This window comes from Salmo salar, chromosome ssa19 (genome assembly GCF_905237065.1).
Source record: "Salmo salar chromosome ssa19, Ssal_v3.1, whole genome shotgun sequence".
NCBI lineage: Eukaryota > Metazoa > Chordata > Actinopteri > Salmoniformes > Salmonidae > Salmo > Salmo salar.
In genome coordinates this window covers 4857328-5001506 of record NC_059460.1, presented here as the reverse complement: position 1 = coordinate 5001506, position 144179 = coordinate 4857328, and the positions used below count along the sequence as shown (strand labels likewise).

The 144179-nt window shown below is 42.3% G+C and overlaps 1 protein-coding gene and 1 long non-coding RNA gene across 2 annotated transcripts; both read left to right on the top strand.

Annotated features, from left to right (window-relative positions):
• The first annotated feature begins 54983 nt into the window (after positions 1 to 54983).
• Positions 54984 to 74541, top strand: cd37 (CD37 molecule). Its single transcript, NM_001140775.1, is given in 9 exon segments — positions 54984 to 55039; positions 55914 to 55986; positions 56197 to 56260; positions 56759 to 56889; positions 64082 to 64156; positions 64899 to 65006; positions 65930 to 66094; positions 66334 to 66417; positions 73844 to 74541. Coding segments are annotated over 8 exon segments (771 nt in total). The 5' UTR covers positions 54984 to 55039; positions 55914 to 55920; the 3' UTR covers positions 73922 to 74541.
• Positions 74542 to 97620: 23079 nt separating this feature from the next.
• Positions 97621 to 126602, top strand: LOC106578346 (uncharacterized). Its single transcript, XR_001322426.2, has 5 exons — positions 97621 to 97702; positions 98233 to 98244; positions 122111 to 122168; positions 122623 to 122760; positions 126320 to 126602. It is a non-coding gene; the product is annotated as an uncharacterized lncRNA (long non-coding RNA).
• Positions 126603 to 144179: the final 17577 nt, after the last annotated feature.

Genomic DNA, 144179 nt, shown 5'->3' with positions numbered 1-144179 from the left:
GACCGGTGTCAGTAAATGTATGTAAAAAAAAAAGTTATAGTTAGTCACGAACATTCTAGGTAACATGTAAACAGCCTAGCTAACCAGCACTTCTAGGGCAAGTAAAATGGTCAGAGTGAGGTGTTCTCTCATTTGTGTCTGGAAGTAGCTAGCTAGCAAGCTAGACAATTTTATCCAGTTAGCTTGGGTGTTTGGTTGCAGGCAAGCTCAGATGGACGAGTAGGCTAATATTCCCCGTCATTTATCAGTGCAATTTTGATGGCCAACTAGCTGAAAATGTTTCAGAGGGTTTGTCTAATGTTCCTTCGTTAGATTTTATCTCATCTTGCTCTGCCTGGCATTAGTTGTTGATCTTGTTGATGTTGATGGGGGTCACCTTGGGGTCATGATATGGGCTGCACCAAATGATTGATTATCTTATAATAATTGATCATGCTTATATTGTATTAATAGAAGGGGGAGGGCTATAAGACCCTCCCCCACTACATGTATAGGGTCCTGGACCACAGATTAGCAATATATGCATTATAAGTTTTAATACTGTTCCACAGTTCTTTTCTAGTCTCTGCCTCTTATAGAAACGGTCTGAGCAGATATGTGAACCATTGCAGTCAAAACAGGGTGTCTGTGAGAAAGTACCTCAAGGATAAAAGAGATACATAGACACAGACCCCTGCAGGGGAGTAAATAGAAAAGAGACAAGTCAGACATACCACTGTAAGCCACACATGAATGGAAAATGAATGCTGAGCCTTTAGAAAACACTGGACTACTGTTTTCTCCTGCAAGTTTGTATAACTGTATATGCATGGGCTTGGTCTCATGAGTAGAAGGTGTTGACGTAGGCAGTTACACAACTAGGGGTCGACTGCAAGTATATTAAAGCAACTTTTACCTTTTTTATTTTGCAGAACTTACTCTGAAACATACGTGCTATGTTTCTGTTGTCAACTTCTGCTTGCAATTGCATTAATAAAGGTTTGATTTATTTACTTAAAGAAGATATTGTCTGATTGCTGATTTCACCAATAAGCCAATGAGTGACAAGGAACAAGGAACCTACCCCAACAATGTGCATAACTAAGGGACAGAGAGACTACCCTGTTATGGTTGTTTGATCAATAGGACTGTAAAGCTCCTAAATGTAAGAGGACTCCCATGGTATTGACATATTGCAGAAATCCATTCAGGTGTATTTTGTGGCTTTTGGCAAAAGTGTTCTAATGACATAAAGTCACGCTGTTGCAACTGCCTGTAAACACACAGTCCAGTTCAAAGTGAATGATTGTAGGCCTGTGTGGCAAATGGCTTGATTTCATTAAGGCCTCTGGTTGGCTATGGTGCAACGGGTTGCATCGACTCCGGTCCTGAACAAGACATCATTTTTTATTAGGTTGTATGTACTGCAGTGTCTATTAATTGTCCAAACAAACAGCTGCTTTCCCACTCTATATTGCTATAGAATTTTCACAAATGCCTTAGTATACATAATTCACAAACATTCTAAGAATTTATGAAAATGTGAAAATCACCGTATTGAAGTGTAATATTCTTCCTGGGGGTGTATATGAACACATTTTGTTAAGATTTCATGTTGCAAAAATGCTGTCAGCTGTCAGGATATTTTTTTGCCTACCAAGGCCTAGTCTACCAAGAGTCCTTAAAAAGACAGAACATAGAGAAAAATTATATAAATAAAAATGTATAATAGAAAGTATGTTTATTTACATTGTTTTGTCATACCATTGAAAAAGCAGTTGAGTACCATAGAAACAGGTGGAGGTGGAAAATAATGTTTTGACAATAGGAGAGGAGTACTGATTTCTTATTATAACTTCGTTTCTGCAAGATAATGGGTGCTCAAATCCTCCATATCTCCAATCTCTACAAGATAAAAGGTGACATTGACATTACTGATTATTTATGAAAAAATTCAACAGAGAAGTTACCCAATTTAAAACACACATTCAAGCCATAGACACTCGTTGAATGTACAACACCCAATTATTCAACAATGAGAGAGTTCACCTTTCAGACGTAAGTAAGTAATGAAGTCCAGAAAAGCTTGAACGTAGGCGTCATCGATGACAGACTCTAGAACATGCAATTTCAATGTAAAAAATCACAACAGTAACATCAAATAGTAGCCCATGTTTGTCGATGTGGTAATATTATTAAATTAATCTAATAGGAAATATTGTAAGTATGAGCTGTTGGCTTACAAACACTTGGAAACATGGGAGACTCACTGTATTCACTGTTTTGGAATGGTTTCACATCATCTTCCCAAACACTCCTTTTGCCCAGTAGGGGTCTATGTCTCACAGTCAGCGTTCGTTGTGCATCTGAGTAAGGAGAAGGACAGACATGGTCTGACTGGTTCAAACAGGTTTTCCTCTGCCCCGTTTCCATGGACCTGTTTGAACGTTCTCCTAGAAATATCCTGCACAACCATTAGCTCCACAGGAGAAGGGTTAGCCATCCCTTTATGAATATATTGTTTCTTTATTCAGTCACAAGGTAACAAGACAAAGGATATACACACATCCTCTTCAACATACACGAACATACATCACTCACATATAACACCCACAAAGCCTATCAACATATTATTTGATCTACCATTATCCCACCCCACTATTGTTGGCCATCACTGATCTACAGCATAGTTTTCGTATTAAGCATTAGCATAGGTGCGTAAAAGGTTTCACCTGTGCTATTGCTTAATATGAAAACGATGCTGTAGATTAGTGTATTATGTTCTAAAATGTACTTGGAGTACAGATGAGGGTAACTCACATGGCCCAAGGAGGTATCCTGCACTATTCAGTGTCCAACCTCTCTTTTCTGAACCCTAATAAAAAATGAATTAACACAATGATGGAATATCAACAACATTCTGAATATTGATGGGAGTTAAAATCTTTAAATTAATGAAATATCTTTAAGCAAACAAGCAACATTCGTAATCTACTTTTAATTTCACAATTTAAAAGAATTTAAGTTTTCACTCATGATCATGATGTATATATATTTTTATTTGAAACAAATGTAGGTGGCAAAATAGAATTTAACTTTAGCAATAACTCCATAGATTTGCTCTTACCATTAATGCCATTCCACTGGATTCAGACAGTTGTCCAAAGAGGACAAGAAATGCACACAGAATAGTATTACGTCTTTGCATCTGTTGATAGAAAACACATCACATATTCTGTGGTTGATAAGCAGACGCGTATCTAATGTGACCATATCTTAATTAGTTTAAATATGGGCAGACTACATAACATCTGACCAAATTATGCAAGATTTTAGCTCTGAGTTTCCGAGATTAGTTTTAATACAATAATCCTGCACACAGGTATATGCTCCCTGGTAAAAAATTCCATTGTCGGACAAAACATTGTTCTAATAAATAAAGTCACTTGGGAACATACATCAGGATATGCAGGTTCATTCTGTTTGTGAATTGTTAGCTCAACCCAGTACCTGCCAAAGATACTTTGAATGCTTCGAATGTGACCTTAGGTGTTTAACAAAACAACAATTTTCAATGACAAAATGTGTATTATTCATATGGTATTGGATATCAGCAACCTAAACATCTTAGCACATAAAAATTGTGTAAAATGATGAGACATCCGTCAATAATTCACAGACACGGGCATAATCAACAAACTGAATCCAACAGACAGAGGATAAAGACAGCTAACATCACATTTATATTAACCCTGGAATCATTTCAGCATGATAAATGATATATGTAATTGTGTCAACTTCATCCAGATTTGTGTTTGAGAGTAGCAACCAAGAATTGGAGTTGGATATTGCTCATACTTACAAAATACCAAACAAAATGTTACATCTGTCCTAAATGGACAGAGATGAAACATTCATATTGCCTTACATTAAAATCCATCCAATTATATCAGAGAGTAAACAAATGTGCTTAGTCAAATGTTGTAACACTGCTCATAATGACAAAGACATTGGACCACAAATGAATGAGTGACAATTGAAGACAAAGTACAAAACTGCAGAATAAACCTGGAAATTGCTAAAGCAATCCTCAGATAAACAGCACATGTATAAACAAATGTGCATCCAAAATAACATACCTTTTTGTTGAAATGAATTTAGTCAGTTCTCAGAAAAAACTACAAATACACCCGACAGCGCTCCCTACTAGACTTATATGGTGATGATCAATAAGGAATATCAACACTTCCCATGAGAGCGTCGAACTCACTTTATTTTTGAGTGTGTGACCGATGTGTGTTCGTCTAATGTCCCCCTGAGTAATGCCTTTTTTGCATAATGAAACATTATTAATTGTAATTGGTGCTGCTGTTACTGAAACCGATAATGAGAGGACATGCGCAAAGTGATGAGGCAAAATGTACTCAAATGATATTTCACAGAGATCTCACTTTTAGGTCACATGCAAATTCACTCAATAAAATGATCATGGCTACATCAATTTGGTAAACTATATTCAAATTAAAGCTAGTCAGTAAGATGAGGCCATCATCAATAATAGTTCATTTCTGACATTGTCACGTCCTGACCAGTAAAAGGGGTTATTTGTTATTGTAGTTTGGTCAGGGCGTGGCAGGGGGTGTTTGGTTTGTGTGTTTCTGGGTTTTTGGTTTATGTTCTATATTTTCTATTTCTATGTGTTTATTCTAGTTTTTCTATTTATATGCTGGGGTTTTGGAACGACCTCCAATTAGAGGCAGCTGGTTGTCGTTGCCTCTAATTGGAGGCCATATTTAAGTGGGTTAGTTTTCTCGTGTTTGTGGGTGTTTGTTCCTAGTATAGTCTGTGCACCTTACTGGGCTGTTTTCGTCGTTTGTTTTGTTCAAGTGTTTTTTTTTTCTTCAAATAAATAAGAAGATGATTAATATACCCGCTGCATTTTGGTCTACCTACAACGACGCTTGTGAAAGACATCAACATACATATAACACATTTTATTTAGCCTTTATTTGCCTTTCCTTGTGCCAAACGATGGCAAAGTTTGTCAAAAAGCAGAATTGACGGCTAAATTTGAGGTAAGATACAGTTTTGCCTACATCAAAAAGAAAGCTTTTGTTTGTGATTGTGTAATATGTAATCATTAAAATTAAGCAATAAGGCCCGAGGGGGTGTGGTTTATGGCCAATATACCACGGCTAAGGGCTGTTCTTAGGTAAACGCAACGCGGCTATATACCACAAACCCCTGAGGTGCCTTATTGATATTATAAACTGGTTATCAATGTAATTAGAACAATAAAAATAAATGTTTTGTCATACACGTGGTATACGGTCTGATATACCACGGCTTTCAGCCAATCAGCATTCAGGGCTCAAACCACCCGGTTTATAATAATATATATACTGCCACACCCGAAATTACTGACTCTTACTTTCCAAACATTTTGGAATATTCTTTGAAATTTCTGGAAGCTGCTGTCAGATCATCCGGAACCCATGTTGAGAAGTAAAATTCTCAGAACGTAGGAATAGACGACTGGGTAACAGAAGCGGATTTTCTGCCAGAATGTTTTGATGTCACAGCAACCTGACTATACAACATTCTAAGGACATCTGCAAGATGTTCCTAGAAAAAGTATGGATTGCAAGATAAGATAAGAATAACAAATAATTAAAGAGCAGCAGTAAATAACAATAGCGGGGCTATATACAGGGGGTACCATTCCAGAGTCAATGTGCGGGGGCACCGGTGTCGAGGTAATTCAGGTAATATGTACATGTAGGTAGAGTTAATAAAGTAACTATGCATAGATAATAACAGAGTAGCAGCAGCATAGAAGACGGGGGAGGGGCAATGCAAATAGTCTGGGTAGCCATTTGATTAGATGTCCAAGAGTCTTATGGCTTGGGGGTAGAAGCTGTTTAGAAGCCTCTTGGACCTAGACGTGGCGCTCCGGTACCGCTTGCCATGCAGTAGCAGAAAGAACAGCGCCTGGTACACCACCTGGTATAGAAGTATAGAAGTCCAGGATGGCAGGAAGCTTGGCCCTGGTGATGTACTGGGCCAAACGCACTACCCTCTGTAGTGCCTTGCAGTTAGAGGCCGAGCAGTTGCCATACCAGGCAGTGGTGCAACCCGTCAGGGTGCTCTTGATGGTGCAGCTGTAAAACCTTTTGAGGATCTGAGGACCCATGCCAAATGTTTCAATCTCCTGAGGGGCAATAGATTTTGTCGTGCCCTCTTCTGTCGTGCCCTCTCTGTCTTGGTTTTGTCGTGCCCTCTCTGTCTTGGTGTGCTTGAACCACGTTAGTTTGTTGGTGATGTGGACGCCAAGGAACTTGAAGCTCTCAACCTGCTCCACTACAGCCCCATCAATGAGAATGGGGACGTGCTCGGTCCTCCCTTTTCTGTCGTCCACAATCATCTCCTTTGTCTTGGTCACATTGGGGGAGAGGTTGCTGTCCTTGCACCACACGGTCAGGTCTCTGACCTCCTCCCAATAGACTGTCTTGTCGTTGATCAGGCCTACCACAGTTGTATCATCGGCAAACTTAATGATGGTGTTGGAGTCATGCCTGGCCGTGCAGTCGTGAGTGAACAGGGAGTGCAGGAGGGGACTGAGCATGCACCCCTGAGGGGCCCTCGTGTTGAGTATCAATGTGGCGGATGTGTTGGTACTGTCATGACGCGCCCTTTTTGGGCATAGCCCCTCCCTCCCACCCACAACAGGTTTATGACGGTCATAAATACCTAAAACTCTTTACCCCACTCAGCCAAAATGAAGGTTGAGGATCCCTTTGTTACCACAGAGAAAGACTTTGCAGTACGGTAACCTTAAAAGGTTGAATAATGTAACAATATTTCCGTATTCCAACCAGTTGAAATGGTCCGTGGACACTTAAAACCTCTTGGCGTTCCCCTAGGATAGGGGGCGCTAAAGAGATTTTTGAAAAAAATTCGTGCCCATTTTAAACGGCCTCCTACTCAAACTCAGAAGCTAGGATATGCATATAATTAATACTTGTGGATAGAAAACACCCTAACGTTTCTAAAACTGTTTGAATGGTGTCTGTGAGTATAACAGAACTCATATGGCAGTCAAAACCCCGAGACAGATCGAAACAGGAAGTGGAATTCTGAATTGCGAACTCAACTTCATCACGTTGCCTATTAATCACACCGTGAGCTATGGTTCATTGAGCACTTCCTATTGCTTCCACTAGATGTCACCAGTCTTTACAAAGTGGTTTGAGTCTCCTACTGTTAAAACTGAATGAATGAGACGCTGTGGAACGTGGTCACACGGAGAGGGCCATCACCATTATGACGCCGGAGCCCCTGGTTACCCTCCCCTTTCGAAACGTTTTGAAACACAATGCAATCATCCCCCTCGAATCTTATTGGCTCTCTTGTTGAAAAACACCCTGAAGATTTATGTTATACAACGTTTGACATGTTTGAACGAACCTAAATGGGAAAAAAATGCATTTTCTCGAAATGGCTGTCCCGTGGCCGATGGAAGTTTTGGAGCAGCCTTCAGACGCGCTAACAAGAACAAGCTCTTGGAACATAAAGGAGTATTTTTTTCTAACGAAAATACATTTGTTGTGGACCTGGGATTCCTGGAAGTGCTTTCTGATGAAGACAACCAAAGGTAAGGGATTATTGACAATAGTATACAAGACTAGATGTGATATGCGATTGTTCCAAGATGGCGCTGACCTGTAACGTTAGCCTATTTTTCAGAGTATCGCATCCCTTTCATCGCAAAGTATGATTACCCAGTAAAGTTAATTTTAAATCAGGCATTACAGGTGCTTTCAAGAGATATTCATCTATAAATCTTAGAATGACAATATTACATTTTAAAAATGTTTTCGAATAGTCATTTAGTAAATTGTAGCTCTGTTTCATCGGATGCATTTGAGGAAAAATAGTTAGTCAACGTTACGCACCGATGTAAAATGCTGTTTTTATATATAAATATGAACTTTATCGAACAAAAGAATGCATGTATTGTGTAACATGATGTCCTAGGTGTGGCATCTGATGAAGATTGTCAAAGGTTAGTGCTGCATTTAGCTGTTTTTTGGTTATTTGTGATGCATGTGGTTGGTCGGAAAATGGCTATGTGGCTACTTTTACGATATACTCCTCTAACATAATCTAATGTTTTGCTTTTGCTGTAAAGCCTTTTTGAAATCGGACAATGTGGTTCGATTCAGGAGAGGTGTATCTATAAAACGATATAATTTGAATTATTTTTTAAAACTCTATGGGCTAGGTGGAACGCTTGCGTCCCACCTACGTAACAGCCACTTGCAGCCTGTGGCGCGATTTTCAAAACCTTAAAAATCCTATTACTTCAATTTCTCAAACATATGACTATTTTACAGCTATTTAAAGACAAGACTCTCGTTAATCTAACCACACTGTCCGATTTCAAAAAGGCTTTACAACGAAAGCAAAACATTAGATTATGTCAGCAGAGTACCAAGCCAGAAATAATCAGACACCCATTTTTCAAGCCAGCATATAATGTCACCAAAACCCAGAAGACAGCTAAATGCAGCACTCACCTTTGATGATCTTCATCAGATGACAACCCTAGGACATTATGTTATACAATACATGCATGTTTTGTTCAATCAAGTTCATATTTATATCAAAAAACAGCTTTTTACATTAGCATGTGACGTTCAGAACTAGCATACCCCCGCAAACTTCCGGGGAATTCGCTAACATTTTACTAAATTACTCATGATAAACGTTCACAAAAAGCATAACAATTATTTTAAGAATTATAGATACAGACCTCCTCTATGCACTCGATATGTCCGATTTTAAAATAGCTTTTTGGTGAAAGCACATTTTGCAATATTCTAAGTACATAGCCCAGGCATCACGGGCTCGCTATTTAGACACCCGGCAAGTTTAGCACTCACCATAATCATATTTACTATTATAAAAGTTTGATTACCTTTTGTTGTCTTCGTCAGAATGCACACCCAGGACTGCTACTTCAATAACAAATGTTGGTTTGGTCCAAAATAATCCATCGTTATATCCGAATAGCGGCGTTTTGTTCGTATGCTCCAGACACTATCCGAAATGGTAAAGAAGTGTCGCGCGCATGGCGCAATTCGTGACAATAAAATTCTAAATATTCCATTACCGTACTTCGAAGCATGTCAACCGCTGTTTAAAATCAATTTTTACGCCATTTTTCTCGTAGAAAAGCGATAATATTCCGACAGGGAATCTCCTTTTCGGCAAACAGAGGAAAAAATCACAAAGGCGGGGGCGGTCGGGTCACGCGCATAAGCCCAGAGTCCCTTGATCGGCCACTTGAGAAAGGCGATAATGTGTTTCAGCCTGGGGCTGGAATGACGACATTCTGTTTTTTCCCGGGCTCTGAGCGCCTATGGAAGACGTGGGAAGTGTCACGTTAGAGCAGAGATCCTTAGTAAAAGATAGAGATGGAAAAGAAGTTCAAGAAATGGTCAGACAGGCCACTTCCTGTAAAGGAATCTCTCAGGTTTTGACCTGCCATTTGAGTCCTGTTATACTCACAGACACCATTCAAACAGTTTTAGAAACTTTAGGGTGTTTTCTATCCATATGTAATAAGTATATGCATATTCTAGTTACTGGGTAGGAGTGGTAACCAGATTAAATCGGGTATGTTTTTTATCCAGCCGTGTCAATACTGCCCCCTAGCCCTAACAGGTTAACCTCTTACATCTAGACGTTCCGCTAGCGGAACACCTGCTCCAATATCCAATGATAGGCGTGGCGTGAATTACAAATTCCTCAAAAATACAAAAACTTCCATTTTTCAAACATGACTATTTCACAGCATTTTAAAGACAAGACTCTACTTTATCTAACCGCACTGTCCGATTTCAAAAAGGCTTTACAGCGAAAGCAAAACATTAGATTATGTCAGCAGAGTACCAAGCCAGAAATAATCAGACACCCATTTTTCAAGCTAGCATATAATGTCACAAAAACCCAGAAGACAGCTAAATGCAGCACTAACCTTTGATGATCTTCATCAGATGACACACCTAGGACATTATGTTATACAATACATGCATGTTTTGTTCAATCAAGTTCATATTTATATCAAAAAACAGCTTTTTACATTAGCATGTGACGTTCAGAACTAGCATACCCCCCGCAAACTTCCGGAGGAATTTGCTAACATTTTACTAAATTACTCACGATAAACATTCACAAAAAGCATAACAATTATTTTAAGAATTATAGATACAGAACTCCTCTATGCACTCGATATGTCCGATTTTAAAATAGCTTTTTGGTGAAAGCACATTTTGCAATATTCTAAGTACATAGCCCAGGCATCACGGGCTAGCTATTTAGACACCCGGCAGGTTTAGCCTTCACCAAAGTCAGATTTACTATTATAAAAGTTTGATTAGCTTTTGTTGTCTTCGTCAGAATGCACTCCCAGGGCTGCTACTTCAATAACAAATGTTGGTTTGGTCCAAAATAATCCATCGTTATATCCAAATTGCAGCGTTTTGTTCGTGCGTTCCAGACACTATCTGAAAGGGTAAATAAGGGTCGCGCACATGGCACAATTCGTGGCAAAAAAAATCTAAATATTCCATTACCGTACTTCGAAGCATGTCAACCGCTGTTTAAAATCCATTTTTATGCCATTTTTCTCGTAAAAAAGCGATAAAATTCCGACCGGGAATGTCCATTTAGCTAAACAGAGGAAAGTAAACAAAGCTTTCGGTCGACGCGGGCACGAGCCTGAGTCTCACAGTACTGTAACCAGCCACTACCCAAACGCGCTACTTTTTTTCAGCCAGAGCCTGCAAAGCCACGATTCAGCTTTTTACCGCGTTCTGAGACCCTATGGCAGCCGTAGGAAGTGTCACGGGACAGCTAAGATCCTCACTCTTCAATAAACAGAGACAAGAAGAACGACACCTTGTCAGACAGGCCACTTCCTGAATGAAACCTTCTCAGATTTTGGCCTGCCATATGAGTTCTGTTATACTCACAGACACCATTCAAACAGTTTTAGAAACTTTAGGGTGTTTTCTATCCATATGTAATAAGGATATGCATATTCTAGTTACTGGGTAGGAGTGGTAACCAGATTAAATCGGGTACGTTTTTTATGCAGCCGTGAAAATACTGCCCCCTAGCCATAACAGGTTAACCCAGGCCCTGGGTGTCCCCAGGCGCTCTCATTTGTTGACTTCTGAAACCGTAAAAGCCTTGGGTTCATGCATGTTAACATCAGAAGCCTCCTCCCTTAGTTTGCTTTATTCACTTCTTTAGCACACACCGCCAACCCTGATATCCTAGCCGTGTCTGAATCCTGCTTTAGGAAGGCCACCAAAAATTCTGAAATTTACATCCCCAATTACAACATTTTTCATCAAGACAGAACTGCTAAAGGGGGTGGATTGCAATCTACTGTAGAGATAGCCTGCAGAGTTCTGTCACACTATTCAGGTCTATGCCCAAACAGTTTGAGCTTCTACTTTTAAAGATCCATCTCTCCAGAAATAAGTCCCTCACTGTTGCCGCTTGTTAAAGACCCCTTCAGCTCCCAGCTGTGCCCTGGACACCATATGTGAATTGATTGCTCCCCATCTATCGTCAGAGTTGGTACTGCTAGGTGACCTAAATTCAGATTAACACCCTGGCCGTCCTACAATCTAAGCTAGATGCCCTCAATCTCACACAAATTATCAATGAGCCTACCAGGTACATCCCCAAATCCATAAACATGGGCTCCCTCATAGATATCATCCTGACCAACTTGCCCTCTAAATACACCTCTGCTGTTTTCAACCAGGAGCTCATCGATCACTGCCTGCGTCCATTATGCGTCCGCGATCAAACAGCCACCCCTCATCACTGTCAAATGCTCCCTAAAACACTTCTGCTAGCCTTTCTAATCGACCTGGCCCGGGTGTCCTGGAAGGATATTGACCTCATCCCGTCAGTAGAGGATGCCTGCTTGTTCTTTAAAAGTGCTTTCCTCACCATCTTAAGTAAGCATGCCCCTTTCAAAAAATGTAGAACTGAGAACAGATATAGCCTTTGGTTCACTCCAGACTTGACTGCCCTTGACCAGCACAAAAACACCCTGTGGCGTACTGCACTAGCATCGAAATGTCCCTGCGATATGCAACTTTTCAGGGAAGTCAGGAACCACTACACACAGTCAGTTAGGAAAGAAAAGGCTAGCTTTTTCAAACAGAAATTTGCATCCTACAGCACTAATTCCAAAAAGTTTTGGGACACTGTAAAGTCCATGGAGAATAAGAGCTCCTCCTCCCAGCTACCCACTGCACTGAGACTAGGAAACAGTGTCACCACTGAAATAACCACGAAAATCAAGAATTTCAATACACATTTCTCTACGGCTTGCCACGCTTTCCACCTGGATACCCCAACCCCGGCCAACAGCTCCGCATCCCCCGCAGCAACTGGCCCAAGCCCCCCCCCCCGCTTCTCCTTCACCCAAATCCAGACAGCTGATGTTCTGAAAGAGCTGCAAAATCAGGATCCCTACAAATCAACTGGGCTAGACAATCTGGACCCTCTCTTCCTAAAATAATACGCTGCCGTTGTTCAAACCCCTGTTACTAGTCTGTTCAACCTCTCTTTTGTATCGTCTGAGATTCCTAAAGATTGGAAAGCGGCCACGGTCATCCCCTATTCAAAGGGGGAGAGAATCTAGACCCAAACTGTTATAGACCTATATCCATCCTGCCCTGCCCTTCTAAAGTCTTTGAAAGCCAAGGAAACAAATCAAATCAAATCAAATGTATTTATATAGCCTTTCTTACATCAGCTGATATCTCAAAGTGCAGTACAAAAACCCAGCCTAAAACCCCAAACAGCAAGCAATGCAGGTGTAGAAGCACGGTGGCTAGGAAAAACTCCCTAGAACAGCCAAAACCTAGGAAGAAACCTAGAGAGGAACCAGGCTCTGAGGGGTGGCCAGTCCTCTTCTGGCTGTGCCGGGTGGAGATTATAACAGAACATGGCCAAGATGTTCAAATGTTCATAAATGACCAGCATGGTCAAATAATAATAATCACAGTTGTCGAGGGTGCAACAAGTCAGCACCTCAAGAGTAAATGTCAGTTGGCTTTTCATAGCCGATCATTGAGAGTATCTCTACCGCTCCTGCTGTCTCTAGAGAGTTGAAAACAGCAGGTCTGGGACAGGTAGCACGTCCGGTGAACAGGTCAGGGTTCCATACCCGCAGGCAGAACAGTTGAAACTGGAGCAGCAGCACGGCCAGGTGGACTGGGGACAGCAAGGAGTCATCATGTCAGGTAGTCCTGAGGCATGGTCCTAGGGCTTAGGTCCTCCGAGAGAGAGAAAGAAAGAAAGAAAGAAAGAAAGAAAGAGAGAAAGAGAGAAAGAGAGAAAGAGAGAATTAGAGAGAGCATACTTAAATTCACACAGGACACCGGATAAGACAGGAGAAATACTCCAGATATAACAGACTGACCCTAGCCCCCCGAAACATAAACTACTGCAGCATAAATACTGGAGGCTGAGACAGGAGGGGTCAGGAGACACTGTGGCCCCATCCGACGATACCCCTGGACAGGGCCAAACAGGAAGGATATAACCCCACCCACTTTGCCAAAGCACAGCCCCCACACTACAAACAGATCACAGACCATTTCGAATCCCACCGTAACTTCTCCACTATGCAATCTGGTTTCCGAGCTGGTCACGGGAGCACCTCAGCCACGCTCAAGGTCCTAAACGATATCATAACCACCATCGATAAAAGACAGTACTGTGCAGCCGTCTTCATCAACCTGGCCAAGGCTTTTGACTCTGTCAATCACCGTATTCTTATCAGCAGACTCAACAGCCTTGGTTTCTCTAATGACTGCCTCGCCTGGTTCACTAACTACTTCTCAGATAGAGTTCAGTGTGTCAAATCGGAGGGCCTGTTGTCCGGACCTCTGGCAGACTCTATGGGGGTGCCACAGGGTTCAATTTTCGGGTCGACTATTTTCTCTGTATATATCAATGATGTCGCTCTTGCTACGGGTGAATCTTTGATCCACCTCTACGCAGACTACACCATTCTGTATACATCTGGCCCTTCTTTGGACACTGTGCTAACAAACCTCCAAACGAGCTAGTAAAATGAAATGCATGCTCTTCAACCGATTGCTGCCCGCACCCGCCCTCCCGACTAGCATCACTACTCTGGACGGTTCTGACTTAGAATATGTGGACAACTATGAATACATTGGTGTCTGGCTAGACTGTAAACTCTCCTTCCAGACTCACCTTAAGCATCTCCAATCCAAAGTTAAATCTAGAATCGGCTTCCTATTTCACAACAAAGCCTCCTTCACTCATGCTGCCAAACTTACCCTCGTAAAACTGACTATCCTACCGATCCTTGACTTCGGCAATGTCATTTACAAATTAGCCTCCAGCACACTACTCAGCAAATTGGATGCAGTCTATCACAGTGCCAATTTTTTGTCACGAAATGCGTCGTGCTCGTCACCCTTCTTTACCATTCGGATAGTGTCTTGAACGCACGAACAAAACGCCGCTATTTGGATATAACTATGGATTATTTTGAACCAAACCAACATTTGTTATTGAAGTAGAAGTCCTGGGAGTGCGATCTGACGAAGAACACCAAAGGTAATAACATTTTTCTTATAGTAAATCTGACTTTGGTGAGTGCTAAACTTGGTGGGTGTCAAAATAGCTAGCCCGTGATGCCGGGCTATCTACTCAGAATATTGCAAAATGTGCTTTCACCGAAAAGCTATTTTAAAATCGGACACCGCGATTGCATAAAGGAGTTCTGTATCTATAATTCTTAAAATAATTGTTATGTTTTTTGTGAACGTTTATCGTGAGTAATTTAGTAAATTCACCGGAAGTGTTCGGTGGGAATGCTAGTTCTGAACGTCACATGCTAATGTAAAAAGCTGGTTTTTGATATAAATATGAACTTGATTGAACAAAACATGCATGTATTGTATAACATAATGTCCTAGGAGTGTCATCTGATGAAGATCATCAAAGGTTAGTGCTGCATTTAGCTGTGGTTTTGTTTTTTGTGACATTATATGCTAGCTTGAAAAATGGGTGTCTGATTATATCTGGCTGGGTACTCTGCTGACATAATCTAATGTTTTGCTTTCGATGTAAAGCCTTTTTGAAAACGGACAGTGTGGTTAGATAAAGGAGAGTCTTGTCTTTAAAATGGTGTAAAATTGTCATATGTTTGTAAAATGGAAGTTTTCGGATTTTCGAGGACTTTGTATTTTGCGCCACGCCCATCATTGGATATTGGAGCAGGTGTTCTGCTAGCGGAACGTCTAGATGTAAGAGGTTGCATCCTTATCATTTATCGCCCTCCAGACTCCCTTGAAGAGTTCATCAATGAGCTTGACGCCTTGATAAGTTCCTTTCCTGAGGATGGCTCACCCCTCACAATTCTGGGTGACTTTAGCCTCCCTACGTCTACCTTTGACTCATTTCTCTCTGCCTCCTTCTTTCCACTCCTCTCCTCTTTTGGCCTCACCCTCTCACCGTCCCCCCCTACTCACAAGGCAGGCAATAAGCTTGACCTCATCTTTACTAGATGCTGTTCTTCTATCTCACTGCAACTCCCCTCCAAGTCTCCGACCACTACCTTGTATCCTTTTCCCTCTCGCTCTCCTCCAACACTACTCACTCTACCCCTACTCAGATGGTATTGCGCCATCGCAACCTTCGCTCTCTCTCTCCTGCTACTCTCTCGTCTTCCATCCTATCATCTCTTCCCTCTGCTCAATCCTTCTCCAACCAATCTCCTGATTCTGCCTCCTCAACCCTCCTCTCCTCCCTTTCTGCATCCTTTGACTCTCTATGTCCCCTATCCTCCCGGCCGGCTCAGTCCTCACCTCCTGCTCCGTGGCTTGACGACTCATTGCGAGCTCACAGAACAGGGCTCCGGGCAGCCGAGTGGAAATGGAGGAAAACTAGCCTCCCTGCGGACATGAGATCTTTTCACTCCCTCCTCTTCACATTTTCTTCCTCTGTTTCTGCTGCTAAAGCCACTTTCTACCACTCTAAATTCCAAGCATCTGCCTCTAACCCTAGGAAGCTCTTTGCCACCTTCTCCTCCCTCCTGAATCCTCCTCCCCCCCCTCCTCCCTCTCTGTGGACGACTTTGTCAACCATTTTGAAAAGAAGGTTGACGACATCCGATCCTCGTGTGTTAAGTCAAACGACACCGCTGGTCCTGCTCACATTGCCCTACCCTATGCTTTGACCTCTTTCTCCCCTCTCTCTCCAGATGAAATCTTGCGACTTGTGATGGCCGGCCACCCAACAACCTGCCCGCTTGACCCTATCCCCTCCTCTCTTCTCCAGACCATTTCCGGAGACCTTCTCCCTTACCTCACCACGCTCATCAACTCATCCTTGACCGCTGGCTACGTCCCTTCCATCTTCAAGAGAGCGAGAGTTGCACCCCTTCTCAAAAAACCTACACTCAATCCCTCCGATGTCAACAACTACAGACCAGTATCCCTTCTTTCTTTCCTCTCCAAAACTCTTGAGCGTGCCGTTCTTGGCCAGCTGTAATTGCTATCTCTCTCATAATTACCTTCTTGATCCAAATCAGTCAGGTTTCAAGACTGGTCATTCAACTGAGACTGCTCTTATATGTGTCACGGATGCTCTCCCCACTGCTAAAGCTAACTCTCTCTCCTCTGCTCTCATCCTTTTAGACCTATCTGCTGCCTTTGATACTGTGAACCATCAGATCCTCCTCTCCACCCTCTCCGAGTTGGGCATCTCCGGCACGGCTCACTCTTGGATTGCGTCCTACCTGACAGGTCGCTCCTACCAGGTGGCATGGCGAGAATTCATCTCCGCACCACGTGCTCTCACCACTGGTGTCCCCCAGGGCTCAGTTCTAGGCCCTCTCCTATTCTCGCTATACACCAAGTCACTTGGCTCTGTCATATCCTCACATGGTCTCTCCTATCATTGCTACGCAGACGACACACAATTAATCTTCTCCTTTCCCCCTTCTGATAACCAGGTGGCGAATCGCATCTCTGCATGTCTGGCAGACATATCAGTGTGGATGCCGGATCACCACCTCAAGCTGAACCTCGGCAAGACGGAGCTGCTCTTCCTCCCAGGGAAGGACTGCCCATTCCATGATCTCGCCATCACGGTTGACAACTCCATTGTGTCCTCCTCCCAGAGTGCTAAGAGCCTTGGCGTGACCCTGGACAACACCCTGTCGTTCTTCGCTAACATCAAGGCGGTGACCCGATCCTGTAGGTTCATGCTCTACAACATTCACAGAGTACGACCCTGCCTCACACAGGAAGCGGCGCAGATCCTAATCCAGGCACTTGTCATCACCCGTCTGGATTACTGCAACTCGCTGTTGGCGGGGCTCCCTGCCTGTGCCATCAAACCCTTACAACTCATCCAGAATGCTGCAGCCCGTCTGGTGTTCAACCTTCCCAAGTTCTCTCACGTCACCCCGCTCCTCCGCACACTCCACTGGCTTCCAGTTGAAGCTCGCGTCTGCTACAAGACCATGGTGCTTGCCTACGGAGCTATGAGGGGAACGGCACCTCCGTAGCTTCAGGCTCTGATCAGTCCCTACACCCAAAGAAGGGCACTGCGTTCATCCACCTTTGGCCTGCTCACCTCCCTACCTCTGCAGAAGCACAGTTCCCGCTCAGCCCAGTCAAAACTGTTCGCTGCTCTGGCACCCCAATGGTGGAACAAGCTCCCTCACGACGCCAGGACAGCGGAGTCAATCACCACCTTCCGGAGACACCTGAAACCCCACCTCTTTAAGGAATACCTGGGATAGGATTAAGTAAAAAAAGGAAAGAGGTAAAACAGATGAGTAGGGAAGACAGCATATGATTAATGAATTACAGTGCTACCCTAATATTTTCTCAGTTCATCACAATTACATCGTGTCTCTAGCGGTGTCTCCTAACCAGCCTTGAGCTCCCAGTCGGCCCGAAGGTTATTTTAAGAGTGGGTGAGGTGGCGATGACGGGACTGGCTTCCTCTCTCACATCAAAACATATCTGCAGACGAGAGATGGATGGATAGAGAGAAAACATGATTAAGCCTTGTTTTTTATTCTAACGCGGTCAGTCATCATAATCATCAGGAGGTGAAATGCAAAACTGACCTTGGATCATTAACTCTGGGACTACTACATCTCTATCTGTATTTCAATGTAAAGCATCTCTTTAATAATACTTCCTGTTGACCCGACCAAGTGACCTCTCACCTATGATCATGCTGTGCCCTCTGTGTCAGCCAGTTCAGATGCGGGAGGGGTTCACCAACACAGCTGATATAACCTAGAGAATTTAGGGAGAAGTGGGAGAGGGATGAAGTGAAGGAGAGATACTGTTATTGAGAAAATAAGGTAGTTAAAGAGACAGTGTTCAACAGGAATCTGTGTGTGTGTAGTCTCACCTGGTGTCCACACTCCAGAGTACTTTATGCTGAAAAACAGACGTTTGAGGACAAACAGAAGATAATGTCATTTAGAGACTTTTACACTACCAGATCATTGTGAATTACTAAAGTATAATATCCCTTATAACAAATCATGATAACATTGTGTCGTGTCTTTGGCATCATTAAAACTAAAGACTTATTCATCAAATAACTCTCTGTAATTATTATTACGCGATTAACCTGATTAATCATGTAACTGTAATTAACTCGGAAGTCGGGGCACCAAGGAAAATAATATAACTTTCAGATATTTTAATATCTGATCAGTTAGTCTTCGAATTAATGAATTATTATTTACCTCACGTTAGTCTCATTCCAAACGTTGTAAATTGTTGGTTATCTGCACGAACCCAGTCTTCACTATGAGTCATCCATACATCAATTGTCTTAACCTGTTGGCTCTAGGGGGCAGCATTTGCACGTCTGGATAAAAAAAATGTACCCGATTTAATCTGGTTACTAATCCTACCCAGTAACTAGAATATGCATATACTTATTATATATGGATAGAAAACACTCTAAAGTTTCCAAAACTGTTTGAATGGTGTCTGTGAGTATAACAGAACTCATTTGGCAGGCAAAACCCTGAGACATTTTCTGACAGGAAGTGGATACCTGATGTGTTGTATTGACTTTAAACCTATCCCATTGAAAAACACAGGGGTTTAGCAATATTTTGGCACTTCCTATTGCTTCCACTAGATGTCACCAGCCTTTACAAAGTGTTTTGAGTCTTCTGGAGGGAGATCTGACCGAACAAGAGCCATGGAACGGTGATGTCCCATTAGACACCTGGCGCGCTAGTTCATGTTGGGTACCCTCGTTCCAATACGTTATAAAAGAGTATGCATTCGTCCACCTTGAATATTATTCATGTTCTGGTTAAAAAGGCCCTAATGATTTATGCTATACAACGTTTGACATGTTTGAACGAACGGAAATATATTTTTTCCCCTCGTTCATGACGAGAAGTCCGGGTGGCTTACATCATGTGCTAACGAGACGGAGATTTTTGGACATAAATGATGAGCTTTTTTGAACAAAACTACATTCGTTATGGACCTGTGATACCTGGAAGTGACATCTGATGAAGAGAATCAAAGGTAATGGATTATTTACATAGTATTTTCGATTTTAGATCTCCCCAACATGACGTCTAGTCTGTATCGCAACGCGTATTTTTCTGGGCGCAGTGCTCAGATTATTGCAAAGTGTGATTTCCCAGTAAGGTTATTTTTAAATCTGGCAAGTTGATTGCGTTCAAGAGATGTAAATCTATAATTCTTTAAATGACAATATAATATTTTACCAATGTTTTCTAATTTTAATTATTTAATTTCTGACGCTGACTTGACTGCCGGTTATTGGAGGGAAACGATTTCCTCAACATCAATGCCATAGTAAAACGCTGTTTTTGTATATAAATATGAACTTGATAGAACTAAAAATGCATGCATTGTCTAACATAATGTCCTAGGAGTGTCATCTGATGGAGATTGTAAAAGGTTAGTGCATCATTTTAGCTGGTTTTATGGTTTTGGTGACCCTGTCTTTGACTTGACAAAACATTACACACAACTCTTGTAAATGTACTGTCCTAACATACTCTAAATTTATGCTTTCGCCGTAAAACCTTTTTGAAATCGTAAAACGTGGTTAGATTAAGGAGATGTTTATCTTTCAAATGGTGTAACATAGTTGTATTTTTGAAAAATTTGAATTTTGACATTTATTTGGATTCAAATTTGCCGCTCTTGAAATGCACCTGCTGTTGATGGAGTGCACCACGGGTGGCACGCTAGCGTCCCACCTAGCCCCAAGAGGTTAAAATCATTTATTTACTGACTAGGTAATTCACAGAAATGCATAACAAACAGTAGATATGGTTACAAGGAAATGATAGGAGAATGTGTCCTAGTGGGCTAAACCGATATGGCGGCTTGTTAGACAAAAGGGGAGTGGGGGGTCAGCTGAGAAGGCACTACAGAGTTGATAATTATAACAATTGAAATGCTAATCCTTTGCACATGAACGCTCACTCATTTGGGAATAATTGCAAACACTATATATATTTTTACGCTCAGTGTGTCATCGGGATCTCTGTTGAAAAGTTTGTTTCTGTTGGAGAGTTTGTCCACTCTCTCTCTCTCTCTCTCTCGCTCTCTCTCTCTCTCTCTCTCTCTCTCTCTCTCTCTCTCGTGGTTAGAATGGATAGTTCAGAGTGACATTCATTCATGTCATTATAGAATAGATGTTTCGGCGATTGTCGGTCTTTGCGTTCAATGATACCGAATTCCTAGCTGCAGACTAGTAATTAATATCAAAGACTTGTTCTTATTCTGTCGGTATCGATAGTCTAAGAGTTTAACCACGTGGCATGGTTAAAAGTTCAGCAAGAGAAATGCATGGTCTGCAACCTTTAGCCATCTCGTAATTGAGGTAAGCTTGGTCTCCTCTCAAACCTTGGCCCTCTCGTTATCGTGGTAAGCTGGTCTGAAGTGGGAAAACCCAGGTGGGGGTTTTATTCAGAACATCGAAAAGGCTGTCTCATGACGCCAGGTCCTGTCTGTGCCCCTGGGGGCGTGCCAATGACTTAGTGAAACTTTAAACAGAAATACAATTCTCTCACATTAACGTCATTACATAGCATCCCATCATCTCACAAATAGCTTCATCCTTATTCATTCATTTTATACAACCATTAGATGTAAGCCTCATACCTGAGACTCTTCTATAAACATGGTTATGGTAATGTGGCGGTATTGTCTCTCATGAGTTTCACAAAATTGTACCAAACGGACCAGTTCATTGCTGGATTCTTCACCGATCTTTTATACCTCTCCAGAACATAAATGTCGTTCGGTTCTCCAGTTCTGTGAGGTGGAAGAAATTGCTTTGTTCTCTCTATGAAACTCACTCTCTCTATATATTGTGGCCATGAGGAGAGGATCTCCTCCAGGAATTTACGACCTCTCTTACAGAGCCTGGTGTCAGGAGTATAGAGAGGGAGAGGGGAATGGTGCTCGCTGTACCCAAAGAGGGCAACATCATGACAATTGGATAGATACGTGTGCATGTGTAGCATATGAAAATAGCAAGATAATATCAAGGATAGTGTCACAAATGAATACATCAATACCACTTGAAGCTTGATGATGACTTGATCATTTGAATCAGCTGTGTAGTGCTAAGGCAAAAACAAAAATGTGAACCCCTTTAAGTCCCCAGGACCAGGACTGAGAACCGCTGCTCTTCATTGGGACCTCTTAATCTGCAGACAGGCTTTCACAGCTCTCTGTATCTGAGGACAGAAAACCTCACAAGAAATAGACTTAATTATACTCAAATTAGAGAGCACTGAATATGATGTTCTCTGTCCTCACTTTAACCTGTTAGGGCTAGGGGGCAGCATTTGCACATCTGGATAAAAAAAATGTACCCGATTTAATCTGGTTACTAATCCTACCCAGTAACTAGAATATGCATATACTTATTATATATGGATAGAAAACACTCTAAAGTTTCTAAAACTGTTTGAATGGTGTCTGTGAGTATAACAGAACTCATTTGGCAGGCAAAACCCTGAGACATTTTCTGACAGGAAGTGGATACCTGATGTGTTGTATTACCTTTAAACCTATCCCATTGAAAAGCACAGGGGCTGAGGAATATTTTGGCACTTCCTATTGCTTCCACTAGATGTCACCAGCCTTTACAAAGTGTTTTGAGTCTTCTGGAGGGAGATCTGACCGAACAAGAGCCATGGAACGATGATGTCCCATTAGACACCTGGCGCGCGAGTTCATGTTGGGTACCCTCGTTCCAATACGTTATAAAAGAGTATGCATTCGTCCACCTTGAATATTATTCATGTTCTGGTTAAAAAAGGCCCTAATGATTTATGCTATACAACGTTTGACATGTTTGAACGAACGTAAATATATTTTTTCCCCTCGTTCATGACGAGAAGTCCGGCTGGCTTAGATCATGTGCTAACAAGACGGAGATTTTTGGACATAAATGATGAGCTTTTTTGAACAAAACTACATTCGTTATGGACCTGTGATACCTGGAAGTGACATCTGATGAAGAGAATCAAAGGTAATGGATTATTTACATAGTATTTTCGATTTTAGATCTCCCCAACATGACGTCTAGTCTGTATCGCAACGCGTATTTTTCTGGGCGCAGTGCTCAGATTATTGCAAAGTGTGATTTCCCAGTAAGGTTATTTTTAAATCTGGCAAGTTGATTGCGTTCAAGAGATGTAAATCTATAATTCTTTAAATGACAATATAATATTTTACCAATGTTTTCTAATTTTAATTATTTAATTTGTGACGCTGACTTGACTGCCGGTTATTGGAGGGAAACGATTTCCTCAACATCAATGCCATGGTAAAACGCTGTTTTTGGATATAAATATGAACTTGATAGAACTAAAAATGCATGCATTGTCTAACATAATGTCCTAGGAGTGTCATCTGATGGAGATTGTAAAAGGTTAGTGCATCATTTTAGCTGGTTTTATGGTTTTGGTGACCCTGTCTTTGAATCGACAAAACATTACACACAACTCTTGTAAATGTACTGTCCTAACATACTCTAAATTTATGCTTTCGCCGTAAAACCTTTTTGAAATCGTAAAACGTGGTTAGATTAAGGAGATGTTTATCTTTCAAAGGGTGTAAAATAGTTGTATGTTTGAAAAATTTGAATTTTGACATTTATTTGGATTCAAATTTGCCGCTCTTGAAATGCACCTGCTGTTGATGGAGTGCACCACGGGTGGCACGCTAGCGTCCCACCTAGCCCATAGAGGTTAAGGACTGGAACTACACAAAAGTACCTGCTCTATCCAGAATAGCCTACTCTCTCACTTTGACAGTTGGGCCTGCTATCCTTTCACCCTCCTCCATGGCTGTTTGCTAGCTACCTACACATGTATTTTACAGTGTTAACCTGTTAGGGCTAGGGGGCAGTATTGACACGGCTGGATAAAAAACATACCCGATTTAATCTGGTTACCACTCCTACCCAGTAACTAGAATATGCATATACTTATTACATATGGATAGAAAACACCCTAAATTTTCTAAAACTGTTTGAATGGTGTCTGTGAGTATAACAGAACTCAAATGGCAGGTCAAAACCTGAGAGATTCCTTTACAGGAAGTGGCCTGTCTGACCATTTCTTGAACTTCTTTTCCATCTCTATCATTTACTAAGGATCTCTGCTCTAACGTGACACTTCCCACGTCGTCCATAGGCGCTCAGAGCCCGGGAAAAAACAGAATGTCGTCATTCCAGCCCCAGGCTGAAACACATTATCGCCTTTCTCAAGTGGCCGATCAAGGGACACTGGGCTTATGCGCATGACCCCGACCGCCCCCGCCTTTGGGATTTTTTCCTCTGTTTGCCGAAAAGGAGATTCCCTGTCGGAATATTATCGCTTTTATACGAGAAAAATGTCGTAAAAATTGATTTTAAACAGCGGTTGACATGCTTCGAAGTACGGTAATGGAATATTTAGAATTTTATTGTCACGAATTGCGCCATGCGCGTGACACTTCTTTACTATTTCGGATAGTGTCTGGAACGCATACGAACAAAACGCCGCTATTCGGATATAACGATGGATTATTTTGGACCAAACCAACATTTGTTATTGAAGTAGCAGTCCTGGGTGTGCATTCTGACGAAGACAACAAAAGGTAATCAAACTTTTATAATAGTAAATATGATTATGGTGAGTGCTAAACTTGCCGGGTGTCTAAATAGCGAGCCCGTGATGCCTGGGCTATGTACTTAGAATATTGCAAAATGTGCTTTCACCAAAAAGCTATTTTAAAATCGGACATATCGAGTGCATAGAGGAGGTCTGTATCTATAATTCTTAAAATAATTGTTATGCTTTTTGTGAACGTTTATCGTGAGTAATTTAGTAAAATGTTAGCGAATTCCCCGGAAGTTTGCTAGTTCTGAACGTCACATGCTAATGTAAAAAGCTGGTTTTTGATATAAATATGAACTTGATTGAACAAAACATGCATGTATTGTATAACATAATGTCCTAGGGTTGTCATCTGATGAAGATCATCAAAGGTAAGTGCTGCATTTAGCTGTCTTCTGGGTTTTGGTGACATTATATGCTGGCTTGAAAAATGGGTGTCTGATTATTTCTGCCTTGGTACTCTGCTGACATAATCTAATGTTTTGCTAATCTAATGCAAGCGTCCCACCTACGTAACAGCCACTTGCAGCCTGTGGCGCGATTTTCAAAACCTTAAAAATCCTATTACTTCAATTTCTCAAACATATGACTATTTTACAGCTATTTAAAGACAAGACTCTCGTTAATCTAACCACACTGTCCGATTTCAAAAAGGCTTTACAACGAAAGCAAAACATTAGATTATGTCAGCAGAGTACCAAGCCAGAAATAATCAGACACCCATTTTTCAAGCCAGCATATAATGTCACCAAAACCCAGAAGACAGCTAAATGCAGCACTCACCTTTGATGATCTTCATCAGATGACAACCCTAGGACATTATGTTATACAATACATGCATGTTTTGTTCAATCAAGTTCATATTTATATCAAAAACCAGCTTTTTACATTAGCATGTGACGTTCAGAACTAGCATACCCCCCGCAAACTTCCGGGAATTCGCTAACATTTTACTAAATTACTCACGATAAACGTTCACAAAAAGCATAACAATTATTTTAAGAATTATAGATACAGACCTCCTCTATGCACTCGATATGTCCGATTTTAAAATAGCTTTTTGGTGAAAGCACATTTTGCAATATTCTAAGTACATAGCCCAGGCATCACGGGCTCGCTTATTTAGACACCCGGCAAGTTTAGCACTCACCATAATCATATTTACTATTATAAAAGTTTGATTACCTTTTGTTGTCTTCGTCAGAATGCACACCCAGGACTGCTACTTCAATAACAAATGTTGGTTTGGTCCAAAATAATCCATCGTTATATCCGAATAGCGGCGTTTTGTTCGTATGCGTTCCAGACACTATCCGAAATGGTAAAGAAGTGTCGCGCGCATGGCGCAATTCGTGACAATAAAATTCTAAATATTCCATTACCGTACTTCAAGCATGTCAACCGCTGTTTAAAATCAATTTTTACGCCATTTTTCTCGTAGAAAAGCGATAATATTCCGACAGGGAATCTCCTTTTCGGCAAACAGAGGAAAAAATCACAAAGGCGGGGGCGGTCGGGTCACGCGCATAAGCCCAGAGTCCCTTGATCGGCCACTTGAGAAAGGCGATAATGTGTTTCAGCCTGGGGCTGGAATGACGACATTCTGTTTTTTCCCGGGCTCTGAGCGCCTATGGACGACGTGGGAAGTGTCACGTTAGAGCAGAGATCCTTAGTAAATGATAGAGATGGAAAAGAAGTTCAAGAAATGGTCAGACAGGCCACTTCCTGTAAAGGAATCTCTCAGGTTTTGACCTGCCATTTGAGTTCTGTTATACTCACAGACACCATTCAAACAGTTTTAGAAACTTTAGGGTGTTTTCTATCCATATGTAATAAGTATATGCATATTCTAGTTACTGGGTAGGAGTGGTAACCAGATTAAATCGGGTATGTTTTTTCCCAGCCGTGTCAATACTGCCCCCTAGCACTAACAGGTTAAATATATCAAGATAGCTAGCTAATATGAAGTTAGGTAGCTGGTCAAATGTAATTAACTTAGCTAGCTATCTATACCATATGTAAACTAGCTAGCTATGTTAGCAGCTTATTTGAGTAAAAATGCACTGTAGCTAGTTACTGTAGCAAATAATACATCATTTTCTTCACATTTTCTAAATGTATTTACTTACTTGAATAGGTTCTCCCAGCCATGTGGACAGTTGAAAACTGGGCAGCAAAGTTTGGTTGTCACCAGAGCGGTTTAGAGCATATTACTATTTGTCTGTGAATAAACATACAAACTTGCTTTACTGAATTCTTGACACACAACCGAAGGTGCTGCCATATCTTGTCAGCACGCCCACAAGCGAGCCACTCAGACGGAGAATGATGCGTGGAAGAGGGCGAGGAATGAGATGGGAGTAACAATCCAGGCTGTTTAACAAGTGGAAAGGGGAAAAAGTATTATTATTATTAACCCCACACATTAATTATATAAAAGCCCCTTAGAATTTTTTTTGGACAGCTGGAGGCATTTTGTTTTTCACAAGCGTACTGTAGCAGGCTGTGAATTCTGCAAACAACGTTTCTAGGATGGGCTATTAGCTGAACAATAGACTATTCAACCTTTACTAAAGAATTGTCTAATAGCCGAGCTAGGTGTGAAAAACCCCCCTCCCCAACTTGCAATACATTTCTTTTGACCGTTCAAAGGCACTGCATCTCAGTGCAAGAGGCATTACTACAGTCCCTGGATCGAATACAGGTTGTATCACATCCGACCGTGATTTGGAGTGCCATAGGGTGGGGCACAATTGGCCCAGCATCATCCGGGGTAGGCCGTCATTGTAAATAAGGATTTGTTCTTACCTGACTTGTCCCACTGTAGCTCAGTTGGTAGAGCATGGCGCTTGCAACGCCAGGGTTGTGGGTTCGATTCCCACGGGGGGCTAGTATGTAAAAATGTAATAAAAATGTATGCACTCTACTGTAAGTCGCTCTGGATAAGAGCGTCTGCTAAATGACTAAAATGTAAAAAATGTTGCCTAAAGGTTCAATTTAAAAAACAACTGGCGACAACCGCAGCGCAATCAATAGGAGGTGAACAGTGTCTGGTGCTGAAAATATAGCTAACTTGTTATGCAAGTGTTGCACACCAACAGATGGAGAAAACCTACACCAGTCAAGCAATTCATTTCAACAATAATCTTTAATTTGACTTTACAAACAACAAGAGGACCAGAGGAAGAGGAGTCTATTTCTTCAGAGCCTAGACCTATATAAAATAACTTAACTGGCTGATGCAGGTTCGATACCCGTGCCGGCCGCCACCAGGAGACCCATGAGGTGGCTTTTGGTTTTAATTTAGAATCCTCCAATCCTCTATATGTAATTATTGACGGAGCGTCACATCATATTTTTAGATACACTGTAGGCCTACCGTAGGCGACATGAGTCTCACTAGTGTTGAGTAATGTGCTGTTAAAAGTGGTGTAGGTCTTATTTATTTAAAGAGCATGTTGAAGTTAGAAGCAATAGTGTTATATTGTTATAATCTCCACCCGGCACAGCCAGAAGAGGACTGGTCACCCCTCAGAGCCTGGCTCCTCTCTAGGTTTCTTCCTAGGTTCCAACCTTTCTAGGGAGTTTTTCCGAGCCACCGTGCTTCTACATCTGCATTGCTTGCTGTTTGGGGTTTTAGGCTGGATTTTTGTACAGCACTTTGTGACATCAGCTGATGTAAAAAGGGCTTTATAAATACATTTGATTAATTGATTGATTGAATAGGATTTTAAGCAAACGCCTGCAACTATTTTAGTGCCATTTCGCGTTGCTCTGAGACAAGCATGGGGACTGGTCTTGATAAATCAATGAGATTTTTATTTTCACTTAATCTCCGTTTGGGTATTGGTTAGACTAGAATTAAAAAATTAGGGTGCAGAAATGTTATGCTCTTAGTGTAACCTTTATTTAACTGGGCAAGCCAGTTAAGAGCAAATTCTTATTTAAAAGGAGAGCCTCCTCCTTCCTCCCCATCGGGGAATTGAACCCCGGTCTCATGCATGCCCTGCCTCTTTAGCTAAATATTTTCCATTCCAACCTAACAGAAACCCAGAGTTTTTTTTTTCTTGGAATAGAAACACCATAATATTAAGCAAATTAATTAAGCAAGTACCATTCAAAAGTTTGGACACATCTACTCATTCCAGGATTTTTCTTTATTTTTACTATTTTCTACATTGTAGAATAATAGTGAAGACATCACAACTATGAAATAACACATATGGAACCAGTTAAAAACAAATTCTTATTTACAAAGACAGCCTAATCCTTCCTCCCCATTGGGGAATTGAACCCCGGTCTTCCGCATGCCCGCATTCTCTGGTACAGCCATTATTGAAGGTACTTGAGGTCACCGAGAAAGTCTGGACATGGCCTGCTCTGCCTTATGTAAGGAATTAGGCACTTTCCCATTTTTACTACAGTATGTATTGTAGGCTATGTTTACTTGTCAGACTGCACAGTAGCCTAATAAACAAATGCAGGTGGCTATATCTTCAAAATGCTTTAAATATTTTATTATCCAAATGTAAAAGCATATACTTTAGAGTACTGTAATTCTTCATCAGCATTTTTATGCTTTCTATAATAAAATAATGATAAAAATAGTCTTTCAAAATGCAGATGTTGATTTAGTTATGGATCCATAACAAATTACTATGGTAATAAATAACACTGAATTACAGAAATATTGGAACCAAGTTGTCTAATAAAGGCAAACAAATGGTTGCTTACTGGAAAACACTCTTTCAAACACACATGGTCACGTTGTACAGCGTCATAATGGCTATTAGCAGGGCTATATTTTGGCCTTTATTCAGATTACTGTCGTTTTTTTAGAAACGTCTATTTCAGCACCGGTTCGCGCTGCTCTGAGACAAGCATGCAGAAAATACTCTTTCAAACACACATGGTCACGTTGTACAGCGTCATAATGGCTATTAGCAGGGCTATATTTTGGCCTTTATAAATATTATTTTGGCCTTTATTCCGATTACAATCGCTTACTGTCGTTTTTTAGAAACGTCTATTTCAGCACTGGTTCGCGCTGCTCTGAGACAAGTATGCGGAAACGAAAATGTTCAATTTTATTCCATGATATTCTTAAGATATATGTGTTGACTGAATATAAGCAAGTGATGTCTGCTAAATTATCAAGTTAGCTTTCTGCAGAAATAAATTATTATAAGTAACAAACTGGCTTTATTTACAAATTAGTATGAATGTCTCTCCCCATGTTCAAGAATTGCCTTTTTCTCACTCACTCTAGGTTAAATGAAAACGAAATCTCCAAAATATATGTTACATTTTAAACAAAACGATCATTATTATTATTATTATTATTATTATTATTAATTAATTTAGAATTAAATAAAAGCCCCTCAGATATTCTCAGATATTCTCAGAGATCCTAACAGAAAATCCCCCTTTGATATTAATTTAAAATCCTCCAATCCTCTAAATGTAATTATTGACGGAGTCACGTCATTGAAAAAATATTTTTAGATATACTGTAGGCCTACCATTGGCGAAATGAGTATTGGTTACACTACATTTAGGGTGTGGAAATGTTATGCCCCTTAGATATTAATTTAGAATCCTCCAATCCTCTTATGCTTTAGCCTACTCCGACAGTCACGTTATACAGCGCAAAAATCCTGAGGGTTTCGTTTTTAGTTTTTCTCGGAATAGAAACACAATAATATTAATCAAATTAATTGAGCCAAATTTCTTAAAATCAATCCCATGTACTATGTTATTGCAAAAAAGGTTTTAAATGATCTTGTAATGCTAATATGGGAGACTATCAAATGCTTCTCAAAGATGCCCTATAGTGGTCAAACTAGCACTAACTTGTATTAACGTAAAAAATGGCTGACAATTAAATAACGTGCCATAGAATGCTGCAGCAGCCTGGAAGGTGTGCTGCAGTATGACACAACTTTAAAAGGAGGAACCACTGTAGGCTCGTGTCACTGGGCAGCTCTCAGCTGTGCTTCCCTTTTGTAGTCTGTAATAGTTTGCAAGCCCTGCCACACGGAGCCGGTGTAGTACGATTCATTCTTAGTCCTGTATTGACGCTTTGCCTGTTTGATGGTTCGTCGTAGGGCATAGCAGGATTTCTTATAAGCGTCCAGGTTAGAGTCCTGCTCCTTGAAAGCGGCAGCTCTACCCTTTAGCTCAGTACGGATTTTGGCTATAATTCATGGCTTCTGGTTGGGGTATGTACGTACGGTCACTGTGGGGACGACGTCATCGATGAACTTATTGATGAAGCCAGTGACAGATGTGGTGTACTCCTCAATGCCATCAGAAGAATCCCGGAACAAATTCCAGTCTGTGCTAGCAAAACAGTCCTGTGGCTTAGCATCTGCTTCATCTGACCACTTCCATATTGAGCAAGTCACTAGTACTTCCTGCTTTTGGTTTTGCTTGTAAGCAGGAATCAGGAGGATAGAGTTATGGTCAGATTTGCCAAATGGAGGGCGAGGGAGAGCTTTGTACGTGTCTCTGTGTGTGCAGTAAAGGTGGTCTAGAGTTTTTTTCCCTCTGGTTGCACATTTAACATGCTGATAGAAATGAGGTAAAACGGATTTCAGTTTCCCTGCATTAAAGTCCCAGCCCACTAGAAGTGCCGCCTCTGGATGAGCATTTTTTTGTTTGATTATGGCCTTTTACAGCTCGTTGAGTGCAGTCTTAGTGCCAGCATTGGGTTGTGCTGGTAAATAGACAGCTACGGAAAATATAGATAAACTCTTTTGGTAAATAGTGTGGTCTACAGCTTATCATGAGATACTCTGCCTCAGGCGAGCAAAACCTTGAGACTTCCTTAATATTAGATTTCGTGCACCAGCTGTTATTTACAAATAGACACAGACCGCCACTCCTTGTCTTACCGGAGGCAGCTGTTCTATCTTGCCGATGAACAAAAAACCCAGCCAACTGTATGTTGTCCATGTCGTTGTTCAGCAACGTCTCTGTCAAACATTAGGTATTACAGTTTTTAATGTCCCGTTGGTTGGTTAGTCTTGATTGGAGCTCATCCATTTCATTATCCAATGATTGCACGTTGGCTAATAGGACTGATGGTAGAGACGGATTACCCACTTGCCGTCGGATCCTTACAAGGCACCCCGACCTATTTCCCCGATATCTCCGTCTCTTCTTCAAGCGAATGACGGGGATTTGGGCCTTGTCCGGTGTCTGAAGTAAATCCTTCACGTAGACTCATGCCCTGATGAATTGAGGCTGTTCTGAGGGCAAAAGGGTGGGTTCAACTCAATACTAGGAAGGTGTTCTTAATGTTTTGTACACAAAATGTGTGTTGGAATTTCCACGTGGAATGGATAAACATAGGGCACTGACAGCTGTCAGTGTAGATAGCTAGCATGCTAACCTTATCTAGCTAACTATCTTGCTAACCTTATCTAGCTAGCTAATGTGTTCTGTTTTTGACCGTTTTTTTTTTTTAATTAGACCAAATTCAAAAGATTAGCCAGCTGGCTCTATGGCTGGTTCTGGAGTTGGATTTGTCATAAGCATTGATTTTCGGGAAAACTTTGCCACATATGGAAACCACTGGTCTTCAACGTTTTGGCATCTTTAATAACTTGCAGCTGCACATCCACCATGAAAATAGTTAGAAAGAATAAATTGAAGCTCAGGTAATATGGATAACTACTGAAAGATAGCTGATATGCATTTTTCTACATTGTAATGAACACAGTGTGACCTTTGGTAGGTAGGCTGATAGCAGACTTCGGCTGCAGTACAGCAAAGCCAAGTCAGCCCATGCTCATGGTTCTCACAGGCGAAGTGAAATGAGAGGCTACATTGACTTTGCTCATGGCTCAAATTATAAGTTGCTTGAATTTTATTTTGTGGGTGCCTTTTCATTATCTGGATAGACACTTGTGGTTTCACTTTACACCAATCAAACCAATGACGCGTGTAGTGAAGCAAAACTTTAGTGGCCAAAAATATTAATCTTGGTGGCGACGGGGGGGACCGGGTTTGCAAAATGCTATCATATCATGCAATTATACCATTTATAAAATGGTCATATATATGTTTTAATACAGACTATATAAAAAATAAGTGAAAATGTACAAATTATCCCCTAATTTAATTTGCTCCATGTCTCAGGCGGCCAAGTGGACACAACAAGTGTGTTTGGCTCATCTCAGCCGCGAAGAGGAATAACGTTGCAGCTGTTTCTGATTAATAAACAATGTCATGCTGGTGGGTGATACAATTCTAATAAAACCCAGCCCTGAAATGAAACGCAGGCTGAAAATACTTATATATCATATCATAGGAAAAGCACTGCATTCACACGGATTAGCACGAAGTGGACAATTCAGATTTGTCACTTCAAGCCCAAATATATCATACTTTGACTAAAACAATTACTTATTGAGAAATCATTGTGCAACATCATGGGTAAGCTCTGGCCATTGTCTTTCAGCTCAGAAAAGTAGATTTTTACTGGTGTAAAGATTTCTTGATCAAAATGTCAGCAGAAGGCATAGTACTTTAGGATTTCTATACTATACTATACTATACAGGTAGCCTACATAGTATACAAGGCCAGGCATCACACCCTAACAGGCTATTTTTGTGTCTTTATGAATGTATATTTCGAGATATCAACAATTGCTTCAGTAAGTCTGAAGAATACATCTCAGAACAAGCACACAAAATGTGATGAATGCACAAGCTTCTGAAGCCAAGATATGATACATCAATATCCGTTATGGATGTTATGGAGATCATAACGCTGATAAAGGAATAATGATATATCATATCTATCTTTGATGAAGTTTTACGGAGAACATTTCAAGATGATCTGATGTAAGATGCATGTTCTACAATAACTTTTACTAAAAAACATTAGGGATTTTACATTGCCTGTCCCAGTCACCCAACTATCTTTACAATACTGTACAACACGCAAACAAAGCTCAAGGCACACTCAGAAAAAAAGGGTTCCCAAAGGGTTCTTCGGCTGTCCCTTTTTTTGGTGTCAAGCAGCTCTTTTGGGTTTCATGCAGAACCCTCTTTGTAAAGGGTTCTGCATGGAACTCAAAAGAGTTCTACCTGGAACCAAAAAGGGTTCTTAAAAGGGTTTTCCTATGGGGACAGCCGAAGAACACTTTTAGGTTCTGGATAGCACCGTTTTTCTAAGAGTGCACTTCAATTTGGTCTATATTGCTTCATTAATACCTCATCTTCATAACTAACACATAACTAACACCACTGACAGTGGTGTAAAGTACTTAAAACCTCTTCAGCGTCTCATCCCGTCAGCGGGATCAAAATCCAGCGAAAAATCATATCGCCAATTAGCATAAAAAAAAATCATAATTTAAAAAAAAAACAATTTTATTTTTTTATTTTTTTTATAGATACACCTCTCCTGAATCGACCCATGTCGTCCGATTTCAAAAAGGTTTTACAGGAAAAGCAAATCATTAGATTATGTTAGATGAGTCCATCGTAAAAAGCAGCAACAGAGCCATTTTCCGACCAACCACTTGCATCACAAATAATCAAAAAACAGCTAAATGCAGCACTAACCTTTTACAAACTTCATCAGATGACACACCTAGGACATCATGTTATACACTGCATGCATTCTTTTGTTCAATAAAGGTCATATTTATATATAAAATCAGCATTTTACATCGGCGTCTGACGTTGACTAAATAATTTCCCCTCAAATGCGTCCCAGTAAACAATGCTACAATTCCCTAAATTACTATCCGATAACGATTTTTTTAATTTATATTGTCAATCTAACATTTATAGATGAATATCTCTTGAGAACACCTGTCATACCAGATTTTAAATTAACTTTACTGGGTAATCACACTTTGCGATAAAAGGAGATGCGATGCTCAGAAAATGAGCCTGGAATACTAGCGCCGCGCCATCTTGGAACAATCGCATGTCACATCTGATCTTGTATAATATTGTCAGTAATCGCCTACCTTTAGTTGTCTTCATCAGAAAGCATCCCAGGTCCACAACAGATGTATTTTCGGTCGAAAAAGTCCATACTTCACGTTCCATTAGCCTGCTGTTGGTAGCGCGTCCTAGGGCTCTCTCCAAGCGCAGGGCTGAAGTTCCGGATAAAATGAGATTCTCCCGCCTGTAGGTTCGTTCAAACATGTCAAACGTTGTAAAACATTAATCTTCAGGGCCTGTAACACCAAGAGAGCCAATAAGATTCGAGGGGGATGATTTCATTGCCTTTAAAACCGTTTCCAAAGGTGGGGGTAGACATGGCGTCATAATGGTGATGGCCCATCCCCTGTGACCAATTTCCAATGACTCTCATTTACTGAGTTTCGACTGTATAATGCTCAAACCACTGTGAAAAGACTGGCGACATCTAGTGGAAGCAATAGGAAGTGCTCACTGAACCATGGTTAATGGTGTGATTTATAGGGAAAGATGAGAAGTCGAGTCCACAATTCTGAATTCCACTTCCTGTTTCAATCGGTCTCGGGGTTTTGACTGCCATTTGAGTTCTGTTATACTCACAGACACCATTCAAACAGTTTTAGAAACTTTAGGGTGTTTTCTATCCATATATAATAAGTATATGCATGCCCTAGCTTCTGAGTTTGATTAGTAGGCCGTTGAAAATGGGAACGATTTTTTTTCAAAATGCGCTGTGGCGCCCCCTATCCTAGGGTATCCTCAAGAGAAAAAATACTTAAAAGTACTACAAGTAGTTTTTTGGGATATCTGTACTTTACTTTACTATTTATATTTTTCACAACTTTTACTTTTACTTCACTACATTCCTAAAGAAAATAATTTACTTTTTACTCTTTACATTTTGAATGCTTAGCAGAACAGGAAAAGGGTCCAATTCACACAATTATCAAGAGAATATCCCTGGTCATCCCTACTGCCTCTGATCTTGGGGACCACGCAGCCATCATACCACTCAGGAATGAGACACGTTCTGTCTCCTAGAGAAGAACGTACTTTGGTGCAAAAAGTGCAAATCAATCCCAGAACAACAGCAAAGGACCTTGTGAAGATGCTGGAGGAAACAGGTACAAAAGTATCTATATCCACAGTAAAACGAGTCCTATAACAAAATAACCTGAAAGGACGCTCAGCAAGTAAGAAGCCACTGCTCCAAAACTGCCATAAAAAAGCCAGACTACGGTTTGCAACTGCACATGGGGACAAAGGTCGTACTTTTTGGAGAAATGTCCTCTGGTCTGATGAGACAAAAATCGAACTGTTTGGCCATAATGACCATTGTTATGTTTGGAGGAAAAAGGGGGAAGCTTGCAAGCTGAAGAACATCATCCCAACCGTGAAGCACGGGGGTGGCAGCATCATGTTGTTATGTGGATATATTGAAGCAACATCTCAAGACATCAGTCAGGAAGTTCAAGCTTGGTCGCAAATGGGTCTTCCAAACGGACAATGACCCCAAGCATACTTCCAAAGTTGTGGCAAATTGGCTTAAGGACAACAAAGTCAAGGTATTGGCGTGGCCATCACAAATCCCTGACCTCAATCCTATAGAAAATTTGTGGGCAGAACTGAAAGTGTGCGCGAGCAAGGAGGCCTACAAACCTGACTCAGTTACACCAGCTCTGTCAGGAGGAATGGGCCAAAATTTATTGTGGGAAGCTTGTGGAAGGCTACCCAAAACGTTTGACCCAAGTTAAACAATTTAAAGGCAATGCTACCAAATACTAATTGAGTGTATGTAAACTTCTGACCCACTGGGGATGTGATGAAAGAAATAGAAGCTGAAATAAATGATTCTCTCTACTTTTATTCTGACATTTCACACTCTTATAATAAAGTGTTGATCCTAATTTACCAAAGACAGGGAATTTTTACTAGGATTAAACGTCAGGAATTGTGAAAAACTGAGTTTAAATGTATTTGGCTAAGGTGTATGTAAACTTCCAACTTCAACTGAATATACTGTATTTTATACCATCTATTGCATCTTGCCTATGCCGCTCTGTCATTGTTCAACCATATAATTATATGTATATATTCTTATTCCATTCCTTTACTTAGATTTGTGTGTATTAGGTAGTTGTTGTGGAATTGTTAGATTACCTGTTAGATATTGCTGCACTGTCGGAACTAGAACAACAAGAATTTCGCTACACTCGCAATAACATCTGCTAACCATGTGACCAATAACATTTGATTTGATTTGAGTAGAAAATTGGTCGGAAGTGCTGAGAATAGAAACATTTTACTCCTACTCTTATGGGTAACAATTAAAGTTATGCATGACACCTTTTTAGTCATGAGTCCCACTTAGTTGACAGATATTTAGGCCTCACGAGCTGTCCTAACCAGTTAAGTGTTACCAGCAGGTGTCTTGACAATAACAAAAGGCAGAGAGTCAGTGGTTCTTGCGCAATAGACAGGCAATTGCTTTGGAGTTGTTAAATTCAAGTTTTGATATTTCTATATGACCACTGGGCATGGATGGGTCATGATCCCCCACCCCCACCCCCCCACATTCTGAAATTGCATTTTTGCCCCCCCCCCCAGTTATATCTTTGCACTGTGATACCAAAAGCGTGCCGCTAGCGCCCCACCTCGACAACATTGAAATTGCCGAGGGCGAAATTCAAAATACAAAATTCGTAATATTAAACATTAATGAAAATAAAAGTGTCTTACATCATTTAAAATCTTAACTTCTTGTTAATCCAGCCGCTTTGTCAAATTTCAAAAAGGCTTTACGGCGAAAGCACACCATGAGATTATCTGAGGAATGCGCCCTGCATACAAAAGCATTACAAACATTTTCCAAACAAGCAGAGGCGTCATTAAAGTCAGAAATAGCGATAAAATAAATAACTTACCTTTGAAGATCTTCCTCTGTTTGCAATCCCAAGGGTCCCAGCTGCATAACAAATGGTCCTTTTGTTCGATAAAGTCCTTCTTTATATCCCAAAAAAGTCAGTTAAGTTGGCACGCTTGACTCAGCAATCCACCGGTTTCCCTCGTTCAATATGCATACAAATGAATCCCAAAAGTTATCAATAAACTTCGTCCAAACAAGTCAAACAACGTTTCTAATCAATCCTAAGGTACCCTAATACGTAAATAAACGATACAATTTAAGACAGAGAATAGTATGTTCATTACCGGAGATAAATAACGAAGTGCGCGCTCTCATCCACGCGCGCCACAATACTACAGCCAAATGGGAGCCACCTAGAAAAACGACAAATTCTAGCTCGTTTTTTCAAAAAACAAGCCTGAAACTCTTTCTAAAGACTGTTGACATCTACTGGAAGACCTAGGAACTGCAATCTGGTTGGTATTCCATTGATTTTCCCAAATACAGGCATTTTAAATTGTGTCACCTCCAGGTTTTTGCCTGGTATATCAGTTCTGTTATACTCACAGACATTACTTTAACAGTTTTGGAAACTTTAGAGTGTTTTCTATCCAATACCACCAATTATATGCATATCCTAGCTTCTGGGCCTGAGTAACTGGCAGTTTACTTTGGGCACCTCAGTCATCCAAACTTCCGAATACTGCCCCCTATCCCTAAGAAGACCATGCAGACACCTCAGAGTGGTTGGGTAGGCTATTTGGATGTTTCACCTGACTGGATTTGGGACCGCTCACACACCACAGAGCAGACGGACTGGCTGTGTGAAAGGCAAAGCTTCTGAAAGGCTGGCTGGACCATTGTGGGAGAGTTGGACAGAGGCAGCTGCGGTCAGTGTGTATGTCTTGCGCTCTTTAGTTGACTGATGTAGTTGGCAAGATAATGGCTGTTTAACTTAACAAAAAAAAACTAAACTAGTGTGAGGAAGACCTGGTGGAAGCTGCTGATGATGATGATGAATGGATACAGACGTGTTTGATATAGAGGATGTCTTAATAAAGACAATCAAAAGTCTTTGTACTTTATTTTTTAAGAGTTGTTCATTTGTTAGGCTATTGGTAAAGGTGCAAAATAATATTGATTATTGAATTACTTTTCATCTAGTTCAGTTTTATCAATCAGTTAAACATATTTAACAGCGATCTCTTACCTAGGTTGATGACTGGGAGCATTTTCGCTTACTTTTTTTATGTTCTAAATAGAGAAGGCTAGAAGGGCCATGAGTCATATTGGATTGTGTAGAAATGCAGGAAGTGCGCTTTAGATGCTCCCAAAAAATGTAATTAACATACATCATGTTATTTCACGTTATCCCTTAGGAATTCAATATCAAATAAAATAAAATACAATTGTATTGGTCACATACACATGTTTTGTAGATTTTCTCGCAGGTGCAGTGAAATATTAACGCAACATATCAAGTGTTGATCTCATGTTTCATGAGCTGAAAGAAAAGATCCCGGAAATGTTCCATATGCACAAAAAGCTTATTTCTCTCACATTTTCTGCACAAATTTGCCAAGACATCTGACAAGAAGCTGATTAAATAGCATGATAATTACACAAGTGCACCTCGAAAAAAGGCCACTCTAAAATGTGCCTTTTTGTCACACAACACAATGCCACAGATGTCTCAAGTTTTGAGGGAGCATGCAATTGGCATGCTGACTGCAGGAATGTCCACCAGAGCTGTTGCCAGACAATTGAATGTTCCTTCCTTTACCTTAAGCCGCATACAACGTCGTTTTAGAGAATGTGGCATTATATCCAACCGGCCTCACAACCGCAGAACACGTGTAACCACGTCAGCCCAGGACCTCCACATCCGGCTTATTCACCTGTGGGATGGTCTAAGACACGTCAACTGTGGGTTCGTACAACCAACGAATTTCTGCACAAACTGTCAGAAACAGTCTCAGGGAAGCTCATCTGCATGCTCATCATCCTCACTCACTGCCTTGACCTGACTGCAGTTGGGTGTCGTAAACAACTTCAGTGGGCAAATGCTCACATTCGATGACCACTGGCACGCTGCAGAAGTGTGCTCTTAATAGATTAATCTTGGTTTCAACTGTACCGGGCAGATGGCAGACTGCATGTCTGCCGTCGTGTGAGCGAGTGGTTTGCTGATGTCAACGTTGTGAACAAAGTGCCCCTTTATGGCGGTGGGATAATGCTTTGGGCAGGCATAATTTACGGACAATGAACACAATTGCATTTTATCGATGGCATTTTGAATGTACAGACATACTGTGACGAGATGTGTGATGGGTGTGTACTGTGAAGAGATTCTGAAGCCCATTGTTCTGCCATTCATCTGCCGCCTTCACCTCATATTTCAGTATGATAATGCACGGACCCATGTCGCAAGGATCTGTACACAATTCCAGGAAGCTGAAAAAATCCCAGTTCTTCCCTGGCCTGCATACTCACAAGACATGTCACCAATTGAGCATGTTTGGGATGCTCTGGATTGACGTGTTCGACAGCGTGTTCCAGTTCCTGCCAATATCTAGCAACTTCGCACAGCTATTGAAGAGGAGTGGGATAGCATTTCACAGGCCAAAATCAGCAGTCTGACCAACTCTATGTGAAGGAGATGTGTCATGCTGCATGTGGCTGTTAGGGGTGTGTACGGAGGCAAAGTCAGGTGCAGGAGATCAGAGTGTAGTAAACAGGCGCACTTTAATTCCGGTCCAAAAACGACAGCACATAAAAACATAAACGTGCCAATAACACGGAACATGACAAAAGTATGGCGTCTGACAATATCCACATAACAATAAACAATTACACACAAAGACATGGAGGGGAACAGAGTACTAAATACATGCAGTGTGATTATGGAATGAAAACCAGATGTGTATGGAACAAGACAAAACAAATGGACATATGAGAAATGGAGCAGCGATGGCTAGAAAGCCGGTGACGTCGATCGCCGAGCTCCGCCCGAACAAGGAGAGGAGCCGACTTCGTCGGAAGTCGTGACAGTGCCCCCCCTTGACGCGCGGCTCCAGCGGCACGCCGACACCGGCCTCGGGGACGACCCAGAGGGCGAGGTGTAGGGGATCCGGCCGGCGACGGTGAAACTCCCGCAGCAGTTCGGGGTCCAAAACATACGCAACCGGGACCCAGCACCGTACCCCTCCCACTCCACGAGGTACTGAAGGCCCCCTGCCCGACGCCTCGAATCCAGGATGGACCGAACGGAGTACGCCGGGGCCCCCTCGATGTCCAGAGCAGGCGGAGGGACCTCCCGCACCTCAGATTCCTGGAGCGGACCAGCCACCACCAGCCTGAGGAGAGACACATGGAACGAGGGGTAAATACGGTAATCAGAGGGAAGCTGTAATCTGTAACACACCTTGTTCACCCTCCTCAGGACTTTGAATGGCCCCACAAACCGCGGACCCAGCTTCCGACAGGGCAGGCGGAGGGGTAGGTTTTGGGTCGAGAGCCAGACCCTGTCCCCCGGTGCGAACACCGGGGTCTCACTGCGGTGACGGTCCGCGCTGGTCTTTTGGCAAAGCGCGGCTCGCTGGAGGTGAACATGGGCTGCCGCCCAGGTCTCCTCCGCACGCCTGAACCAGTCGTCCACCGCAGGAGCCTCGTTCTGACCCTGATGCCACGGCGCCAGAACCGGCTGGTACCCCAATACTCACTGAAAGGGGGAGAGGTTAGTGGAGGAGTGGCGAAGCGAGTTCTGCGCCATCTCGGCCCAGGGCACGAACGCCGCCCACTCCTCCGGCCGATCCTGGCAGTAGGACCGCAGAAACCTGCCCACATCCTGGTTGACTCTCTCTACCTGCCCGTTACTCTCGATGTGAAAACCCGAGAGGCTGATCGAGACCCCCAGACGTTCCATGAACGCCTTCCAGACTCCCGACGTGAACTGGGGACCCCGATCAGACACTATATCCTCAGCCACCCCATAGTGCCGGAAGACGTGAGTAAACAGGGCTTCCACAGTCTGTAGGGCCGTAGGAAGACCAGGCAGAGGAAGGAGACGACAGGACTTAGAGAAACGATCCACAACGACCAGGATCGTAGTGTTTCCCTGTGAAAGAGGTAGATCGGTTAAAAAATCCACAGACAGGTGTGACCAAGGTCGTTGTGGAACGGGTAAGGGGTGTAGCTTACCTCTGGGTAGGTGTCTCGGAGCCTTACACAAGGCACACACCGAGCAGGAGGAAACATAAACCCTCACGTCTTTAGCCAAGGTGGGCCACCAGTACTTCCCAGTCAGACAGCGCACCATCTGACCGATCCCCGGATGACCAGAAGAGTGTGACGTGTGGGCCCAATAGAACAACTGGTCACAGACAGCAGACGGAACGTGCATACGCCCGACAGGACACTGGAGGGGAGCGGGCTCTGTACGCAATGCCTGCTCAATGTCCGCGTCCAGCTCCCATATGACCGGCGCTACCAGGCAAGAGGCCGGGAGTATGGGAGTCTGATCCATGGACCGCTCCTCTGTGTCATACAGCCGGGACAGTGCGTCTGCCTTTCGTATTCTGGGAACCTGGTCTGTAGGACAGGGTAAACACAAAATGGGTAAAGAACATGGCCCACCTTGCCTGACGAGGATTCAGTCTCCTCGCTGCCCAGATGTACTCCAGGTTGCGGTGGTCAGTCCAGATAAGGAAAGGGTGTTTAGCCCCCTCAAGCCAATGTCTCCATGCCTTCAACGCTTTAACCACAGCCAACAGCTCCCGGTCCCCCACATCATAGTTACACTACGCTGGGCAGAGCTTCTTCGAGAAGAAAGCACAGGGGCGGAGTTTTGGTGGCGTACCCGAGCGCTGTGAGAGCACGGCTCCTATCCCAGCCTCGGATGCGTCCACCTCTACTATGAACGCCAAAGAGGGATCCGGATGGGCCAGCACGGGAGCCGAAGTAAACAGAGCTCTTAGCTGCCTAAAAGCCCTGTCCACCTCAGCCGACCACTGCAACCGTACAGGACCCCCATTCAGCAGTGAGGTAAAAACCTGGCCAAAACCCCAGATAAATCTCCGGTAGTAATTGGCTAAACCCTAAAAATCGCTGCACCTCCTTTACCGTGGTGGGAGTCGGCCAATTATACACAGCTGCAATGCGGTCACTCTCCATCTCCACCCCTGATGTGGAAATGCGATACCCTAGGCAGGAGACGACCTGCTGAAAGAACAGGCATTTCTCAGCCTTGACGTACAGGTCATGCTCCAACAGTCGTCCAAGTACCTTGCGTACCAAGGACACATTACATTTTCGTAATTTAGCAGACGCTCTTATCCAAAGCGACTTACAGTAGTGAATGCATACATTTTTTTCCCCGTACTGGTCCCCCATGGGAATCGAACCCACAACCCTGGCGTTGCAAACACCATGCTCTACCAACTGAGCCACACGGGACCACATGCTTGGCGCGTGTAGCGGAGTATATCAGAATGTCATCGATATACACCACTACACCCTGCCCGTGCAGGTCCCTGAAAATCTTGTCTACAAAGGATTGGAAAACTGATGGAGCATTCATCAACCCGTACGGCATGACTAAGTACTCATAATGCCCTGAGGTGGTACTAAACGCTGTCTTCCACTCGTCTCCCTACCGGATACGCACCAGGTTATAAGCACTCCTGAGATCCAGTTTCGTGAAGAAGCGCGCCCCATGCATTGACTCAATCGCCGTGGTGATAAGAGGTAGCGGGTAACTGTACCTCACCGTGATTTGATTTAGACCTCTATAGTCAATGCACGGGCGCAGACCTCCAACCCTTCTTCTTCACAAAAAAGAAACTCGACGAGGCGTGTGAAGTGGAGGACTGTATATACCCCTGACGCAGGGATTCAGAGACATATGTCTCCATAGCCACCGTCTCCGCTTGCGATAGGGGATACACGTTTACTCCTGGGAAGCGCAGCGTCTGCCAGGAGATTTACCGCACAATCCCCCCGCCAATGAGGTGGTAATTGAGTCACCTTCTTTTTACAGAAGGCGAGAGCCAAATCGGCATATTCTGGGGGGATGTGCACGGTGGAGACCTGGTCTGGACTTTCCACCGTGGTAGCACCAACGGAATGAGGAAGAGACTGATTCTCTCCTCGTGACCCCCCTGCGTCACCATGCCCAGGGAGATGGTGGCTTCCCTGATTAGCCCGGACCCTAATGGTCGACTATTCAGAGCGTGAACCGGAAAAGGTCTAACTACAGGAATAATGGGGATCCCTACACTAAGGGTTAATGCTCTGACGATAAAATTCCCAGCTGCACCTTTAGTCGACGAGCGCCTTATGCTGGGACTGCGGGGAAAAATCAGGGAAACAAACAGGTACAAACAGGTGGACAACAGAGGACACTGGTCGAGTGTGGTGCAGACTCACCTGGGGTGACGTCAGAGTGCCCTGAATGTTGCCTCGAGTCCCAGAGGAACCGACCAGGCACCGACCGGCAGTGTGCCCTCTGCGGCCACAGATGGTGCACGTGATGGCTCCTCCTCCAGTCTCCCTACGCGCAGCCCCTCCCAACTCCATGGGCACCGGAGCGGGGGTGCTGGAGGATGGCACCAACAGAGCACCCTCTGGACGTCTGCGGGTGACCAGCAGGTTATCCTGTTAGGGCTAGGGGGCAGTATTGACACGGCTGGATAAAAAACGTACCCGATTTAATCTGGTTACTACTCCTGCCCAGTAACTAGAATATGCATATAATTATTGGCTTTGGATAGGAAACACTCCAAAGTTTCTAAAACTGTTTGAATGGTGTCTGTGAGTATAACAGACCTCAAATGGCAGGTCAAAACCTGAGAAGATTCTGTACAGGAAGTACCCTGTCTGACCATTTCTTGGCCTTCTTTGCCATCTCTATCCATTACAAATGATCTCTGCTGTTACGTGACACTTCCTACGGCTCCAATGGGCTCTCAGAAGGCGGCAAAAAGCTGAATCGTGGCTTTGCAGGCTCTGGCTGAAAAAAAGTAGCGCGTTTGGGTAGTGGCTGGTTACAGTACTGTGAGACTCAGGCGCGTGCCCGCGTCGACCGAATGCCTTGTTTTCTTTCCTCTGTTTACCTAAACGGAGATTCCCGGTCGGAATATTATCGCTTTTTTTACGAGAAAAATGGCATAAAAATGGATTTTAACCTGTTAGGGCTAGGGGGCAGTATTTGCACAGCTGGATAAAAAAATTTACCCGATTTAATCTGGTTACTAATCCTACCCAGTAACTAGAATATGCATATACTTATTATATATGGATAGAAAACACCCTAAAGTTTCTAAAACTGTTTGAATGGTGTCTGTGAGTATAACAGAACTCATTTGGCAGGCAAAACCCTGAGACATTTTCTGACAGGAAGTGGATACCTGATGTGTTGTATTACCTTTAAACCTATGCCATTGAAAAACACAGGGGCTGAGGAATATTTTGGCACTTGCTATTGCTTCCACTAGATGTCACCAGCCTTTACAAAGTGTTTTGAGTCTTCTGGAGGGAGATCTGACCGAACAAGAGCCATGGAACGATGATGGCCCATTAGACACCTGGCGCGCGAGTTCATGTTGTGTACCCTCGTTCCAATACGTTATAAAAGAGAATGCATTCGTCCACCTTGAATATTATTCATGTTCTGGTTAAAAAAGGCCCTAATGATTTATGCTATACAACGTTTGACATGTTTGAACGAACGTAAATATATTTTTTCCCCTCGTTCATGAAGTGAAGTCCGGCGGGCTTAAATCATGTGCTAACAAGACGGAGATTTTTGGACATAAATGATGAGCTTTTTTGAACAAAACTACATTCGTTATGGACCTGTGATACCTGGAAGTGACATCTGATGAAGAGAATCAAAGGTAATGGATTATTTACATAGTATTTTCGATTTTAGATCTCCCCAACATGGCGGATAGTCTGTATCGCAACGCATATTTTTCTGGGCGCAGTGCTCAGATTATTGCAAAGTGTGATTTCCCAGTAAGGTTATTTTTAAATCTGGCAAGTTGATTGCGTTCAAGAGATGTAAATCTATAATTCTTTAAATGACAATATAATATTTTACCAATGTTTTCTAATTTTAATTATTTAATTTGTGGTGCTGACTTGACTGCCGGTTATTGGAGGGAAACGATTTCCTCAACATCAATGCCATAGTAAAACGCTGTTTTTGGATATAAATATGAACTTGATAGAACTAAAAATGCATGCATTGTCTAACATAATGTCCTAGGAGTGTCATCTGATGGAGATTGTAAAAGGTTAGTGCATCATTTTAGCTGGTTTTATGGTTTTGGTGACCCTGTCTTTGAATTGACAAAACATTACACACAACTCTTGTAAATGTACTGTCCTAACATACTCTAAATTTATGCTTTCGCCGTAAAACCTTTTTGAAATCGTAAAACGTGGTTAGATTAAGGAGATGTTTATCTTTCAAAGGGTGTAAAATAGTTGTATGTTTGAAAAATGTGAATTTTGACATTTATTTGGATTCAAATTTGCCGCTCTTGAAATGCACCTGCTGTTGATGGAGTGCACCACGGGTGGGACGCTTGCGTCCCACCTAGCCCATAGAGGTTAAACAGCGGTTGACATGCTTCGAAGTACGGTAATGGAATATTTCGATTTTTTTGTCACGAATTGCGCCATGCTTGTGACCCTGATTTACCATTTCGGATAGTGTCTGGAACGCACAAACAAAACGCCGCTATTTGGATATAATGATGGATTATTTTGGACCAAACCAACATTTGTTATTGAATTAGCAGTCCTGGGAGTGCATTCTGACGAAGACAACAAAAGGTAATCAAACTTTTGTAATAGTAAATCTGACTTTGGTCAGGGCTAAACTTGGTGGGTGTCTAAATGGCTAGCCGTGATGGCTGGGCTATCTACTGAGAATATTGCAAAATGTGCTTTCACCGAAAAGCTATTTTAAAATCGGACACCTCGATTGCACAAAGGAGTTCTGTATCTATAATTCTTAAAATAATTGTTATGTTTTTTGTGAACGTTTATCGTGAGTAATTTAGTAAATTGTTAGTAAATTCCCCGGAAGTTTGCGGGGGGTGTGCTAGTTCTGAACGTCACACGCTAAAGTAAAAAGCTGGTATGATTTTGATATAAATATGAACTTGATTGAACAAAACATGCATGTATTGTATAACATAATGTCCTAGGTGTGTCATCTGATGAAGATCATCAAAGGTTAGTGCTGCATTTAGCTGTCTTCTGGGTTTTTGTGACATTATATGCTAGCTTGAAAAATGGGTGTCTGATTATTTCTGGCTGGGTACTCTGCTGACATAATCTAATGTTTTGCTTTCGTTGAAAATCCATTTTTGAAATCGGACAGTGTGGTTAGATTAACGAGAGTCTTGTCTTTAAAATGCTGTAAAATAGTCATATGTTTGAGAAATTGAAGTAATAGCATTTCTAAGGTATTTGAAAATCGCGCCACGGGATTCAACTGGCTGTTGCGTAGGTTCACGTCGGACGTCCTCGCGTAGACTGCACAGATAGTGGTCGATGAGGGCCCTGTCATTCCAGCCTGCTCCGGCGGCCAAGGTCCGGAATTCCAGTGCGAATTCCTGGGAGCTCCTCGTGTCCTGCATCAACTGGAAGAGCCGTTCCCCCGCCGCTCTACCTTCGGGCGGATGGTCGAAGACGGCCCGGAAGCGACGGGTGAACTCCTCGAAGTGGTCCAACGCCGGGTCTCCTTCTCCCCACACGGCGTTTGCCCACTCCAGAGCTCTCCCCGAGAGGCATGAGATGAGGGCAGACACTCTCTCCCTTCCCGAGGCAGCTGGGTGCACAGGGGCCAGGTAGAGGTCCTGTTGTAACAGGAATCCCTGGCACTGTGCTGCCGTCCCATCATACTCCCTGGGAAGGGAGATACGCATCCCACTGGGACTGGCTCCAGATGGGACGGGTAGAGGTAACCCCGGTTGCACTGGTTGAGGCACTGGAGAGACTTCCTGTCTCTCCCAGTCGTCCATAGTCTGGACAACGTGATCCATCATGGCACCAAGATGATGTAACATAGCAGAATGTTCCTGGACGCGCTCCTCGACTACTCTAACCGGGGTACCTGCTCCTGCTGACTTCATGGTTCGTGTGTAATTCTGTTAGGGGTGTGTACGGAGGCGAAGTCAGGTGCAGGAGATCAGAGTGTAGTAAACAGGCGCACTTTAATTCCGGTCCAAAAACTACAGCACATAAAAACATAAACGTGCCAAAAACACAGAACATGACAAAAGTATGACGCCTGACAATATCCACATAACAATAAACAATTACACACAAAGACATGGAGGGGAACAGAGGACTAAATACATGCAGTGTGGTTATGGAATGAAAACCAGGTGTGTATGGAACAAGACAAAACAAATGGACATATGAGAAATGGAGCGGCGATGGCTAGAAAGATGGTGACGTCGATCGTCGAACGCCGCCCGAACAAGGAGAGGAGCCGACTTCGGCGGAAGTCGTGACAGAGGAAAATGGTGGTCACAACTAACTGGTTTTCTGATCCACACCACTACTTTTTTTAAGGTATCTGTGATCAACAGATGCATATCTGTATTCCCAGTCAAGTGAAATCCATAGATTAGGGACTGATGAATTCATTTCAATTGACTGATTTCCTTATATGAACTGTAACTCAGTCAAATCTTAGAAATTGTTGTATGTTGCATTTATATATTTGTTCAGTGTATTTATACAGTGCTTTCGGAAAGTATTCAGAGCCTTAAAGTTTTCCACATTTTATTACGTTACAGCCTTATTCTAAAATTGATTAAATTGATGAAATTGTTTTTTTCTTCTCATCAATCTACACACAAATACATTTTGCAAATAAATAAAAAAAACTGAAATATCACATCTAAAATAAGTATTCATACCCTTTACTCAGTACTTTGTTGAGGCACCTTTGGCAGCAATTAGAGCCTTGAGTCTTCTTGGGTATGACGCTACAAGCGTAAAACTGTGAAGGACCTCGGCGTTACTCTGGACCCTGATCTCTCTTTTGAAGAACATATCAAGACTGTTTCAAGGACAGCTTTTTTCCATCTACGTAACATTGCAAAAATCAGAAATTTTCTGTCCAAAAATGACGCAGAAAAATTAATCCATGCTTTTGTTACTTCTAGGCTGGACTACTGCAATGCTCTACTTTCCGGCTACCCGGATAAAGCACTAAATAAACTTCAGTTAGTGCTAAATACGGCTGCTAGAATCCTGACTAGAACCAAAAAATTTGATCATATTACTCCAGTGTTAGCCTCCCTACACTGGCTTCCTGTTAAGGCAAGGGCTGATTTCAAGGTTTTACTGCTAACCTACAAAGCATTACATGGGCTTGCTCCTACCTATCTTTCCGATTTGGTCCTGCCGTACATACCTACACGTACGCTACGGTCACAAGACGCAGGCCTCCTAATTGTCCCTAGAATTTCTAAGCAAACGGCTGGAGGTAGGGCTTTCTCCTATAGAGCTCCATTTTTATGGAATGGTCTGCCTACCAATGTGAGAGACGCAGACTCAGTCTCAACCTTTAAGTCTTTACTGAAGACTTATCTCTTCAGTAGGTCCTATGATTAAGTATAGTCTGGCCCAGGAGTGTGAAGGTGAACGGAAAGGCTGGAGCAACGAACCGCCCCTGCTGTCTCTGCCTTGCCGGTTCCCCTCTTTCCACTGGGATTCTCTGCCTCTAACCCTTTTACAGAGGCTGAGTCACTGGCCTACTGGTGTTCTTCCATGCCGTCCATGGGAGGGGTGCGTCACTTGAGTGGGTTGAGTCACTGACGTGGTCTTCCTGTCTGGGTTGGCGCCCCCCCCTTGGGTTGTGCCATGGCGGAGATCGTTGTGGGCTATACTCGGCCTTGTCTTAGGACGGTAAGTTGGTGGTTGGAGACATCCCTCTAGTGGTGTGGGGGCTGTGCTTTGGCAAAGTGGGTGGGGTTATATCCTGCCTGTTTGGCCCTGTCCGGGGTATCATCGGATGGGGCCACAGTGTCTTCTGATCCCTCCTGTCTCAGCCTCCAGTATTTATGCTGCAGTAGTTTATGTGTCGGGGGCTAGGGTCAGTCTGTTACATCTGGAGTATTTCTCTTGTCTTATCCGGTGTCCTGTGTGTATTTAAATATGCTCTCTCTAATTCTCTCTTTCTCTCTTTCTGTCTTTCTCTCGGAGGACCTGAGCCCTAGGACCATGCCTCAGGACTACCTGGTATGATGACTCCTTGCTGTCCCCAGTCCACCTGGCCGTGCTGCTGCTCCAGTTTCAACTGTTCTGCCTGCGGCTATGGAACCCTGACCTGTTCACCGGACGTGCTTGTTGCACCCTCGACAACTACTATGATTATTATTATTTGACCATGCTGGTCATTTATGAACATTTTAACATTTTAACATTTTGACCATGTTCTGTTATAATATCCACCCTGCACAGCCAGAAGAGGACTGGCCACCCCTCATAGCCTGGTTCCTCTCTAGGTTTCTTCCTAGGTTTTTGGCCTTTCTAGGGAGTTTTTCCTAGGGAGTTTTTCCTAGCCACCGTGCTTCTTTCACATGCTTTGCTTGCTGTTTGGGGTTTTAGGCTGGGTTTCTGTACAGCACTTTGAGAATATCAGCTGATGTACGAAGGGCTATATAAAAATAAATTTGATTTGATTTTGATATTTGGGGAGTTTCTCCCATTCTTCTCTGTAGATCCTCTCAAGCTCTATCAGGTTGGATGGGGAGCGTCGCTGCACAGCTATTTCCAGGACTCTCCAGAGATGTTCATTCAGGTTGAAGTCTGGGCTCTGGCTGGGCCACTCAAGGACATTCAGAGACTTGTCCCGAAGCCACTCCTGCGTTGTCTTGGTTGTGTTCTTAGGGTTGCTGTCCTTTTCGAAGGTGAACCTTTACCACAGTCTGAGGTCCTGAGTGTTCTGGAGCAGATTTTCATCAAGGATCTCTCTGTACTTTGCTCAGTTTATCTTTCCCTAGATCCTGATAGTTTCCCTGCCACTGAAAAACATCCCCACAGCATGATGCTGCCAGGTTTCCTCCAGACGTGACACTTCGCATTCAGGTCAAAGAGTTCAATCTTGGTTTCATCAGACCAGAGAATCTTGTTTCCTATGGTCTGAGAGTCATGTACATTTACATTTTAGTCATTTAGCAGACACTCTTATCCAGAGGGACTTACAGTAGTGAATGCATACATTTCATTTCATGCATTTTATTTTTTTTGTACTGGCCCCCCCATGGGAATCAAACCCACGACCCTGGCATTGCACACACCATGCTGGCGTTGCAAACACCATGCTCTACCAACTGAGCCACAGGGAAGCTGTGCAGGTGCTTTTTGGATAAAACTCCAAGCAGGCTGTCATGTGTTTTTTACTGAGGAGTAGCTTCCGTCTGGCCACTCTACCATAAAGGCCTAATTGTCCTTCTGGAAGGTTCTCCATCTCCACAGGGGAACTCTGGAGCTCTGTCAGAGTGACCATCGGGTTCTTGGTCACCTCCCTAACCAAGGCCCTTCTCCCCAGATTGCTCAGTTTGGCTGGGCGGCCAGCTCTAGGAAGAGTCTTGGATGATAGGTGAACAGGTTGTGGCTCGGGTGGTTAATGTCCTTAATGATCTTTTTGACCTTCCTGTGACATCAGGTGCTGTAGGTGTCCTGGAGTGCAGGCAGTGTGCCCCCAGTGATGCATTGGGCAGACCGCACCACCCACTTGAGAGCCCTGTGGTTGTGGGAGGTGCAGTTGCCATATCATGTGGTGATACAGCCTGACAGGATGCTCTCAATTGTGTATCTGTAAAAGTTTGTGAGCGTCTTAGGGGCCATGCAAAATTTCTTCAGCCTCCTGAAGTGGAAGAGGCACTGTTGCGCCTTCTTCACCACACTATCTGTGTGGGTGGACCATTTCAGTTTGTCAGGAATGTGTACACTGAGGAACTTTCCACCTTCTCCACTGCAGTCCCGTCGATAGGGGCGTGTTCCCTCTGCTGTTTCCTGAAGTCCACGACTAGCTCCTTTGTTTTGTTGACATTGAGGGAGAGGTTATTTTCCTGTCACCACTCCGCCAGGGCCCTCAGCTCCTCCCTGTAGGCTGTCTTATCATTGTTGGTAATCAGACCTACTACTGTCATTTAGTTCAGTTACCTTTGCTTTCTTGGGTACAGGAATGATGGTGGACATCTTGAAGCAAGTGGGGACAGCAGACTGGGATAGGGAGAGATTGAATATGTACATTAACACTCCAGCCAGCTGGTCTGCGTATGCTCTGCGGACACGGCTAGGGATGCCATCTGGTCCGTCAGCCTTGCGAGAGTTAACATGCTTAAATGTCTTACTCACGTTGGCCACGGAAAACGAAAGCCAACAGTACTTGGGAGCCGTCCGCGTTGGTGGCACTGTGTTATCCTCAAAGTGGGCGAAGAAGGTGTTTAGCTTGTCCGGGAGCAAGACATCAGTGTCTGCGACGTGGCTGGTTTCCCTTTGTAATCCGTGATTGTCTGAAGGCCCTGCCACATACATTTTGTATCTGAGCCATTGAATTGAGACTCCACTTTGTCTCTGTACTGATGTTTTGCCTGTTTGATTGCCCTACGGAGAGAGTAACTACACTGTTTGTATTCATGTCTGGGTGTGGTATTCTGTCAGAGTGTGCGCAACTGGTCGAAGGAAGTCAGGTGCAGGAGAGCAGAGATGAGTGAACAGGCACACTTAATTCAGGCAGAGGAAAACAGCTGGACGCAACTGCATCACAACACTCCGGCCCAAGGGAAAAAGCGATAGCACACAAATCACACTAATGGGTACAAATAACAATACCACGGGTTACAACAATACCCGGCGCAAAACCAGCCTGTAGTGTCAAACATGTAACGAACGAACAATACCACACACAGACATGGGGGGAACAGAGGATAATATACACATAGAGTAATGAGGGGATGTAAACCAGGTGTGCGGGAAAACAAGACAAAACCAATGGTAAATGAAAGGTGGAGCGGCAATGGCTAGAAGACCGGTGACGTCGACCTCCGAACGCCGCCCGAACAAGGAGAGGGACCGACTTCGGCGGGAGTCGTGACACTAACGATCATCGAAACGAATGCTAGACAGTCAGGGAGCATCGGATATTCCAAAGCCATGGATATGGGACAATTGTTTTGTAATTTTGATGCTATGAAATATAATACAAATGTTGTGTGGCCTTCCGGACCTTGGGGAAGACTGAATGTGGCCTGCTTTAGGTCCTTTGATTGTGTTCGACGAAAATGATAGACCTTTCAAACGCTTTATGCCACATTATTGGCAAGTGACTTGATGCCTACCATGCCAAAGCGATTTAGAGTTGTTGAACGGGAGTGACATACTTTACCGGTCAAAAGTTTTAGAACACCTACTCATTGAAGGGTTTTTCTTTATTTGTACTATTTTCTACATTGTAGAATAATAGTGAAGACATCCTACTATGAAATAACACATATGGAATCATGTAGGAACCAGAAAAAAGTGTTAAACAAATCAAAATGTATGTGTTATTTCATAGTTTTGATGTCTTCACTATTATTCTACAATGTAGAAAATATAAAAAAAATTAAGAAAAACCCTTGAATGAGTAGGTTTTCTAAAACTTTTGAGCGGTAGTATGTGTTGAGAAAACAGTACTATTATCAAACCTCTGCTTTTAACAACCGCCATAGGCTACTGAATGATTAATTGCAATAGGCAATTATTACATTATTCTAAATTGGTAAAAAATGGTATGTTTTTAATGCCATTAGGCAAGAATTAAGAGTGGTCAAAGTGACCTTATCGGTGAAAAACTATATGAAATGTTTTACAATTGCAACATTTGATTTACAGTCACATTCACTGTGGAGGTCGGAAGCGTGCTATAGATTTCACAGCTGGCGATGTCGCATCACGATTGGTTATTCCTAGGGGTATGCCGAACTGTCAATACTCGTATTCATTATTGTATCCGTAAATTGACAGTTGATAGTCGGATCGGATAATACTCATGATCGGAAAACACTGAAGTGTTTTTATATAACTAAGTAGAGGTTGGCGAAATACCTATGTCCCTGCACTTTTATAGACCAAAAAAGCTGCAGATTATGAGCAGCGTGTGGAGGCATGTGTTTTTGTCTGTGTCTATGTGTCCTCAACTTGCAGCAGGGCAGACACGTTTGCTGTCACTTAGGGTGTTTTCACATTTAGTCCTCTTTAAAAGAACCGATCTGAGTACTCTTTAAATTGAACTGGTGTAAAAAGCATATTTCATATATTTAACCATTGAATTGATCATAGTAGGGTAACAGGTGGCAGCAGCAATCTAAATGATCAGACCCAAACATTGGAGGAGAAGTGATCTGGTAGAGCAAAGCCGAAGCGAAGAAAAAAAGAGCGAGGGGACAGAGAAATACGGCTTCGCTCTATCCAGTCAAAGTAACAGGATCAACGTACAGCCGGCCCTTCTCTTTACAGACAGGCATAATCGTATCAGGAAAATAGACCATATCCGTTACTTACTTGTTTTGTCCAACTTCTCGGCACATCCCTAGTTATTCTCCATGATTTTCAACAATGGTAATGAGCGTCATCACTATCTTTCCTTTGCGGTACCTCTTGATTACCAGCTGAGATAAAGATTTTAGTCCTGGCTCAGTTTGACTGAGCAGTGTCTTCACATCATCCTAAAACCTACTCTGAGCTGGGAGTTTTTTTTTCTCTGAAAACAAGTTTTAACAGGAGTCCTAGGACCTTTTCTGAGACTCTTTGTGGATTTGGCCCACGGGAAATATTAAACCCTAATTAACACGTTCTCAGAACACACAAAAATTGTCCAACTTGAGGTTTCTTATATGTTTATTTTTTTATGGACACCTATAACTTTCAGATGTATGTTATTCAGAAATCAAACATCTGCATGAACTTTCAAGAAACGTCATGTGTTATTTCATAGTTTTGATGTCTTCATTATTATTCTACAATTGAGAAAATGGTAAAAATAAAGAAAAACCCTTGAATGAGTAGGTGTTCTGAAACTTTGGACCGGTAGTGTAGGCTAAACCTGAAAATTGTTCCTTTGATAGCTCTTGACATTGAGAGTGGTTGATGCTGAGAGTGGTAAAGCAGATTGGATCTGAATATGAAGTGATTTTGAGTTATTAATGCTTTGACTGCCTGGTTAGCCACGCCATCTCATATCAGTTGTTAGGAAAAATTCATCACTGCTCATTCACTTCAGACATTTTTCACCATGAACACTATTGTTAACTAAATGTACCCAAATAAAATGTTAAATGTTCCTAATTGTTTGTTTCAGCACACTGTTCATACTCAGAAAAAATATTAACCACATTGTAAAGTCTTCTAAATAGTGATGGTTCAGGAATTTAAGGCAAATCAAGCCTACAATTACCACAAAGACTTTCACAACGGTTGCTACAACAGAACCAAACAGGTGCTCTGTGAAATATCATAACTAATTATATCTAATTAGTTAAGTCATATGAAGTAGTTTAGATTGTGCTTGACAAAACATAAAGCTACCTTTTTTCCTATTCCTGGTTTCATTCATTTTTAATTAAGCAGGCAGATTGGTTACAGCGAGTGTACTTACGCTGGTCAAACAAACAATTAAAGGCAAATTAAACTGATTGAATATGGGATATTAAAAACCAACTGAACAAACATCGTGGAGGAAAGTGAAAATATATGGTTTGTAGTATTTGCTCAGCTGTGACAGTTCATTTGCATGTTCTATTTGTATCTGTGTTACCACCCTGTTTTTTCCTGTACCGTCTCACTCTAAAACCATTTCTGCTTTTATCGGTTCATTGTTACTTCTCGTTACATTTCAGGTAAGAAAAGAATGTGTATTTCAAGTTTAGAAATGAGCAGTTCATTTATTATCAAAGAGATGTATATCTTGAGGGCAAACCAAGATATATGTGATACTGTAGGATTTGAAATGCTTTAGATGCAGACATTCTTTGATAAACTAATCATGGAAGCTTGATTTACAAATTACAAAACCAACAAAGGCTTCACACTGAAGATGGGACTTGTATTCAGCTTCAAACAGAAAGATGTGTTTCATTTTTGTGTAATTCAGTGTAATATTGCAACATGGAAAATATTTAGGAAAACAACAATTGCTAAAAACAGCTATTTATAAACTGATCATGAATGTAATAACGTCTTGTCTACATTGACATTAAGCTTAGTTACAGTGTTGGAGAGCTGTATAAAGGTGACTAAATAATTAATCACCTTGAAGGGTAATATAATATGTTGGGTTGTATCACCTAGGAGAAGGGTATATGACACCCCTGTTTTTTTTATCCCATTCCCTTTCGTATTTGATCTAGACAGAAGGAAGGAGAGGGGTAGAAAGATGGAGGCAGTATGGAAATGTTGGCTCGAGAAGCAAACCCGTCTCTCTGAAGCGATTACAACATGTGGTCCGGAGTTGTTGGTGTTAACCCTCAGGCACACACCCACGCTGGTCTATTACTAATAACAACAGAGCATTGATTTTCCACCCATTGACCACCAACCTTTGAAACCACATTGGCAAGGATTCAAACAAACGTAGATTACCAACATTACACTGCACTTGACTTGTAGAATGTTAATGCTGTGTCGGAAGCAGAAACGCAGTCCAAACGGCCATCAAATAACAAAGCAGTGAACAACTCCATAATGACTGTGATTGTGTTTCTTATTTTTCAGATACAGAATGGCATCCCAAGGCTGTATTGGTCTCATCAAATATTTCCTATTCCTTTTCAATCTACTTTTTTCTGTAAGTTTGATCATTCACTTATTTAAAAGTTTATGCTGCTAGACATAAGAATGGTGGTAACTGTTGCCCAAATTCACTGATCAAAGTACACTCAATGTATATTTGCAGGTTGATTGAAGTCTGTCGAAATATCTATTGATAGGTGAAATGAATTCTTAGTTGAGAGATGTATTTATTGTGCAATGCAATAAGATATCATCCTCCCACCAGTGTGTGGGCGCCCTCCTGCTGTCACTTGGGATATGGATAGTCCTTGCTGAGACAAGCTTCTTCAGTGAGTTTCTGTTTTCATCAACAACTCCTTACAATGAATGGCAGTATGTAATATTACATAATGTAATATTTCAACACACAAATATCCTTAAATACAATGATGTATCTGTAGTAATATAGGAATAACATTCCCTGAGATAGTCCTTTTTTATACACTAGGAATTGTCTTTCTGATTCACTTTTGGATCTCATGAACAAAATCACAGTATTTCAATTCTTATGTCCCTCCAAAACATGCTTTTTTGGTATTTATATTATGAAAGATTAGTTTATTCATTCAAAACAGACAGCCTGTAAGCTACACATTATATTCACAAACTAGTAAAATAATAGGCCTACTTTAACCCCAGATTTGTTTTAAATTGAGACATGATTGTGCTTTGGTTCGACACTGGTCCAATTCTTATTTCAAAGTTGAGTGCACGGTACAGCTATTACTGGCAACCCATACCAGTATGAGCAACAAGTATCTCAAAGTTTGTTATTTCCTCTTTTACAGTGCCTGCCCCTCCCTATATGTCTTTTTCTGTGTTCTCCTATTTCCTGGTCATTGGTGGAAGTGCTACGATGTCGTTGGGCTTCATTGGGTGTCTGGGTGCATTGAAGGAGGTGAAATGCATGTTAGGAATGGTAAGAAATAAATCAAAACAGCTGACAAGCTCCGAGTGCATTTGTAAAAAAATATTTTGTGTGTACATGACAAGATTATTATGGACGAAAGAGCGAGATTATTTGTATTTGTTAAATGGCAGCCAAGCATCGATCATCATGTCACCAAAATAAAATATCAATATTTTTTGTAAAGGAGCATCAAGATCATCACAGTGTACTTTCACCACCCTGTGAAATTATTTCATTTGTAGCCTAATAAACTGCACGCTTTCCTGAGTAGTTGTGCGAGGACAACACAACATACTTCGATATGATGGTTACTACAGTGCATTTGGAAAGTATTCAGACCCCTTGACTTATTCCACTTTTTGTTACGTTACCACATTCTAAAATTGATGTAATTGTTTTTCCCCTCATCAACTTACACATAATGACAAGCAAAAACTGTTTTTTAGAAATGTTTGCAAAACTATAAAAAAAAAAATGAAATATCACATTTACATAAGTATTTACACCCTTTACTCAGTACGTTGTTGAAGCAGTTCTGGCAGTGATTACAACCTCAAGTCTTCTTGGGTATGACGATACAAGCTTGGCACACCTGTATTTGGGGAGTTTCACCATTCTTCTCCACAGATCCTCTGAAGCTCGGTCAGGTTGGATGGGGAGCGTCGCTGCACAGCTATTTTCAGGTCTCTCCAGAAATGTTTGATCGGGTTCAAGTCCGGGCTCTGGCTGGGCCACTCAAGGACATTCAAAGACTCAAAGTCACTCCTGTTTTATCTTGGCTGTGTGCTTAGGGTCGTTGTCTTGTTGGAAGGTGAACCGTTGCCCCAATCTAAGGTCCTGAGCACTCTGGAGTTTTCATCAAGGATCTCTCTGTACTTTTCTCTGTTCATCTTTCACTTGATCCTGACTAGTCTCCCAGTCCCTGCTGTTGAAAAACATACCCACAGCATTATGCTGCCCCCACCATGCGTAGGGATGGTGCCAAGTTTCCTCCAGATGTGACACTTGGCATTCAGGCCAAAGAGTTCAATCTTGGTTTCATCAGATCAGAGAATCTTGTTTCTCATGGTCTGAGTCCTTTAGGTGACTTTTTGAAAACTCCAAGCAGGTTGTCATGTGCCTTTTACTGAGAAGTGGCTTCCATCTGGCTCTCTACCATATAGGCCTGATTGGTGGAGGGCTGCAGGGATGGTTGTCCTTCTGGAAGGTTCTCCCATTTCCACAGAGGAACTGTCAGAGTGACCGTCTGGTTCTTGGTCACCTCCCTGATCAAGGCCCTTCTCCCCCGATTCCTCTTGGTGGTTCCAGACTTCTTCCATTTAAGAATGATGGAGGGCACTGTGTTCTTGGGGACTTTCCATACATTTTTTGGTATCCTTCCCCAGATCTGAGCCTCAACCCAATCATATATTGGTGCTTTATGGATAATTCCTTTGACTTCATGGCTTGGTTGTTGCTCTGACATGCATTGTCAACTGTGGAAACTTACATAGACAGGTGTGTGCCTTTCCAAATCATGTCCAATCAATTGAATTTACCACAGCTGGACTCCAATCTAGTTGTAGAAACATCTCAAGGATGATCAATGGAAACAGGATGCACTTGAGCTCAATTTCATAGCAAAGAGTCTGAATATTTATGAAAATAAGGTATTTCTTTATATATATATATACATTTGCAAAAAATTCTAAAAACCTGTGTTCACTTTGTCATTACGGGTATTGTGTGTAGATTGATGAGGAAAAATTTATTTAATCCATTCTAGAATAAGGCTGTAATGTAACAAAATGTGGAAAAAGGGAAGGGGTCCGAATAATATCTGAAATCACTGTACAGCAATATTTTCTGTTATCATCAGGCCTGTCGGGACATTTGTAGAATTTACATTTTATAGCTGATGAAACACTTGCCCTACTGATTTTTATAAACCCTATCCATTCACTCCTACCTTCGGAAATTATTCACATCCCTTGACTTTTTCCAGTTTTTGTTGTGTTATGAGATGTTTCCATCAAGTAGACTTGTTGTGGATAAAAGGCTGTGCGTGATGACGTAGTGCACATGAAAATAACTTTTGTGGTTAAATTTAACTAAAAAATACAAGTTAATACATCTAGACGTTCCGCTAGCGGAACACCTGCTCCAATATCCAATGATAGGCGAATTACAAATTCCTCAAAAATACAAAAACTTCAATTTTTCAAACATATGACTATTTTACACCATTTTAAAGACAAGACTCTCGTTAATCTAACCACACTGTCCGATTTCAAAAAGGCTTTACAACGAAAGCAAAACATTAGATTATGTCAGCAGAGTACCAAGCCAGAAATAATCAGACACCCATTTTTCAAGCTAGCATATAATGTCACATAAACCCAAACCACAGCTAAATGCAGCACTAACCTTTGATGATCTTCATCAGATGACAACCCTAGGACATTATGTTATACAATACATGCATGTTTTGTTCAATCAAGTTCATATTTATATAAAAAACCAGCTTTTTACATTAGCATGTCACTAGCATGTGACTAGCATTCCCACCGAACACTGCCGGTGAATTTACTAAATTACTCACGATAAACGTTCACAAAAAGCATAACAATTATTTAAGAATTATAGATACAGAACTCCTCTATGCACTCGATATGTCTGATTTTAAAATAGCTTTTCAGTGAAAGCACATTTTGCAATATTCTCAGTAGATAGCCCGGCATCACAGGGCTAGCTATTTAGACACCCAGCAAGTTTAGCACTCACCAAAGTCAGATTTACTATAAGAAAAATGTTATTACCTTTGCTGTCTTCGTCAGAATGCACTCCCAGGACTTCTACTTCAATAACAAATGTTGGTTTGGTTCAAAATAATCCATAGTTATATCCAAACAGCGGCGTTTTGTTCGTGCGTTCAAGACACTATCCGAAAGGGTAAATAAGGGTGACGAGCATGGCGCAATTCGTGACAAAAAAATTCTAAATATTCCATTACCGTACTTCGAAGCATGTCAACCGCTGTTTAAAATCAATTTTTATGCCATTTTTCTCATAAAAAAGCGATAATATTCCGACCGGGAATCTGCGTTTAGGTAAAAAGATGAAAGAAAATAAAGCATGGGGTCGACTCGTGCATGCGCCTAAGCCCATTGTCCTCTGATCGGCCACTTGCCAAAGGCGATAATGTGTTTCAGCCAGGGGCTGCCTCGATATCATTCAGCTTTTTCCCGGGTTCTGAGAGCCTATGGGAGCCGTAGGAAGTGTCACGTTACAGCAAAGATCCTCAGTCTTCAATAAACAGAGACAAGAAGCTCAAGGAATAGTCAGAGAGGGCACTTCCTGTAAGGAATCTTCTCAGGTTTTTGCCTGCCATATGAGTTCTGTTATACTCACAGACACCATTCAAACAGTTTTAGAAACTTTAGGGTGTTTTCTATCCAAAGCCAATAATTATATGCATATTCTAGTTTCTGGGCAGTAGTAATAACCAGATTAAATCGGGTACGTTTTTTATCCGGCCGTGTAAATACTGCCCCCTACCCCCAACAGGATAAGAAATCCCGGTATGCCCTTCGATGAACCATCAAACAGGCAAAGCATCAATACAGGACTAAGATCAAGTCGCACTACACCGGCTCTGACGCTCGTCGGATGTAGCAGGGCTTGCAAACCATTACAGACTACAAAGGGAAGCACGGCCGAGAGCTACCCAATGACACAAGCCTAACAGACGAGCTAAACTATGCTCACTTCGAGGCAAATAACACTGAAACATGCATGAGAGCACCAGCTGTACCGGAAGACAGTGTGATCACGCACTCTGCAGCCGATGTGAGTAAGACCTTTAGACAGGTCAACATTCACAAGGCCGCTGGGCCAGACGGATTACCAGGACATGTACTATGAGCATGCGCTGACCAACTAGCAAAAGTCTTCCCTGACATTTTCAACCTCTCCCTGTCCGAGTCTGTAATACCAACATGTTTTCAGCAGACCACCATAGTGCCTGTGCCCAAGAACACTAAGGTAACCTGCCTAAATGACTACCGACCTGTAGCACTCACGTCTGTAGCCATGAAGTGCTTTGAAAGGCTGGTCATGGCTCACATCAACACCATCATCCCAGAAACCCTAGACCCACTCCAATTTGCATACCGCCCCAACAGATCCACTGAGGATGCAATCTCTATTGCACTAGATACACGGCCCTTTTCCACCTGGACAAAAGGAACACCTATGTGAGAATTCTGTTCATTGAATACCGCTCAGCGTTCAACACTATAGTGCCCTGAAAGCTCATCAATAAGCTAAGGACCCTGGGACGAAACACCTCCCTCTGCAACTGGATCCTGGACTTCCTGACCAGCCGCTCCCAGGAGGTAAGGGAAAGTAACCACATATCCGCCAAGCTGATCCTCAACACAGGGGCCCCTCAGGGGTGAGTGCTCAACCCCCTCCTGTACTCCCTGTTCACTGATGAGTGCACGACTAGGCACGACCCCAACACCATCGTTAAATTTGCTGATGACACAACAGTGGTAGGCCTGATCACCGACAACAACGAGACGGTCTATAGAGAGGAGGTCAGAGACCTGGCTGTGTGGTGCCAGGACAACAACCTCTCCCTCAATGTGATCAAGACAAAAGAGATGATTGTGGACTACAGGAAAAAGTGGGCCGAGCACGCCCCCATTCTCATCGACGGGGCTGCAGTGGAGCAGGTTGAGAGCTTCAAGTTCCTTGGTGTCCACATCACCAACAAACTAACATGGTCCAAGCACACCAAGACAGTCATGAAGCGGGCACGACAAAACCTATTCTCCTCAGGAGACTGAAAAGGTTTGGCATGGGTCCTTAGATCCACAAAAGATTCTACAGCTGCACCATCAAGCACATCCTGACTGGTTGCATCACTGCCTGGTATGGTAACTGCTCGGCCTCTGACCGCAAGACACTACAGAGGGTAGTGCGAACAGCCAAGCTTCCTGCTATCCAGGACCTCTATACAGGCGGTGTCAGAGGAAGGCCCTAAAAATTGTTGAAGACTCCAGCTATTCCAGTCATAGACTGTTCTCTCTGCTCCCGCACGGCAAGCGATACCAGAGTGCCAAGTCTAGGTCCAAGAGGTTTCGTTTAGAAGCTTTGCTCTCCCCCGCCCCTCTCCAAACCACTGCCACTCTCTGTTGTCATCTGTGCACAGTCACTTTAATAACTTTACCTGCATGTCCATACTACCTCAACTAACCAGTGCCCCGCACGTTGACCCTGTACCGGCACCCCCCTGTATATATTGTTATTTTTTACTGCTGCTCTTTAATCACTTGTTACTTTTATCTCTTATTCTTATCCATATTTTTGGGGTGGGGATATTGCACTGTTGGTTAGGGTCTTGTAAGTAAGCATTTCACTGTAAGGGCTACACCTGTTATATTCAGCACGTGTAACTAATCAAATTTGATTTGATTTGATTTTGATTTGAAATGTGCCCACTCAGGATCATAAAGGTTCGTTCTATAAAGAACCATTCTCAATCTGAAAGGTTCTTTGTAGATCATCTTTAAAAACCATACAGGGTTTTTTATTCTGGTCAACCATATTATATTGTTGAAATTTCATCTGTGTTAAATGTCAAGTTGAATCAAGTGAGCTACATCTGGAACAGCTGGGGGTCCCCAAGAACAGAATTGAGAACCGCTGACTAATTTAGTCAATGGATACAAGGCCTTATTGGAGTCTTTTACAAAACACCGTCACTGGCAATATTCATATATAGTATGTAATGGCATAACTCCACATTTGATAAACTGAAATGACAGAAAAGAGCTGTGCGCAAGCCAGGCTCCAAAATATTCTAATGAGCTGCCTCCCCTACATTTAAATTATTTCTAAAAGAACAAAGAACCTTTTTGTGAACTGTAAAGAACCATTGAAGAGCCCAAAGAGTTCTTTGAGTTGTTATGGTTCCACATAGAACCACCACCCTACCCAAAGAACCCTTGAGGAACCCACTTTTTTTTTTTGAATGTACATGATGAGATTATTATGGACGAAAAAGTATGATTATTTGTATTTGTCAAACAGCAGCCAAGCATTGATTATCATGTCACCAGAATAAGACTGTCAATATTTATTGTAAAGGAGCATCAAGCTCATCACAGTGTACTTTCACCACCCTGTGAAGTTCATCATAAATTATTTCATCAGTAGCCTAATAATGTTCATGGTTTCCCGAGTCGTAGTGGGAGGACCACACAACATATCATCGCGTGACTCCAAGTTTACTTTGATATGATGTGATATATCAATATTTGCCCATAAAAGCGTTTTGTAGACATTTGGAAAGTTTACTGACAAATTGGCTGTTTCCATCAGGCCTGTCGTGACATTTTTTATCCGACATGTACTTTACTCACGTAAAAAGGTTGGATGGAACCTGGTTTATTGTTCTGTTAATGTAAAACTTAAATTAAACGCTGAGTCTCAAATATCGCCTGTCTCATTTAATAGCCGGGTAATAGCACACATTTCAGCAAATAAATGCCTGTTTCAAAGAAACACCAGGTCTAAATGAATTATTTATGAGGTTACCATGAATTACCATGAATTGTTTATGAGGGTTAATGTTTGATTTGTTATATTAAATAATTCAGTAATGCCTAGAAAAAATGATTTTTATTGCCAGTAAGCAACTGCTAGCCATTGGCTGCAATCAGCAGAGAAATGCTAGCTAACTGGGAAGCACAAAAAAAGTTAACAACTCCGGGAGTACAGACACCCAGAAATTGGAAAAAACTGCAAAGTCAAAGAGGAGAATAATTATTCTGCGAAGTAAAAGTAATTTTTCATCCAAAATAGAGGCATACTAAGACAAAAGAAACAAAACACTGTGAGTAAAGGAGAACACATTAGTGCAGGAAATGAAGACATTTATTAAGATGCAGCAAGTGAATGCTGGAATTAAACAAACTATGCAAATGAGCAAAGCTGTGTGGATTAAGGAAATAAACACCTGGCTCAAATAGACGCCTGACACTAATAAGCGCCTGTTGTGGTCAGTGATTTAAGAAAATAAACACTGGGCATTTACAGTATATCCAAATTTGTGTAGATTACACACACCTAAAACACAAACAAATAAATTATGCAGCAGCACATAAAAATATGGCTGTGATTGATCTACTCTAACTATTGCTCATCTTTACAGTATTTCTTCCTGCTCTCCATCCTTCTTGCTGCTCAGATTGTGGGAGCGGTTCTGCTCTTCACTCAGAGGACTTCAGTAAGACATTTACCTATGATATTACCTGAGTAACTACGCTTACTTATTTACTTATCTTCACACGAGCCATGTACAATGCTTAAATTCACACAGTCATTGGTGTTATTTGACCATAGTTACACATCACAATCAACAATGACACTATTTAAACTATTAAAACATGACTGGCACTCAAGATTGTGCTGATTCACCCTTATTTATGAATTACAAAGATATTCAAAGATTGGTGACATTAAAGATTACTTCCTGAACTAGCTATATATCTATGGTAAATCATTTTTCCCCCTATGAACAGGTTTCCGTTTTTTCTCCCCTTGCCACATTTTACATTTGCAATTGAGTAATTTAGCAGAAGCTCATACATCCCCAGTGGGAATACGAAACCACAACCCTGGCAATGGAAGTGCCATGCTCTACCAACTGAGCCACACACCTAGGAGCAAGTCAAATACATAAGCGTTTCATAATGATGTGACAATCATCAATGCAGGGAGATTTTGAAAATAATATTGTTGCCTAAAGGGGACACTGCTATTACATCTAATTCCACAGCGTCACATTCTGTGTATGCAATAGCCTAGTTTTTCTCAGGGTGTGCCACGAATATAAAACCTCTTTTGTTACCTGGTGAATGGGTTGAAAGAGGATCTTGTAAGTCAATATCAGTGGGTATGTTATTTACACAATAGTTGGAGTGACTTTTGAAAGGCATCTCATTTTTTTCTCACACATTTTGTTCTAGTTTGAAAGCAAAGTCGAAGAGCATGTTCTTCATCTCATTGCATCATTTGGCAAGAATGAATCCAACTATCTGAATTTGGAAAAGACTCTGGACTACGTTCAGCAGGAGGTAATACATGCAGTAGTATACATTGCCAGTTGGTAATTTGTCCTTTGGATGAGATGTTGAACTGAGGTATTGAAGAGTAGGGGTGTTAACCCCGATGTCCTGGCTAAATTCCCAACCTGACCACGTATTGTCATGGCCACCAAATCACCCCCTGATTCCTAATTGGCATAAATCCCTTCTCACCTCTCCACTGTGAAAGCTAACGTATGGTGAGCTTTCTGTCTTAAAATGGCTGCTGAGGCATCACCCTAGTGTGTGCTAAACATTGGTGAAGGATGAGATGAGTTTCCACCATACATTAATGTAAAGTGCTTTGAGCATCTGGAATAACATTCAATACATCCAGTCAGTTAACTATGATTATCAACTGGAATGGATCAACCTAATTCTTTAAGAGACATAGTTTGTTTGGATAGTTCCCTATATACATGCTCCAAATATTATCAAAACTACAACAAACTAATCTTAAACTTTAAATTCAGTTGCTGCTGACACTTGATATGTGTGAATTAATTTTGAGAGGTCATCTATGATAGAATCTAGTTCAATTAAATTTAGGCCGGGATTCAAACACACACAGATTATTGCTATTGCACTTGACTTGTAGAATGTTTATGCTGTGTAGGAGGTGTAACCACAGTAACAGTAATTAAACCTCCACAAAGCCCACTTCAACATAGGTGTCTTCTAACTTGATGCATGATTTCATTTCCATGCGAATGAAGTTGGATAATCAATGTTTGAATTTGGTTTGGTGATGCACAACCCAATGGCAATTTCCACCATAGAAAGTTACGTCCGAATCAGGATCGCAGTGTGTCAAGTGCAGTACGATGGTCAGTTGTCTGCATGGTTTGAATCCCGCCTTAGACTTTGAAAAAGTGTTAGATTAAGCATTATCTCCTTCTCTTACAACCATGCAGATTCATTGTTGTGGATGGACAGGACCAAACATCTGGGTGAAGGCACCCTGCTCCTGTTACCACCCCATCAATAACACCCAGAATGACTCAAATTCTTATGAAATGTGTGACTGCAATGACATCCGGTCTTTTTCAAATTACACAATGTGTGACATCTATCAAAACGTAAGTGGTCCTGACTCGTGGCATTACTTCAAATGTGTTACATTTGATATAACAACATTTTTTAAAAGGCCAGCAAACTTGTATGTTGTTTTAATTTGTATGTGATCTATTTTTGGTCCCAAGCACCCTTTTTTACTTGTTTAAAGAAGAGGATTTAGAGTTAAGCATATTCTCTACCTTAACTGAGAAGTTTGATATTTCCTGGTATTTTACTGATTGCTTTAACTTCTCTGTTACAGGGGTGCAGAGAGAGTATTAGAGAGTGGTTGGACGAGAATATGCTCATTATTTTTGCCGTGCTACTTGCTGTGATGACGGTGGAGGTAAATTGGATAATCTCATCTCAACTTGACAAACCGGGTCAGAAATCACAACATGCTAAACCAAAAGTATTCTCACAGGAAAATGAGTTGTAATCATAATTGTTAGAATCATTAAGAAGCAACAAATGTTTAGAGGTCAGGGGCTTTCAGTTTCAGTGAATGGTCATATTGACCCTCCATAGGTGGTCTGAGAATGTGTATATCCTCACAACATAGTCATTCCCGTAGTATTTGTATTTATTATGGAGCAGCAGCTACTCTTCCTGGGGTCCAGCAAAATTAAGGCAGTTTATACAATTTTAAAACATTACAATAGATTCACAGATTTCACAACACACTGTGTGCCCTCAGGCCCCTACTACACCACTACCACATATCTACAGTACTAAGTCCATGTGTATGTATAGTGTGTATGTTATCGTATGTGTGTGTGTGTGTATATGCATGTGTGTGTGTGTGTGTGTGTGTATATGCATGTGTCTGTGCCAATGTTTGTGTTGCTTCACAGTCCCCGCTGTTCCATAGGGTTTTTTTATTATCTGTTTTTTAAATCTAATTTTACTGTTTGCGTCAGTTACTTGATGTGGAATAGAGTTCCATGTAGTCATGGCTCTATGTAGTACTGTGTGTCTCCCACAGTCCGTTCTGGACTTGGGGACTGTGAAGAGACCACTTGTGGCATGTCTTGTGTGGTATGCACAAAACAGTATGTACACACAAAACAATGAGAGTTCCTCAAGGGTTGTTTGGGAAGGGTGATGGCTCTATGTGGAACCATGCTGACCCGAAAAACCCTTTGAGCCCTTCAATGCTTCTTTGCAGTTCAAAAAAGGGTTCTTTCCTCTTTTAGTGATAATTTAAATGTAGGGGTGGTGGCTCATTAGAATAATTTGTGGCATGGTTTAGACACAACTTTTTTTGTTTAACCGTGAGTGAGTGTCATTCTGTTGTGTTATGCTAAATCATGTTATATATGACTATCGCTAGTGAAGGTGTATTGTGAAAGACCTAAGCATGGCTTTGGGTCAGTTGTGAATGGTTTACTAACTTAGTCAGTAGTTCTCAATTCTCTCCTCAGGGACCCCCTGCTATTTCATAGCTAACACACATGATTCAACTTGTTAGTAAACAATAATAAAACCTACAGAATTTTAACAATATAATATGGTTATTAAACCAGAATAAAACAGCCTGTATGGTTCTACAAAGAACCTTTGATATTGAGAAAAGTTCTTTATAAAACCATTCTCCATAAAGGATATGTAAAGAACCATAAAAAAGGGTTGTAACCATTGCAGAACCCAATTATTTTGGTGCTATATAGAACCTTTTTTTAATGGTTCTTTATAGAAGCTTAGTAAATGGTTCTTTATAGCACCATTCAGGTTCCATTTAGAACCTGATGAGCATGGTTCCTTACAGAACAAATAAAAATATAGTTACTAGCAAACTAACGTTTATTTGGCACTCTATCCAACCATTTGTTTTTAGTGTGTACTAGGGAAGCTTTAACAATCACACCACTTACTGTAACCACTCCTATGGTGGAACAATCATATTGTTAGAGTTTTGTTTAAATGCACCATGAGAAGACCAGTAGTGACCCTTATAAATAGAGTTGTCCACGCTTTGTGTCTTTGTCTCCATGTTCTTATCCCAGTGTCTCCAATGGGTGTGTCTCCTGGTTCTTTGTTGTTTGAGTTGTACTCCATGTCCATGTTGTCATCCCTCAAAGACTGAAGGCAGGCACTTTCAACTTTCCAGGTCTGTCATGTTTTTGTGTAGTGGTGATGCAGTAAAAATGACAAAATAAAAAAAACGACATATATACACTACCGTTCAAAAGTTTGGAGTCACTGTTTTTGAAAGAAAAGCACATTTTTTGACCATTAAAATAACATAAAATGGATCAGAAGTACAGTGCAGACATTGTTAATGTTGAAAAATGACTGTTGTAGCTGGAAACTGATGATTTTTAATGGAATATCGACATAGGCGTACAGAGGCCCACTATCAGCAACCATCACTCCTGTGTTCCAATGGCACGTTGTGTTAGCTAATCCAAGTTTATCTTTTTAAAAGGAGAATTGATCATTAGAAAACCCTTTTGCAATTATGTTAGCACAGCTGAAAACTGTTGTGCTGATTAAAGAACAATAAAACTGGCCTTCTTTAGACTACTTGAGTATCTGGAGCATCAGCATTTGTGGGTTTTATTACAGGCTCAAAATGGCCAGAAACAAAGAACTTTCTTCTGAAACTCATCAGTCTATTCTTGTTCTGAGAAATGAAGGCTGGAGTGATGGTTGCTGATAATGGGCCTCTGTACGCCTATGTAGATATTCCATTAAATATCAGCCATTTCCTGCTACAATAGTAATTTACAACAATAATTAACAATGTCTACACTGTATTTCTGATCAATTTTATGTTATTTTAATAGACAAAAAAATTGCTTTTCTTTCAAAAACAAGGACATTTCTAAGTGACCCCAAAATGTTGAACGGTAGTGTATATATTTATATATGCTGTATAATTCCTAATGAAAGTTTACACACACTTTGAACGGTAGTGTATATATTTATATATGCTGTATAATTCCTAATGAAAGTTTACACACACTTTGAACGGTAGTGTATATATTTATATATGCTGTATAATTCCTAATGAAAGTTTACACACACTTTGCACAGTTTTCCCATTTTTCTGCCTTAAATTAAAATCTAAAAAAGGATTAAGTAAAAAAAAATCTTTATTTTTTCAAACCCCCCAGTGCCTGTCGGTGACAAGCAGACCCATAACAAGATGCTGCCACCACAATACTTGAAAATACAGAGGGTTTCAGTTTGATGTGTTGTATTGGATTTGACCCATACCTGAAGTTGTCATTTAGGCCAAAAAGTTAATTTATTTGCCATGTTTATTTGCAGTATTATGGGCATTGTTGCAAACGGGCATTGTTGCAAACAGGATGGATGATTCACTTTGTCATATAGGCCAGTAATGTGGAGTGAATGCAATGTTGTTGATCCATGCACAGCTCTTTCACCTCAGCCATTACATTCTGTGGCTGTTTTAAAATGATCTTAAGCATGATAGTGATATCCCTGAGCAGTTTCCATTCTCTTCCGCAGCTCAGTTAGGAAAGATGGCCAGATCTTTTCAGTGTCTGGGTGATATGATACACCATCCACAGATTAATTACCATACTCAAAGGGATATTCAGTGGCTTGGGATATTTTATTTTACCTCCCCTGATCTATTCCAAACAAAATGTATCCCATACATACTTGCAAGGCTCATTGGTGGCTCTGAGGTTGTATGTACAGTATGACAACGATTACTTCTGCAAACAGATGGACCTAATTCAACAAATTGTGTGATTTTGTTTCTGAAAATATTATCACCTGAACATATTTAGATGTGCCACAGCAATGGGTGGGAAGACCTTTTCAATCAGCACTTATTTGTTTTATTCATTTCAGAACATTTCTATCATTTTTAGATCAGTGGAAGAAAACCCCAATTGAATCCCTTTTTAGATTGAAATTTAAGGCAGCCAAATGTGAAAATTGTGCCAGGGTGTGTAAACTTTCATTAGGCGCTGTATGTAATGGTTGAATTTCAGATTATGTTTAAAATTAATAATCTTTCTGAATCATTTAACTCCCTCCAGTGATATTTATATGGAATATTGGCAAGGTATATTTTGAATGCTTTCATTTTTCATGGTTTGATGTTACATTATAAAGACTGAGAGCCAAAGTGGCATTGCATTGTTCCTGCCCAAGGGCCTTTTCTGCCCTGTATTTTACAGAATCATTTATTTGATTTTCAAATAGTTAGATAGTATGTCTGAGTCCAAAATGGCAGGGTATGATGACAACACTTTGTCCCTCTATGTGGTGCAGTGTAATCTCAGTGTGTGCTTTGAATAACTGTTTTGTTAAAATAGTACCATTTAATTAAAAAGGTTTGATCAGGCATTAACCATATTCTTCTGACAGAGCAAAGATGTGTATGTTCAACAACAAAAAATAGTGTCTCGAAATTCATTGGACCAATGAATGATATATGACAAAATGTAAGACATATTCAGTGCGTATCATAAGTAAGTATTCACCCCTTGGATTTTATCACATTTTGTTGCGTTACAAAGTGGGATTGAAATACAGAATATTTAATTGTGATTTGTCATTGATCCACACATAATACTCCATAATGTCAAAGTGAAAAGAAAATGCAACACATTTTTACAAATTAAATTACTAAAATATTGTTATTCCATCAGTATTTATCACCTTTGTTTAGGCAAGCCAAAATTAGTTCAGAAGTAAAACTTGGTGTAACAGATCACATAATAAATTACATGGTCTCAATCTGTGTGAAATAATAGGGGTTGACATGAATTTTGAATGACTACACCTTCCTCTGTCCCCCATTGAACAACATCTGAAAGGTCCTTCAGTCAAGTATTGAATTTAAGCACAGATTCAATTACAAAGACCAGGGAGCTTTTCGAAAGCCTCAAAGAAAGGCAGTGATTGGTACATGGTTAAAATGAATAAATCAGACACAGAATATCTCTTTAAGCATGCCCAAGTTAACAATTATGCTGTGGATGGTAGGGATGGTGCAAGGTTTCCTCCAGACATGACGCTTGGCATTCAGGCCAAAGAGTTCAAGCTTGGTTTCATCAGATCAGAGAATCTTGTTTCTCATGGTCTGAGACCTATAGGGGCCTTCTGGCAAACTCCAAGCGGGCTGTCATGTGCTTTTTACTGAGGAGTGGCTTCCGTCTGACCACTCTAACATAAAGGCCTGATTAAGTGCTGCAGAGATGGTTGTCCTTCTGGAAGGTTCTCCCATCTCCACAGAGGAACTCTGGAGCTCTGTTGGTGTGACTATCTGGTTCTTGGTCACCTCCCTGACCAAGGCCCTTCTCCCCCGATTGTTCAGTTTGGACGGTTTGCCAGCTCTAGGAAGTCTTGGTGGTTCCAAACTTCTCCCATTTAGGAATAATGGAGGCCACTGTGTTCTTGGGGACCTTCAATGCTACAGACACTTTTTGGTACCCTTCCCCAGATCTGTGCCTCAACAAAATCTTGTTTCGGAGCTCTACGGACAATTCCTTCGACCTCGTGGCTTGGTGTTTGCTCTGAAACTGTCAATTGTGAGACCTTATATAGAGAGGTGTGTGCCTTTCCAAATCATGTCCAATCAATTGAATTTACCACAGGTGGCCTCCAATAACATTGTAGAAACATCAATGATGATCAATGGAAACAGGAATCACCAGAGCTCAATTTCGAGTCTCATAGCAGAGGGTCTGAATAATTATGTAAATAAGATATTTCAGTTTAAAATGTTTATAAATGTGCAAACATTTATATTTTTTTAACAGTTTTTTTCTTTGTCATTATGGGGTATTGTGTGTAGATTGATGATGGAAAAATATTATTTTATCCATTTTAGAATTAGGTTGTAACGTAACAAAATGTGGAAAAAGTCAATTGGTCTGAATACTTTCCGAATGCACTGTAAAGCCCTTTTTACATCAGCAGATGTCACAACGTGTTTATACAGAAACCCAGCCTCAAACCTCAAACAGCAAGCAATGCAGATGTACAAGCACAGTGGCTAGGGAAAACTCACTAGAAAGGCAGGAACATAGGAAGAAACCTAGAGAGGAACCAGGCTCTGATGGGTGGCCAGTCCTCTTCTGGCTGTGCCAGGTAGAGATTATAAGAGTACAAGGCCATTTAGGCCAGATTGTTCTTCAAGATGTTCAAACGGTCATAGCTGACCAGCAGGGTCAAATAATTTCCACAGTGGTTGTAGAGGGTGCAACAGGTCAGGACCTCGGGAGTAAATGTCAGTTGGCTTTACATAGCCAGGCATTCAGAGGTCGAGACAGCAGGTGCGGTGGAGAGAGAAAGACAGCGTCGAAAACAGTAGGTCGGTGACAAGGTAGCACGTCTGGTGAACAGGTCAGGGTTCCAAAGCAACAGGAAAAACAGCAGAAACTGGATCAGCAGCTCAACCAGGTGGACTGGGGATGAGACTAACAGGAGTCATCAGGTCAGGTCCTAGATACTGGATGCTGAGACAGGGGGTCAGGGGGACACTTTGGCCCTGTTTGACGATTCCCCCAGACAGGGCCAACCAGGCAGGATATATCTCCACCCACTTTGCTAAAACACAGCACCCACACCACTAGAGGGATATCAACAGACAGGAAGATTACATCAGTGACTCAACCCACTCAAGTCAAATATAGCGGAAAAAGCCTGACACGACGTGACGCAGCCCTCCTAGGAATGGCATGGACGAGCACTAGTATACTAGTGACTCAGCCCCTGTAATAGTGTCAGAGGCAGAGTGTCCCAGTGGAGAGAGGGGAGCTGGCCAGGCAGAGACAGCAAGGGCGGTTCATCACTACAGTGCCTTGCCGTTCACATTCGCACCCCTGGGTCAGACTACACTCACTAGAAAGGCAGACTACACTACACTTTCCACATTTTTGTTACGTATTTTACCACCTTCATGAGTGCAGTCACTATGATATGGTCTAAAACCAGACCGGACCGTTTCGTATACATTATTTGTCTGCAGGAAGGCAGTGAGTTGCAGCTTTTTCAATTTCTTTTGAGAGGAATGGAAGATTCGATATAGGCTGATAGTGTTTTACATTTTACGGGTCAAGGTTTGGCTTTTTCAGGAGAGGCTTTTTACTGCCACTTTTAGTGGGTCTGGTACAAATCCGGAGGAAAGGGAGCCGTTTATTATGTTCAACATAGGAGGGCCAAGCACAGGAAGTAGCTCTTTCAGTAGTTAAGTTGGAATAGGGTCCAGTAGGCAGCTGGAAGGTTCAGAGGCCATGACTATTTTTGTGAATGTGTAAGGAGATATAGAAATCAAAAACTTGAGTGTCTCCATTGATCTTAGGTCCTGGCATTCTGTGAATACTCAGGACAACTGAGTTTTGGACAAATACAGATTGAAAGAGGAGTCCGTAATTTGCTTTCTAATGAAAATTATATTTTAGAATATAATTTAGAAGTCTTTAATTATTATTATTTTATAAACTGTTATAAACTGTCCAATTAAATCCATTTTAATCCCACTTTGTAACGCAATAAAATGTGAAGAAATCCAAGGGGGATGAGTACTTACGATACCTACTGTAATACCAAAGAATATGATTCATTGATCTAATATGTTGGTCAGAATTTGTCCACATGTTTTTTATAAAGATGTATATAGATCAGGGGTGGGGAAAAACGTTTTGACTCACTGTTGAATTTCTGAATCCCAATGTGGCCCCCATATTATCTCCCATCTATGATGCTCATATACAAATGGGTGGGGGTCCATAGGTTACGCATCTATATGTTAATGATTCTCTCTCTCTCTTTCTCTTCAGCTATGTGGTATGACCCTTTCGATGTGTCTGTATAGATGGACCAGCCTGGATTACCGCATGCTGATGCAATACTCATAAAGTAGGACAGAGTGCTGCATAAACATCTATGAAGAATATAATTGTTTTTCCTATGTTTATAAAGCGAAAGAAAAAATACGTAGTTGTATTATTCATTGTTAAAATTTGAGTATACTTATTAATTGATTGCTTTGATATAACTCATTCATTCTTGCTCATTTCTTCATAACTTTCTTTTTTTTATTGATACATTAAATTGCTGTGTCTACTACTACTATTTCATAACCATAAGTGCTTCAAGACAAGCAAGTACACACATTTACTTCAGTAAATGTCCTTTTCTAGTTTATAGCTAAATTCATCACAGATTGTAGATACTTCAAATCATGCACCAGTGGTAGTAGTATTGACAGCAGTAGTGATGGTAGAAGTAGTAACTGTTTTAATAGGGTTTTCATAGGCTATGTGTTAGCTATAGTGACCTATTTTGGGGTGGTTTGTAAGTGTGGAGTTATAGAGGGCTAGTATAGTAGGCTTGAGTGAGTACTATATCATCATAAGCCATACAATGTTTTTTAATCTCTCAAAATGTTTTATTTGGAACATTCTGAATGTTTGTGGCAGTAATTTCAGTTTAGAATGTTGAAGATTGCATTCCGCCATTAAAATTTATGGGATACAACAAGCTTTATAGTTTATGAAATGTGAATGTAGCAAAAAGCTGTGTTGAATCAATATTAGTTTAATCAGTCTCCACATTTCAACGTTGGGTTGGTGTTTGTAGCTGAAACGGATCAAAAGCAATGGCGAATCCAAAATGTGCCTTTGAAACCTATACAGATTTAAACACATTTAATATGGTTATCGTTCAAAAAGTACATTCGTTTCAAAAATCATTTGAAAAACATAGTAAGTTGAGTTAGTCTGCATATGTTATCGTTGGGTTGGTGTTAGTATCTGAAATGGATCAAGAGCAGTGTTGAATCCACATTTTGCCTTAGAAGTATATGGAGCTTTTATGCTATTTTAAAATTGTTATATTTCAAAAGTACAAATAGCATCACAATCTTTGAGTCAATTTGAACATGCCAACATTGGTTTGGTGTTTGTAGGTTTAACTGTTCAAGAGAAGTAGCAAATCCAAATACTTCCCATTCAAGCCTATGGAGCTTTTATGAACATTTAAAATGGTTATAGTTAAAAAAAAGTATCAATGGTATCAAAAAGCTTTAAACAAACACACTATTATAAACCGGTCTGTTCGTTTGAAAGTTTGAATAGTGTTTCTAGTGAAGCCCTTTCATGCAGTCAAATGACCTAGTGGCCTCATGGGTGGAATGTTATTCATATTTTTCATAATTTCATAATTAATAAACATAATTTTTTTGAAGACGCAGAAAATCCGGTGTTTCTATGTCAAACAGTTTTGTTATATTTCAGTGTTCTGTGAGGTATATAAAATGTAATATTAGGATGCAAACTAAAAATATAAAACATTTCAACGCTATATCTGACATGTTACAGGTGTCTTCTTTCTTTTAAGCCCATAACCATGCGTGTGAGGTATATACTTTTGTTTCAAAGTAAAGTTGTTTAAGACTACCAAGAAAGATTTATGCCCATGTTGGGGTTTGTTTCCTTGTTCCTTGTCAATCATTGGCTCATTGGCGAAATTAGCATTATGACAATATCTTTAATTAAATCATTCAAAAACCTTTATTAATGCAATTGCAGACAGAAGTTGACAACAGGAACATAACGCATGTTTCCGAGTAAGTTCTGCATAAAAGAAAAGTCCCATGTTATTTTATTAAACCCGAAGTCCAGCCCTAGTGATGTCACTGCCTACGTCATTATCTTTTACTCATGAGACAAAAACCATGCCTACACAGCTATATAAACAAGGCTTTTAGTGTTATCTAAAAGCCTAGCAGTAAATGTCCACCTTGATTTATAGTGGAATGTCTGACTAGTCTCCTATCTCTTACACTCCCCTGCAGAGTTCTGTCTTCACAGTCACACATTTCTCAGACAGTTCCTTCATAAGAGGCAGAGAGACTAGAAAAGTACTGTGGAACAATATTAAACCTCATAATGTATATATATTGTTAATCTGTAGTCTAGGACCCTATAAACGTAAGGAGGGAGGGGTCTTATGACCCCTCCCCTTCTATTAATACAACATAAGCATAATCAATTATTCTAATACATCAATCATTTTGTACAGTCCCAATCATGTCCCCTAGGTGAACCTCTAACACCCACTGCAGTAAATGATTGAAGACTAGTTATGACCAGAATTTTTACCATTCATGTCTATGGCCATTGAAATGCATAGGGATTTATGTAAATATGGTTGTAGTGTGAAAAGTATAAGTAGTATCAAATAATTGTATTCAATCAACCTGATCAGTGGCAGTATTGGTGTTTTAAAGTTGTTTTGGTGTTGGTAGCTTTTACAGTTTTGGCGCTACAGGTAGCAGTGGAAGGAGAATATGAAGAAGACGAAGTATGAACAATTTCCAAAGTTCAGCAAGCACGCCTAATAAATGCACAATAAATAAAGTCCACCATTTTGTCCCTAATCATCTGTGGCTGAACTATTGTTCCAATTTTTTTGCTCTGATTGTAAAATGCAAACATTGTTTTATGGCTTACCTCATAGTTGAGTTTTACCGTAGACCGCTGCATGCTGCATGCTGCTGAGACTTCCGGCGCCGACAGAGATGGCCGCCTCGCTTCGCGTTCCTAGGAAACTATGCAGTATTTTGTTTTTTTTATGTGTTATTTCTTACAATGTTACCCCAGGAAATCTTAGGTTTTATTACATAAAGTCGGGAGGAACTATTGGATATGAGAGCAACGTCAACTCACCAACATTACGACCAGGAATACGAATTTCCCGAAGCGGATCCTCTGTTTTGCCCACCACCCAGGACAATGGATCGGATCCCAGCCGGCTACACAAAACAACGGCGCCGTAAAAGGGGGAGACGGAGCGGTCTTCTGGTCAGGCTCCGTAGACGGGCACATCGCGCACCGCTCCCGAGCATACTACTCGCCAATGTCCAGTCTCTTGACAACAAGGTAGACGAAATCCGAGCAAGGGTTGCCTTCCAGAGAGACATCAGAGACTGTAACGTTCTTTGTTTCACGGAAACATGGCTCACTCGAGACACGCTATCGGAGTCGGTACAGCCACCTGGTTGCTTCACGCATCGAGCCGACAGAAACAAGCATCTCTCTGGTAAGAAGAAGGGCGGGGGTGTATGCCTTATGATTAATGAGACGTGGTGTGATCATAACAACATACAGGAACTCAAGTCCTTTTGTTCCCCTGACTTAGAATTCCTCACAATCAAATGCTGACTGCATTATCTACCAAGAGAATTCTCTTCGATCATAATCACAGTCGTGTATATTCCCCCCCAAGCAGACACATCGACAGCCCTGAAAGAACTTCATTCGACTGTATGTAAACTGGAAACCACATATCCTGAGGCTGCATTTATTGTAGCTGGGGATTTTAACAAGGCTAATCTGAAAACAAGGCTCCCTAAATTCTATCAGCATATCGATTGCGCAACCCGGGCTGGCAAAACCCTGGATCATTGTTATTCTAACTTCCAAAACGCATATAAGGCCCTCCCCCGCCCTCCTTTCGGAAAAGCTGACCACGACTCCATTTTGTTGCTCCCAGCCTATAGACAGAGACTAAAACAGGAAGCACCTGCGCTCAGGTCTGTTCAACGCTGGTCCGACCAATCGGATTCCACGCTTCAAGATTGCTTCGATCACGTGGACTGGGATATGTTCCGCATAGCGTCGAACAACAACATTGATGAATACGCTGATTTGGTGAGCGAGTTTATTAGCAAGTGCATCGGTGATGTTGTACCCACAGCATCTATTAAAACATTCCCCAACCAGAAATCGTGGATTGATGGCAGCATTCGTGCAAAACTGAAAGCGTGAACCACTGCTTTTAATCAGGGCAAGGTGACCGGAAACATGACCGAATACAAACAGTGTAGCTATTCCCTCCGCAAGGCAATCAAACAAGCTAAGCGTCAGTATAGAGACAAAGTGGAGTCGCAATTCAACAGCTCAGACACGAGAGGTATGTGGCAGGGTCTACAGTCAATCGCGGACTACAAAAGAAAAACCAGCCCAGTCGCGGACCACGATGTCTTGCTCCCAGACAGACTAAACAACGTCTTTGCTCGCTTTGAGGACAGTACAGTGCCACTGACACGGCCCGCTACCAAAACCTGCGGGCTCTCCTTCACTGCAGCCAACGTGAGTAAAACATTTAAACATGTTAACCCTCGCAACGCTGCAGGCCCAGATGGCATCCCTGGCCGCGTCCTCAGAGCATGCGCAGACCAGCTGGCTGGTGTGTTTACGGACATATTTAATCACCCTTATCCCAGTCTGCTATTCCCACATGCTTCAAGAGGGCCACCATTGTTCCTGTTCCCAAGAAAGCTAAGGTAACTGAGCTAAATGACTACCGCCCTGTAGCACTCACTTCCGTCATCATGAAGTGCTTTGAGAGACGAGTCAAGGACCATATCACCTCCACCCTACCTGACACCCTAGACCCACTCCAATTTGCTTACCGCCCCAATAGGTCCACAGACGACGCAATCGCAATCACACTGCCCTAACCCATCTGGACAAGAGGAATACCTATGTAAGAATGCTGTTCATCAATTACAGCTCAGCATTTAACACCATAGTACCCTCCAAACTCGTCATTAAGCTCGAGACCCTGGGTCTCGACCCCGCCCTGTGCAACTGGGTCCTGGACTTCCTGACGGGCCACCCCCAGGTGGTGAGGGTAGGTAACACATCTCCACCCCACTGATCCTCAACACTGGGGCCCCACAAGGGTGCGTTCTCAGCCCTCTCCTGTACTCCCTGTTTACCCACGACTGTGTGGCCATGCACGCCTCCAACTCAATCATCAAGTTTGCAGACAACACTACAGTGGTAGGCTTGATTATCAACAATGACGAGACGGCCTACAGTGAGGGCCCTCGGAGTGTGGTGTCAGGAAAATAACCTCACACTCAATGTCAACAAAACAATGATCGTGGACTTCAGGAAACAGCAGAGGGAGCAGCCCCCTATCCATATTGACGGGACTGTAGTGGAGAGGGTGGAAAGTTTTAAGTTCCTCGGCGTACACATCACGGACAAACTGAAATGGTCCACCTACACAGACAGTGTGGTGAAGAAGGCGCAGCAGCGCCTCTTCAACCTCAGGAGGCTGAAGAAATTCGGCTTGTCACTAAAAACACTCACAAACTTTTACAGATGCACTATCGAGAGCATCCTGTCGGACTGTATCACCGCCTGATACGGCAACTGCTCTGCCCATAACTGTACAGCTCTCCAGAGGGTAGTGAGGTCTGCACAACGCATCACCGGGGGCAAACTACCTGCCCTCCAGGACACCTACACCACCCGATGTCACAGGAAGGCCAAAAAGATCATCAAGGACAACAACCACCCGAGTCACTGCCTGTTCACCCCGCTATCATCTAGAAGGCGAGGTCAGTACAGGTGCATCAAAGCGGGGACCAAGAGACTGAAAAACAGCTTCTAACATTGAGTGGCTGCTGCCAACATACTGACTCAACTCTAGCCACTTTAATAATGGTAAAATTGATGTAATAAATGTATCACTAGCCATTTTAAACAATGCCACTTTATATTATATTTACATCATCTCATATGTATACTGTACTCTATACCATCTACTCCATCTTGCCATCTTGATGTAATTAAATGTATCACTAGCCACTGTAAACAATGCCACTTTATAATGTTTTCATACCCTACATTACTCATCTCATATGTATATACTGTACTCTATACCACCTACTGCATCTTGCCTATGCCGTTCGGCCATCACTCATTCATATATTTTTATGTACATATTCTTATTCATTCCTTTACACTTGTGTGTATAAGGTAGTTGTGAAATTCTTAGGTTAGATTACTTGTTAGATATTACTGCATGGTCGGAATTAGAAGCACAAGCATTTCGCTACACTCGCGTTAACATCTGCTAACCATGTGTATGTGACAAATAACATTTGATTTGATTTGTCTGTATGCTGCTGGTTTCATGCTGCTGGCTGCATGCTCCATGCTAAATCACTATCGGTTGACTAGTATTTACCTCCTTTATAGTGGCATTCAGCGTTAGGTTACAAGATGATGTAATAGTGAAATAGGGTTATTCAACCTCGTAGGTCCATTCTTGTGTCAAGACTGTCAAGAGGCTCTCCAGGGGCGGACTATTGTTAGACAGACAATACATGACCTGGAATCTGTTCCAAAGATGTGTCGATACTGACTTGTTATTTCAGTTTTCTTACTGTTCTACTGTATATTTCTCAAGCTGTTCTATTTACTAGCTCAGACATTTTAGTTGCAACAAGTTCTTCCTGAAGGATTTTTAGAATGTATATGTTATCAGAAGTGGGACAGCTTTTGTCAGGAGATGTGGAACACATTTTTAAGCTTAAATAGTGCTGTATAACTATAATGCTAAAATAAATATAATATAAGCAACTATTATTCACTCAAATGTTTTATAAACCTGGCCTACTATTTTTAACAGTTATAATATGAAGGTTTGACTTGAAAAGGCTTTTTCACCTGGTCACAGACAGCTGAAGTCCGCAAGTGAAGGGAAAAAGTGAAAGGGGTAGAATGCGTAGATACTAGAAAAATTCTACAACGAGCAAAGTGATAATGCTGTTTGTATGTGCTTGCTATGAAAGTGAACTGTGTTTGCGTGTGATCAGGGGTGTATTCACTCCACCGATTATGTTTTTAAAAAAAATCTTAAACGGAAGTAAACGGAATGAAACAGGGATAAAGATACCTGAATTTGTCCAATAGAAACTCTCGTTTACAACTGTTTGACTAATGATTACAACCTAGATCAGCTGGATGCAGGTAAGACTGTGCAAAGCGGTATTGAATGTGTCACTCTCACCTTGATTACTACATTTTGTTCTCTCTACCTGTGCAGCTATTTTGTAAACTTTCATTCATAGGCTAGGTTGTATCAACTTCATGATCGGGTATTGGGAAAATGTGAGTATTATGTAGTAGCCTAAACCTATCTATGTTACATTGAGCTGGGTGAATGGAATATGAATGACAATCATCCAATATGCTGTCATAGAAATAAGACTATGCTCATAAAAAATTAACCATTTCTTCCCTCACCGACCGCCACTGGCCTGCAGCATGATGGTGAACTGAGCACGTCTCCAGGGCCGCTGAGCTGGAGGAGCGAGTATTAATCCTGCTGTAGAATTCATTGCAGTCACTCAGAAAAACCAATCATGAATCTAGAGTCAATAAAAAGAGTAGTTAAAAAATAATGAATCGTTTGCAAACTGCACATCACTTCTTCACTCACGTAGTAGCCTATTCCTGAACAAAAGCCTGTGACTTGTCTGATAATGTGATTTTGTTTCACTGAATCTCCATCTGTATAGTTGGTTAATTTATCTCTGGCTGGGTAAATAAGCGGAGGTGGTAGCTCATCTAGTCGGCCACTCATCTATCACTGATCAGAAACATTTAGCATGCTATAATGTAGCCTAAATCACTGATCAGAAACATTTGGCATGCCATAATGTAGCCTAAATCACTGATCAGAAACATTTAGCATGCCATAATGTAGCCTAAATCACTGATCAGAAACATTTAGCATGCCATAATGTAGCCTAAATCACTGATCAGAAACATTTAGCATGCCATAATGTAGCCTAAATCACTGATCAGAAACATTTAGCATGCCATAATGTAGCCTAAATCACTGATCAGAAACATTTAGCATGCTATAATGTAGCCTAAATCATTGATCAGAAACATTTAGCATGCCATAATGTAGCCTAAATCACTGATCAGAAACATTTAGCATGCCATAATGTAGCCTAAATCACTGATCAGAAACATTTAGCATGCTATAATGTAGCCTAAATCATTGATCAGAAACATTTAGCATGCCATAATGTAGCCTAAATCACTGATCAGAAACATTTAGCATGCCATAATGTAGCCTAAATCACTGATCAGAAACATTTAGCATGCTATAATGTAGCCTAAATCATTGATCAGAAACATTTAGCATGCCATAATGTAGCCTAAATCACTGATCAGAAACATTTAGCATGCCATAATGTAGCCTAAATCACTGATCAGAAACATTTAGCATGCCATAATGTAGCCTAAATCACTGATCAGAAACATTTAGCATGCCATAATGTAGCCTAAATCACTGATCAGAAACATTTAGCATGCCATAATGTAGCCTAAATCACTGATCAGAAACATTTAGCATGCTATAATGTAGCCTAAATCATTGATCAGAAACATTTAGCATGCCATAATGTAGCCTAAATCACTGATCAGAAACATTTAGCATGCCATAATGTAGCCTAAATCACTGATCAGAAACATTTAGCATGCCATAATGTAGCCTAAATCACTGATCAGAAACATTTAGCATGCTATAATGTAGCCTAAATCACTGATCAGAAACATTTAGCATGCCATAATGTAGCCTAAATCACTGATCAGAAACATTGAGCATGCCATAATGTAGCCTAAATCAAGATTATTATTTTGCTATGGACTCGCGGATATGTCAAGGAGTTAAGAACGTACCAAAAGTTCACTCCACAGCTAGCTAAGAATGTACCATAAGTTCACTCCACAGCTAGCTTGAAATGTTGCCGATGGAGCTATCGAGTTTTATATTTTTTAAAAGCTCAAACTCAGGTTTGAGGCTCGTGTGAGCTAAGCAAGCAGCGTGATATCCGTAACACATCGTAGGCAACTCCAAACGCCCGCTGAGTTTGTAAATTATGAACACGAGACTCACATGCTTTTGAAAATATAGATTGCTATTACTTACTACAGGTACTCAGCCTCCAGTATTTATGCTGCAGTAGTTTATGTGTCGGGGGGCTAGGGTCAGTCTGTTACATCTGGAGTATTTCTCTTGTCTTATCCGGTGTCCTGTGTGAATTTAAATATGCTCTCTCTAATTCTCTCTTTCTGTCTTTCTCTCGGAGGACCTGAGCCCTAGGACCATGCCTCAGGACTACCTGGTATGATGACTCCTTGCTGTCCCCAGTCCACCTGGCCGTGCTGCTGCTTCAGTTTCAACTGTTCTGCCTGCGGCTATGGAACCCTGACCTGTTCACCGGACGTGCTTGTTGCACCCTCGACAACTACTATGATTATTATTATTTGACCATGCTGGTCATTTATGAACATTTTAACATTTTAACATCTTGACCATGTTCTGTTATAATATCCACCCTGCACAGCCAGAAGAGGACTGGCCACCCCTCATAGCCTGGTTCCTCTCTAGGTTTCTTCCTAGGTTTTTGGCCTTTCTAGGGAGTTTTTCCTAGCCACCGTGCTTCTTTCACATGCTTTGCTTGCTGTTTGGGGTTTTAGGCTGGGTTTCTGTACAGCACTTTGAGATATCAGCTGATGTACGAAGGGCTATATAAAAATAAATTTGATTTTGATTTGATTTGATCAGGATGAAAATAGTCCAAATTAAACACCCTACGCCTGCTCCCTACTAGGCGTAGAATTTACACCAAGGTGTGCTCATAAAAGGCTTTCGCCGAGGTGGTGCAACGGGTATAATTGTTAGGTCCAGCATCGAGCGCATTTTAGTATGGCAACTGGCCAGTAATGCTTAATGTACTATATAATATTAACCCCCCTAAATTCTATGTCCGCGCCTACGTGGAAATCTATTTAGCATAATACAAAAATCCCCATAAAAATCTGTGAGATGAAGCTAGAGATATGCATCTCAATCCACAGCATCCGCCTACATCGCACTTCCTCATCTGTGGTGAATGGTGACAAGCTAGAGAGGTGTTTGTCAGACCATGAGACATCATAAAATTGTCTGTAGCGTCCAGAACGGTTTGGCCTACAAACTGTTATGACCCCTCTATGGAAAGATGAGACTCTCGTGAACATGATGGAGTTCTCCGTTTTGCTCTCCGACCCGTCTGAAGTCAGGACAGCCGATCTGCCAATTTCTGTCTGTAGCGTCCGAATAGTTTGGGCTACACACTAATAACCTTCGTGCACAGGCGAGACTCTCACGAACACGTACACGTCGGTTGTTCTGCTCTAGGATGCCCACAGGCCTCACACGACCAGTTGAAAATATGTATGGTAGTATACAGTGCATTTGGAAAGTATTCAGACCCCTTGACTTTTTCCACATTTTGTTTGTCACGGTTTTCGTTGTGTTGAGGAAAGGAGGACCAAAATGCAGCGGGATTGTGGACACTCATGTTTATTCCTGATAAAAACAGGTAAGGTATCCACTTGAAGAAAAACAAAACAATAAACAATACTCACAACGGCAACAGTGTGGCAGGCTCAAACAAACGCAGTGCACACAACAATCTCCCACAAAAGACAAACACAAACACACCCTCATATATGGGACTCTCAATCAAAGGCAAATAGACAACACCTGCCTTCAATTGAGAGTCCCAACCCCATTGAACCCAAACATAGAAACAGACACACTAGACTCAACATAGAATACATGAAAATCAAACAGTGCCCAAAAACCCCGGAATACCTAAATCAACTGCCCTACAACAAACACACCACCCCTAACCACATAAAACAAATACCCTCTGCGACGTCCTGACCAAACTACAATACCAATTAACCCTTAGACTGGCCAGGACGTGACATTGTTACGTTACAGGCTTATTCCTAAATTGATTAAATCGTTTTTTCCCCCTCATCAATATACACACGATACCCTATAATGACAAAGCAAAAACAGGTTTTTAGAATTGTTGCAAATGTAGTAAAAATAAAACACTGAAATATCACATTTACATCAGTATTCAGACCCTTTACTCAGTACTTTGTTGAAGCACCTTTGGCAGCGGTTATACCCTCGAGTCTTCTTGGGTATGATGCTACAAGCTTGGCACACATGAATTTGGGAAGTTTCTCCCATTCTTCTCTGCAGATCCTCTCAAGCTCTGTTAGGTTTAATGGGGAGCTTCGCCACACAGATATTTTCCGGACTGGGAGACTAGTCAGGATCGAGGCAAAGAAGAATGGATCAAAGTACAGAGAGATCCTTGATGAAAACCTGCTCCAGAGCGCTCAGGACATCAGACTGGGGCGAAGGTTCACCTTCCAATAGTACAACGACCCTAAGCACACAGCCAAGACAACGTAGGAGTGGTTTCGGGACAAGTCTCTGAATGTCCTTGAGTGGCCCAGACAGAGCCTGGACTTTAAACCAAACGAACATCTCTGGAGAGACCTGAAAATAACTGTTTTTGTTGTGCATATGCAAACATTTCTAAACACCTGTTTTTGCTTTGTCATTATGGGGTATTGTGTGTAGATTGATGAGAGGAAAAAACTATTTAATCAATTTTTTTATAAAGATATGTGGAAAAAGTCAAGGGGTCTGAATACTTTCCGAATGCACTGTATAAGTTAACATGTAGAATCATGATTCTTACGAGAGTTCATAGTTCACCGGTAAGGTGTCCTGCATGATCTGGGCATTATTGAATCAAATTAACAAAATTAGTCGAAAGTGTAAGGACAGATGCTTGGAGACGAGAAGCAAGTACAGGGAGTGAACATTTAATTAATAAACAGACATGAAGCAGGACAGGACAGCTTCTGGACACGAAAAACATAACATTCATGCTGGAACGGGGATGAAACAGAGGAACAGACAGATATAGTGAAGGCAATCAAAACATGAAGGAGTACAGGTGAGTCCAATGAAGCGCTGATGTGCGTAACGAAAGTGACAGGTGTGCGTAATGATGGGCAGCCTGGCGCCCTCAAGCACCAGGGAGGAGGAGCGGGAGCAGGCGTGAGAGAAAGATTTATTATTTTGACCGAACAACTTAAAAAGATCTGAGTCAGTATAAAGAGTCGAACTTCCCATTGCTAGAGTGAAGAGCAAAATAATCCACTTGTTTTAGGCTACATAACATGCTAGCAAAATGGTCTGGCCAGTGTTCATACACTCTAAAATATGCTATGTTGTTTGGTTGACCCAACTGCTGGGTTGCAGGCGTTTGGTCACTTAGTTGGGTTGTTTTCTTTAAAAACTGCTGGGTGCTGGATTAATGGTACTGGGTTATTGAGATATCACCCAGCGGGTCAGATCAGAAGACTGGAGGTGTGGTTTAGTTGTGGCGTGGCATTCAGCTAGTTCTTTTAAGCCACCCATCTGTTCGTTTGCATAGTTGTCACGTTTAGGTAGCTTCTATGACACTTACAGAAGCGTGAGTTTCCTAAAAGCTGCATGGTGGAGATTTACTAGGGTTGTGTCCTTTTCTCTACTCTCTCTCTCTTCTATCCTTTTCTTTGAACGGACCAGGAGGCACCAACAGTAACAGTGGCTTAACAGCAGCTGGCAGTGCCTTTCTGGTCCAGTGGAAAGGGCAGAGAAGGCCTGAAGGACTGGGGAAGACGGAAGGGTAACAGTGTCTTGTCTTGCCCGACCAGGCTCTTCAGACCCCAGACAACTCGGAACTCCCCAGCATCCAGAACCAGCAATGGACCAGCTGCCTAAGGAGGAGACGACGGACTGCAGGCCTTAAGGGGAGTAGAGTGCTGTCGAGGTGAGCCTTACTCACTTTACCCTTGACATGCAGCCCTCTCTTCCCCGGCCCTCCTCAGGCCACCACCACTGACCAGACCAGGACCAGCAGATCGCCAACCACCCAGAGCAGAGCAGACAGCATTTCCACCAGAAGAAGAGGCGTGGAGGAAGGACCAAAGACACCAACCTACACCTACACAGAGCAAGCAGACCGCAGGGGAGTCCCCCCATTGACCTATGGGTTATGGGCTTCCAGGTGTGTCTGCCTGCTCTGATGTTTGGCCTGCCTCCCTCTGTAGGACCAGAGCAGACCCAAAGAAACACCAACCCCCACCTGACTAAGATGACCAGGATGAACCCAGGAGAGATGCGCCGCTACAACGCGGTGAGGCTGGCGCTAATCCCAACGAGGAGGTTGCAGAGGACGGCGCCACCAATCGCCAGAGAGGTATGGGCTTTGTGCCGTCTGACCTGAACTTCCTGGTGAAACCCCCAGGGCCACAGGAATCATTTGAAGCCAGTTTCACAAGACCCCACAATTGCTAGAACAGTTTTGGTCAAAATTCAGAACGTGCAAAGATTCAGCCCTGTTTAACAAACTCCAAGCATTCCCCCTTTCTGACACAGTCTCCAATTATGTGAGAATGCTATTCATTGACTACAGCTCAGCGTTCAAGACCATAGTACCCTCAAAGCTCATCACTAAGCTAAGGATCCTGGGACTAAACACCTCCCTCTGCAACTGGATCCTGGACTTCCTAACGGGCCGCCCCCAGGTGGTGAGCGTAGGTAGCAACATATCTGCCACGCTAATCCTCAACACTGGAGCTCCCCAGGGGTGCGTGCTCAGTCCCCGCCTCTACTCCATGTTCACCCACGACTGCATGGCCAGGCATGACTCCAACACCATCATTACGTTTGCAGACGACACAACAGTGGTAGGCCTAATCACCGACAACGACGAGACAGCCTATAGGGAGGAGGTCAGAGACCTGGCGGGTGGTGCCAGAATAACAACCTATCCCTCAACGTAACCAAGACTAAGGAGATGATTGTGGACTACATGAAAAGGAGGACCAAGCACGCCCCCATTCTCATCGATGGGGCTGTAGTGGAGCAGGTTGAGAGCTTCAAGTTCCTTGGTGTCCACATCAACAACAAACTAGAATGGTCCAAACACACCAAGACAATCGTGAAGAGGGCACGACAAAGCCTATTCCCCCTCAGGAAACTAAAAAGATTTGTCATGGGTCCTGAGATCCGGCCCAGTACATCACGCAGTGTCAGAGGAAGGCCCTAAAAATTGTCAATGACCCCAGCCACCCCAGTCATAGACTGTTCTCTCTACTACCGCATGGCAAGTGATACCGGAGTGCCAAGTCTAGGACAGAAAGGCTTCTCAACAGGTTTTACCCCAAGCCATAAGACTCCTGAACAGGTAATCAAATGGCTACCCGGACTATTTGCATTGTGTGCCCCCCCCAACCCCTCTTTTTACACTGCTGCTACTCTCTGTTTATAATATATGCATAGTCACTTTAACTATACATTCATGTACATACTACCTCAATTGGGCCAACCAACCAGTGGCTAACCGGGCTATCCTCATTGGCTAACCGGGCTATCCTCATTGTGTGTAATGCCCTGGCCATAGAGAGGGTTTTTTTGTTCTTTATTTTGGTTAGGCCAGGGTGTTACATTGGGTGGGCGTTCTATGTTCCTTTCTCTATGTTTTTGTATTTCTTTGTTTTGGGCAGTGTGTGGCTCCCAATCAGGCACAGCTGAAGCGCGTTGTTGCTGATTGGGAGTCACACATAAGGAGCATGTTTTTCCTTTGGGTTTTGTGGGTAATTGTTTCTGTTTAGTGTTTGCACCTGACAGGACTGTTTGGCTGTCGGTTAATTGTTTTTGTCTAACGTGTTCTTTCTTTAATAAATTCCTGAAGATGAACACATCCTCCGCTGCACCTTGGTCTACTCTCTCTCACGACAGCCCTTACATTGTGTCCCACCACCCGCCAACCTCTCTTTTACGCTACTGCTACTCTCTGTTCATCATATATGGATAGTCCCTTTAACCATATCTACATGTACATACTACCTCAATCAGCCTGTCTGTATGTAGCCTCGCTACTTTTATAGCCTCGCTACTGTATATAGCCTGTCTTTTTACTGTTGTTTTATTTCTTTACTTACCTATTGTTCACCTAATACCTTTTTTTGCACTATTGGTTAGAGCTTGTAAGTAAGCATTTCACTGTAAGGTCTACACCTGTTGTATTCGGCGCATGTGACAAATAAAATTTGATTTAATTTGATTTTGAGAATCCAAGGTAGTTAGAGTACAGTTTCAAAATGAATGCATCCATGATTACGACATACAAGTTCGGTTAAGCAGGTGGGCAACCCTCAAATCAGCGGCTAGCAGGGTCCTGGAGGAAGACAACTTCTGGACTGGGTCACAAAAATTGCTAGTAATGTTAAGACCAGACCCAACCAGAGTAGGAGGAGTCCAACACCTCCCCAGCACCATCACGCTGGGAAACAACAGAGGCTCTGTCTGCTACTACGGCATGCCCAAACTGTGCAGGAACTGCGGCCAACTGGGCCATCTGGCCGCAGCCTGCACAGCCATCATCTGTAAGATCTGTAAAGACAACCTTCCCACCTCAGACTGTACCTCCACTCTTCTGCAACCTGTGCGGGAAATGGGGCCACTTCTTCAGAACCTGCCACAGTTTCTATGCCGGCAGGACAAGGGCAAACACCACCAACCCCACAAACCCAAATCCCAACCCCCACCCCACCCACCAGACAGCAACAACTCAGACCCAGACTCAGAACCAAACACTGCCCAACCCACCACCCAAGATGTCTCAGAAACGGCCACCACCCCTCTCACCACCCAAGACATCCCAGAAACAGCCCCTACCCCTGCCGGGCCCCTCCACCTTTGCACCCTCAACAAATCCCTTCCTTGCCACCTCCACCTCCTCCAAACCCCTGGTCAAAGGGGAGCCAGTTTCTAAAGAGGCCATACAACCGGAAGATCCCCCCACCTTACAACTCCAGTTCTTAGATGACTACAACCCAAACTGGACAAAAAAATCCAAATGGAAAAGACCAGAGAAGCGAAAGAACAGCAAGAGACAAGTCAAAACTCCAGGTCTGGAGGAGGAGGAGAAATGTACCCGCTTCTTCTTTCGCAGGGCACGGTCAAAGTAGAAACCCATCCTGTCCCTATACAACAACCAAGGGAACTCTGTGACCAACAGTGAGGACATCCTGGGGGTGGCCCATGACTTCTACGGTAGGCTGTATGACATCAAGCCTGCCGATGAAGCTCTCATGGCCACCTTCCTAGATGGGCTAGACAGTTACCGAGGGTGGCGAGAGCGAGAACCCAGACCTAAGCACAGAGGAGCTCCGCCAGGATGTGCCCTGAACAAAGCACCAGGAAAGGACGAAATCCCAGGAGAGTTCTTGCAGACCTTCTGGAACATCCTCAGTGACGATGTGGTGGAGGTCTTCAGAGCAGTACACAGGGAAAAGAGGCTGAGTGGGTCCATGCGACAGAGTACAATCTCTCTTATCCCTAAGAAAGGGGACGTCAAGGATCTCCGGAACTGGCGCCCCATTAACCTCTCCGTCAACTTCAAAATCATCACCAAGGCCCTTACCAAACGGTTCCAGACACACCTCCCTCAGTAATAGCCCCAGACCTGCAGCATCAACGGTAGGTTCATCAATGACAACCTGCTCCTGGTGAGAGATCACATTCTGCACTCTCAGGAGCGGAGATCCCCTTTGGGCCTTCTCAGCCTAGATCAGCAGAAAGCTTTTGACAGGGAGTGACTCAAGCGCAGCACCCTGTACAAAGCAGTTGAGAACGGGGGGAAGGGGGTCCAAGACATTCCCTCTTAAGGATCTGACCCTTTTTTTTGTATTTTTGCCTAAAATGACATACCCAAATCTACCTACCTGTAGCTCAGGACCTGAAGCAAGGTTATGCATATTATTGATATCATTACAGAAAATATGTCTTCAAGACAATCATATTGTCAACAAAGCAGCATGACAGAAATATTATGCCAACATTTTAATTTGCAGTGTACAAACTTACCATGATGAACAGGAATGACATTTACTCTCACAAGGGGCCAAAAAAACTAGCTGAAAGCTATGCCCCCAATAGGCCATACCTTCTAACAATAAACTGATTATAGAAACATGGGTTAATTTAAACATCTGCTACGCTTAATTGGTGCAACTGGCCCCAGTATGACTCATGCCAAACACTATTACCGTACAGGGAGATAGGGACATGGAAATATAATAGGTTGACGCAGACTCATTTCATAAATCCATTTAAGCCATTTAAAATATAGATTAAAACATTTTTTTTTTTAATTACTGAAAATTTGGCTTCAAGACAATCATATTGTCAACAAAGCAGCATGACAGAAATATTATGCCAACATTTTAATTTGCAGTGTACAAACTTACCATGATGAACAGGAATGACATTTACTATCACAAGGGGCCAAAAAAAACTAGCTGAAAGCTATGCCCCCAATAGGCCACACCTTCTAACAATAAACTGATTATAGAAACATGGGTTAATTTAAACATCTGTTACGCTTAATTGGTGCAACTGGCCCCAGTATGACTCATGCCAAACACTATTACCGTACAGGGAGATAGGGACATGGAAATATAATAGGTTGACGCAGACTCATTTCATAAATGCATTTAAGCCATTTAAAATATAGATTAAAACATTTAAAAATAATAATTACTGAAAATTTGGCTTCAAGACAATCATATTGTCAACAAAGCAGCATGACAGAAATATTATGCCAAGTTTTCAAACAACCGGTAGTTTCTTTAGGAAAATATATAAAGCGATCTGTTCATTTGGACAACAGCATAAATACAACAATTTCACTTTTGCTTCACCATTGCTGCACTGCTCCAGTTTTTCTGAATGTTTCTCAAAATGACTGTATCTGGCTAATTAATGGTATCATGTTTCGTGATAACTAGCTTTTATCCTGTTTAAGTCCACACATGTCGCCCTTTCCACTAGCTAGTGTATCCCTCTGTCCTTCGACTGTTGTTGGATATGGATGTCCAGTATATCAGGTCGCAGGCTCCCAATGAATGTCATTGATTATTTGTATTATTTAAATATTCTAGCAAAGTGGTAACTCTCCCAACATTGGAATATGCATAGGCACTTGAAGAACTCATACTCTTGTGTAAGCCTCATAAAAGCTTCCAAAATGTTAGTGCACAACCTCAACATGTGATGACAATACAACAGAACATGAACCTGAATTACATAACATTATTATTTAGAAATGTAAAAAACATCTATGTTTGACATGGCTAAAACACATTTCTGAAACGTAATCCATAGGTAATTTTCTAGAAGCGTGGCCTATTAGAGGCGTGGCCTATTGGGGGCGTGGCTTTCATATACATTACTGTCCCTAGAATTTCTAAGCAAACAGCTGGAGGCAGGGCTTTCTCCTATAGAGCTTCATTTTTATGGAATGGTCTGCCTATCCATGTGAGAGACGCAGACATGGTCTCAACCTTTAAGTCTTTATTGAAGACTCATCTCTTCAGTAGGTCCTATGATTGAGTGTAGACTGGCCCAGGAGTGTGAAGGTGAACGGAAAGGCACTGGCGCAACGAACCGCCCTTGCTATCTCTGCCTGGCCGGTTCCTCTCTCTCCACTGGGATTCTCTGCCTCACTGGCTTACTGGTGCTCTTCCATGCCGTCCCCAGGAGGGGTGTGCCATTTGAGTGGGTTGAGTCAATGACGTGATCTTCCTGTCCGGGTTGTCCCCTCCTGTCTCAGCCTCCAGTATTTATGCTGTAATAGTTTATGTGTCGGGGGCCTAGGGTCAGTCTGTTATATCTGGTGAATTTCTCCTGTCTTATCCGGTGTCCCTGTGTGAATTTAAGTATGCTTTCTCTAATTCTCTCTCTCTCTCTCTCTCGGAGGACCTGAGCCCTAGGACCATGCCTCAGGACTACCTGGCCTGATGACTCCTTGCTGTTCCCAGTCCACCTGGTCGTGCTGCTGCTCCAGTTTTAACTGTTCTGCCTGCGGCTATGGAACCCTGACCTCTTCACCGGACGTGCCACCTTGTCCCAGATCTGCTGTTTTCAACGCTCCAGAGAGACAGCAGAAGCGGTAGAGATACTCTGAAAAAGCCAACTGACATTTACTCCTGAGGTGCTGACCTGTTGCACCCTCTACAACCACTGTGATTATTATTATTTGAACCTGTTCGTCATCTATGAACATTTGAACATCTTGGCCATGTTCTGTTATAATCTCCACCCGGCACAGCCAGAAGAGGACTGGCCACCCCTCAGAGCCTGGATCCTCTCTAGGTTTCTTCCTAGGTTCCGGCCTTTCTAGGGAGTTTTTCATAGCCACCGTGCTTCTACCCCTGCATTGCTTGCTGTTTGGGGTTTTAGGCTGGGTTTCTGTACAGCACTTGGTAACATCAACTGATGTAAGAAGGGCTTTATAAATAAATGTGATTGATTGATTAAAATTTGCTATAGTTATTTTTTGCCACCTTTGAGTGTGAATGTCATTCCTGTTCATCATGTTATATTTGTACACTGCAAATTTCCATCAATATTTTTAAACGTTACATATTTTAATATAAATGTAATAGCATTATTTAAGTATTATAACAAAGTAATAATTATCCCACCATTGGAATATGCATAGGCACTTTGAGAACTCATAATCTTGTTACAAATGTCCTCAAAGTTAAAAAAGTGTCAGCGCTAAACCATTAACATTTGATGACAATTCAACAGAACAGATTAACCCGGGATGATATTTACTCTCACGGGTGGCCATAAAGAACTAGCTAAAAGCCCCTACTAAGCCACGCCTCCAGTCTTCAAAGACAACAACCCAACTAAATGATCCAACTGGCTGGGTAAAAATAACCTAATGTGCGTACTGTCCATCATTTAACGTGTGTTCTGTCCATCATTTAACCAGCGATGCGTTGTTTTTAACCCAGCATTTCTTAGAGTGTAGGTAAATTAGCAGAGATTTTTTTAACAATATATTTTTGGAACAGTAAAATGGACACATTGACCACACTTGTATTAGCATTTTAAACATAATCCATGAATTCTATATTTATAAACAGTACCAGTCAAGTTTGGACACACCTACTCATTCCAGGGTTTTCTTTATTTTGACTATTTTCTACATTGTTTTATATATAGTGAACACATCAAAACTATGAAATAACACATCATGTAGTAACCAAAAAAGTGTTAAACAAATCTAAATATATTCTAGATTTTTCAAAGTAGCCTTGATGACAGCTTTGCATGCTCTTGTACTCTCTCAACCAGTTTCACCTCGAATGCTTTTCCGACAGTATTGAAGGAGCACTTGAGCACTTGGTGGCTGCTTTTCCTTCTCCCTGCGGTCCAACTCATCACAAACCATCTCAATTGGGTTGAGGTTGGGTGATTGTGGAGGCCAGGTCACCTGATGCAGCACTCCATCACTCTCCTTCTTGGTCAAATAGCCCTTACACAGACTGGAGGTGTGTTGAGTCATTGCCCTGTTGAAAAACAGATGATAGTTTCACCATCACACCTCCTCATCCATGCTTCACGGTGGGAACCACACATGCGGAGATCATCCATTCATTCACCTACTCAGCGTCTCCCAAAGGCATGGCGGTTGGAAGCAAAAATCTCAAATTTGGACTCATTAGACTAAGGGACAGATTTTCACAGATCTAATGTCCATTGCTTGTGTTTCTTGGCCCAAGCAAGTCTCTTCTTCTTATTAGTGTCCTTTAGTAGTGGTTTCTTTGCAGCAATTCAACCATGAAGGCCTGATTCAGTCTCCTCTGAAATTTGATGTTGAGATATGTCTGTCACTTGAACTTTCTGAAGCATTTATTTGGGCTGCAATTTCTGAGGCTGGTAGCTCTAATGATCTTATCCTCTGCAGCAGAGGTAACTCTGGGTCTTCCTTTCCTGTGTCGGTCCTCATGAGAGCCAGTTTCATCATAGCGCTTGATGGATTTTGCGACTGCACTTGAAGAAACTTTCAAAGTTCTTGTAATTTTCCGCAATGACTGACCATCATGTCTTAAAGTAATGACGGAACGCAGTTTCTCTTTGCTTATTTGAGGTGTTCTTGCCATAATATGGACTTGGTCTTTTACCAAATAGGGCTATCTTTTGTATACTACCCCTACATTGTCACAACACAACTGATTGGCTCAAAAGCATTAAGAAGGAAATAAATTCCACAAATTAACTTTTAACAAGGCACACTTGTTAATTTAAATGTATTCCAGGTGACTACCTCATAAAGCTGGTTGAGAGAATGCCAAGAGTGTAGAAAGCTGTCATCAAGGCAAATGGTGGCTACTTTGAAGAATCTCAAATTTAACATTATGTTTTGATTTGTTTAACACTTTTTTGGTTACAACGTGATTCCATGTTATTTCATAGTTTTGATGTCTTCACTATTATTGTACAATATAAAAAATAGTAAAAATAAAGAAAAACCCTGTAATGAGTAGGTGTGTCCAAACTTTTGACTGGTAGTGTATAAACACTGCTCAAAAAAATAAAGGGAACACTAAAATAACACATCCTAGATCTGAATGAATGAAATAATCTTATTAAATACTTTATTCTTTACATAGTTGAATGTTCTGACAACAAAATCACACAAAAATAATCAATGGAAATCCAATTTATCAACCCATGGAGGTCTGGATTTGGAGTCACACTCAAAATTAAAGTGGAAAACCACACTACAGGCTGATCCAACTTTGATGTAATATCCTTAAAACAAGTCAAAATGAGGCTCAGTAGTGTGTGGCCTCCACGTGCCTGTATGACCTCCCTACAACGCCTGGGCATGCTCCTGATGAGGTGGCGGATGGTCTCCTGAGGGATCTCCTCCCAGACCTGGACTAAAGCATCTGCCAACTCCTGGACAGTCTGTGGTGCAACGTGGCGTTGGTGGATGGAGCGAGACATGATGTCCCAGATGTGCTCAATTGGATTCAGGTCTGGGGAACGGGCGGGCCAGTCCATAGCATCAATGCCTTCCTCTTGCAGGAACAGCTGACACACTCCAGCCACATGAGGTCTAGCATTGTCTTGCATTAGGAGGAACCCAGGGCCAACCGCACCAGCATATGGTCTCACAAGGGGTCTGAAGATCTCATCTCGGTACCTAATGGCAGTCAGGCTACCTCTGGCGAGCACATGGAGGGCTGTGCGGCCCCCCAAAGAAATGCCACCCCACACCATGACTGACCCACCGTCAAACCGGTCATGCTGGAGGATGTTGCAGGCAGCAGAACGTTCTCCACGGCGTCTCCAGACTCTGTCACGTCTGTCACATGTGCTCAGTGTGAACCTGCTTTCATCTGTGAAGAGCACAGGGCACCAGTGGTGAATTTGCCAATCTTGGTGTTCTCTGGCAAATGCCAAACGTCCTGCACGGTGTTGGGCTGTAAGCACAATCCCCACCTGTGGACGTCGGGCCCTCATACCACCATCATGGAGTCTGTTTCTGACCGTTTGAGCAGACACATGCACATTTGTGGGGTGCTGGAGGTCATTTGCAGGGCTCTGGCAGTGCTCCTCCTGCTCCTCCTTGCACAAAGGCGGAGGTAGCGGTCCTGCTGCTGGGTTGTTGCCCTCCTACGGCCTCCTCCACGTCTCCTGATGTACTGGCCTGTCTCCTGGTAGCGCCTCCATGCTCTGGACACTACGCCGACAGACACAGCAAACCTTCTTGCCACAGCTCGCATTGATGTGCCATCCTGGATGAGCTGCACTACCTGAGCCACTTGTGTGGGTTGTAGACTCCGTCTCATGCTACCACTAGAGTGAAATCACCGCCAGCATTCAAAAGTGACCAAAACATCAGCCAGGAAGCATAGGAACTGAGAAGTGGTCTGTGGTTACCACCTGCAGAACCACTCCTTTATTAGGGGTGTCTTGCTAATTGCCTATAATTTCCACCTGTTGTCTATTTCATTTGCACAACAGCATGTGAAATTTATTGTCAATCAGTGTTGCTTCCTAAGTGGACAGTTTGATTTCACAGAAGTGTGATTGACTTGGAGTTACATTGTGTTGTTTAAGTGTTCCATTTATTTTTTTGAGCAGTATATATATATTTTTTTAATTATAACAATTATTTATTTATTTTTATCACAAGTAGGTCACCGACCCTAACGCCCTAATGGGCGGGCCGCCGCTGCCACATACACACTAATGCTTGCCAACAGCTTCAAAGATCTGGTAACAATACTAAGATGAGAGAATGGGACAAAGAAGCCACGTCATGCAACTTTAGCCAGGAGCACTTCTTCTACATTGAGAAAGTGCACAGGAAAAGCAGAACAACAGGTGACCAACCCAAACAAGAAATGAGAAGTGTACAAAGCCGGCTGCCAAAGACCCTAAATAATGTGAAGGTTGGATCCAACGCACAATATTCGAGGAATAGTACCATTAGCCCAGGGCTAAGAGAAACGGATAATGATTGTTAATAAACATTGTTGATTGTTAATTGTTGAGAAAAATTATATTCACAATGAAGTAGCAAAGAAGCACCTTTTAATAAAAAAACTGTCAAACCAAACAAGAAGTCGCACTTCACTTGAAAAAACTGACTGAATGAGAGAGGGGGTTTTGGTTTGTTTGAGGGAGTTTAACACAATTCGAGTGAGAACATAGCTGTTTAATTGTCTCCTGGAGCATATACCAAAAATACTTTACCATAGTCTAGAACATATAATTTCATACAAAGTGGTTACATATACACATATTCCGCCCGATACCTCAGGGGTTGCCATTAGGCTGAAACAAAATCCAGATTGTGGCTTTAAATCACATACACAACACCATGGAATTGGAGGCCAAAGCAAATATACGATACATGTGAGATGACTATTGGCTGAAAGGGATGTCTGGGGTGAGGCTCAGATGTCATATATAAATGAAGGAGATGGTTACTTTTGAACCATACATTCAAGTAGTCAGAGAGGTAAGAGTTCACTTTCCTCTGTATAAAAACCTTTATGGACTTTTCTTGACATTTAAGAATATTGAAGGTACTTAAAAGTCTTATCAAACTTAGTACATTTTTTGTATGTATGTATGTATGTATGTATGTATGTATGTATGTATGTATGTATTTATTTATTTAGCGTCACAAAAAAAGTATGGATGTTTAGGGCTATTTGCGATTGGAAAATATGTGACATCTCCTTATCGCCTTTAAGATGCAAGTCTTATCAAATGTTGGCTAAACAATTGTATTATTATAGACGTGACTTTAGCAATGTATGTTAAAGAGAGTTTTTCGCCCTTATAATTTCTCAGTCAATATTCCATATTACGGAACGTAATGTGGCACAGCGGTTGAGAACTCAATTCCTGAAATGGCAAGCTGATGGTGCCGCGATCCACTCTCTCATTTTCTTTCTTGAAGGATGTATAGAAAATCTCTACAATGACATTTAAGAAAATCCACCAAATTGTCAACAGTGACACTCAAATTACAGAAAAATATATATTGAATATCTGAGAAAGGTGTTGTTGATGTAATTAAAAACAATATTTTTTCTGTTATCTTTTACAGCAAAGAATGAAGGTAAGCTAACTAAATTACATTGGGGCTAACAGGCTAATATTTAATTTTTGTTGAAGGAGAAACAGAAAAAGATAGACAGAATTAGGATTACAGATCATGCAGTCGAATTCAAATTGAGAAATGCAGCATACCTTCATTGGAAATCTAAAAGGTCTATGTACCAAGCTGTGAAGCAAAACTGAAACATAGCCACTCTCTCCTCTCCTAGCAACAGTAGCTTGCTACATAAGTTTTTAGCTAGATAACGTTACTTATATCCCGACAACATTGACGCTATATTTTTGTTCTCAGCCACATTCATCTAAGCCACATTCAAAATTGAATTCAAGCCAGATAGCTTACATTATTGAAATTGTATCTGTTTTGTTAGTTTATGTTGTAATGTCAGTTGTTAGCTATCTAATCTAGCCAGGCTCCCGGGTTCACGTCTCGTCCGAGCAGCCCACTTATGGCACAAGTATGCTAGCTGGCTAGCTAACTCATCGTATCTTGACAACATTAACCCTCAACATAATTATTTTATTAAATTATCTCAGCCATAGTCACAATTACATTCAAAGCAGATGAACTATCTAACATGCATGAGCTCAGATCAGCTACAAACATTACATTTGTTGAATCTAACCAACCTCTCCACCTTATGTAGCTAGCTAGTTAGCTACAATAGCTAATTAAAACAATTCTCTGAAATGACATAATAGCATAATGCCGTGACAGTTTTATCAAATATAAGTAGAACGTTATGGCTATGTCTATTCTTACCTTGATTGTAGCAGTATTTGTTACTCTTTGGCCAGGATCGAGTTTGGGAAACATGTTGTATAAGATCACGCTTGATCTTGTGTCGAATCTGTTGATTCCATCTTCTTTTGGTCATCCTCATCGTGGTACTCGGGGCCCGGGTATCTTCCTTCACTGTCCCTGTCCCACACTGGTCTCAAACCAGTATATCATCCTCCACTGTCCCTGTCCCACACTGGGTTCAAACCAGTATATCTTCCTCCACTGTCCCTGTCCCACACTGGTCTCAAACCAGTATATCTTCCTCCACTGTCCCTGTCCCACACTGGGCACAAACCAGCGATCCTCTGCTTGCAAACAAATGACTGTCCTCCTTGACAACATACCAACGGTTTGAAACACCCAAAAGGTACCAATTGGATGGCTCCATCCACAACATTTCAAGCTAGCTGTGGAGTGAGTTTACAGCAAGTTCTTAACCGGATTAAACATTTGTATATGATCATGTATAAGTGTAGGTCTGTGATTCTTCTCGTGACGCACCTGCCCTCGACACTACTCATTCATGTTGCCTCTCTCTTAGACCATGGTACTGTACTCCTCAGTCTTGCCTTCGTGGCTCTTCAGTGAGATGAGGTGGTGGTACTGGGGGGTTGCTTTCTCTCGGGCTCATTCATCCAAGGCATGCCTCTCCAGAGGAACACTGAGGGGGGAGAGAGGGATAGATGGGAAGGAGACAAAAATTGACATGGTCTTATCAGTAAGGAATACCAGTATAAATACAGGTATTCTGGTTGTAAATGGGGTACTTGTCGAGGCAAATAATGCATTACTAAACCTTCTAAAAAGACATCGAAGAGCCGTTGAAGAGCTAAGGGGAGAATACTCACATGTACATGGAGAGGAAACAATAGGTGGAGTTGACTCTGTGTCTCCTAGTTGAACATCTCACTGGAATGCCAGCCATTAGACAAACATCAGCCATTAGACTAACAGAGAGATACAAGGGACTGGTGGTTAGTGCGTGTATCACTAGAGTGGTGTTCTACTCAGGCTTTTATAAAGCTAGCTAGCTTCAGTTAGCTTCACATTCCAGGTCAGGCTTCATCCGTACTATGACGGTGGATAATGGTCGCCGCCTGCCGCTAACTCTGGCAGGCTTGTAACTGTGTGTGCATGTCACACATGGCTAGTCGAATTCAAATCAACATCTAATTTTATTGGTCACATACACATGGTTAGCAGATGTTAATGCGAGTGCAGCGATATGCTTGTGCTTCTGGTTCTGACAGTGCAGTAATATCTAACAAGTAATCTAACAATTCCCCAACAACCACCTAATACACACAAATCTAAAAGGGGTGAATGAGAATATGTACATATAAATGGATGAGCGATGGCTGAGCGGCATAGGCAAGGTGCAATAGATGGTATAAAATACAGTATACGCATATGATATGAGTAATGTAAGATATGTAAACATATTACATTGGCATTATTTAAAGTGCCATTGTTTAAAGTAACTAGTGATCCATTTGTTAAAGTAGCCAGTGATTGGGTCTCCATGTAGGCAGCAGCCTCAATGAGTTAGTGATTGCTGTTTAGCAGTCTGATGGCCTTGAGATACAAGCTGTACTTCAGTCTCTCGTCCCCAGCTTTGAAGCACCTGTACCTTCTGGATGGTAGCGGTGTGAACAGGCAGTGGCACGGGTGGTTGTTGTCTTTGATTATCTTTTTTGCCTTCCTGTGACATCGCTGTGTATAGACTTTTCTATTGTATTATTGACTGTATGTTTGTTTATCCCATGTGGAACTCTGTGTTGTTTGTGTCGCACTGCTCTGCTCTATCTTGGCCAAGTTGCAGTTGTAAATGAGAACTTGTTCTCAACTGGCCTACCTGGTTAAATAAAGGTGAAATAAATAAATAAAAAAAATATATATAGGTGTCACGGAGGGCAGGTAGTTTGACCTCGGTGATGCGTTGTGCAGTTAGTCAGGGTTTTGGGTGACAAGCCAAATTTCTTTAGCCTCCTGAGATTGAAGAGGAGCTATTGCGCCTCTTGGAACTCGAGACAATGCTGAAACATCAACCCATAGGCGAGTCAGTGCTACCTTTTCATTTGTGACAATCAAAATTAAATAAAAGTTATCTTGCAAATTCAGCAGGCTATGGTGTGAAATAGGCTTTTTAAAAAGTGCCATCTTTATCTTATTATTTATTGTTAATGCCATCTTTGGTGTGCTTATCAATGCACTGGCACTTTTTCCCCACTCCTAATGCTCCTGCTGTCTGTGGAACGGCTTATTGCGATGTGGCCATAGACATAATCCATAGAAGGGTTTTGGATCTCTAACCCTGACAATTTGACTGTTAAACTCATGGGTACACTAGCAATGGCTGCCAGTCTTGACTTGAATGGGAACTGTCATCTATTGATTATACAGTGGCAAGAAAAAGTATGTGAACCCTTTGGAAATATTTGGATTTCTGCATGAATGAGTCATACATTTTGATCTGATCTTCACCTAAGTCACAACAATAACTAGTAACACACAAACAATTATATGTTTTCATGTCTTTATTGAACACACCGTGTAAACATTCACAGTGCAGGGTGGGAAAAGTATGTGAACCCTTGAATTTAACTATAGGCTATCTAACTACCCAACGTTTATTGACTTGATTATTTCCGTCATTCTTAGCTTAGCTAAATGGTATAGACGTTGTGCGTTCTCAATGGACATTCAGTAAATTCGCTCTTGTTATCTACACCAATTTCAGAGCACCCTCATCTGAGTGTACCAGAGCGCAGAATAATTAATTTATGAGCGCTCAACACCCGTTGAATTTAGCCGGTGTCAGTAAACGTTGGCAAAAAGCCAAATTAAATTGTTTCCAGCAGCACAGTTACAGTCACCAACGCTCTGGTTAACACGAAAACTGCCTTACCAGCTCTGCTAGGGTGAGCAAAATGGTCAGAGTGGTCTCATTTGTGTCTGGAAGTAGCTAGCAAGCTAGCCAGCGTTAGCTTGGGTGCTTGACTGCCGTTGTAAGGCCAGAATACTCAAATCAACCCTACTCCTCAGCCAGAACGTCCAGTGTGCGCTCTGAGAGCTGACAAACTGACAATCTGACAACGCTTTGAATTTATGAGCGTCACGTTGTACAGCGCCATATTTTCTCTTCCATCCTAATGGTTTTAAATTTTTCATGGATTAGAAACACCATCATATTAATGAAATTAATTAAGCATGAACCAATCAAAAGTTTGGACACACCTACTCATTCCAGGATTTTTCTTTATTTTTACTATTTTCTACATTGTAGAATAATAGTGATGACATCACAACTATGATATAACACCGGTCTCCCGAGTGCCCTGCCTTCTGTAGTACAGACATAGCCTGCTTGCTCTCCCTTATGTAAGGAATTGGGCACTTTCCCATGTTTACTAGTGTATATCGTAGACTGCACAGTAGCCTAATAAACACATTTCGTTAATAAAATAATTATAAAAATACTCTTTCGAAATGCAGATGTTGATTTAGTTATGGATCCAAAATGAATTACTATGGGAATGAACATCACTGATTTACAGAAATATTGGAACAAAGTTGTCTAATGAAGGCAAACAATTTAGAATCGTCCAATTCTGTAGCCTACTCCCAACCGTCAAGTTGTACAGCGCCATATTTTCCATTCTATCCTAATGGAAACCCTGAGGGTTTCGTTTTAATCTAAATAGAAACATCATAATATTAATCAAATTAATTAAGCCAAATTTCTTAAAATCCATCCCATATACTATGTTATTACAAAAAGCGTTTAAATTCTCTAGTAATGCCAATATGGAATACTATCAAATGCTTCTCAAAGATGCCCTCTTGTGGTCAAACTAGCAATAACTTTCATTAACAGAAAAAATGTCTGACAAATAGATAACATGCCACAGAATGCTGCAGCAGCCTGCAAGGGATCCCGTAGTATGACGGAACTTTTAAAGGAGGAACCACTGTGTAACCTAGATATTAATTTTTCCGGCATATTCATAAATAGCTAGCTAAATAACTGGCTAGGCAGCTAACGTCATAACTTTTAGGACCTATACCGAGACGTTTTCTCTGACAGGAAAACTATTATTGGTAACGTCAGCTAACAGGTTAGCCTCTTCGCTCTGGGAGACCTGTAAGGTCATTGGTGTATCCAATGTGTACAGGTCTCCCGGAGTGAAGAGGGAACTAGCAAGAGGGATATAACTAACTAGCAAGCCTGTAGTTAGTTGAAGATGTCGCTTTGCCAAATGTCACAAGTCTGTAGCTACCTAGCCAGGCAGGTAGAAAATCTTGGCTAGTTTGGTTGTCTGTGACCAAACGCTAGATATCTAGATAGTTAGATATTTGCTAGCTAAAGGTAGCGTCCCCTAATATTGCCGGTACGATGGCACCATTCGCTAACTTAACTAACGCTGTGTAGCTGGCTATAATGTTAACATAGATTAAAAAAGGAATACAATTACTTATTTGGTTACAATGACTGAAAGCCCTATCAAACTAGCTAGCTGTGTATCTTATGGTGGGGGGGGAGGGGGTATAGTTATATTTTATGAAATAGTTCTTATGAAAGTTTGCTAGCTCGCTATCAATGTTCAAACCTTATCTGACCTAGCTAGCTATCTAGCTAAGGTAGCTAATTTTATGTTCAAAGTTTAACATTGTTTGCTAGACACAAACAGAATGATACATGGAATGATCTGCACAAAAAGGCAACCAAGCAAGGTCTATTAGCTAACGAATCCCCTTTGGCCTGTTTTAATTAACATTAACTAGCTAACGTTTTGACAACCGTCACTTCCCAGAGACAGTTTCAACAAACAAAGCAACAACTTTCTACCTTTGATAATTCTAACCTTTAACATAATAGCTACTAGTGATGTTAATTTTGATACCGGAGCTCTGAGGATTGCACATTTTGGTCACCAAAAAAAAATGGGGAACGGAAAAAACCTAAATTGCACCACCATCTAACCCTGCACCTATACACTATCACCAAAAACCCACCAACCCATCCATTACTTGGCCCCAAACGATCCTACACTAGGCCGTCGGGCTGGAAGGATGGAACACCTTCTCTCTTCCTGTAGATCTTCTGCACTAAACTCTCTCACACCCAAATATTTATCTGTTGCTGCAACAAACACATCTATCTTCTGTGATTTCCGCTCCATATGTACAGTGCAGTTGATCACCATGGCTATAAATGCAAGAAATACAACCTTACTAAAACGCATTCTCTCTGGCTTTCTCTCTAAGGACTACTCACCTTGGGCTATCCTCTACTGTCTTCAATGCCTCAGCATAGGAAACTTTCTGCCCCACTTGAACTCTGGCAATCTCAACCCGTCTCTCTCTCACAGGGCACTTCGTATCCCCAGCTGCATGGGCACCCCCAGATTTAACACAATGCTTTCTCTACCCCAATTGTACACTCCCTGTGACTATGCCCTCCTGCACATTTCTCACATCGTGGGATCTCCCTTTTACACAATACTGCAACGTGTCCGAATCCTTGGCAAAGCGGAATCGGAACATAGACCCTCACAGAATAGCAAATATACCCTAACCTTATCAGGTAGAAACTCTGTGTCAAAACTCAAGACAGACAGGCTATTCTCAGTTTCGCCATTGCCACAGGGTCTACGTCTTACCAAACGGCGAGCGTCACAAACACAAGGAATTGTCACACCCTATTCTGTTTCACCTGTCTTTGTGCTTGTCTCCACCCCCCTCCAGGCGTCACCCATCTTCTCCATTATCCCCTGTGTATTTATACCTGTGTTCTCTGTTTGTCTGTTGCCAGTTAGTTTTGTTTGTGAAACCTACCAGCATTTGTTACCCTGCTCCTGTTTCCAAGTCCTTCCCGGTTCTGTCTGCCCTGACCGCCATTCTATACCTTACCCCACCTCACTGGATTATTGACCCCTGCCTGCCCTGACACTGCCTGCGGTTCTGGACCCTTTGCTCCTTCTCTGGATTACTGACCCCTGCCTTTGACCTGTCGTTTGCCCGCCCGTATTAGAAATAAACTTTTGTTTCTTTGACACTGTCTGCATCTGGGTCATACCTGAAACGTGATAAGGAATATTTATTTTCATTTGATCCACCTCTACACTCAATGCTACCCCAAAGCACACCAGAGGTTGAGCTCTGAGCCGCGTGACTTGAAGCACCCTCTTCCTCTGGGACAATGCCACTTCCCGAAATGCCGCCACCTAAAGTACTGGAGTGTGTATTCAGTCACAGCTTAGACTAAATAAACATTAAGAAAAAGTAAACCCTCACACCTGATCCTGTACTACTAAGAAAATTAACTTCTAACAAACCCTCACCCAACCCCCAAATCCCTCAATGACCCTACACAATCTTTCCCCCTCGTCCACATACCGGTACTTAAACAATGTAAACACATGCATCACTGTTTCAAACATACTGTACACTTCAGGTGTACATAACCAATCACATGCTTTCCAACCAGATCTAAGGAGTTCAATGTACAATATCCTAGACGTAACCATGCAAAAACCACCTCTTCCTTCCTAATCAGACCTTTCAATCTTGGTCCACCAACCTTTCTTTGGGCTCTACATTAATAGCTCTGATCTTACATTTGGCCTCACCTACTTCTCCCTGTCTGAACTAACTTGACTGTGTATATCAGGGTTCCCCTCATGTATGCATATTTAAATCATTATATAGTTCATAAACTATTAACGTAATTGCAAGACCTATTTACATTTGGTCTAGTTTAAACTGTTAAGGGGCTGTAAAATTTGGAAAGCAACAACTTTAGGCTGCCATGTTTTATGCCATTTCAAATAGTTATAGTGCTTGGTGTCAGGATATGTCCTACTATGATTTTCTTTTGTCTTAATTAAGCCGAAAAAGAGAACATTTAAAGCTCATTTGATCTGTGCACTAACAAGGCTTTTCAGCACAAGCAGCTTGACTAACAGAAACGCTGAGAATCGAGAAGCAGGTAAAGCGTTTAATAAAACATGGAACGAGACAACAGAACAGTAGCGTCTACACATAAACACAGGAACAATACTGACTGGGAAAGAACCTAAGAGAGTGCCAGATATAGGGGAGGTAATGGAGTCCAGGTGTGCCGCATGATGTACAGGTGCACGCGATGACCGGTGGTTAGTATACCGGCGACGTAGAACGCCGGAGAGGAGACGTGACAGTAAACCTCTCGACACGCGGCTCCAGCCGTAGGACGATGCCGGCCAGAGGGACGGCCCTAAGGACGAGGAGATGAAGGTGGAACTCCCGGATGATGTTGGGATCCAGAATGTCCTCCAGATATTGGAGCCGACCCCCACGACGGCGGGAGTCCAGTGGAGATGTGACGGCATAGGCCGGACCCCCCTTGATGTCTTAGGGGGGTGTCGTGGGGGACAGCATCAGCTAGGGGACCAAGAACCACCGGCCTGAGAAGGGAGACATGAAAGAACGTGAGTTGAGGTAGTCTCTGGGAAGCTGTAATCTATACGTCACCTCGTTGACCCACCGGAGCACCTTGAATGGCCCCACAAACCAGGGGCTCAGCTTCTTGCAGGGCAGGCGCAGCGGGAGGTTCCTGAGAGAACCAGACATGATCCCCAGTGTGGTACATGGAGGGGGTCACATTGCGGTGGCAGTCTGCGTCTTTTGACGGTGGATGGCGTGCTGGATTCTCACGTGAGCGTCGCTCCACACTTCTGTAGGCCTGAACCACTCATCAACCGCAGGAGCATCGGTCTGGTCCAGGGTCCACGGAAACAGGACAGGCTGAAACCCCAGAACACACTGGAAGGTGGTCAACCCAGTGGAGGAGTGACGTAGCGAGTTCTGGGCGTACGCCGCCCATGGAAGGAATCAAGCCCAATCTCCCTGCCGGTCCTGACAGTGACGCCTCAGGAACCTTCCCAACTCCTGGATCATCCTCTCCACCTGCCTGTTGGACTGAGGCTTATACCCGGAAGTGAGGCTGACCGTGACCCCGAGCTTCTCCATACCCGTGAAGTGGGGGCCACGGTCAGAGACGATGTCCTCCGGAAGGCCATAATGCCAGAAGACCTGCTGGAATAGTGCCTCAGCAACCTGGAGAGCAGTAGGGAGACCAGAAAGAGCGATTAAACAGGATTTTGTAAATCTATCCACAACCACCAAAATGGTGGTGAAACCGTCAGCGGGGAGATCAGTAACAAAGTCAATGGATAGATGAGACCAGGGACGCTGAGGCACGGGAAGGATTTTCCCTGCTGGAGCATTACGGGGGGAAATTTGGGCACATAGGGAACAATAGTTGACGTAGCAAGTGACATCCCCCGCCAAGGTGGGCCACCAGTACTTCTCAGAGATGGATTGGGTAGTGCGAGAAATACCTAGATGTCCAGCAACAATAGCGGTCTGTGCCCAGGTCAGCAGCCGATCCCTTATCCCGTGGGAACATAGATGCGCTCAGGAGGACAGTGGGTGCGGGCTCCCTCTCCAGGTCCTGGCAAATGTCCACATCTACGTCCCAGACCACATTAACAACTACTTGGGAGGATGGGATTATAGGTGCATTCTGGACCCTCTGCCGAATCGTGAAGACAGGACATCAGCCTTTGTTTTTTGAACCTGGGCAATAGGTCAGCTTGAAGTCGAACCATGTGAAGAAATTGCTTGGCTCGGAATCAGCTTCTTTGCTGTCCGTATGCACTCCAGGTGCCGATGGTCGGTGAGGATGATGAATGGTTCCTTGCCGACCTCCAGCCAGAGTCTCCACTCCTCTAATGCAAACTTCTCCGCCAGGAGCTCTCGATCACTGATGTCGTAATTCCTCTCTGCAGGGGACAGTTTCTTAGAGTAATATGCACACGGATACAATTTATTTGGATTACCCTGTCGTTAAGACAGAACTGCCCCCACAGGATATTGTGGGATCTGGGTGTTTGAGCAATAAGGCAAAGGTGAAACGTCCCTCGTCGGCTGCTGGACTCCACACCAACCTACGGGGACCACCCTTAAGGAGAGAGGTGAGAGGGGCAGCGACGGAGCTTAAGTTCCTGATGAAATGGCGGTAGAAGTTGGCAAACCCCAAAAAAACATTGTAAACCCTTTATGATGGTTGGGACTGGCCATGACCGGACCGCAACTACCTTCTTTACGTTCATTCTCTCTCTGCGGGCTGATTTGGTAGCCTAAGGAGACAGCCTTTTGATGAAATTGGCTTGTGTGTGAGTGATGTGATCCTCCAGGGTAGCCAAGTAGACCAGAATGTCATGAATATACACGACCACCTGGCATCCGAGCATTACCCGAACACCTCGTTAACGAACGCTTGGAACACTGACAGAGCATTGGCTAAGCCAAATGGCATCACCAAGTACTCGTGGTGGCCAGACATTGTGCTAAATGCAGTCTTCCATTCATCGCCCTCCCGGATGTAGATGAGATTGTATGCACTCCGCAAGTCCGGTGAAGAACCGGGCCCCGCAGAGCTGTTCGATGACTGCCAGTCCTCTAATCAATACATGGACGTAACCCTTCATTCTTCCTGTCCACATAGAAGAAACCAGCCGACGCAGGAGAAGTGGACGTGCGGATAAAACATTGTTGGAGTGCCTCTTGGATGTAATCCTCCATGGCCTGTGTCTCAGCCACTGACAGAGGGTAGATGCGTCTACGCGAAGGCGCAGACTCTGCCTGCAGGTCGATGGCACAGTCCCAGGGGTGATGACGAGGAAGACAAGTGGTGCAGGTCTTGGAGAATACTTCCCGCACGTCCTGGTATACCTCTGGGATGTGGGGCTGAAGGGCAACCACAGGACTCTCAACCGACATGGAACTACAGGGGATGTGGAAGCAGGTCATCCGGCATTCGGGTGACCAGTCTGATTCTCATCCTCGACCATGAGATGTTGGGGTTATGCCATTGAAGCCAAGGGAGGCCGAGGATAATCTTGTGGACTGGTGATGAAGGAGATGTTCTCCTGATGAATGGACTCCACGGTGAGGGGTTGGGTGATGGTTCCGGATCCTAGTGGCCGATTATCGACGGCTTGAACTGGGAAAGGAGAGGAGAGCGGGTATGAGAGGATGTTAACCTTTTGCGGAACCCCTAGCCAACAGTCAATGGCATAGCACGGTGCAAAATACAAAACCGACTAAAATACCACAATTAAATTCTCTCAAACAAGCAACTATTTTACACCATTTTAAAAGACAAGACTCTCGTTAATCTAACCACATTGTCCGATTTCAAAAAGGCTTTACAGCGAAAGCAAAACATTAGATTATGTCAGGAGAGTACCCAGCCAGAAATAATCAGCCATTTTCAAAACAAGCATATATGTCACAAAAAATAAATGCAGCACTAACCTTTGATGATCTTCATCAGATGACACGCCTAGGACATTATGTTATACAATACATGCATGTTTTGTTCAATCAATTTCATATTTATATCAAAACCAGCTTTTTACATTAGCATGTGATGTTCAGAACTAGCATACACACCGAAAACCTCCGGTGAATTTACTATATTACTCTGCATAAACGTTCAAAAAAACCATAATTATTTTAAGAATTATAGATACAGAACTCCTTTATGCAATCGCGGTGTCAGATTTTAAAATAGCTTTTCGGCAAAAGCACCTTTTGCAATATTCTGAGTACATAGCTCGGCCATCACGGCTAGCTATTCAGACACACGCCAACGGCGAGGCTCAGTAAACTCAGAATTACTATTACAAAAATTGGATTACCTTTGCTGTTCTTCGTCAGAATGCACTCCTACAACAAATGTTATTTTGGTCCCAAATAATCCATAGTTATATTCAAATAGCTCCGTTTTGTTCATGCGTTCAGGTAACTATCCGAAGGGTGACGCGCGGGCGCATTTCGTGACCATTTCAAAATGTTCCTTTATTGCACTTAGAAGCATGTCAAACGTTGTTTAAAATCAATTTTTATGCGATTTTCCTCATAAAATAGCGATAATATTCCAACCGGACAACCTTGTATTCATTCAAACAGGTGATGAAAAAAGGTGTACTCTCGTGCCCGTGCGCGCCAGGCTCTGAGCCACTAGGCTGACCACTCACAAACAGAGCTCCTGGACCTTGCCCAGAGACAGCAGAGATCCCATTCCAATTTCTGGCACCTTCAGAGAGCCAATGGAAGCCTTAGAAATTGTCATGTCACAGTAGAGATACTGTATTTTCGAGAGAGGCAACAGAAGGACCAGAAAATTGTCAGACAGGCCACTTCCTGTATGGAATCTCAGGTTTTGGCCTGCCATATGAGTTCTGTTATACCCAGACACCATTCAAACAGTTTTAGAAACTAGAGTGTTTTCTATCCAAATATACTAATTATATGCATATTCTAGTTTCTCGGCAAGAGTAGTAACCAGATTAAATCGGGTACGTTATTTTCACCCGGTCGTGAAAATAGTGCCCCCTATCCACAACAGGTTAAGAGAGGAGGCAAGGGTCTGGTCAATAAAGTTCACCGCGGCACAGTCAACTAGAGTGATAGACACCAAAAATATAGTTTCGGAGAAAGTGATGAAGATGGAATACTCACTCCTGCCCCAGGAGGTGGAAGATCACGTGATCGTCCCTCTGCTCTTGTGGATCCTGGATTAGGAAGTGCCGGACACTGCTGGAGCTCTCCTTGACCACAATAGAGACAGATCCCTAGCTTTTTCCATCTGCGTCACTCCGCCACAGGGAGGCATGTGACCCCTACCTCCATGGGTTCAGGCTCTGATTGAGAGTGTCCACTGAGGGAGGGAGAGAAGCGATGATAGTAACAACCATCCCAAGTAGGTTATCCAGACGGATGGCCATCGCAATGAGTGTGTCCAAGGAGAGGTTGTCTCCGACAGGCCAGTTCCGTCTGGACCTTCTCGCGCAGACCTCTTCTGAATAGTGTACAAAGCGCCGGCTCGTTCCATCTGCTGAATGCTGATCAGTGCTACTACTGGAAAGTGAGCGCATATGCGGCAGCCATCTGGGCCCCCTGCAGTAATTGGAGTAGGCGCTCACCACCCCCTCTGCCCTCCAGGCGATGATCAAAGATTATTTTGAACAGAGCCATGAACCCTTCATATGAATCTAGCTCTTCCTCGCTCTCCCAGATGGCCATGGCCCATTCCAACACCCGCCCAGTCAGCAGAGAAATAACCGTGGGCGTCGCTGACATGAGAGGGTTGCTGAATGGGCTGGTGTGCGTGCTCACTGGGTTGACTGGTTGTAGAGTATCCTCCGCTAGTTGACGGCAACGCCTCCTGGGTATGTTCGAGATGTTGATCACTGCGAAGAACCTCTCCCATAGCCATCCCTAGTTGTGTCAGCTGGTCATGGTGTTGACGTAAAAGGTATCCCTGCTCATCCACCGTCTGGGAGATATTCTGTTTTCCTGCTGCTTCCATTGTTGGAGTCAGTATTCTGTAACGGAGATGCTGAGAAGCAGGTGCACCAACAAACATGGATGGAAACAACATTAAAGTAGCGTTTATGCATAAAAACAGGAACAATACTGACAGGTTAAAGAACCTAAGAGAGTGCCAGATATAGGGGAGGTAATTAGTTAGGTAATGGAGTCCAGGTGTGCCTGCTCGTCATGATAACATGCAGATGCGCGTAATGATTGATACCAGGTGTGCATAATGAAGGAGCCTGTTTAGTATACCAGCGACGTCAAATGCCAGAGTGGAGGAGCGGGAGTAGACGTGACAACTATTGCTAGAATACTGTAGCCTTATTGATCTATTGTACTTCAACAACAGATGTGCTCACATTGGATGGGTTGATTAGGACACAAACGTTCTCTCAAACAGCCTCATACTCTTAGAGTAGGTTTACCCCATTAATGTAAAGATGTTTTTTCATGTAAGACACACATGCTATCTGCCATCTGGGAATATGTTATGTTCCTAATCCTGATATATACCCATTGGTTTTTAAAGGGGCAGTATGCAGTTCAAAAAACAACAAGGCCCACCCCACCACTGTTTTGGTAAAAAGCTGAATAATTGGGGGTAGAGAAATGTAACCATTCTCAAATTCATTGATAGAGTTATGGATACAAAATGACAATTTTAACCATATGGGACCCACCGCCTCGATTCTGTCTTATGTTGAAAAATTTGAAATAGTGTTTTTTACATTGGATAAAAGTTGAGACTCAGAGCTACAAAATGGGATATCATAAACTGCAGTTGAAGAACAATGGGAAAGTAATTCTGCTTTGAAAGTTGATAAACTTGTTACTCCACTTTTGAGAAAATGGCCCTTGAATGTTTTTTGTACACCTACTGGAGAGCTCTTGTTAAAACCTCTTACATCTAGACGTTCCGCTAGCGGAACACCTGCTCCAATATCCAATGATAGGCGTGGCGCGAATTACAAATTCCTCAAAAATACAAAAACTTCAATTTTTCAAACATATGACTATTTCACAGCATTTTAAAGATAAGACTCTCCTTTATCTAACCACACTGTCCGATTTCAAAAAGGCTTTACAACGAAAGCAAAACATTAGATTATGTCAGCAGAGTACCAAGCCAGAAATAATCACACACCCATTTTTCAAGCTAGCATATAATGTCACAAAAACCCAGAAGACAGCTAAATGCAACACTAACCTTTGATGATCTTCATCAGATGACAACCCTAGGACATTATGTTATACAATACATGCATGTTTTGTTCAATCAAGTTCATATTTATATCAAAAAACTGTTTTTACATTAGCATGTGACGTTCAGAACTAGCATACCCCCCGCAAACTTCCGGCGAATTCACTAAGAATTTATTAAATTACTCACGATAAACATTCACAAAAAGCATAACAATTATTTTAAGAATTATAGATACAGAACTCCTCTATGCACTCGATATGTCCGATTTTAAAATAGCTTTTTGGTGAAAGCACATTTTGCAATATTCTAAGTACATAGCCCAGGCATCACGGGCTAGCTATTTAGACACCCGGCAAGTTTAGCACTCACCAATATCAGGTTTACTATTATAAAAGTTTGATTACCTTTTGTTGTCTTCGTCAGAATGCACTCCCAGGGCTGCTACTTCAATAACAAATGTTGGTTTGGTCCAAAATAATCCATCGTTATATCCGAATAGCGGCGTTTTGTTCGTGCGTCCCAGACACTATCTGAAATGGTAAATCAGGGTCGCGCGCATGGCGCAATTCGTGACAAAAAAAATCTAAATATTCCATTACCGTACTTCGAAGCATGTCAACCGCTGTTTAAAATCAATTTTTACGCCATTTTTCTCGTAGAAAAGCGATAATATTCCGACAGGGAATCTCCTTTTCGGCAAACAGAAGAAAAAATCACAAAGGCGGGGGCGGTCGGGTCACGCACATAAGCCCAGAGTCCCTTGATCGGCCACTTGAGAAAGGCGATAATGTGTTTCAGCCTGGGGCTGGAATGACGACATTCTGTTTTTTCCCGGGCTCTGAGCGCCTATGGACGACGTGGGAAGTGTCACGTTAGAGCAGAGATCCTTAGTAAAAGATAGAGATGGAAAAGAAGTTCAAGAAATGGTCAGACAGGCCACTTCCTGTAAAGGAATCTCTCAGGTTTTGACCTGCCATTTGAGTTCTGTTATACTCACAGACACCATTCAAACAGTTTTAGAAACTTTAGGGTGTTTTCTATCCATATGTAATACGTATATGCATATTCTAGTTACTGGGTAGGAGTGGTAACCAGATTAAATCGGGTATGTTTTTTATCCAGCCGTGTCAATACTGCCCCTAGCCCTAACAGGTTAAAATCCATTTTTATGCCATTTTTCTCGTAAAAAAGCGATAATATTCCGACCGGGAATCTCCTTTTAGCTAAACAGAGGAAAGTAAACAAAGCTTTCGGTCGACGCGGGCACGAGCCTGAGTCTCACAGTACTGTAACCAGCCACTACCCAAACGCGCTACTTTGTTTCAGTCAGAGCCTGCAAAGCCACGATTCCGCTTTTTGCCGCCTTCTGAGACCCTATGGCAGCCGTAGGAAGTGTCACGGGACAGCTAAGATCCTCACTCTTCAATAAACAGAGACGAGAAGAACGACACCTTGTCAGGCAGACCACTTCCTGCCTGAAACCTTGTCAGGTTTTTGCCTGCCAAATGAGTTCTGTTATACTCACAGACACCATTCAAACAGTTTTAGAAACTTTAGGGTGTTTTCTATCCATATGTAATAAGTATATGCATATTCTAGTTACTGGGTAGGAGTGGTAACCAGATTAAATCGGGTACGTTTTTTATCCAGCCGTGAAAATACTGCCCCCTAGCCATAACAGGTTAATCTATACCTATTCAGCATCATTCACACCATCTTAAGCCTTAGCCCCATCCATCTCTTTAAGGATTCACATGTGAGGACATGTGCTAAACAGAGTGAGTAAGGTAGTGCAGTAAACATCCAAAGATTTCAAGAATAAAAGTGCTGAAAGTAGTAGCCTACAATGAGGAAAAACTCCACGTACAAATACACTTGATCTAGTCCTTGGCCTATATCCAAATCTGACTTTGGTGCAGGTCATGTTGTTCTTCACATTACCATCTCTGGTAAACACACTATATCAAATAAAATATATGTTTATTTGTCACATGCAAAGGATACCGAAGGTGTAAACGGTACAGTGAAATGTTTACTTGTATGTTTGCATAGTAGCAATATCAAAAATAGAAAGTGTCCAGATAAAAATATTGTATAAATATTTTATAATTACTAAATGATGCTTACCCAGACACACTTGTCTAAATTGATGGCTCATGTGAAGGAAATGCTATAACCACCCCCCACCACATCTATCTAAGTGGATGGGTCACTATTGTCTGTACACATGTTCATGAAATACAATAGATGGCCATAATCAGGCCCAGACACACTGGCTAACTTGATGGGTCATCAATCATCTGGTGAAGTGGAGACATGAACCATAATCCCAAAACATAGCTACAATACAAACAGATTGTCAAACCTAGCCGCCATGCATTTAATGCTGTAGTATGAATCTGCAGGTAGCTAAAGCTAACCAACTAGGTTCAATGTTAACTAGCAATGCAAGTGGATTTCTGAGATACGAATAATATTAATACACAGATCATACATGTAACGTTATCTAGCGTGCTAGGAATCTAACATTAGCTAGCTAGCTAACAGTGTGCTTTACCTTACAATGAAAAAAACTTTCTGTCAATATTTGAAACATATACACTGCTCCAAAAAATAAAGGGAACACTAAAATAACACATCCTAGATCTGAATGAATGAAATAATCTTATTAAATACTTTTTTCTTTACATAGTTGAATGTGCTGACAACAAAATCACACAAAAATAATACATGGAAATCCAATTTATCAACCCATAGAGGTCTGGATTTGGAGTCACACTCAAAATTAAAGTGGAAAACCACACTACAGGCTCATCCAACTTTGATGTAATGTCTTTAAAACAAGTCAAAATGAGGCTCAGTAGTGTGTGTGGCCTCCACGTGTCTGTATGACCTCCCTACAACGCCTGGGCATGCTCCTGATGAGGTGGCGGATGGTCTCCTGAGGGATCTCCTCCCAGACCTGGACTAAAGCATCCGCCAAATCCTGGACAGTCTGTGGTGCAACGTGGCGTTGGTGGATGGAGTGAGACATGATGTCCCAGATGTGCTCAATTGGATTCAGGTCTGGGGAACGGGCGGGCCAGTCCATAGCATCAATGCCTTCCTCTTGCAGGAACAGCTGACACACTCCAGCCACATGAGGTCTAGCATTGTCTTGCATTAGGAGGAACCCAGGGCCAACCGCACCAGCATATGGTCTCACATGGGGTCTGAGGATCTCATCTCGGTACCTAATGGCAGTCAGGCTACCTCTGGCGAGCACATGGAGGGCTGTGCGGCCCCCCAAGGAAATGCCACCCCACACCATGACTGACCCACCGCCAAACCGGTCATGCTGGAGGATGTTGCAGGCAGCAGAACGTTCTCCACGGCGTCTCCAGACTCTGTCACGTCTGTCACATGTGCTCAGTGTGAACCTGCTTTCATCTGTGAAGAGCACAGGGCGCCAGTGGCGAATTTGCCAATCTTGGTGTTCTCTGGCAAATGCCAAACGTCCTGCACGGTGTTGGGCTGTAAGCACAACCCCCACCTGTGGACGTCGGGCCCTCATACCACCCTCATGGAGTCTGTTTCTGACCGTTTGAGCAGACACATGCACATTTGTGGCCTGCTGGAAGTCATTTTGCAGGGCTCTGGCAGTGCTCCTCCTGCTCCTCCTTGCACAAAGGCGGAGGTAGCGGTCCTGCTGCTGGGTTGTTGCCCTCCTACGGCCTCCTCCACGTCTCCTGATGTACTCGCCTGTCTCCTGGTAGCGCCTCCATGCTCTGGACACTACGCTGACAGACACAGCAAACCTTCTTGCCACAGCTCACATTGATGTGCCATCCTGGATGAGCTGCACTACCTGAGCCACTTGTGTGGGTTGTAGACTCCATCTCATGCTACCACTAGAGTGAAAGCACCGCCAGCATTCAAAAGTGACCAAAACATCAGCCAGGAAGCATAGGAACTGAGAAGTGTCTGTGGTCACCACCTGCAGAACCACTCCTTTATTGGGGGTGTCTTGCTAATTGCCTATAATTTCCACCTGTTGTCTATTCCATTTGCACAACAGCATGTGAAATTTATTGTCAATCAGTGTTGCTTCCTAAGTGGACAGTTTGATTTCACAGAAGTGTGACTGACTTGGAGTTACATTGTGTTGTTTAAGTGTTCCCTTAATTTTTTTGAGCAGTGTATTATCTGAAAATGTAGCTAGACTCTTACCAGTATACATGGATGAATGCTTCACGGCAGCGTGTCTTTTCCATTTTGATTATAGCTAGCTACAGCTTATTCGGCCCGTTGTGTCAAGTCACTCCAATTTCACTGACCATGTGCAGAAAGTAGTCAATCACAACTTTTTGCCACTGATTTTTGTCGATAGCGCCTGCTAAATTCAGGGGAGCAATGTTGTTGAGAGCAGTAGCAACACTTTTGCAGTTCTCCATGGCTAATGTTATATTTGATAAAAAAGCTGCAGTAGCAAGGATAATCTACCCATACTGAGCAGCTCATGTTATAGACAGACGCGTGCTAAATGGCAGATCAATTCAAACTCATCTCTCGGCATGTGCAGCCCATCCATTATCTTAGCTAATCATGACAAGCGGGAAGGTTCCTGCCTTTTTCTGTAGCTAAACCAACTAGGCTCGTAATTAAACAATTGTATTCGTAGTTACAGATGGCATACAAGTTTGTTATTAAGGCACATGAAGAAAAAAAAGATTTGGATAAAACATTTAAAAATTATGTTCAAATGCCTCTCCTGTGAAGTAGTGATGTGCAACATGTGCCTAGCTTCTTGAAACGAGCCACATATTAAGAGGCTAAACAGTGTTTGTTAAAAAATTACATTGTTTTCAAACAGTTGAGTTGAATAAATAAATATGTGGGGTTCTGATGGTGTATGACAATTGGACTAAGCTCATGATTTTTTTAAATATAAGTTATATTCTTCAAGAATCAATGGGTGTTTTATTTAAATAATTTAAAAGTAAAACATTTCATGAAGCCGCCGGAAACATGTGGCAAGACCGCATTTGCCCAATACTTCTCACCACTTTCAAAGAAAGCAAGCAGCACCAACCGGGCCAGTTCTCAGTGCATTTTTGTGTACCAGTTCAACATTTACCTGCTCTGTGGTAGTCTACTATAGAAAACCATTGAAGACTACATGCAGAAACGCTATGCTATTTGTATTTGAACAATATGACTGGCTGTTCATTCAAGCACCACTACACCCCCACGAGTGACTTCTTGCAAAATGTGAAAGCACATTTTGCAATATTCTCAGTAGATAGCCCGGCATCACAGGGCTAGCTATTTAGACACCCAGCAAGTTTAGCACTCATCAAAGTCAGATTTACTATAAGAAAAATGTTATTACCTTTGTTGTCTTCGTCAGAATGCACTCCCAGGACTTCTACTTCAATAACAAATGTTGGTTTGGTCCAAAATAATCCATCGTTATATCCAAACAGCGGCGTTTTGTTCGTGCGTTCAAGACACTATCCTAAAGGGTAAATAAGGGTGGCGAGCATGGCGCAATTCGTGACAAAAAAATTCTAAATATTCCATTACCGTACTTCGAAGCATGTCAACCGCTGTTTAAAATCAATTTTTATGCCATTTTTCTCATAAAAAAGCGATAATATTCCGACCGGGAATCTGCGTTTAAGTAAACAGACAAAGGAAAAGAAAGCATTCGGTCGACGCGGACACGCGCCTAAGCCCATAGTACTCTGAGTGGCCACTTGCCAAAAGCGATAAAGTGTTTCAGCCAGAGCCTGCCTCGATATCGTTCAGCTTTTTCCCGGGCTCTGAGAGCCTATGGAAGCCATGGAAGTGTCACGTTATTGCACAGATCCTGAGTCTTCAATAAAAAGAGCCAAGATGAAACACTACTTCTCAGACAGGCCACTTCCTGCTTGAAATCTTCTCAGGTTTTGGCCTGCCATATGAGTTCTGTTATACTCACAGACACCATTCAAACAGTTTTAGAAACTTTAGGGTGTTTTCTATCCAAAGCCAATAATTATATGCATATTGTAGTTACTGGGCAGGAGTAGTAACCAGATTAAATCGGGTACGTTTTTTATCCGGCTGTGTCAATACTGCCCCCTAGCCCTAACAGGTTTTAAAGGGGCAGCGTCCTATTTTGAGATGTAAAAAAAATATTCTGTAAATGACATAATTTAGAAACAAAAATAAATGCAATTAATAAAAGGAAATTCTAAAGAATAGAGTAATGACTTACATTGCTAAATTATATTAAACAGCTTCATAATAACCAAAGGTGGCAGCAGGTTAGAGCATTGGGCCAGTAACCAAAAGGTTACTTGTTTGAATCCACTAGCCAACAAGGTGAAAACTGTCACTCTGTTGATGTACCCTTGAGCAAGGCACTTAACTCTAATTGCTCCGGGGTTGCCATTAATAATGGCGGGCACTGGCTGTGACCCCACTCTCTGATGGTGTCTCAGGGAGAGTTGTGATATGCAAAAAAATACATTTCCAACTCACACATGCGTATTAATACACACTAGTACATGTGTGAAGTAGGACAAATATAAGCACCCACCAAATGATTTGTATTTATTCATTATACATATAGCCTATTAACCTGTTGGGGATAGGGGGCAGTATTTGCACGGCCGGATAAAAAACGTACCCGATTTAATCTGGTTACTACTCCTGCCCAGTAACTAGAATATGCATATAATTTGATTTGGATAGAAAACACCCTAAAGTTTCTAAAACTGTTTGAATGGTGTCTGTGAGAAGATTCCAAACAGGAAGCGCTCTCTCTGACCATTTCATGGCCTTCTTGATCATCTCTAACCAAAACAGGGGATCTCTGGCATGACATGACATTTTCTAACGCTCCCATAGGCTCTCAGAAGGCGCCAGAACGATGAATGGTGGCTTTGCAGGCCCTGGCTGAAAAACATTAGCGCATTTTGTAAGTGGTCGATCTGAGAACAATGAGACTGGAGGCGCGTGCACGAGCCGACACCATGTTTACTTTCTCTCTCTGAACGAAAACAACGACTCCCGGTCGGAATATTATCGCTTTTTTACGAGAAAAATTGCATAAAAATTGATTTTAAACAGCGGTTGACATGCTTCGAAGTACGGTAATGGAATATTTTGACATTTTTTGTCACGAAACGCGTCGGGCGCGTCACCCTTGTTTACCCTTTGGATAGTGTCTTGAACGCACGAACAAAACGCCGCTATTTGGATATAACTATGGATTATTTTGAACCAAAGCAACATTTGTTATTGAAGTAGAAGTCCTGGGAGTGCATTCTGACGGAGAACAGCAAAGGTAATCAAACTTTTCTAATAGTAAATCTGACTTTGGTGAGGGCTAAACTTGGTGGGTGTCTAAATAGCTAGCCGTGATGGCTGGGCTATCTACCTAGAATATTGCAAAATGTGCTTTCACCGAAAAGCTATTTTAAAATCGGACATAGCGAGTGCATAAAGGAGTTCTGTATCTATAATTCTTAAAATAATTGTTATGTTTTTTGTGAACGTTTATCGTGAGTAATTTAGTAAATTCACCGGAAGTGTTCGGTGGGAATGCTAGTCACATGCTAATGTAAAACGCTGGTTTTTGATATAAATATGAACTTGATTGAACAAAACATGCATGTATTGTATAACAATGTCCTAGGATTGTCATCTGATGAAGATCATCAAAGGTTAGTGCTGCATTTAGCTGTGGTTTGGGTTTATGTGACATTATATGCTAGCTTGAAAAATGGGTGTCTGATTATTTCTGGCTGGGTACTCTGCTGACATAATCTAATGTTTTGCTTTCGTTGTAAAGCCTTTTTGAAATCGGACAGTGTGGTTAGATTAACGAGAGTCTTATCTTTAAAATGGTGTAAAATAGTCATATGTTTGAGAAATTGAAGTAATAGCATTTCTAAGGTATTTGAATATCGCGCCACGGGATTACACTGGCTGTAAGCGTCCCACCTAGCCCATAGAGGTTAATAGCTGCATATAGAGAAAAAGCATGCCAACCTAGAGGCCCTGCATGACCCCAATGCATTAAAAACTACATCATGTCCTTGCCAGTTGTAATGCTCGGGCGTAGTGGGAGAGGAATCAAACGCAGGAAGCAGTGATACAGGGTAGTGGCTTTTAATTGGCCAAATGGCGAAAACACAAGCCACCCCAAACAGCGATGAGAGCGCACACAAAACAAAGTGCCCCAAACACAGGGGAAAACACAGTCGGCGCAAAAACCACGCACTAGCGCAAAAACACAATCAGCGTGTACACAAGCAAACAACAGAGAAACAATCTCGCACAAAGAGCAGGCGGGCCAGCTAGCTCATATAGCCCCGCTAATGAACCCAACTGAGGACAGGTGCACACAATAACAGAAAGGTGGAAAACCAAAAAGGAATCAGTGGCAGCTAGTAGGCTAGTAGGCCGGTGACGACGACCGCCGAGCGCCACCCGAGCAGGAGGGGGCGCCACCTTCGGTGGGAGTCGTGACACCAGTAGAAATTCTGTTCGGGCCAGTAGATTTTTGTCCAACTGGTCCGGTCATGACAGTAAGATTTTTTTTTTGCGTTGGACCCTGTCCTAGCCTACGAATAGGACCCAAAGTTTTACCTGACCAGATGATGAAATCAGGAAAAACTCCAGGCCCCAGAAAGACATGTACAACTTTTGCCACACCACTTTTGAACCTGTGGTGCCACCTCTGCTTTAAGTACTATAACTTATAAACGTCTCTAGCATAACTGTCTTACCCTATCATAACTCAAAATATAAGGTTGCATTACTCCATTCTTTATAACAGAAACATGAAAAATGTATAGCTTCAAAATAAGTTCAAACGCTGTCCACTACCTTGTCCATTTCCCATCCGAGTAAGCTTATGTTTTAAGCTAGGTCAAATATAGGGTTAAAGAGCGGTTTCGAGGACACAGATTACACCTCTTCCTGGAGTATAAATAATCTTGCTTTTTAATCCATGACTAGGCTTAGTCTTTGTCCGGGCAAACCTCCTCATAATGCTTAAATGAGTGAAATGGGATGATATCTTACATGAAAAACACGTTTACATTACCAAGTATATAAATAGGGTAAACCTGTATTAGGCTGTTTGGGAGGTTTGAACCCTAATCCACCCATCCAATGTGAGCACATCTGTTAGTGAAGTACAGTAGATCAATAAAGCTGCAATACTCTAGCAGTAGTCAAGCTGCTGATGATGAAAAGCCTTTGTTGGTGCATAGGTCAAATTAGCTTTTACATTTCCTGTCTTTTTCAGCTTCAGACAAGAGCTAATATTTTAATTAAAACATATTTTTTGGTATTATTATAACACATAAGGAAAGAATGTGTAGCAACAGTGGGCTGAAAGAATTTTTGCTATATTTAAAATTCTGAAATCTATGTCTAACAATAACTATAAGTTTTTGCTTGATTTAGGTCAATACAATGGCATCCCTGACACTTGCTTTAACAGTGCTTGTAGCAGTATTCTGTGGTGAGTTGAAAGTGATCCATGACAACATTCTACATATTATTCTAGATTGGCTGTAGTAGAATAGCATTGTTATTGGGAATGGGTCAACTGATATCAGAGCAATCAGTACACTTTCGACTGCATCTTTAACATGAATGTGCTATATAAATGTTATACTTTAAGATCGTACCTCTCTTAAAAACCTCAACTAATTACCTTTGTTAAATAATTATTTATGTTTTTTCCATGTTGGCAGTATCACAAAAAACAATTCAGTTCAGGATTACCAGAGACACAAATGTCTCACCTTTTAACAATGTCTCGCTTTATCACCTGTATTGTTCTCTACTTGAATATGTATTTCCTCAAGGGCAGGGACTTGCTAAATCTAGCCCATAAAGATTTTATAGAACAAAAGCTAATAATTGTTTTCACAAATACAGAAAATAACATTAACTTTGTTTCTCCAACTCAGCTACTGTGGCACTGAAGTGTCACAAATGTACTACCATCAATCCAGACCATCCAACCTGCACCCAGACTGACATAACCGAGGTGGAGTGCGGTGTCAGTTTCACCCACTGTGAAAGAATTGTTTTCCACAAACCAGCCTGTAAGTGAACAAGTTATTAGGACTTGCAAGCAAACCAATTGTTTTTGATGGAATTCTTCTTTCATTCTTTCTTTCTTATTATTCCACCTTTGTCGCAATATATCAGTGCACAACTGATAAAATAAATTATACTTTGCCAATATCAAAGTATATCAACACCGCTACCCAGACACCAAAAACAACACAGATTGGCCAATAGTTGGGACTGTAATAAACATTCAAAGTCTAAGGCTTACGCCCCGCCGCCGCATTTGACTGATAGTGCATTCGGAAAGTACTCAGACCCCTTGACTTTTTCCATATTTTGTTACGTTACAGCTTTATTCTAAAATTTATTAAATAAACACTTTTCTTCATCAATCTACACACAATACCCCATAATGACTAAGCGAAAACAGGTTTAAAAAACAGAAATACCTTATTTACATAAGTATTCAGACCCTTTCCTATGAGACTCGAAACAGATGCATCCTGTTTCCATTGATCATCCTTGAGATATATCTACAACTTGATTGGAGTCCACCTGTGGTAAATTCAATTGATTAGACATGATTTGGAAAGGCACACACCTGTCTATATAACGTCAAACAGTTGACAGTGCATGTCAGAGCAAAAACCAAGCCATGAGGTCGAAGGAAATGTCAATGGGCTCCGAGACAGGATTGTGTCAAGGCACAGATCTAGGGAAGGGTACCAATACATTTCTGCAGTATTGAAGGTCCCCAAGAACACAGTGGCCTCCATCATTCTTAAATGGAAGAACTTTGGAACAACCAAGACTCTTCTTACAGCTGGCCACCTGGCCAAACTGAGAAATTGGGGGAGAAAGGCCTTGGTCAGGGAGGTGACCAAGAACCCAATGGCCACTCTGATAGAGCTCCAGGCTTCCTCTGTGGAGATGGAAGACCCTTAAAGAAAGACAACCGTCTCTGCAGCACTCCACCAAGCAGGCCTTTAGGGTAGAGTGGCCAGACGGAAGCCACTCCTGAGTAAAAGACACATGACAGCCCGCTTGGAGTTTGCCAAAAGGCACATAAAGGACTCTCAGACCATGAGAAACAAGATTATCTGGTCTGCTGAAACCAAGATTGAACTCTTTGGCCTGAATGCAAAGCGTCATGTCTGGAGGAATCCTGGCACCATCCCTATGGTGAAGCATGGTGGTGGTAGCATCACGCTGTGGGGATGCTTTTCTGCGGCAAGTACTGGGAGAATAGTCAGGATTGAGGCAAAGATGAACAGAGCAAAGTACAGTGAGATCCTTGATGAAAATCTGCTCCAGAGTGCTCAGGACCTCAGAGTGGGGCAGAGGTTCACCTTCTAACAGGACAACGACCCTAAGCACACAGCTAAGACAATGCAGGAGTGGCTTCGGGACAAGTCTCAGAATGTCCTTGAGTTGCCCAGCCAGAGTCCGGACTTGAACCCGATCGAACATCTCTGGAGAGACCTGAAAATACCTGTGCAGCGACGCTCCCCATCTAACCTGACAGAGCTTGAGAGGATCTGCAGAGAAGAATGGAAGAAACTCCCCAAATACAGGTGTACCAACCTTGTAGTGTCATACCCAAGAAGACTCGATGCTGTAATTGTAATTGCTTAAACAAAGTACTGAGTAAAGGGTCTGAATACTTATGTAATTGTGATATAAAAATATATATATATATACATTCGATTAAAATTCTAAAAACCTGTTTTTGCTTTGTTATTATGGGGAACTGTGTGTAGATTGATGAGGGGAAAAAAACAATTTAATCAATTTTTGAATCAGGCTGTAACAACATAATGTGGAAAATGTCAAAGGGTATGAGTAATTTCTGAATGCACTGTATAACACTCAGAACACTTTTTAAATTAACAACGAGATTTTAACACACATTTGCTGTGTAGGAAGGTGTATGCCGACTGATGCAAGTCTTGATATCTTTAAAATAAACATGGAAACAGCAAGCAATTCAGTTGTGAACCTCAAAACTGTTAGCATTTATTTGAATGGTAAAAAGATATCTAAGGGTCAGCCCCGCCGCCCCGTTACACGATATTGCATGGTCCTGTCTTTCCAAGCTTGCAACAGCTAGGGCGTAACCACAATGACTAATATAGATAGCTTATGCAAAGTATAGTGGCAGAGTTCAGACACATAGCAACAGTATAATAGTGAGACCTGCTATCCCTGAGCGACGTTAGTAGTTAGTTTCTAGTGGTTACAGTCTCCAGATCATGCTACAGGCCTATTGGTTTCTAACTAGTGCCTGGCTACAGGCCTATTGGTTTCTAACTAGTGCCTGGCTACAGGCCTATTGGTTTCTAACTAGTGCCTGGCTACAGTGCTAGCTCCCACAGCTCTTCAACAAGAAATCATATTGGACACGCGGTAGCGCCGTAATGCTGTCTAGCATATTAGCTTGATTTGGGCCTACCCCCACACCAAAGCTAGTTACTGTTGCTAGCTAACGACTCAGAATAATGACCAAACTCACCCCTTTTTTCCTTCATATTAGACTTTTTTTAATCAAATCTCCAAAAATTGTATTCTCATGAACAGTACATCTGATTGACTTGAAACTCAGAAAGTATGTTCATCATGTCAGCCTCTACTAAGTCAAAATGTGGAAGAGAAAATAGTAACCTTGTAAAAAATATATATTGCATCCTCAATGAAACTGTAATAGCTTCACTTCTCTTCACTTTATCAACTTGAAACGTACATGTAGTGTTTTGAATTGTTACAAGTACACAAGGGAGGATGTAAAATACTTCCATGCAACTGTCTATTTCAGCCTGCTCATAAGCCAGTACCCCGTTTGTAGCTATATTTAATTTTGCTTTAGTAATTCTAGCACATTACACTGCATCTATTGGTAGTCAAAATACTATATGATGCCACAAATGTAAAAATCAAAACACAACTGGAGCCAGTTTGGAGTCAGGAAGTAAGAGGCGGTAGCTAACTAACTGTACATTTATGTACATAGCTCTGCTAACTGTGGGGCATAATAATGATCTTATTTGAAGTTTTTTTTTCATTTGTTTATCAATTACTTAAAGGGGCAATCTGCAGTTGCTACATCAATTTTTGGACTTATAAATGAATGATATGTACCCATTTATTCTCGAAGAATATCATTTATAAATGCCTCATGAGCTTAGTTTAACTGTTGTACCCCATCAAAACTAAAAATATAAGATTATTTTTACTCCAATGATTGTAAACAAAGCAAATGTAAACAAACACAAAATATGGTTGATAATATGAATATCATGGATGATCAGTACTTGCATCCATAACTCTGTCTATGAATTTGAGAGTGGTTAGATTTCTCCAGCCCAATCCCTCAGCTTTTTACTGAAACAGGGGAGTAGAGAACGCTTTGTTATTGTTTCAACTGCTGATTTCTGCTTTAACTGCTGCACCTACTGTCTTTCCTATCAATAATTTCCCCCTATTATTTAGTATTTTTGATTGTGTATGTATTTGTTATGACATTGTACAGAAAGATTGGGCATTTGTATATTTCTCCACTAGGGCCCCCATTAACGTGTGTGCCTTCAATTTCAGATGGTGAGGTGAGAAAATGTGCTACTGAAAAGGAATGTAATGTCAAGTCGCAAAAAAGTGTGGTGAAGGAATGCTGCACAACAGATCTCTGCAACTGAACCAAGCTGGGAGAACCTGCCTCACACCTGCAAATGGAGTAATGTCAGCAAGGAACAATTTTGTAATTGAATCAACATACTGAAAACAATTTTGTTTTCAATTGATAGCTAATAATTATTACGTTATCACATTTCGTACCTTCCCTTGTAGTCAAATGAAAATAAAATCTACGTCATTTCTCCAATTTCTGAAATGCTGTTAAAATATTATTTTCATATCATAAGCTTTGTGGACTGATTATTATAGGAATGTCTGGTAGGACCTGTTGTGAAAGTTGAAGATTAGCGAATAGAATTGTAGACAATTTTCATACACCTCCTGACATCATTTCCCAAGCCTTCACCCAAAAGGACCAATGCAAAGAAAAACCCTCCTTTCATGTGTTTTCACTAGCGCCCAATTGTGTACATTTTATAATGGTGCGGAACTGTAATTTTCTTATTTGCTATATTTAGGAACGGCTTAAGAAAATTCCCACACATCTCCTGACATCATTACCCTTCAACCAAAAGGATCAAAGCAAATAAATTGAAATATAAGGGCCATTTTTTTTTACCAGCCCCCCATTGCACTACCACCCACCCACTCCAGAATCAGAAGAAGGGTATATACACTGCTCAAACAAATAAAGGGAACACTAAAATAACACATCCTAGACCTGAATGAATGAAATAATCTTATTAAATACTTTTTTCTTTACATAGTTGAATGTGCTGACAACAAAATCACACAAAAATAATCAATGGAAATCCAATTTATCAACCCATGGAGGTCTGGATTTGGAGTCACACTCAAAATTAAAGTGGAAAACCACACTATAGGCTGATCCAACTTTGATGTAATATCCTTAAAACAAGTCAAAATGAGGCTTAGTAGTGTGTGTGGCCTCCACGTGCCTGTATGACCTCCCTACAACGCCTGGGCATGCTCCTGATGAGGTGGCGGAGGGATCCTGAGGGATCTCCTCCCAGACCTGGACTAAAGCATCCGCCAACTCCTGGACAGTCTGTGGTGCAACGTGGCGTTGGTGGATGGAGCGAGACATGATGTCCCAGATGTGCTCAATTGGATTCAGGTCTGGGGAACGGGCGGGCCAGTCCATAGCATCAATGCCTTCCTCTTGCAGGAACTGCTGACACACTCCAGCCACATGAGGTCTAGCATTGTCTTGCATTAGGAGGAACCCAGGGCCAACCGCACCAGCATATGGTCTCACAAGGGGTCTGAGGATCTCATCTCGGTACCTAATGGCAGTCAGGCTACCTCTGGCGAGCACATGGAGGGCTGTGCGGCCCCCCAAAGAACTGCCACCCCACACCATGACTGACCCACCGCCAAACCGGTCATGCTGGAGGATGTTGCAGGCAGCAGAACGTTCTCCACGGCGTCTCCAGACTCTGTCACATGTACTCAGTGTGAACCTGCTTTCATCTGTGAAGAGCACAGGGCGCCAGTGGCGAATTTGCCAATCTTGGTGTTCTCTGGCAAATGCCAAACGTCCTGCACGGTGTTGGGCTGTAAGCACAACCCCCACCTGTGGACGTCGGGCCCTCATACCACCCTCATGGAGTCTGTTTCTGACCGTTTGAGCAGACACATGCACATTTGTGGCCTGCTGGAGGTCATTTTGCAGGGCTCTGGCAGTGCTCCTCCTGCTCCTCCTTGCACAAAGGCGGAGCGAGCGGTCCTGCTGCTCGGTTGTTGCCCTCCTACGGCCTCCTCCACGTCTCCTGATGTACTGGCCTGTCTCCTGGTAGCGCCTCCATGCTCTGGACACTACGCTGACAGACACAGCAAACCTTCTTGCCACAGCTCGCATTGATGTGCCATCCTGGATGAGCTGCACTACCTGAGCCACTTGTGTGGGTTGTAGACTCCGTCTCATGCTACCACTAGAGTGAAAGCACCGCCAGCATTCAAAAGTGACCAAAACATCAGCCAGGAAGCATAGGAACTGAGAAGTGGTCTGTGGTCACCACCTGCAGAACCACACCTTTATTGGGGGTGTCTTGCTAATTTCCTATAATTTCCACCTGTTGTCTATTCCATTTGCACAACAGCATGTGAAATTTATTGTCAATCAGTGTTGCTTCCTAAGTGGACAGTTTGATTTCACAGAAGTGTGATTGACTTGGAGTTACATTGTGTTGTTTAAGTGTTCCCTTCATTTTTTTGAGCAGCATACATTTGATTGATAAAAAATTTGACCCACCACTTCGATTCGTCTTATGTAGTAACATTTTAAATTGTGATTTTTACATTGGATAACAGTAGACTCGGAGCTAGAAAATGGTATATCATACACTGCAGTTGAGGAACAATGGGAAAGTAATTCTGCTTTGAAAGTTGATAAACTTGTAATCCCACTTTTAATAAAATGTCCCTTGAATGTTTTGGTACACCTACTGGAGAGCTCTTCAATGTCTACACATATTCAGCATCGTTCACACCCTCTTAAGCCTTAGACCCACCCATCTCTTAAGGATTCAGATGTGAGGCCAAGTGCTAAAGAGTCAGTAAGGTAGTGTTATGAACAACAAATGATTTCAAGACTAAAAGTGGTGAAAGTAGTAGCCTGCAATAAGGAAACACTCCAGGTAAAAATACACTATCTACTCCTTGACCTATATCCTAATCTGACTTTGACAGTGTCCAGATAAAAATATTTTATAATTATTACATGATGCTTACCCAGACACTTTTCTAAATTGATGGGTCATGTGAAACAAATGCTACAACCACCCCCCGAAACAAAGACGGTTCTGTGCAGTTCTTTAAGAAGGAAAGAAAGGCTCCACACCACACTCTCACCTGAGTATTTTACCTAATAATTATTATTATTATTATAAACTACACTACATGTTTAACTTTGTTTTTCACTTATTTTGTAAATAATGTTACTGCTACCGTCTCTTATGACCGAAAATAACTTTTGGACATCAGAACAGCGATTACTCACCACGAACTGGTAGAAGCTTTTTCCTTTAACGAGTCCAACGTGAAGGATATACTGCTTTCCCGGGATCAGGCCCAAATCCCTGTCATTTGCGTGAAGAGAAGACGGAGAAGAAGGGGGTGGAGGTCGGGCTGCCTTCTGAGAATTTGTAGGCGAGCGAGTAAAACCCCATTGCCATCCGTTCAATTGGCAAACATGCAATCATTGGAAAATAAAATCGATGACCTACGAGCAAGATTAGACTACCATTGGATATTAAACTGTAATATCTTACGTTTCACTGAGTCGTGGCTGAACAACGACATGAACAACATACAGCTGGCAGGTTTTACACTATCGGCAGGATAGAACAGCAGCCTCTGGTAAGACAAGGGGTGGCGGTCAATGTATATTTGTAAACAACAGCTGGTGCACGATTTCTAAGGAAGTCTCGAGGTTTTTCTCGCCTGAGGTAAAGTATCTCATGATAAGCTGTAGACCACACTATCTACCTAGAAAGTTTATCTGTATTTTTCGTAGTAGTCTACATATCACCACAGACCGACGGTGGCACTGAGATCGCGCTCAATGAGTTGTATACCGCCATAAGCAAAGAGGAAAACGCTCATCCAGCAGCGCTCCTAGTGGCTGGGGACTTTAATGCAGGAAAACTTAAATCCTTTTTACCAGCATGTTAAATGTGCAGTCAGAGGGGGAAAAAATGCTAAATCACCTGTACTCCACACACAGAGATGCGTACAAAGCTCTCCCTCGCCCTCCATTTGGAATATCCGACCACAACTCTATCCTCTAGATTCCTGCTTACAAGCAAAAATTAAAGCAGGAAGCACCAGTGACTCGGTCTATTAAAACAAGTGGTCAGATGAAGCAGATGCAAAGCTACAGGACTGTTTTGCTAGCACAGAATGGAACATGTTCCGGGATTCTTACGATGGCATTGAGGAGTACACCACATCAGTCACTGGCTTCATCAATAAGTGCATCGAGGACATCGTCCCAACAGTGACTGTACGTACATATCCCACCCAGAAGCCATGGATTACAGGCAACATTCACACTGAGCTAAAGGGCAGAGCTGCCGCTTTCATGGTGCAGGACTCTAACCCGGAAGCTTACAAGAAATTGTGCTATTCCCTGCGACAAAACATCAAACAGGCAAAGCGTCAATACAGGGCTAAGATTGAATCATACTACACCGGCTCTGACGCTCGTCTTATGTGGCAGGGCTTGCAAACTATTACAGACTACAAGATGAGCTAAATCACTTCTATGCTCGCTTCGAGGCAAGCAACACTGAGGCATGCATGAGAGCATCAGCTGTTCCGGACGACTGTGTGATCATGCTCTCCGTAGCCGACGTGAGTAAGACCTTTAAACGGGTCATCATACACAAGGTTTGCGGGGCCAGAAGGATTACCAGGACGTGTACTCCGGGAATGTGCTGACCAACTGGCAGGTGTCTTCACTGACATTTTCAACATGTCCCTGATTGAGTCTGAAATACCAACATTTTTCAAGCAGACCACCATAGTCCCTGTGCCCAAGAACACAAAGGCAACCTGCCTAAATGACTACAGACCCATAGCACTCACGTCTGTAGCCATGAAGTGCTTTGAAAGACTCGAAATGGCTCACATCAACACCATTATCCCAGAAACCTTTGACCCACTCCAATTTGCATACCGCCCAAACTGATCCACAGATGCAATCTCTATTGCGTTCCACACTGCCCTTTCCCACATGGACAAAAGGAACATTTATGTGAGAATGCTATTCATTGACTAATGCTCAGCGTTCAACACCATAGTACCCTCAAAGCTCATCACTAAGCTAAGGATTCTGGGACTAAACACCTCCCTCTGCAGCTGGATCCTGGACTTCCTGACGGGCCGCCCCCAGGTGGTGGAGGGTAGGTAGCAACACATCTGCCACGCTGATCCACAACACTGGAGCCCCCCAGGGGTGCATGCTCAGTCCCCTCCTGTACTCCCTGTTCACCCACGACTGCATGGCCAGGCACGACTCCAACACCATCATTACGTTTGCAGATGACACAACAGTGGTAGGCCTGATCAACGACAAGACAGCCTATAGGGAGGAGGTCAGACTTGGCCGGGTAGTGCCAGAATAACAACCTATCCCTCAACGTAACCAAGACTAAGGAGATGATTGTGGACTACAGGAAAAGGAGGACCGAGTATGCCCCCATTCTCATTGATGGGGCTGTAGTGGAGCAGGTTGAGAGCTTCAAGTTCCTTGGTGTCCACATCACCAACAAACTAACATGGTCCAAACACACCAAGACAGTCGTGAAGAGGGCACAACAAAGCCCATTTCACCTCAGGAAGCTAAAAAGATTTGTCATGGGTCCTGAGATCCTCATAAGGTTCTACAGCTGCAACATCGAGAGCATCCTGACTTGTTGCATCACTGCCTGGTACGGCAATTGCTCGGCCTCCGACCACAAGGCACTACAGAGGGTAGTGTGTACGGCCCAGTACATCACTGGGGCTAAGCTGCCTGCCATCCAGGACCTCTACACCAGGCGGTGTCAGAGGAAGGCCCTAAAAATTGTCAAAGACCCCAGTCATTGACTGTTCTCTCGACTACCACATGGCAAGCGGTACCAGAGTGCCAAGTCTAGGACAAAAAGCCTTTTTAACAGTTTTTACCCCCAAGCCATAAGACTCCTGAACAGTTAATCAAATGGCTACCCGGACTATTTGCATTGTGTGCCCCCCCCCCAACTCCTCTTTTACGCTGCTGCTACTCTGTTTATCATATATGCACAGTCACTTTAACTATACATTCATGTACATACTACCTCAATTGGCCTGACCAACCAGTGCTCCCGCACATTGGCTAACCAGGCTACCTGCATTGTGTCCTGCCACCCACCACCCACCAACCCCTCTTTACGCTACTGCTATTCTCTGTTCATCGTATATGCATAGTCACTTTAACCATATCTACATGTACATACCACCTCAATCAGCCTGACTAACCAGTGTCTGTATGTAGCCTCGCTACTTTTATAGCCTCGCTACTGTTTTTCACTGTCTTTTTACAGTTTTTATTTCTATACTTACCTATTGTTCACCTAATACATTTTTTTGCACTGTTGGTTAGAGACTGTAAGTAAGCATTTCACTAAGGTCTACACCTGTTTTATTCGGCGCACGTGACAAATACACTTTGATTTGAGCTTTTGATATATGCTGAGAAAAGGACAGTGTACCGTCTAGCCATACTCCCAAGTACTTGTATGAGGTGACTACCTCAAGCTCTAAACCCTCAGAGTTAGTAATAACACTGGTGGGGAGAGGGGCATTCGTTTTACCAAATATGACCTTTGTTTTGGAGGTGTTCAGAACAAGGTTAAATGCAGGGAAAGCGTGTTGGACACTAAGAAAGCATTTAACACAAAATTCGGAGAGGAGCCAGCTGAGTATAAGACTTTTATCATCTGCATATCAATGGATGAGAGAGCTTCCTGCTGCCTGAGCTATGTTGCTGTAAACTGCGAAGAGCGTGGGGCCTAGGATCGAGCCTTGGGGTACTACCTTGGTGACAGGCAGTGGCGTCAACAGGGGCCAGTATCCCTGTGGAACGCTTTCGACAACTTGTAGAGTCCATGCCCCGGCGAATTGAGGCTGCAACTCAGTATTAGTAAGGTGTTTTGTGCTCTCCGTGTATACTTTCATATTATAATTAATAATAATAATATGTAACTGCACTGTACTTATTCCACTCACTATATACATGGGCAAACAATTTCCATAGCCTACTATATCTCTTTAGGCTTTTTTCCCTATCTTAGTTTAATTTGTATCTTTTATTTTAACTGCATGCTTCTTGTACTTGATTTAGTCTTTATGTTATATAATTACAATGTTACTTATTGTATTATTATAACACCATTGCACTGTGTGAGAAGCCTGCAAGTACATGACAATAAAATTAGATTTGACTGGATTTGATTTGTAGTCACTAGTGGATCCAGGTGACCAGGACTGCCCTCGTTATCTGATATTTTGCACACATAATATTTTACAGGACTTTTCCACATGAACATGGAATCCAATGCACCTTGAATAATAAAAAGCAATAAATATCTATACAAATTAGTGGCGATAGGGAGTAGACATGCCTCTGGCTTGATGTGAAAAAGCGTCTTGTCTCTGACTAGCAGCTGTAGAGAATGGCGGCTCATAGGCGGGTGGGCTGCATAAGAAAATCGGCACGTGAACGTCAGGAGCACAGCTGCAACTTGATGAAGTGGCATACCGCGGGCGCCCTTTGAATGAGGCGATGGGCAAAAAAGCACGCTGGCCTCCCGATTGCTCATTGCTAACTGGGTCATGGCTAGATGGTGTATAGCAGTCCTCTGAGTGGAGGTTAAATGCCAGAGATGCAAAAGCGGCCTGTAAAGGGCTTATAGCGTCCTCTGAATGGGGGCTACCCGCCAGAGATGCAAATTACGTCTTGAACTTTGGGCGTAGCGACAGCGGAAATAGCAAGCAGGGGGCCATTTTTTGCTATCTGGGTTGTTGTGCTCCATACCCGCAAGGTGTGTCCGGTCCCTCATGCTTATGTACCTCATGCTTGTTTTTCAGCACCTGAGTTTTACAAAGAGAATAGGTAAAAAGAAAAGAGGTCTGGACTACATAGTCTGGAAGGTTCTCTGAGGTCCTCAGGCTAACGCTAACCACTTGTAACTCTATAACACAAACCATACAAACACTTCACAATTCATTTTTATACCATGCTTACTGTAAATTGAGCTATCTTAGTGGCCAGCTTGTTAATTTTGCCAACTTACCTTCACCTTGTGCAGAGCCAGGGGTTGTAAGTAGGGATGCACGATATATGGGTGAACATATCGGAATCGGCCGATATTAGCTAAAAATGACAACATCGGTATCGGCCCGATGTCTAGTTTAACGCCGATGTTATAAACCAATGTCAATGCTACCGTGTATACCTATATTAAGTAGTTACAGGACGTAATGACGCCATGTAAAATTTTGCACTACACGAGCAACACAGCATTCCTAACCTAGCCCACAATGTTGGCTGAGTGGATCGAGCAGTCAACAAGTCGAGCTGGACTGGTCGAGCACCGGTACACACTACCAAGTGCGCTATTTTTCAGATGTTTCTCTACCGGAGTTGCACAGTAATAGTGTCACTGCTATTATCTTCACGACATACATACTATGGATTGGGTCTTTGCATGGCAAAAAAGATACAGTAGCACTGTCAAAGCTGTACAAAAAAGTCTGCAAACACCTGCCACGAATGATGTGTTTACAATATCACATTGGTAATAAAGCATAATCTGTTCGACCGCAACTTCTGGAATAGCTAGCTTTAGCTTGGTACCTAGCTAGCACCAACAAACCAGCCTGAAAACAATGACCAGTAGAAACTGCAGTCATTTTCATTATTCTTAGCAATGAATTAGGAATCCTTGTGAGTAGGTATTAGCTAGGTTACCACTTGTTGTTCGCCTATTGAAATTGAACTTCAGTTCATGAAAATAAATAGCTAGCCAGCTACTTAACCCTGGTGCCCACGTTATAAGCAGCCAGCTAGCTTCATCTGGCTAGTGAGACTCGACCGGACCGGGTTATGGGTTGTCAAGCTAGCCACAATTAGGATTAGGCACAATAGTGGAATTTGCGGGTTGCCTTCAAAATAAAAGTATGTCATTGACAATTTTGAAGGCTAACCACAAAGTCCACTATTGCTGCTAATCCTTATTGTGGCTAGCTTCACATAGATGGGTCCGACCACCGTTAATCAAGTAAGAACTGTCTTAAAGTTATTTTAGATGATGACACCTAGCTATATAGTTAGCTAGCTATATAGTTAGCTACTGAAACAGATTATGTCATTTTGCTATGTTTTTGGGGAAGAACTACATTGTTTGCATCCATGAGCTAGCTAGACTTTTTTTTAATGACCAACACTGTAGGTGCGCGATACAACTTTACCAGCATCATAGCATACGTATCGATGAATTGTTGTGACATATGAAATGAGTGGTAGTGTATTCGATGTGTAATAACTATGTAAAAAAAGTATTATTTTATGTGCTGTCATATTCAGGTCCTGATTGGTCAACAAGCTTATTTGACAGTATACAGTCAGTAAGCAGTTACACTAGTGGACCCCGGTGGCATTAAATTAGTAATACCAAAAGCTTACCTTGACTTGGAAGAGTTACAGTGTTGTGTTGAAAAGTCATAGCCAGCTAGCTAACATAGAATACCGCTGTTTGAGCAGGGTGTTTCAGTAGGCTAAACTAGCTAGCTGCATTTGCTAGCTAAGTAAGTGAAACTGAAAGTGAAAAAAAATTACAAAATCTCTCTTGCCGGTCTTTCGTTTTGGAAGAAATTAATTTGTTAACAGTTAAACTATTGTCTTTCTCTCTCTTTGAGTCAACTACTCACCACATTGTATACATTGCAGCGATAGCTAGCTGTAGTTTATGCTTTCAGTTCTAGATTAATTATCTGATCCTTTAATTGGGTGGACAACATGTCAGTTCATGCTGCAAGAGCTCTGATAGGCTGGAGGACGTCCACCGGAAGATAATAATTACTGTGTCAGTCTATGGAAGGGGGTGAGAACCATGAGCCTCCTACATTTTGTTTTGAAGTCAATGTACCCAGAGGAAGACGGAAGCTAGCTGTCCTCCGGTTACACCATGGTGCAACCCTCCAGAGTGCTGTTGAGGCTACTGTAGACTTTCTTTGCAAAATAGTGTTTTAATCAGTTATTTGGAGATGTGATTATCTTTAGTGTAGTTTTATCTAAAAAAGAATACATTTTTCAACGTTTTACAATTAAAACACTTATGAAATTCACTGAGGAGGATGGTCCTTCCCTTCCTCCTCTGAGGAGCCTCCACTGGAACAAACAAACATGTTAACTCTGCTGAAGTTACCAGTATAGCAGTGACTACTACCATGGCATAGATGAAATGATAGTGCGTATACCAAAAAAGTTCCTATATGATTTAGCTGATGGCCTTTAGAGTTCAATACAGGACTGTAACGTTAGCTAGCTGGCTAACTTAGCTAGGCTAGCAAGATAGCTAACGTTAGATTACCTCTAATCGGGAATCTTCCGTTTTGTTGTGAAGGAAAAAATCTATGGTATCACTTCTCAGCTGTCGGCAAAATGGATTCCCCATCAGTTCAGCCTGGAAAATCCTGATAATCTTTTGTCAACCTAAGGCACATCATTCTTGGTGGCCACAAGCCACTGGCAGCATCGGGGTAATGCTGGTAGGTAGAACGGTGAAAGATAACTCATTTTCGCATGTATTTTTCATTTGTAACACCACACAAGCATGATGACAAACGTTAGTAAAAAAACAAACATTGTAAAAAAAAGTATTGCCTACAGAAGTTGTGAGATAGCTATGAGATTGCTCATTCGAAGTTCACAATGGCAGCATCGTTCAAGTATGTGGGCACGCCCTAGCTACCTTAGCGGGAGGTATCTGCATTTGCTATGAATGCCAGACTTTGTGGTTCACTATGAGCAGACTAATACACAGGAAGTTAACTTCCCGACTCTACCAGTGAAATGAAAATGTCCTAATTCTTGCTTGTGGTTTGCATAATTGGGATGTTTCTGATTAAAAACGTAATGGTTTTTAGAGTGAAGTACATCGGAAAAAAGCAAAAGAAAACTGCAAGACTGAAGAGGAGAAAAAACAAGCCACAAACAAAGAAGATAGGCTTTTGATAACTACAATTTTATGAAAAATAGTTATTTATCTTAGCTAGCTGAATTGTTTACCAGTTGCAAAGCAGTTGCTAGGGACTCTTTTGTAAGAAGCTAGCTAGCTAGCTAGCTAACGAAGAACAACAAAGAATATCTTGTTAACAGAAGAAAAGAAAGAGAAAATCAGGACAGAAGAAAAAGGATATCAAAGTGAAACAGTTCTCTAAAGACACAAGAGACAATAATACAAGAAACAACACTTCTGTAGCTTGTCAACTATGTGTCTGTCTATCCCTGTTCTCTCCTCTCTGCACAGGCCATACAAACGCTTCACACCACGTGGCCGCTGCCACTCTAACCTGGTGGTCCCAGCGCGCACGACCCACGTAGAGTTCCAGGCCTCTGGAACTGCCGGTCTGCAGCCAACAAGGCTGAGTTCATCTCAGCCTATGCTACCCTCCAGTCCCTAGACTTCCTGGCGCTGACGGAAACATGGATTACCACAGATAACACTGCTACTCCTACTGCTCTCTCTTCGTCTGCCCACGTGTTCTCGCATACCCCTAGAGCATCGAGCCAGCGGGGTGGTGGCACTGGAATCCTCATCTCTCCCAAGTGGACATTCTCTCTTTCTCCCCTGACCCATCTGTCTATCTCCTCATTTGAATTCCATGCTGTCACAGTTACCAGCCCTTTCAAGCTTAACATCCTTATCATTTATCGCCCTCCAGGTTCCCTTGGAGAGTTCATCAATGAGCTTGACGTCTTGATAAGTTCCTTTCCTGAGGATGGCTCACCTCTCACAGTTCTGGGTGACTTTAACCTGTTGGGGCTAGGGGGCAGTATTTTCACGGCTGGATAAAAAAACGTACCCGATTTAATCTGGTTACTAATCCTACCCAGTAACTACAATATGCATATACTTATTATATATGGATAGAAAACACCCTAAAGTTTCTAAAACTGTTTGAATGGTGTCTGTGAGTATAACAGAACTCATTTGGCAGGCAAAACCCTGAGACATTTTCTGACAGGAAGTGGATACCTGATGTGTTGAATTACCTTTAAGCCTATGCCATTGAAACACACAGGGGCTGATTAATGTTTTGGCACTTCCTATTGCTTCCACTAGATGTCACCAGCCTTTACAAAGTGTTTTGAGTCTTCTACTTTGAGATCTGACCGAACAAGAGCCTTGGAACGGTGATGGCCGATTAGACTCTGGCGCGAGGTCATGTTGGGTACCCTCGTTCCAATACGTTTTAAAAGAGAATGCATTCGTCCACCTTGAATATTATTCATGTTCTGGTTAAAAAGGCACTAATGATTTATGCTATACAACGTTTGACATGTTTGAACGAACGTAAATATATTTTTTCCCCTCGTTCATGAAGTGAAGTCCGGCGGGCTTAGATCATGTGCTAACAACACGGAGCTTTTTGGACATAAATGATGAGCTTTTTTGAACAAAACTACATTCGTTATGGACCTGGGATGCCTGGAAGTGACATCTGATGAAGAGAATCAAAGGTAATGGATTATTTACATAGTATTTTCGATTTTAGATCTCTCCAACATGGCCGTTTGTCTGTATCGCAAAGCGTATTTTTCTGGGCGCAGTGCTCAGATTATTGCAAAGTGTGATTTCCCAGAAAGGTTATTTTTAAATCTGGCAAGTCGATTGCGTTCAAGAGATGTAAATCTATAATTCTTTAAATGACAATATAATATTTTACCAATGTTTTCTAATTTTAATTATTTAATTTGTGGTGCTGACTTGACTGCCGGTTATTGAAGGGAAACGATTTCCTGAACATCAACGCCATAGTAAAACGCTGTTTTTGAATATAAATATGAACTTGATAGAACTAAAAATGCATGCATTGTCTAACATAATGTCCTAGGAGTGTCATCTGATGGAGATTGTCAAAGGTTAGTGCATCATTTTAGCTGGTTTTATGGTTTTGGTGACGCCTGTCTTTGAATTGACAAAACATTACACACAGCTATTGTCAATGTACTCTCCTAACATAATCTAACTTTATGCTTTCGCCGTAAAACCTTTTTGAAATCGGACAACGTGGTTAGATTAAGGAGATGTTTATCTTTCAAAGGGTGTAAGATAGTTGTATGTTTGAAAAATTTGAATTTTTACATTTATTTGGTTTCAAATTTGCCGCTCTTGAAGTGCACCTGCTGTTGATAGGGTGCACCACGGGTGGCACGCTAGCGTCCCACATAGCCCCAAGAGGTTAACCTCCCCACGTCTACCTTTGACTCATTCCTCTCTGCCTTCTTCTTTCCACTCCTCTCCTCTTTTGACCTCACCCTCTCACCTTCCCCCCCTACTCACAAGGCAGGCAATACGCTTGACCTCATCTTTACTAGATGCTGTTCTTCCACTAATCTCATTGCAACTCCCCTCCAAATCTCTCGACCACTACCTTGTATCCTTTTCCCTCTTGCTCTCATCCAACACTTCTCACTCTGCCCCTACTCGGATGGTATTGCGCCGTCCCAACCTTCGCTCTCTCTCTCCCGCTACTCTCTCTTCTTCCATCCTATCATCTCTTCCCTCTGCTCAAACCTTCTCCAACCTATCTCCTGGTTCTGCCTCCTCAACCCTCCTCTCCTCCCTTTCTGCATCCTTTGATTTTCTCTGTCCCCTATCCTCCAGGCCGGCTCTGTCCTCCCCTCCTGCTCCGTGGCTCAACGACTCACTACGAGCTCACAGAACAGGGCTCCGGGCAGCCGAGCGGAAATGGAGGAAAACTCGCCTCCCTGCGGACCTGGCATCCTTTCACTCACTCCTCTCTACATTCTCCTCTTCTGTCTCTGCTGCTAAAGCCACTTTCTACCACTCTAAATTCCAAGCATCAGCCTCTAACCCTAGGAAGCTCTTTGCTACCTTCTCCTCCCTCCTGAATCCTCCTCCCCCTCCCCCCCTCCTCCCTCTCTGCGGATGACTTCGTCAACCATTTTGAAAAGAAGGTTGACGATATCCGATCCTCGTTTGCTAAGTCAAACGACACCGCTGGTCCTGCTCACACTGCCCTACCCTGTGCTTTGACCTCTTTCTCCCCTCTCTCTCCAGATGAAATCTTGCGTCTTGTGACGGCTGGCTGCCCAACAACCTGCCCACTTGACCCTATCCCCTCCTCTCTTCTCCAGACCATTTCCGGAGACCTTCTCACCTCTCTCATCAACTCATCCTTGACCGCTGGCTACGTCCCTTCCGTCTTCAAGAGAGCGAGAGTTGCACCCCTTCTGAAAAAACCTACACTCGATCCCTCCGATGTCAACAACTACAGACCAGTATCCCTTCTTTCTTTTCTCTCCAAAACTCTTGAACGTGCCGTCCTTGGCCAGCTCTCCTGCTATCTCTCTCAGAATGACCTTCTTGATCCTAATCAGTCAGGTTTCAAGACTGGGCATTCAACTGAGACTGCTCTTCTCTGTGTCACGGAGGCTCTCCGCACTGCTAAACTGTTAGGGCTAGGGGGCAGCATTGACACGGCTGGATAAAAAACATACCCGATTTAATCTGGTTACCACTCCTACCCAGTAACTAGAATATGCATATACTTATTACATATGGATATGAAACACCCTAAATTTTCTAAAACTGTTTGAATGGTGTCTGTGAGTATAACAGAACTCAAATGGCAGGTCAAAACCTGAGAGATTCCTTTACAGGAAGTGGCCTGTCTGACCATTTGTAGAACTTCTTTTCCATCTCTATCATTTACTAAGGATCTCTGCTCTAACGTGACACTTCCCACGTCGTCCATAGGCTCTCAGAGCCCGGGAAAAAACAGAATGTCGTCATTCCAGCCCCAGGCTGAAACACATTATCGCCTTTCTCAAGTGGCCGATCAAGAGACACTGGCTTATGCGCGTGACCCCGACCGCCCCCGCCTTTGGGATTTTTTCCTCTGTTTGCCGAAAAGGAGATTCCCTGTCGGAATATTATCGCTTTTCTACGAGAAAAGTGTCGTAAAAATTGATTTTAAACAGCGGTTGACATGCTTCGAAGTACGGTAATGGAATACTTAGAATTTTATTGTCACGAATTGCGCCAAGCGCGTGACACTTCTTTACTATTTCGGATAGTGTCTGGAACGCATCGAACAAAACGCCGCTATTCGGATATAACGATGGATTATTTTGGACCAAACCAACATTTGTTATTGAAGTAGCAGTCCTGGCTGTGTATTCTGACGAAGACAACAAAAGGTAATGAAACTTTAATAATAGTAAATATGATTATGGTGAGTGCTAAACTTGCCGGGTGTCTAAATAGCGAGCCCGTGATGCCTGGGCTATGTACTTAGAATATTGCAAAATGTGCTTTCACCAAAAAGCTATTTTAAAATCGGACATATCGAGTGCATAGAGGAGGTCTGTATCTATAATTCTTAAAATAATTGTTATGCTTTTTGTGAACGTTTATCGTGAGTAATTTAGTAAAATGTTAGCGAATTCCCCGGAAGTTTGCGGGGGGTATGCTAGTTCTGAACGTCACATGCTAATGTAAAAAGCTGGTTTTTGATATAAATATGAACTTGATTGAACAAAACATGCATGTATTGTATAACATAATGTCCTAGGGTTGTCATCTGATGAAGATCATCAAAGGTGAGTGCTGCATTTAGCTGTCTTCTGGGTTTTGGTGACATTATATGCTGGCTTGAAAAATGGGTGTCTGATTATTTCTGGCTTGGTACTCTGCTGACATAATCTAATGTTTTGCTTTCGTTGTAAAGCCTTTTTGAAATCGGACAGTGTGGTTAGATTAACGAGAGTCTTGTCTTTAACCTCTTGGGGCTAGGTGGGACGCTAGCGTGCCACCCGTGGTGCACTCCATCAACAGCAGGTGCATTTCAAGAGCGGCAAATTTGAATCCAAATAAATGTCAAAATTCAAATTTTTCAAAAATACAACTATGTTACACCATTTGAAAGATAAACATCTCCTTAATCTAACCACGTTTTACGATTTCAAAAAGGTTTTACGGCGAAAGCATAAATTTAGAGTATGTTAGGACAGTACATTTACAAGAGTTGTGTGTAATGTTTTGTCAAGTCAAAGACAGGGTCACCAAAACCATAAAACCAGCTAAAATGATACACTAACCTTTTACAATCTCCATCAGATGACACTCCTAGGACATTATGTTAGACAATGCATGCATTTTTAGTTCTATCAAGTTGATATTTATATCCAAAAACAGCGTTTTACTATGGCATTGATGTTGAGGAAATCGTTTCCCTCCAATAACCGGCAGTCAAGTCAGCGTCACAAATTAAATAATTAAAATTAGAAAACATTGGTAAAATATTATATTGTCATTTAAAGAATTATAGATTTACATCTTTTGAACGCAATCAACTTGCCAGATTTAAAAATAACCTTACTGGGAAATCACACTTTGCAATAATCTGAGCACTGTGCCCAGAAAAATACGCGTTGCGATACAGACTAGACGTCATGTTGGGGAGATCTAAAATCGAAAATACTATGTAAATAATCCATTACCTTTGATTCTCTTCATCAGATGTCACTTCCAGGTATCACAGGTCCATAACGAATGTAGTTTTGTTCAAAAAAGCTCATCATTTATGTCCAAAAATCTCCGTCTCGTTAGCACATGATGTAAGCCAGCCGGACTTCTCGTCATGAACGAGGGGAAAAAATATATTTCCGTTCGTTCAAACATGTCAAACGTTGTATAGCATAAATCATTAGGGCCTTTTTAACCAGAACATGAATAATATTCAAGGTGGACGAATGCATAGTCTTTTATAACGTATTGGAACGAGGGTACCCAACATGAAGTAGCGCGCCAGGTGTCTAATGGGACATCACCGTTCCATGGCTCTTGTTCGGTCAGATCTCCCTCCAGAAGACTCAAAACACTTTGTAAAGGCTGGTGACATCTAGTGGAAGCAATAGGAAGTGCCAAAATATTCCTAAACCCCTGTGTTTTTCAATGGGATAGGTTTAAAGTCAATACAACACATCAGGTATCCACTTCCTGTCAGAAAATGTCTCAGGGTTTTGCCTGCCAAATGAGTTCTGTTATACTCACAGACACCATTCAAACAGTTTTGGAAACTTTAGAGTGTTTTCTATCCATATATAATAAGTATATGCATATTCTAGTTACTGGGTAGGATTAGTAACCAGATTAAATCGGGTACATTTTTTTTATCCAGACGTGCAAATGCTGCCCCCTAGACCCAACAGGTTAAATGGCTGTAAAATAGTCATATGTTTGAGAAATTGAAGTAATAGGATTTTTAAGGTTTTGAAAATCGCGCCACAGGATAGCAGCGGCTGTTACGTAGGTGGGACGAATTCGTCCCGCCTAGCCTAGAGAGGCTAAAGCTAACTCTCTCTCCTCTGCTCTCATCCTTCTAGACCTACCTGCTGCCTTTGATACTGTGAACCATCAGATCCTCCTCTCCACCCTCTCCGAGTTGGGCATCTCCGGCGCCGCCCACGCTTGGATTGCGTCCTACATGACAGGTCGCTCCTTCCAGGTGGCGTGGCGAGAATCTGTCTCCGCACCATGCGCTCTCACCACTGGTGTCCCCCAGGGCTCTGTTCTAGGCCCTCTCCTATTCTCGCTATACACCAAGTCACTTGGCTCTGTCATATCCTCACATGGTCTCTCCTATCATTGCTATGCAGACGACACACAATTAATCTTCTCCTTTCCCCCTTCTGATAACCAGGCGGCGAATCGCATCTCTGCATGTCTGTCAGACATATCAGTGTGGATGACGGATCATCACCTCAAGCTGAACCTCGGCAAGACGGAGCTGCTCTTCCTCCCGGGGAAGGACTGCCCGTTCCATGATCTCGCCATCACGGTTGACAACTCCCTTGTGTCCTCCTCCCAGAGTGCTAAGAACCTTGGCGTGATCCTGGACAACACCCTGTCGTTCTCCACTAACATCAAGGCGGTGACCCGATCCTGTAGGTTCATGCTCTACAACATTCGCAGAGTACGACCCTGCCTCACACAGGAAGCGGCGCAGGTCCTAATCCAGGCAC